The sequence below is a fragment of the Rhineura floridana genome, chromosome 7, assembly GCF_030035675.1.
Source record: "Rhineura floridana isolate rRhiFlo1 chromosome 7, rRhiFlo1.hap2, whole genome shotgun sequence".
Lineage (NCBI taxonomy): Eukaryota > Metazoa > Chordata > Lepidosauria > Squamata > Rhineuridae > Rhineura > Rhineura floridana.
In genome coordinates, this window is record NC_084486.1 from 16154256 (window position 1) to 16298434 (window position 144179).

Sequence of the window (144179 nt, forward strand, 5' to 3'; positions counted from 1 at the left end):
GTTATTTTTTTGAACTACAACTCCCACCAGCCCCAGCCAGCATGCTGGCTGGGGCTGATGGGAGTTGTAGTTCAAAAAAGTAACTTTTCCATGCTCTGGGCAGGCAGCAAAAATAACGAAAGAAAGAAGCACAAAAAATAAATGTAAATGCCCAAATGACATGAATGCTAATGAAGGTGTGTCAGAATGAATAGGATGAATGAAACTGGAGCTGAACAAAGCTTCTTGCAATGAAAATGAGTGGTATCCTAGAATAGTTTTTTATCTTGCATACTGCTACTTGTACCAACATAACAATGGTGATAGCTGCTATAGCTCTGGTGCAGGACTTGATGATGGCTTCCACCATCATGGGATCAATTATCTAGCCCCCAACATTCAATTTCAAAAGCTGTGGAGTAACTCTGTATTTTTATATGGGTATTGTCATGGTGCAAACACTGATCTTCACAGCAATAAAGCAAGGCTAAATTGCCTTGTGCAAGGCACAGGCTGAATGCTAAAGGACAGCAGAGCTCTGATGATGCTTCAGCAGCAGTCAGCCTTAGACTGAGCCCTAGATAAAAGCCCTAAGACAGGAGTGGCAGCTCCGTCCCAGTTGCAAGCTCACACTTCATTGAAAAGGGCCTTTTCAGTTACAAGGGCCCAGCCCACTCCAGCAATCTTATACTCCGACTGAGTTGGGGAGATTCTGGTTGTACTGAGGCTTCTGCAATGGAGTCCTGTGAGTCAGAGGAGAGCATTGCAACATCCTCCATATGAAGGGGCACTGACACTGCAGGCTTGTCTTGTGAAAGTGCGTCTGTGGCAAGCCTTGCAAGTAGGGTTGCCAGGTTCAATCCCTGAGACTGATCCTGTATCTTTAGGAGAAAAGAGCGTCAGCCAAGTGCAGGTGTTCCTGCAACCCTGTAATGGGAAAAAAACACAAGGTGGAATTCTCCCTCCCCTCTGCACAACTTTTAAAGATACATAACAATAACAATAACAACAACAATAATAATAAACTTTATTTCTACCCCGCCCTTTTTCCAATAGGACTCAGAGCAGCTTACAACTAAAAACAACACAAATTAAAACATACAGAAGTATACAATTAAAAAAAGAATTAAACTATGAAAAAAAAATTAAAATCATAAAACATAGGTTAAAAACAGCGAACAATTTAAAATAATAAAATCATATAATGTAGTCACCAAACCTATGACACTTAATCCTGGTCGTTCTCTATCCCAAATGCCTGTTGAAATAAAACAGTCTTTACTTGTCGCCAGAAAGACGGCTAGGAGGGAGCTAATCGCACCTCACTCGGGAGTTCCACAGCCTAGGTGCAGCCACTTAAAAGGCCCTATCTCGTGTCCGCGTCATATGTACTTGCGAAGGTGTGGGGAGCACAAGAAGGGCCTCACCTGAAGATCTCAAATCCCGGACAGATTCATGGCCTGGCAACCAAGAGGTCTTCTATATCTTTACGTGTTGTGGAGGGGGGAGGGAGAATTCCACCATGTGTTTTTTCCTGCTACAGGGTTGCCAGAACACCTGCACTTGGCTGACTTTTTCTTCTCCTAAAGATACAGGACCAGTCTCAGGGATTGAACCTGGCAGTCCTACTTGCAAGCAATTCCTTTTCTGATGTCAAGTTCTTGATCTGATCCCTTGAAGAAGAGGAATCTGACCTGAGGTTCATAACAGGTCTTGACTCAAAGAAAATAGTTGACCAGGTTGTGGCTTTGGTATATTCCTTAATGTTTGGGGTTTGACTCGTTGCAGGATGGTAATTTGCTATTAACTCAAGCTGTAAACGGGGTCCTCAGCAACTGGATTTGAAGTCAAAGACATTTCAAAATAATCATATACTAGAAATTTTGTGTCCTACAACACATATCAGGCTGCACATAGCATTTATAGGTGTTGCCTATCGAACAATTAAGGTGTTTAGACTCCCACTTTAAGAGCTAAACCATGATTTTTAATTATTAAAATCTGTGTGGTGGAATATTTTAACTTTCCCCCTTAATGGCACCTCCGTTTCACACTGCAAGCTACTTTTGAAACTTTGCCATGTATTATACGGGTTGATGATGGCAAAGTACAAATCCAAATCTCCACTGAATACAAACATGCAGAGTGTATGAAGTGAATTTTGCTTCTTGTGCTCATCGTTATTGGCTTTTACAGAATATATTGATTTGCTTTGATGCGTCTTTTACAACCACAACTTAAGTTATTGTTTCTCCTTGACCTCTTGGTGGCATTTGATAGTATAATAATGATAGCCTTCTGGCTGGCTCTCTGAGTTGGAAGTGGTGGCAAAGAATTGCAATGGTTCTGTTCCTATTTACAGGGTCTGTTCCAGAGGGTTGCACTGGGGAACATCAGCTCAGTCCCTTGGCATTTGTGCTATGGCAAACTGCCCCAACCTGGTGACCTCCAGATGGTTATGCTGGATGGGACTGAAGGGAGTTGTAGTCCAAACCATCTGGAGAGGACCATGTTGGGAAAAGCCATGCTATGGGGTCCTGTAAGGTTTCATTTTGTTGCCTATGCTTTCACATCTACATGAAGCTAGGGATGGATGAATCTGACAATTTTGGTTTTTCATTTTTTACCATTTTCCCAATCAAGTTGTTTGCCCATTTTCACTTAAGTTTGCAATTTAAAAAAAGGTCCATGTGAAAATATCTATGCATCTCCATGCTTATTTCTCCTTGTGTTCACTTTTTACTAATATATGCATATTTGTATATGTTCTTTGATTGGAAAACTTGTCACAAAATTCAGAGAAGTACAAATTTTGAAGGAGATGTACGTTTCATTTTATGCATTGGTTTGGGAAGTGAAAATTTGGTGAGTTCACATTGAAATGTGAACTGAGCAAATTTTCTCCTGCATCCCTATACTCAGATATGTTATCTGGGAATTTGAGTGCAGTGTCACCAGTATGCTGATGACACCAGGCTCTACCTCTACTTATCATTTGAGCCAGGTGAGGCTGTGGAAGTGTTGAATTAGTGTCTCAGTAATGGGCTAGAGGGAGGTCCTATGGGTAGTTAGTATTTAACCAATTCTAGATTGAGTTGCACTCTCCCTGATAAAAACAAGTTAATAGTTTAGACGTGCTCTTTCATCTAGCCTTGTCTTTAGAAGTAAGCTGGTACAGAGTTTCTTTAACCAGCTTTGGATGGTGCACCATCACCTGCAATCTCTCCTGGACAGAGATAGCCTGGCCATGGTTGTCCATACTCTGGGAAATATCCTGTCTGGACTACTGCAATGCTCTGTGCATTGGATTATCTCTGAAAATGGTTTGGAATCTTCGGTTAGAGTAGAATGCAGCTACTCACCAGTCTTAAAAGATCTTCATTAGCTGCATATTTGCTTCTGGACCTAATTCAAAATGCTGGTGTTCACCCTTACAGCTCTAAGTGGCTTTGGAACTTGAAGGAGCACCATCTTCTATAGCAACTTGTCAGCATGCTAAGATCATCAGCTGACGATCTCCACATACCACTTCAATCAAACGTGAGATTAGCTTCCAGAAAGGAGAGGGCTCCTCTGCCCTGGTAGTGCTTCTGCAGCTATGGAATGCCCTCTCCAGCGAGGTATGCCTGGTGTCACCTTTGCTGACTTTTAGGTGGCAGACATTTTTTCCTGCCATTTTAAAAATGTAATTACTACCTTGCATGTTAAATGCTAACTTTCAGTTCTTATTTACTATTTGTCATATGTTTTCATTGTTGTTTTCATTGTTTAAGTGTTTGCAAAATGCCCCGAAATAATCAATGAAAAGAGATATATAAATGTTGTAAATAAACAGTTGTTTTTGTCCATCTCTCTCATCTTGTAACTTTGGCCTGGATCCAAAGAACTGTACAACTAGCTCCCTGTGCTCAGGAGAGCTTTGGCATTTTGTTTTGTGAACAGCAGGCCCTTGCCCAATGCCATATGACAAATCTCTTTTGAAACTGAAGGGAGTTTTTCAAAAGCAGCTGTAATATGCCTTAGGATGTTTGCGTGTTTGCCAGTCGTAGGAAAACAACCAGAAATTTCACTGGCCATTCCTTCGTCCTTGGTTGTACTGCAAATAGACCTTTTGAGTCCAACTCGTGTTTTTAACCTAGAATTGCCACATGGCAAAAAAGATCTGAGGTTACCAAATGCTTTTGAGACTAGTAATGCACCACACAAATTGTGTGTGTGTGTGTGTGTGTGTGTGTGTGTGTGTGTGTGTGAGGGGGATTTGTGGAACAACTTTTGTTCATTTTTTTCTTATCTTTTTTTAAAAAAAAAACACATTTTTTATTTATGTAAACTGCTGGCTCTTCTCTGGGTAAAAGGTTGAATACCTAGTACAGTAGATTGTTTCTGGTAGTGAGAAAAATTAAGCTTATGGGAAATAATCAATTGCCTTCATTTTCTAGCAATTAGGGGGACGGTAATTGAGATTCATGTCGCATGGAAAACCACAGATTCAGCAGATTATTTTGTAGTACAATGCTGCTCATGTTGAAAGAGCTGTCATGGCATTGCCGACTCATGTTGGCATCAATGTTACATTAATATATCAACTTGAAAATGAAAAATGTCTCTATAATCAAGAAGAAGGGGCAGCTTAAAAACCTCAAAGTGGCCTCATTCAGAAATCTATCAGAATAATTTATTGGTATTTTGCAAGATACCAGCTGCTAGTGAAGTCTGATCCTGATGCAAAAAATAACTGTAACAACAACAGAATCAAAAATGTAATGGAAAAAAACCAGTTGTGCACAGAATGGTTTGCCTTTAATTGACAAGTGCATACAAGTGCCTTTGCTTAATTATTGTTCCTGAGTTGATCCTGAAATGCAGCATTGATAAAGTGGTATCTATCATTGAACCAATTATCCATTCAGCATCAAGATGTTGCATACCTATTTCTGCTAGAGCTGTCAACCAAATACCTATCTAGCTTTTCACTGATCATTTATGTTTACATCATTTGATATTGATTAAATGATATAGGTGCCTTTTAGAGACAGGGCTTTATTTTTCTTGACATTCAACTTCAAAAACTTACAGAGCAATTGTAAACATCAATGATCAGAAATTTCATTGAGTTCAGTGGGGCTTACTCTTAGGTAATGGAGGATAAGATTGGAGCTTGAAGCTACCCACTTGTTATCAGAAGGAATTATCATTTTGGGGGTCTTTCTCATCAACATTCACTACTGCCATGGAACAAATTAAAAATAAGCAAAAAAGAAAAGAAAAAGAAACCAAATGCAGAGTTATAAGATGGGGGATATTTGGCTCAGCAATACGACATGTGAGAAGGATCTTGGAATTGTCGTTGATCACAAGCTGAATATGAGCCAACAGTGTGATGTGGCTGCAAAAAAGGCAAATGCTATATTACGCTGCATTCACAGAAGTATAGTTTCCAAATTGTGTGAAGTATTAGTTCTCCTCTATTCAGCACCGGTTAGGCCTCATCTTGAGTACTGTGTCCAGTTCTGGTCTCTCCGCACTTCAAGAAGGATGCAGACAAACCGGAACAGGTTCAGAGGAGGGCAACAAGGATGATCAGGGGACTGGAAACAAAGTGCTATGAGGAGTGACTGAAAGAACTGGGCATGTTTAGCTTGGAGAAGAGAAGACTGAGGGGAGATATGATAGCACTCTTCAAGTACATGAAAGGTTGTCACACAGAGGAGGGCCGGGATCTCTTCTTGATTGTCCCAGAGTGCAGGACACGGAATAGTGGGCTCAAGTTGCAAGAAGCCAGATTTCAACTGAACATCAGGAAAAACTTCCTAACTGTTAGAGCCATACGACAATGCAAGCAATTACCTAGAGAGGTAGTGGGCTCTCCGACACTGGAGGCATTCAAGAGGCAGCTGGACAGCCATCTGTCAGGAATGCTTTGAGTTGGATTCCTGCATTGAGCAGGGGGTTGGACTTGATGGCCTTGTAGGCCCCTTCCAACTCTACTATTCTATGAAAATCATAACATTATTTGTGAAGATTCAGATTCGTAAATAATGATTGGGCAGTATCCAATGAAACAGTTATGCTACCACAAGCACTTTTGGTTCTGCAACTGAACATCGTCCTTCTCTCCCCAAACTCCCACATATCTTCTCTGGGAACCCTCAGGACATACTTGGGTGTGTGTGTGCAGGGGACCGTGTGGAGAGAAGTTCTATTGCATATCCAAAAGTCTTGCAGAAGTGGAAGTTTTTTGTTGGATACCTACTGCCCATTGTTTTCAAACACAGACTGGTCCAATAGTTAGGGCTATAATCTCATTGGGTGATAATCAACTAGAGCTTTAGTTGATTGACTGGAGGGGCAAACTCTGTGGAGAGCTAAGGGGCACTTTTTTAATCTTATGGGCTAGTTTGGTCTTTCTAACCATGAAGGGCAGCTTTTTTCCATTCAATTGTTAAGTCTTCCAATTGCTCAAAAGGCACTAATATGGTAATTTTAGTAATATACACATTTATGGTTAAGAAGAAGACAGCTGATTTAAAATTCTTTGATTGGCTTCCCTAACAGTAATAAATATCACCAGGGTCAGACTGGGGGAAATTTGGGTGCCAGTGGGGTGTAGGTTAGATGAGCCTTGGCTAGGAAGAGCAGGGGGCCCAGATTCATTCAGCCATTACTATTTCTTTGGGGCTTTGGGCCAGTCATAATTTCCCTATGTCATAATTTCCCAGGCTAAAATGGATGTGGGGAGCCACTTATACAACCCTATGCTCCTGTGAGGAAGAGTGAGATTTGATGTAATAAATATCCATTGATAGTATATCTTATTGGACATTGTCAGGATCTTGAAATGATCCCTATAAGACCAAACTGCACATGATATGGGAGGGCCATTGCCAGATCTCCATTTTTATTTTTACTTCAGTTCAGACCTGGACAACTCTATATCGGTTCAAGCCAGCAATGCCAGGAAAGGGAGGTTAACCCTTTCCACCTGTACTGTTTTCCTGATCTAAAATTGCCCCCTCTGCTGCTATTAGATCCACAGCCACCTTTTCATGTTACTCTTGAATCTGCCTATATTCGTATCAGAATAGTGTGACTGCTGTTATATTCATGTCACTTCCGAGCCCAGTCCCCATATATTTTCAGGCCACGCTCATGGTATTTCTTTCAACTTCTCATGCAGTCTTCTAATGAGACTAAGGATACACAAAGAATTCCCTGTAAATTTTGACATCGCTGAAAAGTGACATTAACTTCTGAACAGACCATGCCTCAGTGTGGGATGCAATGAACATCCATAAGTGTGTAATTATTTAAAGTATAAAGCACATATTTACAGATGTATGTGTCTTAAATAAAGTAACAGGTTTCTGAACAATAATCATGTGTCTGGTCAGTGATGTTCCCTAAGAACATATTTAAGCCAATGGCATACAAGACAAGACAAAGGCACAAGAGTCCAGAGTTTTGAGGAATAATCTGGTGCCACATACAACAAACAGCAAGCACTTTCACAGTAAGCAGAACAATCTGGAAAGCACATTTAATAAGGAACATTGCACACTTAACATGCAAGCTAACCATTTAGAAAATCCTACCCTTTTAAAAGCTACACTTCCATTTATGTGGAAAAAATGTCCTAAACATACATTATCCAGAACACCTCCTAGTGCTCTAATTAATTACAGGGGGCCCAGAGGAGGTCTGGCCCACTTACCTACTTTACAAGACTTATAGGGGCATGATTTGGCTAAAATGGGGGGGGTAATCAGAGAGTAGGCTTGTGTATGAGGGACTCTCTACTTTTCCCCACTTAATTGGAGTCCTGACAGTTCCCCTTTCTGCTTAGCAGACTTTCACTACATCCATGCCCAGGGCAAGAGATTGCAGTGCCTGAACCATAGGTGCAGCTCCCCTCCCCTCTTCTTCATATCCCCTCCATCTTTGCTGTCCCTCCTTCTCTTCATGATGGTGGTGGCGTCCTCTCCCAGCTTACTTTGGGGGGGCTTCCCCCCCTATTTGGCTGTTGCTCCACCATCCCTGCCTTGCTCTAGGAAGAGCCAAGGGGATCCTCAGACCAAGGCATTCTGGATGAGGCAGGATTAGGATTGGTTCCAGCCAGTCCTTTCAAAAAGTGGGGCTTGTAGTCAGTGCTCATCAGCTGACTGATGCCAACTGCAAGCCTCGCTGGGAATAGCTGCTGAAAGCAGGGCTTGCAGTCAGCAATGAATTTAAATTCAGTGCTGACTGCAAGCCCTGCTTTTCACAGGGATCTTCCTTTGCAGCCTGAAATGCTGTACCCCTGGGGAGGGGCACATCAAAGGATGGGCCATACCTGACAAAGTGGTCAAAGAAGGCACCAACTCACATCTCCTCAGCTGTATGCCCAACTTTTTTTTTGAGAAATATTGCTTCACATGATCTGCTTTTGTCCATGGCCCAGAATTCTCTCAGCAGTAAGCCCTCCAGCAGACCTCTTTTTCCAGGGTGACTGCTTCAGTGTTGTTCCTTCTCCAAGTCTTCCTTTTCAAAAGCCTCGTCAACTCAGCAGTAACCCCAGGAACAGTCAAAGCTGCTTCAGATGGTCCAGGGGAGGCTCTTCCCCAAAGAGGACAAGGATATTCTGTCTCAATGTGCTAGGCAGGCTTGAATCCATGGTTCCTATGCCTCCCCATGGTGGTGTCCCCTCTGCCTGCACCTAATGGGGTTTGCGGGGGCATCCTCCAATGGGTAAGCAGGGCTGATAGGATGACATACCCACCTCCCCTCTTGAGGAGCCTTGTTTAGACATCCAGCATGTGTCCCTAGTCTCAGCAAGGCTACTCCCTTCCCCTCAGGTTTATTTATTTTATTATTTATTTATTTATTAGATTTATATCCCACCCTTCCTCCCAGTAGGAGCACAAGTTTAACAGCACTGCATGGCCAAATTGAGAGGCCTTATTGCCACCACCGACAGGCCCCTCCTTTTCCCTCTCTTGTATCCTCCCCATCTCCCCGCCCTTCATTCTGCCTAAGGCACAGCAGCTTTGCTCCTTCCCTGCCATGAGGCAGCCGATGGAGAACACCCCACCTTTCTTTTCCCGCAGGTGGAGTTTCTAGGCAATGTCCAAATGTGGTCTCCCTAGGAGTCATTTCCTGGTTGATGTGGATCAGGACCTACTTCAAGGGCCAGGGCCCAGCAAAGGACCGGTGAGCCCTGGAGGCCCATCACACCTGGCTTGAGTTCAAGAGAGGGTTGCAAAGGAAAAATGTTCCTTTCCTGGTGCAGGTTGAAGCTGTGCCTGCATAGGAAGAAATGAAAGAATCAGGAGTGCAAATAGAGAGCACTCCTGCTTCTTTCGCTTGATGTTAGGTCACCTGACAATCACAATGATATCAGGTAATTTACTGGTGGGTGGCCATGGCCACCTGTCAAAGTGGCCTGTGGGGTGGAGGAGCTCAGGATCTGGCCTATCCGATATGGTGCTTTAGAATGTTCAAGCTGTTTCACATGCATGATCATAATAATTCTTAAAACAATCATATAAGGTAGGTCAGTATTATCAATCTTTGTGCTGCACATTGAGACTAAGGCTTGCTGACGGTTTTGGTACCTTGTTATAGGCCATCAAATGAGATGATGGTAGAGGGGAGGTTTGAACCAGTGATTTCACAGCCCAAGGGATGGGATCAGATTTCAGTCTAGTGTGTGCACAAACAGGGAAAAAAATGCAGGAGTTACTAAACTTTTTTGGCCCAAGGGCTGTGTTCACCTTGGCCAGCCTTCCAGGGGCTGAATGCCAGAAATGGCAATGGCCAAAAGAAGGTGTGGTAGCTGCACATTCTTTCATGTGTACTCTCATCTGTGCAAATCATCTGGGGAAGGTAGGATGGGATTTTGTTGTTGTTGCTCTCTCCACTCATCAAATGATCAATCTCATGACCAGGGTGAGGTGATTTGTATCACTGTCAGGGCTCTGGGTTCTGCCCAACCCAGCATTATTGTCTACTTTGCATATTTCCCCCCCTTTGTTGCCATTGCCAAAATTGTTGGGGTTTGGAGAGAGGTAAGAAAATTTACTTGGGGCCCCCGGATGATGCCCCCAAACTGGGGATTAACCATACTTAATGGATAAAGGTAAAGGTGTCCCTGCACTTGTAGTGCGAGTCGTTTCCGACTCTTAGGGTGACGTCTTGCGACATTAACTAGGCAGACCGTATATATGGGGTGGGATTGCCAGTTCCTTCCCTGGCCTTTCTTTACCCCCAGCACGTGCCGGGTACTCATTTTACCGACCACGGATGGATGGAAGGCTGAGTGGACCTCGACCCCTTTTACCGGAGATTCGACTTCCTCCTTCCGTTGGAATTGAACTCCGGCCGTGAGCAGAGCTTCGGCTGCGTTACTGCTGCTTACCACTCTGAGCCACGGATACCAACTCCTTTTTCTTTTCAGAACAATCAGGCTCAAGAATTAGAGAAGGAACTGGCTGTGCTTTTGGTTGTGCTTTTATTTATGATCTTTTAAAAAACTTGCTAGGAAAACAAGGCATCTATGCAGTTTGGCTGACGTCTCAAGATGTGCAAAGGTGGGGGAGAAGGAAAAGGATAGAGTGTGTGTGCGCGTGCGTTTGTAATGGCAGAATGGTTTTATGCTTGTACTCCTGGAAAACTCTGTTGACATTTCTAATGTGTTTGAAGACAAATGATGAGGGGTTAGTGTCAATCCGGCACGTTGTGTGAAGTCTAGAGAGCACCCTAGCGAGGGAGCCTGCTCCACGAGCTAGAGGGAGCCCCAGATAACAAAGCATCAAGGCAAGTTAAGCAGCAGAGCGAGTTCGGCAGCAGGGCGAGGAGGCCAGGGCCCCCCACTCTGCCCGTCTGTTCCCTGACCTCAACTAAACCGCAGTCTCCAACCCATTGACGTAATAAACCTTAAACAAAACTATGCAGGTAAGAAGCCAGCAGGGGTGTGGGGGCTTTCCAGTGTTTTGCACCGCCTGCAGCATGTACGACTATCTGCCTGTTGGACAGAAGTCGTGGGTGTGCTCTCGGTGCAATGAGCTCCTGGCTCTCCGGGAACGACTTCATTTCCTTGAGGCCAAGGTGGCGGACCTGGAAAAGCTGAGAGAGGCAGAGAGGTGTGTGGAGGAGGCCTTCAGGGACGTTATAGCTGTGTCCCACTCCAACGATGATAGCTCTCCTGCTATCATGGACAACGATGGTCTCGGGGAAGGAGAGCATCCAGCTGAGGAAGAGGGAAACGATCCCTTAGAAGGGACCCATTCCTTGGGGGATGAGCAGCTATCCTCTCGTGCCGAGGATATATCTCCAGGGGCTGGAGGGATCCTTGTAGTGGGTGATTCGATCATTAGGAACATAGACAGTGGGGTGTGTGATGGGCGTGTAGACCGCAAGGTGTTTTGCCTGCCTGGTGCGAAGGTTGCGGATATCGCCCGTCGTTTAGATAGTTTGGTAGACAGTGCTGGGGAGGAGTCAGTGGTCGTGGTGCACGTTGGCACCAACGACATGGGGAAATGCAGCTGTGAGGTCCTGGAAGCAAAATTTAGGTTGCTAGGTAGGATGCTGAAAGCCAGGACCTTCAAGGTGGCTTTCTCTGAAATGCTACCGGTTCCACGCGCAGGACCAGCCAGACAGGCCCAGCTTCGCAGTCTCAATGCGTGGATGAGACGATGGTGTCGGGTGGAAGGGTTTGGATTTGTTAGGCACTGGGGAACTTTTTGGGACAAGCTGGGCCTGTACAAAAGGGACGGGCTCCACTTGAACCAGAATGGAACCAGACTGCTGGCACTTAAAATTAAAAAGGTGGCAGAGCAGCTTTTAAACTGACTGAGGGGGGAAACCCGACAGGAGCTGAGAAAGGTCCGGTTCGGAATAAACCTCCCCCCTGGGATAAAAACCAAAGAAATGATGAAATTTTAAAAGGGGTAGGCCTAGAAGTAGGCATTGTGAGAGCAGGGGCACAGGATATAAATTCAGAAGAGCAAAATTACCACAGGCCTAACCACAAGTGCCAAAGACACTTGAAGAGAGACACTGCTTACAAGTGCCTGTACGCTAATGCTAGGAGCCTGCGAACCAAGATGGGAGAACTGGAGTGCTTGGTCTTAGAGGAGAGCATTGATATGGTGAGCATAACGGAGACCTGGTGGAATGGAGAAAACCAGTGGGATACGGTTATCCCTGGATATAAACTATATCGGAAGGACAGGGAAGGACGTATTGGTGGCGGAGTCGCTCTATACGTGAAAGAAGGCATTGAATCCAGCAAGCTCAAAACCCCAAAAGAGGCAGACTCCTCCACAGAATCGTTGTGGGTGGTGATACCATGCCCCAGGAGGGACTTAATACTGGGAACGATCTATCGTCCCCCTGATCAAAATGCTCAGGGAGACCTGGAGATGAGATATGAAATTGAGGAAGCATCCAAACTAGGAAATGTGGTAGTAATGGGTGACTTCAACTACCCGGACATAGACTGGCTGCATATGTGTTCCAGTCATGACAAAGAAGCAAAGTTTCTAGATATTCTAAATGACTATTCCCTAGACCAGTTGGTCATGGAACCGACCAGAGGGACGGCAACCCTGGACTTAATCCTCAGTGGGGACCAGGACCTGGTGCGAGATGTAAGTGTTGTTGAACCGATTGGGAGCAGTGACCACAGTGCTATTAAAGTAAACATACATGTAACTGGCCAATTGCCAAGAAAATCCAACACGGTCACATTTGACTTCAAAAGAGGAAACTTCACAAAAATGAGGGGATTGGTAAAAAGAAAGCTGAAAAACAAAGTCCAGAGGGTCGCATCACTCGAAAATGCTTGGAAGTTGTTTAAAAACACTATATTAGAAGCTCAACTGGAGTGCATACCGCAGACCAGAAAAGGTACTGCCAGGGCCAAGAAGATGCCAGCATGGTTAACGAGCAAAGTCAAGGAAGCTCTTAGAGGCAAAAAGTCTTCCTTCAAAAAATGGAAGTCTTGTCCAAATGAAGAAAATAAAAAAGAACACAAGCTCTGGCAAAAGAAATGCAAGAAGACAATAAGGGATGCTAAAAAAGAATTTGAGGAGCACATTGCTAAGAACATAAAAACCAACAACAAAAAATTCTATAAATACATTCAAAGCAGGAGACCATCTAGGGAGACAATTGGACCCTTGGATGATAAGGGAATCAAAGGTGTACTAAAGAACGATAAGGAGATTGCAGAGAAGCTAAATGAATTCTTTGCATCTGTCTTCACAGTGGAAGATATAGGGCAGATCCCTGAACCTGAACTAACATTTGCAGGAAGGGATTCTGAGGAACTGAGACAAATAGTGGTAACGAGAGAGGAAGTTCTAAGCTTAATGGACAATATAAAAACTGACAAATCACCGGGCCCGGATGGCATCCACCCGAGAGTTCTCAAAGAACTCAAAGGTGAAATTGCTGATCTGCTAACTAAAATATGTAACTTGTCCCATGGGTCCTCCTCCGTGCCTGAGGACTGGAAAGTGGCAAATGTAACGCCAATCTTCAAAAAGGGATCCAGAGGGGATCCCGGAAATTACAGGCCAGTTAGCTTAACTTCTGTCCCTGGAAAACTGGTAGAAAGTATTATTAAAGCTAGATTAACTAAGCACATAGAAGAACAAGCCTTGCTGAAGCAGAGCCAGCATGGCTTCTGCAAGGGAAAGTCCTGTCTCAGTAACCTATTAGAATTCTTTGAGAGTGTCAACAAGCATATAGATAGAGGTGATCCAGTGGACATAGTGTACTTAGACTTTCAAAAAGCGTTTGACAAGGTACCTCACCAAAGGCTTCTGAGGAAGCTTAGCAGTCATGGAATAAGAGGAGAGGTCCTCTTGTGGATAAGAAATTGGTTAAGAAGCAGAAAGCAGAGAGTAGGAATAAACGGACAGTTCTCCCAATGGAGGGCTGTAGAAAGTGGAGTCCCTCAAGGATCGGTATTGGGACCTGTACTTTTCAACTTGTTCATTAATGACCTAGAATTAGGAGTGAGCAGTGAAGTGGCCAAGTTTGCTGACGACACTAAATTGTTCAGGGTTGTTAAAACAAAAAGGGATTGCGAAGAGCTCCAAAAAGACCTCTCCAAACTGAGTGAATGGGCAGAAAAATGGCAAATGCAATTCAATATAAACAAGTGTAAAATTATGCATATTGGAGCAAAAAATCTTAATTTCACATATACGCTCATGGGGTCTGAACTGGCGGTGACCGACCAGGAGAGAGACCTCGGGGTTGTAGTGGACAGCACGATGAAAATGTCGACCCAGTGTGCGGCAGCTGTGAAAAAGGCAAATTCCATGCTAGCGATAATTGGGAAAGGTATTGAAAATAAAACAGCCGATATCATAATGCCGTTGTATAAATCTATGGTGCGGCCGCATTTGGAATACTGTGTACAGTTCTGGTCGCCTCATCTCACAAAGGATATTCTAGAGTTGGAAAAGGTTCAGAAGAGGGCAACCAGAATGATCAAGGGGATGGAGCGACTCCCTTACGAGGAAAGGTTGCAGCATTTGGGGCTTTTTAGTTTAGAGAAAAGGCAGGTCAGAGGAGACATGATAGAAGTGTATAAAATTATGCATGGCATTGAGAAAGTGGATAGAGAAAAGTTCTTCTCCCTCTCTCATAATACTAGAACTCGTGGACATTCAAAGAAGCTGAATGTTGGAAGATTCAGGAGAGACAAAAGGAAGTACTTCTTTACTCAGCGCATAGTTAAACTATGGAATTTGCTCCCACAAGACGCAGTAATGGCCACCAGCCTGGATGGCTTTAGAAGAAGATTAGAGAAATTCATGGAGGACAGGGCTATCAATGGTTACTAGCCGTGATGGCTGTGCTCTGCCACTCTAGTCAGAGGCAGCATGCTTCTGAAAACCAGTTGCCGGAAGCGTCAGGAGGGGAGAGTGTTCTTGCACTCGGGTCCTGCTTCCGGGCTTGCCCCGGGCACCTGGTTGGCCACTGTGAGAACAGGATGCTGGACTAGATGGGCCACTGGCCTGATCCGGCAGGCTCTTCTTATGTTGTTATGTTCTTATGTGATAGTCCCCATAGTCACATACATACACACACATCAAGGAGAGTCTAACAAGGTAGCATAAATAACCAGCTGATTAAGGTAAGCTGGCAAAGGCTGGTGCAGTAGATGGCATGTTGGCATTTGGCTAGGGCTACCCAGGTTCATATCCCTAATCAATGTGGCATGACTACAGTGTTATGGATAGTTGCCTAGGCGTAAGCTCTATTGAATGGAATGCTCTCTTCTGATTGCATAGGTTCCACTTATAAAACACACTGGGCTTTAACAATGAGTTGAAATGCAACCTTTAGATTTTAATTAGAAATGCAAACCATCTTGTAAACATGTTGCCATTCAAAGTGCAAGCCTGAAGCCGGAAGCCCCATAAAGAAGTATCCAGGCTCTGCTTGATTATTTTCACTAACTTCCTCTATGCTAATTGGTAACAAATGATAGTAAAACTGGAAAGCCTTATCACCTCATTCACATGCCAGACCGAGTAGTGTCTGTCAATTACCCTGAAAGAAACCCTCTCCTTTCTTTGTAGACTCCTACTAGCACCTGGAACTAATAGTAGAAGGTTAAAGAATAAATGAGGGTATAGTGCAAAGACAGGACGTTTTTGGCCCTCCAGATATTGTTGGACTACAATTCTCATCATCCCTGGCCATTGGCTATATGGCTGGGGTCGATAGAAGTTGATGTCCATCAACATTTGTAGGGTTACTTATCCCTGCTTTAGTAGATTAGGAAAGGCTTTGATCCAATGAGCTAATGGAAAGGGAGATAAATTGATAGATATAGGTGACATTTTAAACTGGTGAGGTGTGGAACTTGGCATTGTGAGTGCAGGGCACCAGATAGCTATTCAGAGAGACCAAAGCAACATAGGCCTAAACACAAGTGCCAGCAACACTGGAAGAGAGACACTTTATATGCTAATGTGAGATGCCTCTGAGCCAAGATAAGAAAACTGAAGTGCTTGGTCTTAGAGGACAGCATTGATATAGTGGGCATAATGGAAAGCTGGTAGAATGGAGAGAACCAGTAGGACACGATGATTGTGAGGAAAATCCAACACGATCACATTTGACTTCAAAAGAGAAAATGTCCCCCAAATGAGGGGATTGGTAAAAAGGAAGTTGAAAGGCAAAGAGGGTCAAATCACTCCCAAATACTTGGGAGCTGTTTAAAAACACAGTATTAGAAGCTCAACTGGAGTGTACACCATAGATCAGGAAAGGCATCACCAGGGCCAAGAGGATGCCAGTGTGGTTAACACATAGAATCAAATATGTCATTAGTGAAGAAGGCTTTCTTCAAAAAATGGAAGTCTTGTCTGAATGAGAAAAACAAAAAGGAACACAAACTTTGGCAAAAGAAAGGCAAGCAGACAATAAGGGATGCTAAAAAAGAATTTGAAGAGCACATTCATAAAAACATAAAAACCAACAACACATTCTTTAAATACATTAGTAGCAGGAGAACATCTAGGGAGATGGGCAACAAGGGAGTCAAAGGTGTGCTAAAGCAGAATAAGGAAATTGTAGGGAAGCTAAATGAATTCCTTGCATCTGTCTTCATAGTGGAGGATGTTAATTAGGTTCTAAATGTCAATCACTTAATCCAATCAGGGCTCATTCATAATATGCCAGTTCTGGCCTATGCATCAACCCTCATTGGATACATCTCCCTGGTTCTGTTTGCTCAGCAGCAACTCAGTAGAACAGGGAGAAAACACAAACGCCAAATTATAATTGAAATGAATACACCGGTTTTAATGGATTGTAAAAAGATTAGACAAATTCATGGAGGATAAGGCTATCAATGGCTATTAGCTATAATGGCTATGCCCTGCCTCCATAGTTGGAGACAATATGCTTCCAAATACCATTTGCTGGAAACTGTAGGATGGGAGAGCGCTCTTTGTACTCAGGTCCTGCTTTTAGGATTCCCATGGGCAACTGCTTGGGCACTGTGAGAACTAGATGGGCCATTGACCTGATCCAGTAGGCTATTCTTATGTTCTTATAGAACAGGAGAACGTTATGGCAATGAAGGGGCATTACTTGTCCATGATCTAGGAAGAAGTTGTAACGATGTTAATGCTGATTATCTGGTAATCATTTTGAACAATTTGTTCCATAGGTTTTCAGTGAACAATCCATCAGAAATGATGTTCTTTTCTCCATCAGAAATGATGGTGCCTGTTTACACTCAGCAGTTCTATAGCACCCATTTTTTATTTATTTTTTCCTCGTGGATGATAGAAACATCATGTGCTCTGACAGCTTTTTCACAGCTGTGGGAATAGAATTCACAGCTGACTGCAACCATTTCATTTCCTGAAAAGAGTTAATTAAGCAACTTGCATGGGTGACCCTTTCATTATCAGCTTGCGTAGATATTATTTCTCTCATGGAGGATCCTTCATTTTTTTTTAAATCAACTAATTGAGATTCCTTCTCTTCTACATTGCAAATATTTGTATCATTTCTCAAGATGAGTTTTCTAATATTATTTGTCAGTCATTCAACATTTATTGATCAATTTTTACAAAGCAATTTGGTGCTCTTTTTCATCAAGCTGCTCATATATATATGAACAGATTGCTCCTTCAAAATTAGCGTTGCTGTTTTGTGCTGTGTTTAGACCTGATGTTTATAATTTTATTTAATTAAAATGTGACTTCTGTCAGTCTGTAAAAGTCAGGATTCGCCATATATCAGCCCATAAAAAATATTCATAAAACATTCACTCCATGAATGTTTAGATAGGGGTGGGGAGGGCCTAATTAGGCTTGCCAGGCCTCCCCATTTGGCCTGCAATACTATTTCAGCTATGCCATTCCCCCCTGCCCTACAGATGAAAACCTGAAATGGTGTTGGCAGGCCCCTCTAATCAGCTGATCAGTGCAGTGATGCCTGCAAAGCCCTGTGCACAGGGCTTCACAATACCCAGCAATCAGCTGACTGTTGGGTCTTGCAAATCCCCTTGCAAATTTTAGATCATAAACATGCTGACTGAACATGCAAAATCAGCATGCTTCATTTGTGTGGTTTCCTTTAGCTGCATCAATCTTTCACCAACCAAGTTGCAGAGATAGCAAGGTCAAAGTAATGTCTTCCAATCTGTCGAGAAATGAAGGTTCTCCAAGAGCACCATTATGCATTGGCAAAATAGGCATTTAGTCTCCTGTGTGCGGCTACTTCTCAAATAGCTTCAGCAATGCCAGTCATACCATCACCACCACCTCCCAGTAATTACACTGCCTAAAATCAAATATCAAGCACTGTGGTGGTTATACAAAGAGCTGCTGTAGAGATGGCAGAGACTGTTCTCCTTTGAATCTCAAATTTGACAGACCCATTTATCATATCAGAAACTATTTTTTTAATTCTTTTTTTAAAAAAATCTCTTTGCCATGTACCATGGAGAGCTGGCTGATGCTTAAGAAACACAAGAAAGGGTGGAGAGAACCTGTAAATTATAATTTATTTAACCCAGTTAAAAATCTTCACGCCTTTATAACTCTGTTACAAAGTCATCAGAAGTGCATTGGGATCCATTAATTATAATTTAGTATGCACCTTTGAGTAGGGTTGCCATATTGCCCGGATAGCCGGGTTTTACCCGGATTCTATGCATGCCACCCGGCGCCCGGCTAGCCCCTTACATGGCCCGGATTCTCAGCTTTAATTTTTTTAAAAAATCAAGTTTTTAGGTGGTCCGGTTCTCGAGATATACATAAAAACGTCAGCCACCCCCCTCAACTGTTAAATCTTTCTTTAAAGAGTACTGCACTTTGTAGCTTTAACCCCGCCCATTCAGCATTGCAGCCAATCAGGGATTGTGTTTCAGTTTCATTGACCTGAGGCAGTGTCTAGAAAACAAAATGGTGGTTTCACCCCCCCCCCCCCGTTTATCTGAAAATCTCATAAATTGGGTAAGTATATACATTTCAGTTTTTTTTCCTCTTGTGTGCAGGAGTCAGAGCTTGGGCAGTGTTTTGAAAACCTTCCCAATACTTGCTTTTTGTAAAAGCAATGCTAATCCCATATGCCCAAAGTAAATCCCATTTAATTCAATAGGACTTACTTTGAGTAGACATGGTTATGAATGTGCTGAAAATCAATGGGACTTTGGAGTGAATGTAAAAAAGAATTACGTTTGTGTTCTAACTCTTTCTGTCTCCAGTCCTATTTTAAAGCAAGTAGGCAGGGCTTACTTAGGTATTACAGTTTTTATTCTGTAGGAAAGTAATACTGATTTTTTTAAACTAATACTGATGTTTCTGCAATGACCAACTGGTTTGACAATAAACTATTATATGGGCTGTATGTATTTATACATCTGCAGTGTGTGCGTGTGCGTGTATGGAATCTTTCCAACACCCCTGTGAGGTAGGGTTGGAAACCAAGGCAGCTCACAACAAGAAATAAAGCCATTTAAAATCCAATAACCATAAAACAAGTATAAACAGTTGCAAAACAGCGTAAAGTGGCATGATTCAGAATTTTGGGTTGTATGAATGAAGTTGCTCATCACTTGAGGTTGCAGTTCTGTCCCTGTTTGAGTAAGCCCCACTGAATACGCTGGGACTTGCTTCTAAATATATAAACTTAGGATTGCACTATAAATATCTTTACAGCTTGTGTAAATAATAAATATATTTGATAGTCATGCTTATATACATATTTCTTCATTTATCATATTTTTGGTTTTTGGTTAGGAATCCTGACTGGTTGTGAGATGCTTAGTTTTTTGCCTTACTCATAGGAATCTTGTTGTGGTTGGTATGGTATTACATTTAGGAAAGCGTTACTGCCTTCTGTGTTTTTTTTTCCTATTTGCATTTCACTTATCTTTAACCTCACTCCGTTACAGCCATAGAACCAACAGCAGCATATGCAAGATAATTAACTCCCATTAGTGATAAGAACAAGAATTTATAATTATTATTTCAATTAAAACAAGAGGCTTATCAATACTTTGAAGAGGACCAGATATTTATTTTCTTTCTGAGCCCAGGACTGGGTCTTTCATGATGCCTGGTGTGTGTGTGGGAGCAGGAGAGTAGTCGATAAGACAGACATCCTGGCATTGGTAATCTAATTAGCAAGGTATGTGTGGGGTTGTTGCACACTTCCAGGCCCAGTTTCATTTTGAGTATGGAGGTGGAACCTGTGTAGATGTGGTTTAGAAATTTTGAGTTAAGCAAAGCTCTGCTTTTATAAAACCTAAGAAACATACAGATACTTTGAATGTCTGAGTGCCTGCACCAGTGGAATACTGGAAGAACTTGTAAAACTTGCTGCAACGGTATTTAGAACTGAGCATGTGGTGTGAAAGACTCCTTTTCCTAACATTTTGGCTTGTTTTTCTCCACTCACCACATCTCTGAAATATATTGTATATGTAATGGTTAACCGTGCTGCTGCCCTGACTTACTTTATGTGTGTTGCTATTTTGTGTTTTTATTATGTTTTTATATTGATTGTGTATTTTTATTGTTTTTATTATATTTGTAAGCTGTGCTGAGCTCTCTTTTTAACAGCAAAAGGCCAGGATATAAATTCTCTTAATCAATCAATAAATACTCCATAGTGTTGGAAACTAGAGTCTAGGCTACAAAAGCAGCAACTGCTGAAGGGGCCAAAGACCATCTACCTGTGTGAGTTTCTGCAAGACCTGTTCCCTGCATTTCTGGCTAATTTCCACCTGGCCTGGAAGGGTGGGGCCCTGTCTCTCTCCAGCTACAAAAACAGCAACTGCTGAAGGGGCCAGAGACCATCTACCTGTGTGAGTTTCTGCAAGACCTGCTCCCTGCATTTCTGGCTAATTTCCACCTGGCCTGGAGGGGTGGGGCCCTGTTCCTCTCCAGCTACAAAAGCAGCAACTGCTGAAGGGGCCAAAGACCATCTACCTGTGTGAGTTTCTGCAAGACCTGCTCCCTGCATTTCTGGCTAATTTCCACCTGGCCTGGAGGGGTGGGGCCCTGTTCCTCTCCAGCTACAAAAGCAGCAACTGCTGAAGGGGCCAAAGACCATCTACCTGTGTGAGTTTCTGCAAGACCTGCTCCCTGCATTTCTGGCTAATTTCCACCTGGCCTGGAGGGGTGGGGCCCTGTTCCTCTCCAGCTACAAAAGCAGCAACTGCTGAAGGGGCCAAAGACCATCTACCTGTGTGAGTTTCTGCAAGACCTGCTCCCTGCATTTCTGGCTAATTTCCACCTGACCTGGAAGGGTGGGGCCCTGTCTCTCTCCAGCTACAAAAACAGCAACTGCTGAAGGGGCCAGAGACCATCTACCTGTGTGAGTTTCTGCAAGACCTGCTCCCTGCATTTCTGGCTAATTTCCACCTGGCCTGGAGGGGTGGGGCCCTGTTTCTCTCCAGCTACAAAAGCAGCAACTGCTGAAGGGGCCAAAGACCATCTACCTGTGTGAGTTTCTGCAAGACCTGCTCCCTGCATTTCTGGCTAATTTCCACCTGGCCTGGAAGGGTGGGACCCTGTCTCTCTCCAGCTACAAAAACAGCAACTGCTGAAGGGGCCAGAGACCATCTACCTGTGTGAGTTTCTGCAAGACCTGCTCCCTGCATTTCTGGCTAATTTCCACCTGGCCTGGAGGGGTGGGGCCCTGTTCCTCTCCAGCTACAAAAACAGCAACTGTTGAAGGGGCCAGAGACCGTGTGTGTATGTGCGCGTGAACCTGCTGCTCGGGATGTCTATAGACTACTGGGGTTAGTTGTTTTTTAGTTGTTTTTGGGGTCAAGATTTAATTTTGGAGATTCATTTTTGCTGTTATTTGGACTACAGCATATTTTTGTTAGACACTGTTGTGAAGTGTGTGGGGATTGCTTAATTGTATATTTATTGAGATGTTTTCATTAGTTTGTTGTTTATTATTATTGTTTGGCTACTTATATACTGTGTATATTTATATTTCTTTGTTGTATTATTTCTCTGTTGTACACCGCCCAGAGAGCTATGCTAGTCGGGCGGTATGGACATTTAACAAATAAATAAAATAAATAATAAAAATAGGCATTTAAGGCTGAAAATGTTGCGTTTAAAAAAAAGATTTCTCACGTCTTTCCCCAGTTTTTGGTGGTAATTCCTAGGCACAAAAACAAAACAACTGGACAATCCAAATATTAATATGCAAGTATTTGCATAATATGCAAACAATATGCAAATAATTTGCATAATATGCAAATTAACCTGCCCAGATTTGTGGAACTGGAATATGGCAACCCTACCTTTGAGGTTCTCTCTTCTTGTTCCTGCATTGGTAGCTTCCCAGAAAATGAATGCTCAAAGTTCCTTGGGACATGCGGAACTAGTTTTGTAGTTCTGTGGATACCCACCTTCATGCCTGCCCATCTTCTTTCCTGCTTATCTTGCTTTTGAACTGTGAAGCAGCCCTTAGACTAGAGATAAGCAAGTTGTCTGAAGTTTGCCTTGGATTAATGTGGAAAATATCTGAGATCTTTGGGGTGGGGAATGAAAAATCTCTGGTAATTATCCAAAGCCAATTCAAAGGGGTCAGAAAAAAAATACTAGCCTGTCTCCACCACCACTTGTTCTCAAAAGCCAGGCAGTCCCTCCCAACCACAGCTTCACAGTACTCTGTCCCTTCTCATTCCTTTCCTTAAATTGGTGATGAGAACAGCTACAAAAATGCATGGAGAAAAGAGAGGAAGGACTCTTCCTCTCCTTTCGTCACCCCACCCTCTATGTATATGGGGTTGAAGCCAACAGCCATTGTGTGAGAGGAACAACTTCTGCTTGTGCAACAGAACTGCCCCCATGTACCCCCAAACTCCAAAGCTGCTGCTGAGGGTTGGAGTAACCTCCAGATAACAGATATGGGCAGGGCACGTGGGTGGGGAAGAGCAGGGCTGGCTCCAGGCATGCGTGGGCCCTTGGGCATAAGCTTGCCCTGGCCCCCCGGTGGGTGGGTGTACACATGTGTGTGTATGCATGCACGTGCGGCCCCCCATTCGCCCCCTACAGCCCCCTACCTGTCTAGTCTTTACCATTGCCCTTAATGAAGATGGCGGCCGCGGTTTCCCTAAGGGGAATGTGTGTGCTACATGCGCACATCTCTGCCATCAACTAAGATGGCGGCAGCGGCTGCAGTACCTTAGGGAAGCTGCGGCCGCCATCTTCATTAAGGGCAATGCTAAAAAGCTGGCTGACAGGTAAGTGGGGGGCGTGGGGGGCGCGGATCGCAGAAGGGGAGTGGAGGGCCCCTCAGGGGCTCCTATAGCTCCAGGGCCCTCAGGCCAGTGCCCAACCTGGCTGCCCTTTAGAACCGGCCCTGGGGAAGAGACAGAAGGGAAATTCCATCGCACAAGTGGAAGTTGTTCCATTTCTTCAATGACTTCTTGGATACAATTCTTAGTATTTGTAATGAATGAGGGAACAAGTCCCTGTCTTGAGGGGCTTGCAATCTAAAAAGACATCTCTTTCATTTCTTGACATATTCATACGTGAAGGCAATGTATTCCACACAGTATTTGGGGATATTAGTATATTTATCACTGATTTCAGTCAAAAGAATTGAGCACAATTTTGCATACCAGCACTTTCTCCCCCCCTTCCCTATGCAATCCTGCACAGTTACCTTGCAATTTAGGAAGAGTGTTGAAGCGTGCCTAATTTCACAGATTGTGCCCCTAGGCCCTTAGCGTCCCTGTGTCTAACAAACATAATTTATGTAGAATTGATTTAGCTTGACCTGTTTTGAGATGCAAATGTGCTTGTACCTAATTTCCTAAGATGTCTGCATTGTGCACTGTAGTGGAAGATGTAAACATTCAGCACATATATGGGATGAAAAATTAAATATTTTTCTGAACTAGTAACGTGAGCAAAAATAGAGAGGAGGGTTCTATTTTTAATGCAGTACTTTCTAACAAAGTGTAAATATGGAGAGTGATTAAGAATATTGCTCATGAGTGCTCCAGTGAAAATCTTACAGTTGCCGTAAACAGCATTTTCCCCCAATTGGTCTTTAATTTAGGACTTGATTCTGAAAGGTGCCAGGTGTCTCATCCTAGTCTTCTGGACAATACTTAAGGCCATTTTATTTCAAGGTTCTAACCTCGTACCCTGTGGCTTTGTGTGAAACTTGCAGTGGAGCAACAAGCAATTTCTGATAAGAGATATTTTGAAACTAGTGCTGCCCTGGGCTCCTGCTGGGAGGAAGGGCGGGATATCAATCAATCAATCAACAAATGAATAAATAGTGCCGGGCAATGGAGCACCCACTGTGGACACAATCTAGCGGAGAGGATATCTGGCTAATGGTGCAGTGTCTTTGCTTTGCTTTGGATTAAGCAGGTTTTCAAGGTGGCAGATGGAAAGTGTTGTTTTTGTTTCAATTTATTAGTTGCTTGCTAAATATTTTATTTATTTATTATTACATTTATATCCTGCCCTTCTTCCAATAAGGAATCTCCAAGTGACTCACAACATTTTGTTAAAAAAACAAACAGCAAAAACATACCATAGAATATATATAAGCTTTCTCAGGGGCATTGTAAGGTCATCAGGCAGCATAATTTTAGACTCCTAGTGCAGCCTAACATATTAAAGCACATTCTGCCACTAAATTTTGCTGGTGAGGGAAGAGAAAATCAGAAACATCCGAATTTGGCCAGCTATTGTTGATTGGGCTTTATCCAGCCTGCAGCTGATGTCCAGATACTGGTTCAGCATTTCCACCTCTTTCCAGGCAGCTGGCAAGGAGGCATTAATCACCATGAGGCCCAGCCAGTCCATGCCTCTGTGCTAGATGTTATCAGCCATGAAGGACAGAAGTTGAGTAAACATTTCGTTGGGCATCCCCCTCTATGTACTCAGGCCACGATAGCCAAAACTGATCCTGCAAAACCAGACCAGATGGTGCTCCAGACGGTTTCACTGACTGAAATAAAATGTGTGACATCGAAGGCACGGCGGTGCAACTTGTTTTATCTTCAGAATGTCCTGAAAACATGTGACAGCATGCCTCTGATGGCTCTTTCACATCCCTCTATGGCCCACCCCATACTGGAGTTGGCCCATCTCTGCTGGATGACACCCCAAGGATGCAACGGGAGGGGAGAAGTATCCTTTCTTTGCGGCCATTGCTGCTAAAGAGTAGAAATGATAATGTGCTCTGCCATGTGTCTGATCATATTCACATCACATTTTTATACTACCTGTGTGTTCTCTCTCCTGTCCTGCTTCATTGCCCCTACGTCCCTAGTAAGCCAGGGAACTGACTGACCAATGGGAGACCAGGGAGAGGCCACTTAGAGTGAACATGGCAATGACCCCAGCCATTTCTATATGCCACAGAGGGATAGCAGCACCTGCCATACTAATTGGAAATTCCTTCAGGAGTCCATCAGTTTCCACAAGCCTTTGGGGATGAACCATTTTAATAGCTCACCACCTCTGGGGAAGGCAGAAATAGCTGTATGCCTAAACCTCACTGGAAAGCCATCAGACTTTGTCAGCAGAGTCTAAAGAAACTTCCCCACACCCAGACCACTAGTTTTCCTGCCCATTCAAAAACATCCAGCACAAGGGTGTGACCTGTCACATGTGCTGGACCTCTGGCATACTGGGACAGTCCCATGGCTGCCATGAAGTCCTGAGATGCTCCAGGCAGGGCAGCCTTGGCACGACTGTTTGTTTTATTTTTATTTAAAAACATTTCTAAGTTGTTTAATATTTAAAAATCTCTAAGCAGTGTATAAAAATAACATAAAATCAGTGTCATTAAAAATAGTAAAAGCAGGGTAAAAACAGGAACAGGTAACAACAGAAATAACAGTGGCCCAGTCAGGGAAAGACCTGGCAAAAACACATATCCTCACAAGACATCTGCAGCAACTGATAGATGATACTGATGTCCCCCAGAACCACTGGCCTGGTTTCTCAAACCAAATCTGAATCCATGTCTGTCTGCTCAGGTGGGGAGAATGTGAGGCAGCAGAGTGGTCAGTACACTAACAGAATCCCTTCTTGGTCTCGGTCCAACGTTGGCTATAAACATTCAAAACCCATGCTCTGTGTTAGGAATCTTGGGGAGGGAGATGAAATCCTTACAGGCTATAGCTTCCCCCCCCACCGACGCCTTTCCACCCTGGTCTGGTGCTGCACTGAGAACCCAGATAGGCACATCTGTGAGAATTCCACTCCAACTATCTTATTACCCACATCTCAGTCATACAAACCAGGTTAGCTCATTCATCCAGCATTAACTATCATAGAGTATAGTTGTTTTCTTAATGAATCAACCTGGCCCAAGGGCAACCTGATGTTCAGGGGAATATCAGAAGGGGTGGGAGATAGGCATTTGGTGTCTGATCTCTCTTAATCTGATCCTTAATTTGATACAACCAGCCCCAAATACCATGTTTCTCCCTGTCTGTGACCACTGTAAACTAGGGATGGGCAAGAAATATGATTCAATTCACATCTGAAGCGGAATCTATCAAATTTACACTTTCTGAAACTATATGAAAACCAAAACACAGCCATCCTTCAAAATTTGCACCTATTTGAATTTCGCAGTGCAGTTCACCAACTAATGTTTACAAAAATGCATAGGTTAAGGGGAAAGCGTGCATAAAAATGAATATATGAATAAAAATAACATCTAAAATGCATTATATACAAATTGCTTCCAAAAATGTGCACATTAGTAAAAAATGTTTATTAGGAGAAATTCACACTAAAATGCAGGAGAATTTTCATGCTTTTTTTCAATGAGGATTTTTTTTTTAAAAAAATGCAAATTGCTGCAGAAGTGTGGAGAACTGAATTTAGGATTGGAAAAATTGAGACAACTGAAATTGACAGAACTTTCTATCCCTACTGTAAATGGAATGTCCCTCCCCTCCTCGCTCCCTGCACTATTTCCTATATTTCCTGGGCACATGATAAAGGAGAGCAGAATAAAACAAAAACAGGCCACCACAAATGTTGTTTTAAAATGCAAGTGTGTTCTTAAAATAGCACCACAGGCAGATTACAGCTGAGCAGAATTGAAATAAAATAGACCAAATAAAATAATGTTTTAAAATGCAAGAGTGCTATTAAAATACGGTTGGAGAACTTTTGGCCCTCCAGATGTTGCTGGACTCCAGCTCCCATCAGCCCCAGCCAGTTTGGTCCCATAACATCTGGAGAACTACAAGTTCCCCATATATTAAAACATCTGCATTCTTTACAAAATAGCAGCTCTGTTTCACAGCATATATAAAATATCCAGTGACCAAAGTATAAATTTAATTTCATAAAGGTCCAATGGGCTGAAGACACAGATACTGTGGTGAGGTTTCACCATATACCAACTTGGAAAGCTTCCAGACAACACTCCTGCTAATGTTGATATTTCATAATGAACACCTCTCTCTCTCGCTCCATGTACAGGCGGGCCCCGCTTATATGGCGGGTTCCGTTCCGGACCCCCGCCGTAAAGCGGAAATCGCTGTAAAGCCGAACCCCATTCAATATAATGGTGCCGTCACGTGAAAATGATGCGAAAATGTCACAAAATGTCGCAAAACAGCAAAATCGGCTTTAAAAAAGTGAAATCAAAGCCGCCGCATTAGCCAGGAAGTGAAGCGCCGGGAAGCAGGGCCCTACTGTATATAGCCAATCTCACATGGTTCTCTTGCAAGTGGGAAAGAGTCAGAGAGTCTTGCCTTCATGTGGCCCCCAAGGTGGCATCACCGAAAGAGGCCACCCTTTCTTTGGTATCATCCCCACCAGTTTTGACCCATTGCCCATATCTCACTAAGGTGAAATTCGGTAAAGGGAGGGACTGAGGGATCTTTTGAAATACTTAAGGGAGGGATCTTTCAAAATACAAGTATGTGCATTTCTTTTTCTGTATCAGAGATGGGGAGCCTGTACCTCTCCCAGTGTGGCTGGACAACTTCTACTCTCAACCCTGACCATTGGCCATGCTGGCTGGGGCTGTTGGGAGTTCAACAGCATCTGGAGTGTCATAGCTTCCATACCCTGCCTTAGGTTCTGAAGGTTCTGTTCTGAAGGGTATTTATATATTTCATCCAAGACTTGATGGTTCTTTTTTTCAAGACAGGCCTGAACAATCAGGGCAGAGGATGTTTCTAAGTACAAGGTGATGATTAAAACTCATGGTATTATAAACCACAAAAAGTATTGTGGTACCTTAAAGACTAAGGGTTGTTGTATTCAACTAAGTCCTATTCAGAGTAGGCCTACTGAAATTAATGAACCTAAGTTAATCATGTCTCCATTTCATTTGATCTACTCTGAGTAGAACTAGCAGTGAATACCATCCTAACAAATTTATTATGATTTACGCTCTCATGGTCTACAGTTCACTTCATAAGCTTTTTCATGCATTTTATGAAGTGGATTGCAGTCCATGAAAGCTTGTGTGTGTGTGTTATATGCCTTCAAGTGGATTTCGACTTCTAGTGACTATATGAATCAGCAACCTCTAATAGCATCTGTTATAAACCACCAGATCTTGTAACTTCAGGTCTGTGGCTTCCTTTATGGAATCAATCCATCTGTTGTATGGTCTTCCTTTTTCTACTCCCTTCTGTTTTTTCCAACATTATTGTCTTTTCTAATGAATCATGTCTTCTCATTATGTGTCCAAAGTATGATAACCTCAGTTTCATCATTTTAGCTTCTAGTGGTAGTTCTGGTTTAATCTGCCCTAACACCCAATTATTTGTCTTTTTTGTGGTCCATGGTATCCACAAAGCTCTCCTCCAAGACCACATTTTAAATGAGTTAATTTTTCTCTTATCCACATTTTTCACAGTCCAACTTTCACATCCATACATAGAGATAGGGAATACCATGGTCTGAATGATCCTGACTTTAGTGTTCAGTGATACATCTTTGCATTTGAGGACCTTTTCTAGTTCTCTCATAGCTGCCCTCCCCAGTCCTAGCCTTCTTCTGATTTCTTTACTGTTGTCTCCATTTTGGCTAATGACTGTGCCGGTATTGACAATCCTTGACAAGTTCAATGTCCTCACTGTCAACTTTAAAGTTACATAAATCTTCTATTGTCATTACTTTAGTCTTCTTGACGTTCAGCTGTAGTCCTGCTTTTGTGCTTTCCTCTTTAACTGCCATCAGCATTTGTTTCAAATCATTACTAGTCTCTGCTTGTAGTATGGTATCATCTGCATATCTTAAATTATTGATATTTCTCCTTCCAATTTTCACACCTCCTTCATCTTGTTCCAATCCTGCTTTCCGTATGATATGTTCTGCATATAGATTAAATAAATAGGGTGATAAAATACAGCCCTGTCTCGAACCCTTTCTGATGGAGAACCAATCGGTTTCTCCATATTCTCTCCTTACAGTAGCCTCTTGTGCAGAGTATAGGTTGCGCATCAGGACAATCAGATGATGTGGCAACCCCATTGCTTTTAAAGCATTCCATAGTTTTTCATGATCTACACAGTCAAAGGCTTTGCTGTAAACTATAAAGCACAGGGTGATTTCCTTCTGAAATTCCTTGCTCCGTTCCATTATCCAATGTATGTTTGCAATATGATCTCTGGTACCTCTTCCCTTTCTAAATCCAGCTTGGACATCTGGCATTTCTCCCTCCATATATGGTAAGAGACTTTGTTGTAGAATTTTGAGCATTAGTTTACTTGCATGGGATATTAAAGCAATAGTTTGATAATTACTGCATTCCCTGGAATCCCCTTTTTTTGGAATTGGGATGTATATTGAATGCTTCCAGTCCATGGGCCAATGTCTTATTTTCCATATTTGTTGACATTTTTTGTCAAAATTTGGACAGATACACTCTCAGTAACTTGAGCAACTCTATTGGTATGCCATCTGTTCCTGATGATTTCTTTCTTCCAAGTATTTTAAGAGCAGCTTTCACCTCACATTCTAAAATTTCTGGTTCTTCATTCTTTGGTTCCTCCATGAATGAATCTGTCATCCTTGCATCTCTTTTATATAGTTCTTCAGTGTATTACTTCCATCTTCCTTTTATTTTATCTCGGTCAGTAAGTGTGTTCCCTTATTGATTATTCAACATCCCTACTCTTGGTTTAAATTTTTCTTTAATTTCTCTAATCTTTTGGAATAGGGCTCTTGCTCTACTTTTTTTGTTGTCCTCTTCTATTTCTATACAATAACTATTGTAATAATTATCTTTGTCCCTACATACTTGTCACAGTATTATTGCATTTAGGTTTCTGACCATGTTTCTGTCTCCTTTTGCTTCCCTTTTCTCTTTAACCATTTTCAGAGTTTCGTCAGTCATCCATTGAGGTCTCTCTTTTTGACTAGAGGTATTGTCTTTTTTCATTCTTCCCTGATAATGTCTCTGCCTTCAATCCATAGTTCTTCTGGTTCTCTATCAACTAAGTTTAAAGCCTTAAATCTGCTCCTTTTGTTGTTGTTATGTTCCTTCAAGTTGTTTATGACTTATGGCAACCCTATGAATCAGTGACCTCCAATAGCATCTGTCATGAACCAGATCTTGAAAGTTCAGATCTGTGGCTTTCTTTATTGAATTAATCCATCTCTTATTTGGCCTTCCTCTTTTTCTACTCCCTTCTGTTTTTCCCAGCATTATTATCTTTTCTAGGGAATCATGTCATAAGAACATAAGAAGAGCCTGCTGGATCAGGCCAGTGGCCCATCTAGTTCAGCATCCTGTTCTCACAGTGGCCAACCAGGTGCCTGGGGGAAGCCCTCAAGCAGGACCTGAGTGCAATGTCTTCTCATGATGTGTCCAAAGTATAACTTCAGTTTCATCATTTTAGCTTCTACTGATAGTTCTGGTTTAATTTGTTCTAACACGCAATTATTTGTCTTTTTTGTCTTTTATTTGGTATGCACAAAGCTCTCCTCCAACACCACATTTCAAATGAGCGCAGTCTGTTCCTGGTCTTGTTTTCGCAGAAAGTATGGAACTTCTCCATCTTCTGCTACCAATTATATAATCAATTTGATTCCTATATTGACCACCTTTTCGGTTGCTCAAAAAATGTGTTTGCGAGAAACAAATTATTGGCTTCACAGAATTCAATACGTCTTTCTCCTGCTTCATTTCTGTCTGCTAAGCCCCATTTCCCCACAATTTCTAGTTCTTCTTTGTTCCCCACTTTTGCATTCCAGTTGCCCATGATTTTCAGAACATCTTGTTTTGGTGTGTGATCAATTTCTTCCTGTACGTCTGCGTAAAATCTCTCAAATTCCTCTTCTGTGTTTGCCATTGGAGCATAGAAATGGATGATGGTTATGTTAATAGGTTTCCTGTTAAACTGCATTGCCATCACTCGCTCAGACCTTGCTTTATAGCTCCTAATTGCTTTTGCTACATCACTTCTCACTATTAAAGCAACCCCATTTCTTCTTGATTTCTCATTTCCTGCATAAAATATTTTGTAGTTGCCTGATTGAAAGTGTCCCATTCCTTGTCCATTTTAATTCACACACACCAAGTATTGTAATGTTGATATATTCCATTTCTTGTTTGACAGTTTCTAACTTTCCCTGGTTCATGCTTCTCACATTCCATGTTCCTATTGTGTATGTCGTACTACTCCGGACACTTCTTTTGCATCTGTGCACATCAGCCTCTGGGCTTCCTTTCAGCTTTGACCCAGTTGCATCATTAGTCACAGCACTACTCATACTTGTCTGTTGTTCTTCCCCAGTAGCTTGGTGAGTGCCTTCTGACCTGGGGCATCATCTTCCAGCACTATCTCATGTTGCATTTTGGATACTCTATTCATAGGGTTTTCATGGTAAGAGGTATTCAGAGGTGGTTTACCATTGCCTTTGTCTGAGTCTGGATGCATCTTAGTCTGGTGTCTCAGCTTTGACCATTCCGCCTTGGTCTAGACTCCTAATAGCACTGGTCTCAGCTTCTTTGCCACTCTCAAACCCCCTCACCATGTTAAGGTGTGCATCCTAGAGGAAGAAAGCTTGTACCATAATAAATTTGTTAACATTTAAGGTGCCACAAGATTTTTTGTTGTTTGTAACACAATGTGTTTTAGTCATCACCTGTTGCAGCAAAAACAACAAGCACAGTATTGCTTGTATTACATACAGTGGTATGAAAACTAAGTATTAAAAAATAACATTTTGAACAGCTTACCCAATAGACAGAATTATCATAATTCCCCCTCAGCAATGCAACATAACTTTGTGCATAAAACCTGACACTTTAGAATGGCTCTCAAAAAATTTGAAAGGCAACACTGGTTTGGAATTCCGAAATCCCTTGTCCATTCTCCTGCCGTTAGACAAGCTGTAAAGTTAAGATTGTCTTGCAAAAATGACCAAACTACTTTTATACTTCCCTACAACTCCCACTGGTAATTCCATTCAATTTAATTTGATTCATTTTTCACATACATTCATCCATGGAAAGTTTATCAAAATGTGTTGGTAAATAATCAGCACATTGTAAGCTCATTTCTTCCTGTTCTCCTCTGTGTAGGCAAGATGAATTATGAGTAATCTCAAAAAATGGAAAACTAGGAGAAGACACCTTCTCCCACTGTAGGCTACTAGATCAATATGGACTATTTTCTTTTTTTTCCCATTAATTTTATTCAAATTTTCAAACACAAAAAAAAAACAAAAAAAAGAAACAAATTAAACAATAAAATAAAATGTTGACTTCCGATTTGTCGCAGATCAGTTATAGGTCTATGATATATAACAAACCTGTCTCTTAATATATTACAAAATCACTTTCCTCCAGTAGTTATCTTAATTAATCATCAAATCTCATTAACATCACTTTATTCTTTCCGCAAAAAGTCAAAGAGAGGTTTCCACTCCTTGAGAAATATATCCATCGATTTTTCTCCAAATAAACATGTCAATTAATCCATCTCATCAAGTCTGCTAGGTCCAGTAATTTCAATACCCATTTTTCCATTATCAGTGTTAATTCCATCTTCCAACTTCCATCCTTGCACCCATAATAATCTTACTGTCATAGTCATAGTCATATAGTAAGAGTCTGATGGGAATTTCCTTCATCACAAATATTTCCTTGCCGTCAATTCTGAATGTGTTGCTGAAATATTGTTGTAAAGTCATATCTCTGTTCCTCTTTTTTACAAAATGCACTAGCACATCTCTTGAGAGTTTTTCCATTGTCACATATCTGGAATTAATTCCATAAATTTTCTCTTTTTCAAGTTCCATCAAATCATTCCAGTCCAGAAATTCCATCGAAGCATTGATAACTTTATCTCTGATATCTTCATCAATTTCTCCAGGGACAACGCCGAATTCCAAACAGTAATCTTTATCTCCAGGATCCACAAACTCCAAATATTTTTCCAGTTCCACACTTGATATATCTGTTCCAATCTCCAGGACTTGCATCCTCCCTTTAATTTTTGCCATAAAGTCCAAATCTTTTTCCAATTCCACATTTGATATATCTGATCCAATCTCCAGAATTTGCTCCTTCCCTTTAATTTCTTTTTCATCTTCTATTGCTTGTCCATCTGCTCCTTTTCTCATATAATCCTTTATTTCTTTCAACTCCTGTTTCACTTTACCAAATTCAGTTGCCATCTCTTGTCTACTCTGTCCCAGTTCTTGTTTCATTATCTTAATCTCGTCCATTATCTTCTGAAACATATCCAGAGGGGAAAACCCTTCCAGGGATACATCCAGGGTCTCTGCCACTTCTTTGATTGTCATTCTTAAAGCCGAAGAAAAAACCCTTCAAATTTCCAATATAGCCACAATTCCCAAGCAAAGAGTAATTTGCTTCTTTTTCCAGCAATAAGGGGGTTAATATTCCAGGCCTGTTGACATCATCTGGCCAGCACAGTTCTTATCTTCCGCACGTCCAAAAATGCAAAACAAATTTGGTTCACAATGCAGAACAATTAGTAACATACACAAACAGCAGATTCGTCTAAAGAAAGTAGTCCAAGAAAAAGTAATCCCAGACATATATCAATCAAATAATCATCTAGATCAGATTTTCTCTTTGGGTAAGTTGCCCCTCATCTGTTTTAATCTTTATAGTTTCCAAATTCAGGCCAGCTTTTTGCCATAAAAAATAAGATAAGCTTTTTAAATTTTCTTTCCTCCTCCTTAATTCCTTGTATAAAAGAGAGAAGTGTAACTCACCCAGGTATCTTGATTTCTGATTCTTAAACAAATCTCTTTTACTGTAGTAATTTAAGCCAAATGATAAGATTAGACAGAAGAAAGCTCGCCCGTTGTGGATCGTTTAAAAGAAAAAACGTCTCGCTTTTTTCAGCCCAGCTTGCTGGAAGTCCTAACTCTGTCCTCGGCTGCTAGGTATGCCTTCCTTTCCCAGGGAATTAATATGGACTATTTTCCATGGTCTGCTCTAACTGTCATCTCCATCTACCTTTCTTCCTCTACCAAGAATCAATATCTTTCTCTCTGGGCACTCCATTACTCCTCTTATTTCCAACAGACTGCATTATGTTCTGTTTCCTTTGTGTCCATCACTCTGTTGACAGCATCACCAATAGTAACAGGACCAGCAGCATTCTAGAAGCCAAGAGACTTATTGACTTATGTCTCTGGCACCATTGATGACAAGGTTGGGTTTGGGATAGTGGAGACCGGGGCACGAGAGGCAGACTGATAAGCTTGCTACAACAATTCTAGAGTACAAATGTGTGTCTGTGAAGGTACAACTATTAGTATCCCTTTTTATCATCACCAATGTCTCTAGTGTGTGAAAGGGCATAGTCCTGCCTGGAGGGCTAATGGTCTGCCCTGTTGTTCTAAGACATAGTAGTTCAGGTGCGTACTCAGATGGCATCTGATACCCCAAGGGTCTTTCTGTCTGGAGTCTCAGTGTAGGGATGTCCTGATATGACAAGTTGGGAGATTGGCAGTTTTTATCATTGTGCATAAAAGGAAAAAATAGTATGTGTACTAAGGGTGGGTGGATCAGTCTGTTTCTGGTCTGTTAGGCCACAGAGTAGACCCACTCTCTGTACCCTTCACAAACTACACTTCCCAGGATTCTTTGGGGGAAGCCATGACTGTTTAAAGTGGAATAATAGTGGAATAAATGTATGATGTGAATGTGGCCTTAGTTTCACATGTGTTCATAAGTCCATCCTGCCATATCTTTTTTTAAAAAAAATCATGTTAAATTTGTATTTTTTTCACATAACGTACATTTGTAAACTAACATTTTCTCAAATGTGCATTTCTACATGCATTAGATGTGTGCGTGTGTGTGGCATAAAATAATATTTTTATACACAGGTTGGTATGTGTTTTCAGTTGTGAACTGCATTACAAAATTTGGAGAAGTGCAATATCCAAAGAATAACTGCCTCCTGATCTACTCATTAGTTCAGGAGGTGCAGATCAGGACAGACTTTGTAACAGAATTTGGAAAGAACAAATTCCTCAAACATTCCTGATATGAATTTTCTTCATAGTAACTTTCTCAGCTTCTGCCCCAGGTTAACTCCCATAACTGATAACTGAAAGAACGGATATGATAATTTTCTTGGCTTTCCATATACAATTCAATTTTATTTTTTCAATAGTTAGTTGCTTCAGAGATTTGCGAGAGATTTTGGTTTCTTTCATGGCATCAGTTTTATTCTGTTTCTTCCACATCTGGCCTATTGTATTGTATTGTTTATATCAGTTTATAGTAGGAGTATCCCAAGCATACCATGTAGTCACTTTTCTCAAGAAATGGGTAGGAACTATATTTTATAGAAAAGCCACAGTTCTGAAATGTTGATGCAGCATACCCTGCTCTTAGTGAATAATGTTTGCATCCTGATTGCCTTTGGTAAAATATTCTGTATTGAATAGGACAGGGAAGCTGGTGATTACATGTTCTGTTCTTTCTGATTCGTCATTACATTTTGAACAAGCATCTGTATCTGTGGTCTTTATTTTATATTAACAAAATGCAGTCCTGACAGGTGGGTGTGTCTATGGAGGGATAATAGATTGTAAGGGGCCTGAGTGTGTGCTCATTTACACACACATACATATGTAGTATATCTCTATATTATGTCTGGTTTTCATAGTACCCTGACTGTTCAAGAGAACATCCTTTGTTACAATGGGCCATTATCAACATAATGTCCTTGGCTTAATAAAGTATTAATGAGTATCAGGCTGATGTGTTCCCCTCTAGCCCTCCTCTCACACGCTTGCTTTGGTACTTCAGTCTGGGTCAGTCTTTATGCCAGAATTTCCCATAGTGTTCTAAACAGGGGTTTAATGGTGAGCGGTTGTGAATGCTTCCATTGAGGATAGTGTTGCACTATTTCATTTGAAATAAGATGTGATAAAGCGTTATGGATAACTACCAGCCTGTTTCCAATTTTCCATTCTTAAGCAAGGTACTTGAGGGAATAGTGGTGGCTCAACTCAAAGCTTTCTTGGATAGAATTGATTATTTGGGTCTTTTTCATTTGGATTCTGGTACAGTTTGGGGACTGAATGGGCTTTGGTTAGCTTGGTGGATGATCTACATGGAGTAAAAGAGCTGTTTTTTATTATATGGATAAAAGTATTAATCTTCAGCATCCAATCGAATCCCGAAATCTTGGCAAGATCAGTTTTTGTCTATGGTGGGCATTTGGTAGCGAGCTCTTAACAATGCTTTGATTAAATTATTGGATCTATACAAGTGAGAATTTTTCCACCTTTCTCTCTGGTTATTTTGCTGCTTGTCCATTTTGCAGCTTCTATTACTCGTGACAATGATGCCATCTTCCCCCATTTGCTTGATTGCCTACTTGATCTTTTCTTTTGAAGGTTTGGGGACTCTACAAGGTAGGTGTGACATTAGCTGGGTTTCTTCATCTTTTAAAAAAATCAGTTTGCCTGGGCAACACTCACCCAAGTCATTTAAAGACATCAGTGTAATTTTGGAGGATTTGTGCCTCTGGTGTGCCATCTTGTTCATAAACAAAACAACAGCCTTCTACATCAATTGTGTGAATATTGTGTGATGTTAATGTTGAAAGTTTCACTTTCTGAATACTTACTGATACTATTTTAAGGGGGGGGAGAAATTCTATTCAGTTCAATTTAAAAGTGAACCTGCCTTATTTGCACTTTCCAAAACAAGTGAAAACACAGTCATCCTTCAAACTTCACACTTTTGTGGTTTGGCTTTGCTTGATTTTTATTTTGCTGCTACATCTTTCATAACCTTGAAAAATTCTTCATAACTCTCTACATTGCAGATCTGCTAATATAATTTGCTAATAGGCAAAAAACCTTGCTGTTTAAGAATGTACCTATAGCCCACAGATATTTCTATCAAACTTTAAAAAGCAGGGAAATTGGGCAGCTCTAGTGAATGCACCAGGGGAGCAGGAGACCTGAACTCCTCTCTGAGATATTGTACTGTCCTATAAATTTGTCAAAATGCAAACACCATTTGGGTTGGTCTTTCACAGTCCAATCCACTTCCTGTGTAGCTTGGAAGAATTTGGTAACATGTGCCTCTGAGCATATGGTGAGTCTCCTCTCAGCACCCTTCACAAACTACACTTGCCAGGATTCTTTGGGGGAATCCATGACTGTCTAAAGTGAAATCAAAGTCTGGTGTGGGGGTGGGCCCCTGATTAGGCAAGCCCAGCAGCTGTGAGTCTGGCTTTTAGAACACTGACAGTTGGTTCTTACTGAGCATACCCAACATTATCATTAAGTTCAATGCAAAATTTCTTAAATTAATTAAAAATCAGCCAGGCATTTTTTAAACTTTTAAACTGCAGAAGATGAAGGTGAGGTTATGGGGCAAGGTCAGTAATAGGATTACAGGTACTCTGTGAACAAGGCTGATTTTTAATGAATTTCAACAGATTAGGAGAACTCTGACAGAAAAAAGTCCAAAAGGGGTCTGGTTTCTCTCTCTCTCTCTCTCTCTTTACATGTTGAACTCTCAATTCTCTCTGACTGTTTTGTGTATCACCACTACAATTTAGAGGGTTGTTAAGGAAGCGTTTCTGAGTTTAGGACTATAAGTTATGCAAGGTTTTGTTTTGAAATGAGCTTATGGGAAGCATCAGAATGGCATGGGGGTATTTTCAATTTAACATTGAGGAATGAGAAAAATCCACACTGACTATAGTATACAGCCACTCTTGTGGCTGTATAATAACAAACCAGAGTCTTTTAGCCTATGTGGCTTTGATGTCATGAAGACAGAGCAGGAATGGGGAGCCTGTGGTCCTCCAAATGTTGTTGGACTACAGCTCTAATAACGCCTGACCATTGTCCATGATGGCTAACACTGATGGACATTGCAGTGTAACAACACCTGGAGTGTCACAAATTCCCCATCCTTGCTACAGAGAATATATCTGAACTTTTACATAACTCATCCCTGTTTACCTTGATCTGATGTGCTGTGTGGATTTCTCCTGCTTAGTATGTTTGTGAAATCTGGCATAATGATTTCTCTTTCCAAAACCTCTACGTATGGTGCCAAAGTTGTACATTACCAGGATCGTGTGCTTTCCCACATTATCTACAGCTTTCATTTCAAAAACTGCTGGTTTCCCCACTGTTCTTATGGAATGGCATTTGTTGGTTTATTGGTTTAACAATAATGTTAAAATTATTGTCAACATAATGCATATTCTCAAATAATGATGGATTTTGACTTGTACTTGCCTTTGAAGTTATTCAATACCTTTGTGCATGCCTAAGGCTCCTTTTGGTATTTAATGAAGGATTTCTATGCATTCTCACCTGGAATCTCTTATTCTTACTGCCTTTCTCTGTTTAATTCTTCTTTCAAAATGCAATTTTCACAAGTGTCTGCCATTCTGCATCAACTAATAACATTGTGATCTTCTTTGGTTTCAGCAGATTCTTGCTTGTGTACAGAGACTACTCATACATCACATTTTGTGTTAGTTCAAAATTCATTTGTTGTGATTCTAATAATTTGGAGGGATCTTCCATGTCTGATATCTCCAAATGGTAGTGGAGCATATTATATTTCCTTACTATCCCAGGTAGTCCACAACATCTTGAGGGCACCATGTTGGCTACCCCTGCTTTTTATTGACTTTTTATCATTATTAGTAGCAGTTGACAGAGTCATGGATAGCAGTGATAAAACCTTTAATTTCTGCTTTAAGGGAAAAGAAGGTTTTTATCTCTTAGCCACTTTATGGCTAATGAGTTGTTTTGAAAGAAGCAAGAGATTCTAATCTGCTAAAGTGTGGATTCTGGGGAGTGGTTTAGTAGCTATGTTGAAGGCTGTGTTTATCTGTTAATGGAGTTGGGTCCAAAGTGTCAGGGAGAAAATTCATACACTGAATCTTTCCTTTTATCAGGGAACCATGTTGGGGATGATGGAGTTTACAAATGAAGCAGAAAATAGATGGGGCTGTTCCTAAAACTCTTTTAATATCTTTATTTCAAATCTGACTTGTACTGATTTATTTATCTCTGGCAATATGGAGAAAATTGAGGGGGGGATTCTTCTTACCTTTTCATTTACTTTTAATTGAAAGGAAAAAGCTATGTGCTTTCAGCTCTCCTGTCCTTTAATTTTCAAATAATGCTTTGTATTTGCCCTGTATTTCCATAAAATCATATTAGTCTTTTGTGATTAAACTTCACATCCTATATTTTTGTCCATAATTTCCTAATAGAGAGTTGCCTTTATTAAAGTGGAGTTTAAAAAAAGACCTTGGAGGCAACATCTCAGACATCCATTTTCCAACTGCAAGCTCTGTGGTACTTGGCCTCTACCAACTAATCTCAAATTTCTACATTTGGACTAAATGTAACACATTTTGGCATAGCTGAACAAACAGCAAATACTGTAATGATATCTTTTTATTTTATTATTATCATCATTACTATATTTAGTAATGTATTTATTAGAGATGAGCCGAAGCAGGAAGCTATTTCTTTTCTATTTTCTTTAGCTTCAAAAGGTACCCTCATCTTTGGATGATTTTTCAGAGATTGCTGCAAAAATGTATGAGTGTCCACCTATTCCAGAAGAACTGCCATCATTCTGAAAAGGCTTAGTTTGCTCTAAGTGAACCCTTGCTGACTAGGCTTACCCCTGTGAATAGTCCAGGAACTATTGTTTCACTCTAAATTGGCTTCACTTGCCTTTAGTGACATCAGCATGTAACCAGAATCTAATAAACTATGTAGTATTGTCATGTTATCATGTTCATGTGTTCCCTAAATGGCAGGGATCACTCTAGGAAGGAAGGAGCAATAATCAAGAAGGAATTGTGCTAAAGCAGCAACAAATAGGTTATAAAATGTGAATGTAAAATTGTACACATTTAAGTTTTCCCCCTGGAAATATTTTTCTCCTGAAAGCACTAGTCTCCAACTCAAAAAGAAAAAGAAAAAGGAAGATTATTCAAGACAGTGGTGTCGATACATATATTTTACAAGTACATGTAAGTAAAAAAGATAAGTTTCTGCCCCTACCTGGCTTAGAATCTAAATTTCAACAATAAAATGAGGGAATAATGGAGCACGGAGAGAGTCAAGGGTAACAAAGGATTAAAATGAGCAAAGCAGATACACATATTTCGGAATAGTTACAACTAAGGATGAGAATGAATCAGTTAAGTCCATATGCTTCAATTGTAGTATTAAATCTTTAGGTTGTGGTTTTAGGGTGTGATTTTATTACTGAGGCTGCTTTCACACATTTTTTTTTGTATATATGCATTTTGTTTGGCAAACTGCACTGCAAAATTCAAATAAGTGTGAATTTCAAAGGATGGCTGTGTTTTGGTTCTCATATTGTTTCAGAAAGTGCAAATTTGATAGATCCAGCTTGAAACGCAAACTGAATTGAATTTCGTGACCATCCCTACTTGACACTATATTATATAAACTCAGGCATAAATAAACAAAATAATTCACAGTTGTGATGGCCAATTTTTCACCTGCCATATTCATACAAATCACCACTGGGAAGTGGAAAATGTGGCCATGCTGGATACAATATTACTTCTTCTATGTGGCTATGTCCGTGGGGACACTCCATACACAACATTATAGATCATTTCAATTAGGACAACACTGGCAAAGAGAAAATTTTTAGACTCAACATTTCCAAATAAAATGAGTTTTGCAACCAACATTCATGTTCTGGCTTTTTGACACCCTTCTCTAATCTATGCTCAATAGGTCACTTCACTTTCATCTTAATACGCTTGACATTTAAAGGTATATGATAGTAAAAAGCCATGTCAGCATTCACTAATAATCCTAGTATGTACTAAGTGATCAAAAGTCAAGGTGTCACTTCTTGTTGCATTTCACCATTTAATATTGTGGAATTACGAAAATCAGATTATTACCTTCATTTTTCTACAGCTTTAAATGTTTGCAGGACACTTAATGCTCATCTTCACAGTGGCTTATACCAAGGGCTCCCATATTTGTTGTTTTATCAGTCATGAAGTTCCTCGGGAGACTGAGACCTGTCATTTTCCAAATGGGAAGATAAATGGGATACCTAATCTACATTCCCCAAAATTCCTTGGAGAGAGGGTGGGATACAAATGCAATAAATAAAAAGGGACCAGCAAATCATTGTGAGTGAAACAAAGATGAGAAAAGAAGATTTGTTCTTCTGCCCCTCTCTTTCACACCATGATGCCTCACTTTGCCATGTGTGAAGAAGTAGGTCATTGGGAAACCACTTTTTCTGTGATCTATGCTTTGCACTTCACCGTTCAGCTAACCTCCACCATCAAGCCTAATGTGGGTAAATCCCTTGGGTTGAGTTAAGAAATGCGGGAAATCACAGAGACCCCCTCAGTCCAAGCCTACTGAGCTGAAAGGAGAGATGTGTTTGTGTACTTCGTAGGGATCATAGCATTTTTATAAAGGCAGGTCTCTAGGGATGGCAGAAATACTCTCCTGTCTTTCCTAACTTCCCTATTTCTGAACTCAGTCGTCCATGTGCATCCTGACAAGAGTTCAGAATTATGATATAGGCAAGGTGGGGTCCATAAAGGTGTAAACAACGGTGCAAACAATAGGAAAGTAGCTCTTAGGGTTGGAACTGGAACAGCTATACCTGAACCTTCCAATAAACTACGTGGAGATGGTTTTTCAGCAGCCCTGTGGTGGCAGTGGGTACAGTGAGGAGTTACCACAGCTGGAATGATTGGGAGCTGGATGACAGCAACTCTTCAGGCTGTTCTATCTTCCCTTTCTCTCTCTCAGGATAAGATAGTTCTTCAGTAGCTTTGCTTATGTATCCACGTGGAGGCAAGTCCCCAACGTATGCAAACACAGCAGTATGGGGGATGATGACCCAAGCAAGAGGAGTTCAGCAGTTCCTGGCTCCCCAGATAAGATGGCAAGGTAAGGCAAAAATCATCACCATGGATGGAGATTCTGTGGGTGCACGGCTACAGGTAGTGCTCTTGTAGCTGATGCCAAACATAAATGTTGTCTCATCAAGGTCCTGGAGCAGCAGGCTCAGTTTTATAGCAGGGCTAGGTTGTCATTGACTAGAGGCTCCATACTCTAAGTGCTGCCTCCTGGCCAGTTAAAAGGCTGGTGACTTCTTCTGCAGTCTTTGGTAATGGGGTTTCCAGCTATGGGGATCTCTCTTCAGCACTCATTTGATGGCTGATCCACAGACTCCTTGGGGGATCAGTGTCTCGTCGGGGTTCAGGAGTGAGTATGTGGGCTTCAGTGCCTATAGACACACATGGCATAGATCCATCTCCTCCTTCAAGCTGCAGTTGATGGAGGAGTCTTCCTCCGATGAAGCATGGTCTAGGATTGTGACAGAGGATGGCCCTCTTCACTGCCCTACTGGTTGACATGGAACCACTAAGTTCCCTGTTAGATGGAATTATAACAAAGTACTAAAAGAGTTTGTGATAAAAGCTGCTGGGATTATAACTAAAGTTTACATGCACTTTTATCAGTTTGGATAGTGGAACTAATACTATTTTTCATTTGAAGCATTTTGTACTTTTTAAAACAAACCAGTATTATGCTGCTCTCTTGGTATGAATTAGTTTAACTGCTGCATAAAACAAAACAAAATTAGAGTCTGAAACAAAATAAAGGCATCTCTGAATGACGATGATCTGTGATAAAGAAATAAATAACATTGAGAAAGGTTAAGGTAACTGAATTAAGCAGCCAACATGTTGTCTAACAGCTCTCAAACACCTAGCAGGACAAGTGGTCCTATTCTTGTTGCTTGTGAGAAAAGGGAAAGACATAGAATTAAAGTGGGTCAAGAATTGTCAACTTCTTCTTCAGTGGCTCAATGCTCATTCTGTAGTGATGATAACCTCACACTGTCGCTGGCTGTGACCTTAACGTCAGCTGGCAGAGAAAGAGGACACAGAAACCCAATACTTCAAAAAGAGATAACAGGAAGAAGATGTGAAGTGAGAGAAAGCTTTCATGCCATCAAAAGGTTTGACAGTCTTTCTCCTCCTCCTCTTCAGTTCACCTTTGCCCAGTATGAGTGATTGGGCATGGTGCCCCCCCCCTTTGGATACCTCTAGCACTGCAGGTCTATAGTGAAATTTCAAATATGGTTTCATATTAAAAACAATAGTGTTTTCTGTTCCCATTTTTCCCATGAATTGCAGGATGTTCAAGAGCAATTTACAGAACAGAGCACATTGGAGGCTTATGGTGCCTACTGTAATAAACTGCTTATAAATTGCAAATGTACAGGATGCCCAGACAGAAAGAATCAACACAAACAATAATCGTTCCAAATCAACATCCCAATATCCTAGGAACTATTTATCCCAATCAGAAACCTTTCTACTAAATTTTCATTATTTTTCTCATCCTTCCTCCAAAGACTCAGTGGAGGTTACTCCATTTAAGTCAAGGTAGGCTAAAACAGGGGGCCAAATACAGCCCTCCAGACTTTCCTATCTTGCCCTCCAGTCTCTGCCCAGGTTATGCCCCTCACCGACCCTACTCCATGCCCTCCTAGGGTGCTTTTCCCTGGCTAGAGAGACAATGCCCAGTGAGAACCAGTGTGGTGTACTGGCTAGAGCGCTGGACCTGGGAGAACAGGGTTCAAAGCTGTATTCAGCCGTGAAGCTCACTGGGTGTCCTTGTCACTTTCTCTCAGCCTAACCTACCTCACAGGGTTGTTGAGAGGATAAAATGGGGAGGGAAAACCTGACTGTGCCACCTTGAGCTCCTTAGAGGAAATGTGGGATATAAAATAAATAAATAAATAAATAAAATATGTTCTTAAACAGCGATAATGCCTTTTCCTTGCCCAGATAGAGTATGGAGATTCTCTCTGTGTGTAAATCTCTAATTTTTGTGTGGCTGAAATACAAACTACTGTACAAAGAAAAGAGTCACAGCTGTTGCTCTGCCCACATTTGCCTCTGGCGATGATGGCCACTGGCACGCTGTCCCTGAAAGATTGTTCCCAAAGGAATTCAGCCCTGGGACTGAAAAAGGTTCCCCACTCTGGGCCAAAAGATGGAGGCTGACCAAGGTTCAGCCAGAAAGATTCATGGCTGAGGTGGGGATTTGAATGCAGGACTCCCTGGCTCAATTCTGGGTCTCTGTCCACTGCACTCCACACCAGCACTTTTTAAAAAACCAACCCCTCCTCTGTCCATGGTTTAACATGATGAAAAAACTGTTATTTCAGTTCCCATTTAGGCTGCTTGAAGTAACAAAATGACCATCAATCATGACCCTATTCTCCATCAATTGCTAAACTGTATTGTGGCGTAGTGGTTAAGGTGTTGGACTACGACCTGGGAGACCAGGGTTCAAATCTCCACACAGCCATGAAGCTCACTGGGTGACCTTGGGCCAATCACTGCCTCTTAGCCTCATGAAAACCACCGTAAGTCAGAATCGACTTGAAGGCAGTACATTTACATTTTTATTGTTGATACAAGACAAAAGAGGGCCATATTGCACAATCAAAAAATGTGCTTAGAATGATAAGCTGCTAGCTAGTGTCTTAATTAGTGTCTTAATTCAAAACCATGTTTTGAAAGCTTTTTTAAAAGAAATGTTTTTAAAGATGTTTTGTTTTAATGTGTTTAAAAGTTTGTTTTTTATAATGTTTTAAAGTTTTTAGTGCTTTTGTTTGCTCCTGCCGGGAGGGCGGGCGAGATATAAATCAAATAATAAATAAATAATAAATAATAAATTAGAGATGGGCTGAAATTTTTCTAGAAGACGTTTCTGAGAGGATTTCTGAGAATCTTCTAAGTCCCCCCCCCCAAAAAATGCCACTTTGCAGAATTTTTTCTGAATGTTTGCCACTATTGGGGGGACCGGTATGGCCGCCAACAGTCACTGATCCAACTCCCACACAAGGCCCTTGAATGACATGAGGTCCAGGACATTGTGGAGGATGAAAAGGGTAGACAGGCTGCCAAGAGTGTTATTGCTGTTGTCACTTGCAGCAGCAGCAGCAAAAATTAAAAGCCTTAGGCAAAAACCAAAGAAGCTGTGCTACCTATGACTGTTGCAAATGGTGAGTCCCAGCCTAAGAAACTGTTGGAGAATTTTCTCTCCCCATGGAGAAATCTGATAAAATGCTTCCCCCACCCAACTTATCTGCCCACACATAAGTTGGAGAAATAAGTGTCATTTGTGTACGGCTCAAAACACACAGAGTTCTGAACAGTGATGCAAAACAAGAATGTGAAATAAATGTATTTTGCCAGTTCTGAATTTTACTATTCACTGGTGGAGCCCCTCTTCTGAATATTGAAGAAAAAATCCATCATCACACATTGCTGTGTATATCCTGCCACCCACTCAGGAATTGATCAAGTTACTTTACCCCTTCCTTATGTATATTGTCAATGCCTACCAACATATTTCCAGCCAATTTTGTGGCATGGCTAGGAGACTAAACAGCTGCCATGTAGTTGGCACCATCTGTTTACCTAAGTACAGTAACCATCACTCTCTTCTCTAGGGCTTAGTCCTGTATCTTGAGAAAGAGAGTTAGAGTTGAGATATTTAGGTTTGTATCTCAAGATAGCCCCCTATGTGTGCTATTAAACACCTCATAGCTCTGAGTGTCGGTGCCTCCTTTGTTATGCTCTGCCAAAGAGAGTCATTTACTGCCGGAGCATTTCTAAAAGCCATTAAGCTTTCCTTGTTTGCTGCTCCAGGGAGATTTCCTTAAAAAGCCTGTTCCATTTTACTGCTGAAGTCAGTTTGCATCTTGGGCAACTTGCTGGCATTTCCCCACAGCTGCCTTTGCTTCACCACCTGGATCATATTCATCATCAAAATATTTTTTTTCAAAACTAAGAATGCAACAAGCTCTGCTGCTGCACCAGCATCATCAGTGTAATAGCATGCCGTCTGGAGCAGGGGCAGCTTTTTTGTAGCCCCGGTGGTCTTCCCTTGTGTTTATCTCTTTCAATATGGAACTGAAATCATGTTGCTCATGAGGGAGGAGAAAGAATGCTTGGAGCTAGGAGAATCACAGGTAATCATTCAGAAGTCTGTTGGTTTTTGGATGTAGCACATCTGCAATTCTGCCTGCTCGTCTCTGCCGCCGTGTCTTCCTTGCCGCCACCTTCCCTGTTGAGTTTTTTGTTGTCCAGTTTGGTGGAGGGGCAGTTGAGTCACCTTCACCTTTGAAAGCTCCAGAGCTACCAAGCGCCGCCTGCCCGTCTTTGGCACAGCGTCTTTTTTTGCCACCACCCTCCCCGCTGGGCCTCTTGTTGTCCAACGATATGAGCTCCGGCACCGGGGCCTCCCCCACAGGGAGATCGATCTACACCGAGCAGCCTCCACCCCTTTCCTCTCCTTTCCTCACAGAGCCCATCCTTTCCATCTCTCCCACGGGCAAACCCACCCACACCGAGCACGCTTCTACTTGTTTCCTCTCCTTTCTTTCCAAACCTGTCATTTCCTCCTTTGCAACAGCCTACAAGAGCCGGAATGTCAACCGCTTCATCCCCGTGATCAAGTTGAAGTACTGCTTACTGTGGACATTGTCTATGTTGGCAAAAAGCTGGACTGCTCCTGCTCCTTTTCCTGTATTAGGATTGGCAGATGCAGTGCCAGCAGGACACCTCAGGGGTATCATGTTTTGATGTCAACATCGTGATGTAAGAATGACTAGACATTGTCTAATTCAGCCTTTCCCAACCTTTGGGTCCCCAGATGTTGTTGGACTACAACTCTCATCAGCCCCAGGCAGCACAGCCAATAGTCAGGAATGATGGGTATTATAGTCCAGTAACATCTGGGGACACAAAGGTTGAGAAAGGTTGGTCTAATTGTTAGGAATTTATTAGGAAAGTGTGATTTATTATTGTATTTTCATTGAAAGTTGTTATTGCCTTTTACCTTGTTATTTAATTTTTGTAAATTGTATTATTTTTATTGATATGTATTTCTATATTTGGGTTTATTTTTTGTAAGCTGCCTTGAGGGCCTTTTGGCCAAAAGGCAGGATAGAAATAAACAACAACAACAACAAAAATAATAATATAGTTGTTGTTGTTGTTGTTATTATTATTATTATTATTACATTCCCATGGCAATTATTAAAATATGCTACCTTATCCTAAATTGTACACCGCCCTGAGAGCTTTCTGCTATAGGGCGGTCTAGAAATGTAATTAAATAAAAATAAATAAATAAATAAATAAAACATTTGGCACTTTCACTTTATTTCAAGCCTCTTCACTATATTCAGGAGAGATGGAAAAGTAAAATATTCCAATACCCCATCCTAATAAATCTATGCTAGTATGTGGCTCACCTCATTATGCATTCTTGTTATTGACACAACAACCTAATTCATATGTAGCTCTAAACTGGGGTTTAGCATTAGAAACTTGGACAAGCTTTGGACTTCCATGCTCCCTGCCCCTTCTCCTCCAGCATGGCAGTTTCGGGTTATGTTTCAGCTTGGTCAGACTGTGATTATTCTTAATTGTCATTTACAGAAACAAGTCAACTTCACATTGGGGCTTATAAAACTAAATTGTTCCAATAAACCAAGGTTAAGATTAACCACCGTGAAGGTATGGGTATAATGCTAAATTTCAATACATGAAAAACAAATAAATTAAAAGTGGAAGAGGATGCTTCCAAGCTCTCCCTCTCAGAAGAAGAAACAACAAGAAGGAATACACAAATCTGAGGTTTCCCCAGGCTCATTCACACAATGCTAAACCATAGCTTAGTATTGTGCCCAAATGAGATCATTCCCTCCCCCATTACTTGCACCTTATGAAAGAAAGGTCTACCAACAGGCCAAGCTGCAGCCATAGCAGATGATTGGGAAACAAAAGCAGGCGATTGCTTTTGTGAATATGCAAGTAGAAACTTTGAATGACTGTGATATACCTGTGTACTGTCAATTAGCACTGACATGAAAGTTGTCTATTGAAGTTTTCTGGCAAAATGTAAGGAGCTGGGGGTTGGAAAAAAGGAGAGCATGTCACTCAGTGGAAGTAAAACTCTTTGGGGAAAAGTTGCTGCTTTTCCTGGCTAGCCCCAGGCCATGAAAATCACCAAAATGGACCCCCATGTTAGTAGCCTGTGAATGGGGCCATGAAAATGAGGGGCATTTTTGGCTCAGGACTGTCAAATACTACACATTATTGCAGTATGAAATACTGTCAAACACAAATACCAGATATATCATTTTGGGTCAGATACAGATATTAAACATCAAACATTCAACACATTTCTGAGCATTCAGAGAATATTTGGATTAGGGATATGCTAGAATTGTGCCCAATTCAGATTTGGTACAAAATTTAATTAATTTGCTTATTCTCTATCATTGTGGATCAGATTTTTATACAGCAATTTTCCACAGCTATTTTTCAAAAATAATATTGATATATCAATATCAAGAATGCTAATTTTAGTGATATTTCCTTTCATTTATCCATATTTCCTTTCAAAATCTTAACATCAATATTTTTTTTGGGGGGGGGACAAATGGAGCGGTAAAAACAGCGGCTAGTGGACAAAGAATGAATTTGGATTGATACTGGCCTATTAGGTTGATGGAATGCTTTTGAACTGGCACTGGCCAACGGATCCCATCCCTCATCTGGAGAATGTTCAGTATCAACAACCATAAAAGAGAATTTTGAGATAAATGTATGGATGTAATTGGGGATGGGGGAGAACCACATTCACAGCTCTCACAAGCAGTTTACTCAGGTGTCTTGACAGAGTGTGTGTGGAACAGAGTCAGCTTAACTTGTTGCTCTCTCATCCCTAAATTGGGTGGGCTTTACTATGAAGGACAATGTCCTCTAGGACTTGGACTCCAAGATCCTTAGTTTCTAAGGCATCCACTGCCTCTGGATGGACAATGATTTCTCCCCATCACAAGCCTTTTTAACATTTCCAGTTGCCCTGGGACTGAAGAGCAGAAGGGACTGGAAAGCACGTTAGCCTCCGCCACAGGCCAAGGAACCAAGGGCCACTGAAAGGCTGCACACCCTGCCTTCCAGGAAGGTCATCATGGCAAGAGGAAGGCCAGCCTGGCCCCATCCATCAGCTAGAGAAAGAAAAAGCCACGAACTCAGCCAGAAGCCAGAGAAGGAGCAGCTGCAGGGGGCTTGCTTCCCTGCCCCCATCAGAAAGAACACTTGGCTCCAACTGCCAGTGGCCCTGGGACGGCAGAACCAAACAAGAAGTCAGAGGATTAAGGCCTGCTGGGTTATATGTGTATGAAAGTTGGTTTTCAAATTATTGCCTGTTTCTTGAAAGCCACCTTAAGATTCATTTGACTGAAAGATGGGGTCTTCAGAACAAACACACACACATAGACACAGCTGTAAAATATGAGGCACAATTTACTTGTGTATGCTTGTTTTTAAGATTGCTGATTTTATATGTGTTTTATTGATAATTGTTTTATATTGTTTTATGTACACTGCTTAGAGGGTGTTTTTTTAAAAGGTGGTTTATACAGTTTTCTAAAGGAATAAATAGAAGCTGTAATTCAGACTTCAGTTTGCAGATCTCATTGAAAAAAATCAGGCAACGGAGGGAACAGGGAAAAGAGGGTGAGTTGGGGGACACAGAAGCAAACATTTTATATGCTCCATTACACCTGAGATAAAAAATTTAAAACCCTGAAGTCAACCATGAAATTAGTGACAAACAGCAATCTGTTTGTTGAAAAACAAAAACATCTGAGATTTTTAAAAATCTCTGCTTAAAATCTCCCACTTACCAAAATCAATATCCCTTCATGAAGACTCCTCCAGTTCCTCCATATGCTCTTTTATTTTTATACTACAGATAACATTCTCATTAAAAATCATATAAATTGAATGCAGTCAACGGCAAAGGCTTAAAGGCTCATTCAATTTCTTTTTGCTACAGAGATCTGGCTCTTTGCACCCAAGTAGACATATCAGCCCTCAGCCCGGCTTAGCTGTTTTAATTCAGCAATGTTGTCATAAGCTTGCATTGTGCTCTAGCAGTATGTCTCTGAAAACTAGTTGCTTGTAATCACAAGTGGGGAGAGTGCTTTTGCACTCAGGACCTGCTTTGGGGCTTCCCATAAGCATCTGGTTGGCCACTGTGGAAAAACAGGGTACTGGAGTAGATGGGCCATTGGCCATGTTCTTATGGTCTTGAGAATCAAAAGCTTTTATCAAATCAAAAGCTGCATAACTCATTTTCTGACATATAAAAAAAAGGGTTCACATTGTAACAGCCACTTTTAATCTGGCTACAACTAAAAGATTTGAGCAGTCTCAAGTAATTCATCTGAGCTCCTTAATAAAGTCATTGGATCTCTGAGCAGTTCCCTGGCTGGAAAAGTCCAAGGAGGTTCATCAAGGAGCTCACTGATCAAGGACTGGAAAGCGAGGGAAGCCAGATTCACATGTGTGTAGGTGGTGCATGGTGAGTGTGTGTGTGTGTGTGCATGAGAAAGAGTCTGTGTGTTTGGTGGCTGCCACCACTACTAGAATGCATTTCTCAGAAGACTGACCAACCACGAGGTCAAAAAAAGTTGGCCATCTCTGATGCAGAAGGATAAGGCTGCAGGGAATATGGGAAGGAAAGAAGGGAGACCAGAGGATGCATGGAATGATGGATGGATGTCACAGAGAGGAGAGCCTCACAAGAAGAACCAAAAACTGTTATCCAGGCCAAGACCCAGGCCTAACCTTGTAGGAAGAACCAGTAGGCTGCCTGGGAGTGGAGCCACACCAGGAGATTGAGGGAGATAATATTATCTCTGTGGCTGAGAAAAAATAACCCTTACCCAAATTCTCCATGCTATTTGTGGGTTGGAAAATTGTGAGGGGTTTTCCCCACCATATACTCCACAGGAGAGGACTAAAATTCCCCTACAGATCAGGAGGATCTTGGGAGGGGGGAGGGGGATGTTTTCAACAATTTGTCAGAAAATTCTCTAGGAAGTTTTGACTCATATAACATTGAATGAAGCTCTATTGTTAGTTCATAATGGTGGATGAATAATAATAATAATAATAATAATCTTTATTTCTACCCTGCCCTTTTTCCAATAGGACTCAGAGCGGCTTACAACTAAAAACAACACCAATTAAAACATACAGAGTATATTATTAAAAAAGAATTAAACTATGAGAAAAATTAGAACCATAAAATATATGTTAAAAACAGCGGACAATTTAAAATAATAAAATCATATAATGTAGTCACCAGACCTATGATGCTTAATCCTGGTCGTTCTCTATCCCAAATGCCCGTTGAAATAAAACAGTCTTTACTTGCCGCCGGAAAGACAGCAAGGAGGGAGCTGATCGCACCTCACTCGGGAGTTCCACAGCCTAGGGGCGGCCACCGAAAAGGCCCTATCTCGTGTCCGCGTCATATGTGCTTGCGAAGGTGTGGGGAAAACAAGAAGGGCCTCACTTGAAGATCTCAAATCCCAGACAGGTTCATGTAGGGAGATACGATCTGTCAAATAGCCTGGACCTGAGCCGTATAGGGCTTTGTAGGTCAAAACCAGCACTTTGAATTGTGACCGGAAACAAATTGGCAGCCAGTGGAGCTGTTGTAACTGGGGAGTTGTATGGTCCCTGTAACCAGCCCCGGTTAGCACTCTGGCTGCAGCTCTTTGTACCAATTTAAGTTTCCGAACAGTCTTCAAAGGCAGCCCCACGTAGAGCGTGTTACAGTAGTCTAAGCGGGATGTAACCAAGGCATGCATCACCCTAGCCAGATCAGGCAGCTCCAGGAACGGGCGCAGCTGGCGCACCAGTTTTAGTTGGGCAAATGCGCTCCTGGATACAGCAGTAATCTGGGCCTCCAAATTCAAAGCTGAGTCCAGGAGTACACCCAAACTGCGAACCTGAGACTTCAGGTGGAGTGCGACCCCATCCAGCACTGGTTGAATCCCTATTCCCTGATCTGCCCTCCGACTGACCAGGAGTACCTCTGTTTTGTCAGGATTTAATCTCAACTTGTTTGCCCTCATCCAGTCCATCACTGATTCCAGACACTGCTTTAGGACCTGTACGGCTTCCTTGGCTTCAGGTGGAAAAGAGAAATAGAGTTGAGTGTCATCAGCATACTGATGGCACCGAACCCCAAAACCCCGGACAACCTCTCCCAGCAGTTTCATGTAGATGTTAAATAACATGGGGGACAAAACTGAACCCTGAGGGACCCCATAGGTCAGTGGCCAAGGAAGGAAACAATGGGCTAAGAAAGGAAGACTGGGAGGAGTAGGGGCAAAGGCCATGGCTTCTTTCAACAGTATTAAAGCATTATTAAATAATATTTAAAACTGGATCCACAGTTGCATCCCAAATTCGTGTGCAACTGTGGGGATTTGTGTGCAAGACTGAGGAGGCCATTTTGCTAAATATTCTCCAGAGAAAGGCTGTAAGTCTTTGTTCGTTGCCAGCTGAGGAGTTAAAAACATTACAAAAATGTCAGAAAATTCTGTTTTGAGACATATTGGATGAGACTTATTTCCCCTCCACTGTGAAGCGGGCCACCAGAAGGGAGAAGCATGAGAAAATGGGTGAGGGAAAATAGCTATAATACATCACAGAGCCACACACACAAAAGGATCGGTAAGCTCCCAATACATTCCACTGTATCTTTATCAAGAAGGAAAATACTCATTTTAGTCTACCATGGAACCTATTCAACAAAAGGCTACAGACTAAAAAATATCTCAACAATATTTGTTTGAAATTACTGCAGTATAGAGTGTTGAAAAAATGGAGTATTGTGAATAATTACCCTTGATAGACACTATCAAAACACATTGGGAACTTACCAATTCTTGCAGCTGTCTTTTCCTTCAATTTCTGTCTGGAACTGACAAAACCATACCCTGCATTATTCCATAGTTTATCACATGGAACTTATACCATACAAATTACCTGCCATATTCAGGTTGATGTTGACACATTCCAAACATAGCCCTGCTTGTGACAGCTTCTTTGTTATGGTTAATTTCACTTACAAATCTATTTGTTTCAATCAGGCTAGTTGTGATAAAGCTTGCCAGAGAGAAGTAGCAAAGGAGAGGTTTTTGTACACAATACCTCCTGACAACAGAAGAACCAGAGATAATTATTTACCAAGTGCTAACATACTAGAAGCCATTACATAAGGAACACACAAACACTATCTGTGGATGAGTGGCATGGTACTTGCTTTCAAGTGGACACAAATAACCCCCATTGACCTTCTTCTATCAACATGGGGAAAGTCAGGGACACAGTAGATGGGGCGACATACATGGGGAAGTTGGGAGCAGGGGTTGTGCATGTCCCTCTCACCCATCCACAGATACAGTCTTTAAGTCTTCACACTTTTAGTAAGTGTGTCATCTGTTATTATCCTGTTCAGTGATGAGAAAATCCACATCTCTGCTTCCTTGGATTTTTGACCTGATGTTAAACTGTACTGCCCCACTTAGGAGGGCAATAAACAACTGATTTACCAAGAGGTTGACTGGGCATTCTAGTACATTATGTCTTGCTAAATAGCCACAGAATCATCAAGCTATCTCTGTGTGATGCTATTGATTTCCATGGAGAACATACACAAAGGGCAAGGACTTCTGTCATATTTGGCTCTGTACCTCCCACTTTCTCTCACATATGGACCAGTGGTTCACCTTATATTGTCATGACCATTGGTCCATCCAATCCATGACTGGCAGCAGCTCTCCAAGATCTCAAGCAGAGGTCTTCTCTCTAAGATCTATGACCCAATATCTGTTTTCTCAGAAGTAGGAACCTTTGGCCCTCCAGATGTTGCCAAACTATACAAGAACATAAGAACTTGGATCAGGCCAATGCCCCATCTAGTCCAGCACTCTGTCATCATAGTGGCCAATCAGATGTCAGTGGGAAGCTTGCAATGGGATCTGAGCTCAAGCGCACTTCCCCCTCCTGTGGTTTCCAGCAAGTATTCAGAAGCATACTGCCTCCAACAATGGAGATAGAACATAGCTATCATGGTTTGCAGCCATTGATAGCTTTATCTTCCATGAATTCGTCTAATCCTCTTTTAAAGCCATCCAAATGGGTGGCCCTCACCACCTCTTGTGGGAACAAATTCCATAGTTTAACTAAGCTTGGTGTGAAGAAGTACTTTCTTTTGTTTGTCTTGAACTTTCTCACATTCAGCTTCATTGAATGTCCATGAGTTCTAGTGTTATGAGAGAGGGAGAGTTGAACTACAACACCCTTCAGCCCTGGCTAGGGATGGGAGAGAATTTCAATTCAGTTAACATTTCAAGCAGAATTTATCAAATTTTCCATTTCTGAAACAATATGAGAACCGAAACACAGCCATCCTTTGAAATTGGCATTTATTAGAATTTTGGGATGCAGTTCGCCAACTAAACAATTTTTACAAAAATGCATATATTATGGGAAAGTATGCATAAAAATGAATATATGAGTGAAAATAACATGTAAAAAGGCATGATATGATGAGAAATGGCTTGCAAAAATGTGTACCTTTGTCAAAACTTCCTACAAAAATGTGTTTATTTGGAGAAATTTGCACTAATATGGTGGAGAATTTTCATGAGGATTTTTTTTTTAAAAAAATCGCAGATTGCTGTAGAAATGTAAAGGACTGAATTTAACATTAGAAAATTGAGAAACTGAGAGGTCTGAAATTGACAGTTCTTTCCATCCCTAGCCCTGGCAAGCATGGCCAATGCCCAGTTATAGTCCAGCAAAGTCTAGTGGGCCAAAGGTTCCCCACACTTGCGTTCTGGAGATAAACCAGCAACCTTTAGCTTACAAAGTTCTACCACTAAGCTCTGGTGGTTTTGACAAGGCATTACAAATCCTACATTGTTGGTCATCAGAATGAGTGGGAAATAATATACTAGAGATATGATATTAGAGTTACAGATCACAGATAGATAGATAGATAGATAGATAGATAGATAGATAGATAGATAGATAGATAGATAGATAGATAGATAGATAGATAGATAGATAGATAGATAGATAGATAGATAGATAGATAGATAGATAGATAGACAGACAGACAGACAAAGTGTATGTTTACTGTCAAGTACCACATCTGCACTGGATTATATCATTGCAGTGAAAGGAGAAGAGCTAGATATAGAGCATTCACTTTGTACTCTGCTTGTTTTAAACTACAAGCCTGTTATGTTACCCTAGTGGTGAAAAATTCAATAACACAGGTTGAGGTAGTTACCGGGATACTGTAATGAGGCTTGTTTTTTATTTAATATCTTCCTAATAATTTACTACATTAATGAAATTTGTAGAGGATAATAAATCAGGAGGAATTGTGACCATCCATTCAGCAGGCAGAAACACAAAGAGAAGCAAAAAAGATTAATAGGCAGAAGACAGCAACACGGGATTCAATTTAAAAAGAGTAGAGTGGGGAAGAAATGTAAAACCATCTAGGGAAATATAATCCAGAACACAAATAATGCAGTGGGAGGGACAGAAACAGAGGAAAGAGACCTAACTGGGTAACGGTAACCCAACATGGGAGAAAATTTAACGAACATTATACTTAAAAGAGGTGCATCCACAATAATTAAATAATTACATTTTTACTTACCCCAATGCCTTTTCCTTTTCTTTATCAAGCTTGTGGTACTGACATAGTAACTTTCTGGGTCCCCGCTGCATGACATTGTGGCTTTGGCTGGTATGGAGGCTGGGCTATGCTGCAATGATACAAATGAAATGTATCTCAAGAAAATCTCCTATGCAGATCATGGTGAATCATTGATGGTTGTATTTGAGATCCTCTGTATTACTGCAAGGCATTATACGGGCTGCATGCAGCGGCATTTTGTATCTGAGAGCGTTTCGTAGATAACATGCAATGGTTTTCTGTTTTGTGAGGTGATCCCTTATGACATTCGATGCCTCCTAAAATCAAAAGAAGCAAGAGAGCAGGTAACAAGTCTAAAGCACTCACTTTGAACTGGGGTAAAATTTGAAATTTTTGTGAGCTTTCAATATTCATTTCATCATTTCATATTCAAAGAAGGAGCTATCACACTGTTTAGACTGTTTTCCATGTTCAGGCTCTATATAGTACTTTCTGGCCAACAAGATTATGGCTAACTATTCACAAAGACTTCAGTTTTTCTCCCTTGTACCTAATCCATACGAGTCCAGGATAGCTTTTGCAGAATCAGTTTTCTGGTTTCTTTTGAATAGCAATGCTGATCATAGGAAAATTGCTGTACAGATGTTGACACTGAGTAAAGCAGTAAAGACAGAGGAGTGCAGCAGAAACAGAGTAGCAGCTTTAGCATCAGAATTTAATTGGTTCAGCCTCTAAATCTTAACTAAAGTTTCCAGAGCAAAAGTTACTTTTACTTCAAGTCTCCCCACTCCATGCAAACTGCAATTTTGTATTAGGCTTCCTGAAATATGATGCATTTCATCAAGATGGACAATCAGATTGGTAGTGGCTCATTACTCAGTGAGATTATCCTACCCCCATCAGTTTTCATTCACCAGGTATCAACACTGGGTCAAGCAAAGCAGATTGAGAATGAGTACTTGCAAGATGAGGGTCTGGCATTGCCAAACAGCTATTGATCAGATGTTGGTGACATTATGTGGAAAGGGCAGTGCAAACGAAGTCAGTCACTGGCTAGGGTAAAAGCTGAAGTTTCTGTCCTTGGAGACTGGAGGGCAATATGCAGGGAATAAACCGACAGAAAGAAAAACCAGCTATAAAAAATGTGTGGAAAACAGAGACTCGTCTCAATAGAGCAAGGCCTAGGTATTAAACACAGATGAAGACCCAAGCCTGACCTGGTTGTTTATAATCAGGGCTTCACAGCCAGTAGCTGCCTAAGGGTGGAGTCATGAAGGAATCTGGAGAGCATAATACTTCACTGGTGCCTGTGGCTCACCATAACAGGCACTGATGTGCAGACCAGAAGGTTCGGCCTGATACCAGTAGCAAAGTGGTTCCCCATTACTTACATTAACAATATACTTGTGATAAAATTGCTAAACAGCAACATTATTTATGCAAAATTAATGATCCGCAAACCATTCTGCTGTTGAAATTCCATTAATTCATGTGGGGTGGCAGTCGTGGGCTATTCTGAAGACTGGCTTGAATAAATCAAAACAGGAGTAAGAAACTTCACTGAGGCCCACAATGCTGGCTTGTAAACAAACCATGGTGTTCAAATTGTGAGCCAGCCTTGGAAACATGTGTTTCCTCCCTTCTCTGGTGTGACTTCTTCTCCTTCTTGTATCAGCATTATCCAGAGTTTAGTGTTAAGTCTGCACCAATACTAAACATGGTTAATGCTAACCAGGGTTTCAAACCTTGGTTAACAGGGAACAGTGAGTTTTAACTATGGCTTATACCAAAGCAGATACAACACTAACCATGGTTAAAGCCACATGAGAAAGGAGATGGAATTGGTGTAAGAGAGTGGAGAAGGGAAAGCACATTCTTGAGGCCTGATTTTCAAATGGGAGTTTGCAGGAAGCCAGTATAAAACAAGCCTTAGGCCCCAGTAACAAAAGACATGGGCTATGTATTGCAACCAACTTCACTGCAACTTTGTTGTAAAGTTCAGTTGGATCCATTTTCATCCAAGTTTCAGTTTTTCTGGCCAAATGATCACTCTGAGCAAATGTATGACACACATACAAAAGTCCAAATCAGCCAAGCATTCCAAGGCTAAACACAGTAGGCTTTTGCCAATGCAAGACAGTCAAGCTATTGTTGGCTGTAATTAGCTCTACTGCAAACCATATCATTCTTAAAATATGGCTGGCAGGGCTCTGAAAAAGGGATGAAATTATTTCCCGGCACTGAAAACATGCAAGAAAGAAAAGAAAGAAAGAAAATCAAAGCAGTAGCTTTCAATCTGCTCCACACAGCTAAATGAAACCCTTGATCAGTGCAAAGGGGCAAAATGCATCAGCGGTAATTGAAAAGCAAGCTGTAATTCACAGATCCAAACAGTCATTACAAAACTGATGAATGAAAAGCGTGTGCCTAAACAATTCTAAGCAAAAAAAGGGGAGACACTGGAGGGAGGGGAGGGGTAAAAATCATAAAACAGTAGACCCTATCCATTATCCCAATGGATATCCAAGAGAACATTAGAAATTCCTTCAGTTAATAAGGGACGGTCCACACATGGCTTGAACATGGAGAACACACACAGGGTAGAGTGTATGCCCTTTGGGGGCTATGTAGAAATGTCATTGTTAAGTTCAACCCGGATGCATAAATCCCTATATGAATCGGTCTCGCTCATTTTTATTGTAAATTTTCAACAATATAACAATAGATTTTCAGTTAAGTACAATGACTTGTGTCATCAATGCCAAACAGCACACAACAGAAATCAAGCACCTTTGCTTTTGGTTAACCCTAAACATCCCTCCAAACCTTCCTTTGAGAGTCAAGTGGCTAAATCTCCACTCCCCCCCATTAATATATGTAAAAAAGAGGAACCAGATCTCTAAAACTGTTTTTGTTTCCTGCTTGTAACGAAACAATTAAAAATCAGTAAAATATGTGTTAAACAATTAACTTCATTCATTTGACCCCTCGCCCTCCAAACCTGATGTGTTAAATATTCAGACAGAGTAATCTGCCAAACTTATGTGAACCAGACCTTCCGAGTGCAGCCTTCAGGCAGCTTCCTAGGTTGTGCCACCTCCAAAGGTGCTGCCACCAACAAGTACATAAGTAACGCTCTGTAATATAGCCCACCTTTCACAAAGGATAGATCATAAGAACATAAGAAGAGCTCACAGCGACCAACTAGATGCCACACATAAGAGGTCACACAAGAGTGGGCTATTCATGTAAGAATTTATTTCTTTATTTCATTTTATACTGCCCTTCTGTCAAGGTACCCAAAGTGCTTTACAACTTTTAAATACTAAAACAAAGAAATGATATAAAATGTAGAGTGACAGAGGCCACTCAGGCATACTGAGAGCTGATGGCACAACCTCCCTGGCCTGGGCACGTTTCTTCTGCCTTCCCTCAGGTGGCACAGGCCTTAAGCAGCCCCAGGAAAAGCAGAGGAAGGGTTGTCATAGCAGTTGATGGCTCATCTCAGGAGCTAATAGCAGCTCCCCAGCCCTAGAATTTATGCATATACTGTAGGTGCAGCTCACATTTAAGTTTCTCTGTGTTGTGAGGGAGGGTGTACAGTGTGATGCCCCTGTATTTTGATAACAGTAAATACGGTAAGTGCAGGCTTATTAAAGTATACATGGTAAGTGGATTGAGTGAGAGGGGGGAGTACATGGGCTAGAATGCTGGAGAATGCTGGATGATGATTGGCTGAGTGTTTGAGTGGCTGAAGGTATAAATGAGAGGATAACAGCTGAGAAAGAGTTCTGTTGGTTGAGTCGGTTGGTTGGTTGTTGTGGGTTGGAGTTGGTTGTGGGTTGGAATATATTTGGCTGATATTGAGGCAGATATGACTGGAAACATAAAGAGTGACACTATATGAGACCATACTGTTCAGGCAGGCCTACAAGATTGCGACAGATTAATTTATGTTATAATTGAATTAACGGATGGTTTTTTAGTTATAATTTGATTATGTTGATGTATATGTATTGCTTTATTCTTGTTGTTCGTCGCCTAGAGTGTCCCTAACCCGGACAGATAGGCGGCTGAAAAATAAAATTTATTATTATTATTATATGCTTGTTAAATATACCTTAAGTAATCTTGTTATTTCCTGGTGTTTATAAATAAATATTTTCTTGGTTTACCAAAAGCCTGATCCTTGGCTAGGGCTTTCACAGACCAGAAGGGTGGGCAGGGTATTTACCAAGGCGGAAAAACAGTATCAAATGGTGGCAGCGGTGAAGAGATAGTGTATCATCAAGTATCCAGAGCAACCCAGGGCAGTATGCTTTATAGACAAAGATATAGGGGGGTTGTGGCCTGCAAGTGCACCCAGACACAAAGTAACAATAAGCCAGAAGGAGACTAAGGCAAAGTCTCAAAGCAATATTGTGAAATAGAGAGTGGCTGGTGATGCTGCCTAGCACTGGGATCTTGCGAGATCTGTGCTAGAGCCGGTGAGAGAACAAATAAAAACCAGGATCCTGACTGGAGGCATCTGACAGGAGGTGGCAGCAGGTGGGATCCTCACATACAGGTTCACTCTCATACCCTGCCATGTGAAAACCAGTCTAGATGCTACCAACTATGATCTGTTCAAACATCAATATACAGTTGTTTTGCATCATTCTATAGCTAGAGTACAAAATGGAGATAAACATGCTCCAGTTCCCCCCCTACCCATTCCAGAAGCAAAATGTTCTGCTTCCATTTGCCACCACTCTTTGCAAGGTTTAAGCTTCCAACAATTGTTACCTTTGTTTCACCTGCTTGTCGAATTTAGGCTTTCAGACAAACTCTTTCAGCCTTTAATTTATAGCATTGATGAAGTCTTTCTTTCCATTGCTGAAGAAAACATTGCTGCTATAGGCATACAGGCTACCATTGATTCTATATCTCTATGTGTCATATGACCAAATCCATCCTTAGTTTACTAATATCACTGAAATAATATGTTTGACATCATAAGACACTGTATATCTGGAGTAGAGAACCTGTAGCCCTCCAGATGTTATTGAAACATAACTCCCATTACCCCCAGCAAGCATGGCCAATGGCCAGGGATGGTGGGAATTGCAGTTGAAAAACATCTGGAGGGTCACAGATTCCTCACACCTATTGCATACCCTACAATGAATAGTTACATTGATCATGCCTTTTTGTGTGTGCTCTTTTCTGCTGGCTCAAGGATTCCTTGCAGAATGATGAAATTTTGAGATGGGACAAAATGGTTTTGCGCTGTCCTGAAATCCTAATAGGATGAAGGATGATATATAAATATTTTCAATAAATAACTTGAAATGTCTTGAGCTAGCCCTAAGTCTAAAGAGTCTCCCTAAGATAGTAGAAATTCTATTTAGAAATTCTAATTCTAAATGAATATTCTATTTGGAATCCTATTTCCTAGAAATGCATCAATTACAAAGCAGTTTGTAAATAATTTTGAGGCATTTCCTTAAGCAGTGAGCACTATGTACCTTTAAGCCCATCATACTTACAGGTCCAGCTAGACTCCATGTTTCAACACTGTACTAAGAAATAGATTTATGATTCGTTCTCCCAAAATCTTGGTTGCATTTGTTCAAAGGTCACTTATCAAAAGTTCACATAGAAGTCATAATGTGTTTGTTAGCCAGATGATGTAGGACCTACATGTGAAAGGGTCCAATGCCAATCTGGGAGCAATAATATAACTATATAATATAACTACATGACTCATATGTAGATCAGAGGAATCATCGAAGTCCATTCTTTCATGACAGTGTCTGCCTCCAGGGAGGGTTGACACTATCATAGCATGACAAGACTCACATGATATCTTCCTGCAGTTGTGTCCAGAGAACAGAAACTCTAGCCTTACTGAAATGGCTCCCACACCACTAGGGATGGACAAGTTTGTCTGTTTTGGTTTCTCTCTGTTCCTTGTTTTTCCAATTTTAAGTTCAGTTCAGCACATTTCCACATCAGTTTGCAATATTTTTCAAAAAAAGTTGTCGTGAAAACTTCTCAGCATTCTAGTGTGCATTTCTCCTAATATATACACTTTTTTATACAAATTTGCATAATATACACATTCTTGCAAGGATTTTTTCCTAATATAATGCACTTATGTATGCTGTGTGTGTGTGTATGATGTGCCTTCAAGTCAATTTCAACTTATGACAACCCTATGAATCAGTGACCTCCATTAGCATCTGTTGTAAACCACCCTGTTCAGATCTTGTAAGTTCAGGCCTATTTGTAAGTTCAGGCCTTTTGTTTGGCCTTCCTCTTTTTCTACTCCCTTCTGCTTTTCCCAGCATTATTGTCTTTTCTAGTGAATCATGTCTTCTCATTATGTGTCCAAAGTATGATAACCTCAGTTTCATCATTTTAGCTTCTAGTGATAGTTCTTAATTTGTTCTAACACGAAACTATTTGTCTTTTTCACAGTCCATGGTATCCGCAAAGCTCTCCTCCAGCACCACATTTCAAATGAGTTGATTTTTCTCTTAATCGCCTTTTTCACTGTCCAACTTTCACATCCATACATAGAGATCGGGAATACCATGGTCTGAATGATCCTGACTTTAGTGTTCAGTGATACATCTTTGCACTTGAGGACCTTTTCTAGTTCTCTCATAGTGCCCTCCCCAGTCCTAGCCTTCTTCTGATTTCTTGACTATTGTCTCCATTTTGGATAATGACTGTGTGAAGGTATTGATAATCCTTGATAAATTCAATGTTCTCATCAGCTTTAAAGCTACATAAATCTTCTGTTGTCATTACTTTAGTCTTCTTGATGTTCAGCTGTAGTCCTGCTTTTGTGCTTTCCTCTTTAACATTTATCAGTGTTCATTTCAGATCATTACTGGTTTCTGCTAGTAATATGGTATCATCTGCAGATCTTAAATCATTGATATTTCTCCTTCCAATTTTCACACCTTCATCTTGGCCCATTCCCGCTTTCTGTATGATATGTTCTGCATATAGTTTAAACAAATTGTTGTTGTTGTTGTTATGTGCCTTCAAGTCGATTACGACTTATGGCGACCCTATGAATCAGCGACGTCCAAGGGCATCTGTCATGAACCACCCTGTTCAGATCTTGTAAGTTCAGGTCTGTGGCTTCCTTTATGGAATCAATCCATCTCTTGTTTGGCCTTCCTCTTTTTCTACTCCCTGCTGTTTTTCCCAGCATTATTGTCTTTTCTAGTGAATTATGTCTTCTCATTATGTGTCCAAAGTATGATAACCTCAGTTTCATCATTTTAGCTTCTAGTGATAGTTCTGGTTTAATTTGTTCTAAAACCCAATTATTGGTCTTTTCCGCAGTCCACGGTATGCGCAAAGCTCTCCTCCAGCACCACATTTCAAATGAGTTGATTTTTCTCTTATCCGCCTTTTTCACTTTCCAACTTTCACATCCATACATAGAGATCGGGAATGATCCTGACTTTGGTGTTCAGTGATACATCATTGCATTTTAGGACCTTTTCTAGTTCTCTCACAGCTACCCTCCGCAGTCCTAGCCTTCTTCTCATTTCTTGACTATTGTCTCCATTTTGGTTAATGACTGTGCCGAGGTATTGATAATCCTTGACAAGTTCAATGTCCTCACTGTCAACTTTAAAGTTACATAAATCTTCTGTTGTCATTACTTTAGTATTTTTGACATTCAGCTGTAGTCCTGCTTTTGTGCTTTCCTCTTCAACTTTCATCAGCATTTGTTTCAAATCATTACTGGTTTCTGCTAGTAGTATGGTATCGTTTGCATATCTTAAATTATTGATGTTTCTGCGTACAATTTTCACACCTCCTTCAACTTGGTCCAATCCCGCCTACGTATGATATGTTCTGCGTACAGATTACACCAATAGGGTGATAAAATACACCCCTGTCTCATATCCTTTCCAATTGGGAACCAGTCAGTTTCTACATATTCCGTCCTTACAGTAGCCTCTTGTCCAGAGTATAGGTTGCGCATCAGGACAATCAGATGCTGTGGCACCCCCATTTCTTTTCAAGCATTCCATAGTGTTTCATGATCTACATAGTCAAAGGCTTTGCTGTAGTCTATAAAGCACAGGGTGATTTTCTTCTGAAATTCCTTGCTCCGTTCCATTATCCAACGTATGTTTGCGATATGATCTTTGGTGCCTCTTCCTTTTCTAAATCCAGCTTGGACATCTGGCATTTCTCGCTCCATATATGGTAAGAGCCTTTGTTGTAGAATCTTGAGCATTACTTTACTTGCATGGGATATTAAGGCAATAGTTCAATAATTACTGCATTTCCTGTGGTCCTCTTTCTTTGGAATTGAGATGTATATTGAGTGCTTCCAGTCTGTGGGCCATTGTTGAGTTTTCCATATTTCTTGAGAAATCTTTGTCAAAATTTGGGCAGATTCAGTCTCAGTAGCTTGTCGCAACTCTATTGGTATGCCATCTGTTCCTGATGATTTCTTTCTTCCAAGTATTTTAAGAGCAGCTTTCACCTCACATTCTAAAATTTCTGGTTCTTCATTATATGGTTCCTCCATGAATGAATCTGTCATCCTTTCATCTCTTTTATATAATTCTTCATTGTATTGCTTCCATCTTCCTTTTATTTCATCTGGGTCAGTCAGTGTGTTCCCCTGTTCATTATTCAGCATCCCTACTCTTGGTTTGAATTTCCCTTTGATTTCTCTAATCTTTTGGAATAGGGCTTTTGTTCTACCTTTTTATTATTCTCTTCTATTTCTGTACAGTAATTACTGTAGTAATTCTCTTTGTCCCTATGTACTAGTAGCTGTATTATTGCATTTAGGGTTCAGATTGTGTTTCTCTCTCCTTTTGCTTTTGTTTTCCTTATTTCTTTAACCATGTTAAGAGTTTCATCAGTCATCCATTGAGGCGTTTCTCTCTTTTCAATGAGAGGTATTGTCTTTTGCATTCTTCCTTGATAATGTCTCTGACTTCACTCCATAATTCTTCTAGTTCTCTATCACCTAAGTTTAAAGCCTTAAATCTGTTCCTTATTTGATCGTTATATTCTTCTGGGATGTTATTGAAATTGCATTTTGGCATTATGATTGCTTTGCTGTTGTTCTTTAGCTTTACTCTGATTTTTGATATGATGAGTTCATGATCTGTACCGCAGTCTGCTCCTGGTCTTGTTTTCACAGAAAGTATGGAAATTCTTCATCTCCTGCTTCCAATTATATAATCAATGTGATTCCTATATTGTGTACAGTCGTCTTTTTGGTTGCTCAAAAAATGTGTTTGCAAGGAACAAATTATTGGCTTCACAGAATTCAATGTCTTTTTCCTGCTTCATTTGTCTCTCCTAAGCCTCATTCCCCCACAATTTTTACTTCTCTGTTCCCTACTTTTGCATTCCAGTCCCCCGTGTATTTGTATGCTCTTTTCACATATATATTTATTATGCACACTTTCTCCTAACATATACATTTTTGGTTGGAGAATAACATTTGGAGAAGTGCAAATTTCAAAGGATATCTGCATTCTAGTTTGCAAATTGTTCCAGGAAGTGTGGATTACATAGGTTTGCATTAAAATGTTAACTGAACCAAATTTCTTCCCCACCCCTCTGGCAATATATGAATCGGGCCATATGATCAGTACTTGAAATTCACAAGTCACCTGCATTAGATCCCCTCTAAGTTTGAAATCACAATACTGTAACATGAAACAGCCACCCTAGACTTTTTTCAGTGACATCACAGGATGCTAGTACATTGAGGTTATCTATAGAGTTTCTTGTCTTTCGGTTCTTTTGTACCTGAGATGCAATATAAGGCAGCATTATCAGTGTGGGAGGAGATCAGAATTCTAGCAGATATTATATTGCATTTTACATATTCTACAGAGAATATATTGCATTTTAAATGCATTGTTTTGAAAGGGTAATTTGAAGGAAAATATCACATTAAGATCTGGAAGTAAGTTGATATTTACAAAAGATTTCCTAAAGCTCAAAACCAACATCAAGGGGGGAAAATCAACATGTGGTGAAAATGCCTTTACAGTTGCAATTATTGCCTGTCCTAGTCAAATCTATTTTTCAAGCCTTCATTATTCAAGGTTAAGGTAACATCTTTTTCACCTGAGAACTCTAACACATTCTAATGGCATTAATTGGAAAAACAGCCTGGATCCTTATGACAGCTGCAGCTGCAATACAATATTCCAATATAAATATATTTTTATGCTGGATTTGGATAACTCAGCATACCGAGTCGGCACTACACAACTTGTCCAAAGCAGCTGTATTGTAGAATTCAAGAGTAGATTCCAAGATAATGACCCTAAGGCTGAAATCCAATATGTGTCTACTCAGAAGAAAGCTCCAGTGGATTCAATGGGACTCTCAGTAGATTTCATGGCCCCTGAATCTACCATACGAAGAGTCTGAGGGGGAATTCTTGAAAGCCCTCTATGGGGAAGAGGTGGAGTTACCAGACACTGCATGGAAAACAGCAATTTGTGCTCATATGTTTTGACTGATAAGCCTGAACTGCTCCACCACCACCCAATGCTTCTGACACTCTTAGAGTTCTCCTCCCCACTAGAAAAGGCAGAGTGCACAATCAGAGGCCATTAAATGGCACCTTAGTGCATGACTCTTAACCCACATGTCGGCTCTTGAAATTCCTTACAGCATTGCTGAAGGGGATTGATTCTGGCAGTCATCAGGCCCAAATTAGGAATAAGGATTTTCTTGAGCTTTGGACTTTTTCAGGTCAATGTCTCCTTTCTCTCTCCCAACCTCTACAGAACCTGACCTTACTCCCTGGCTGGAACCTACACCCTAAGTCTGCTTTCCACTGCTGGACAATCCCCCACTGAAGATCAGTCCCTCGCCTGGCCCTGCCCAGTGGACTGCAACCTCAGTGCCTGGCCAGAACATGACAGCAGCATCACAGCACTGTAACACTCTACAAGACAAGTGGCTCTAGGGTAATGAATAAACTTTTGGGAGAATATCTGGTGGTGAGAGAATTGATTCAGACCCCTCACCCAAAATATTTGAGCTGCTTTTCAAAATTTAGAATCTGGAAGTTTGTTCTCCTTCTCAGAGCTACAGAAACATAATGGCTAATAAGACCCCCAATTCAAATTATAGAACTGTCAGGACAATTCACCCTCATGTCCGTAGAGGAAGGGCAATGTAACAAGCCAGTAGTTCCCAAACCTTTTCCCCCACAAAGCACTTGAAAACTGCTAAGGGTCTTGGTAGACCATGTGATGTTCCTGTATTAATGTATATATGGTAAGTGCTGTTTGTATAGAAGATACATGGTAAGTGGAATGAAAGAGGAGTGGGGAGTAAATGAGCAGTAGAATACTGGATGATTGGCTGAGTGTTTAGATGGCTGAGAGTATAAATGGAAGGATGACAGTTGAATCTGGGTGGACGTTGGTGGGTTTTAGAGGTGTTTGAGAGGTGTTTGGAGGTGGAGGTGGGGAGAGTGTGGAGTTCGGATTAATACTAAGACAAGTATCACAGGAATAGATGAAACCATATGCTTATGTGCCTTTATAAAGTAATCTTGTTATTTCTAATATTTAATAAACACTATTTTGGTTTACCGGAGGCCTGATCCTTGGCTGGGGAATATACAGACCAGAAGGGAGGGCAAGGTGCTTACCAAGGCTGAAGGGAAACTGTAACAATTGGTGGCAGCAGTGAAGGGAAGAATATAACACCACAAGTATCCAGAGCAACCCAGAGTTGTATGCTTTTTATATAAAGATCAAAGGGATTGGGGACAGCTTAAGCACACAGTCACAGAGGTAACCTGATAGAGAGACTCAGGCAGAGTCTCTGGGAATACTGGTTATAGGACGTGACTGGTGGTGCTGCCTAGCAGGGGGATCTGGTGAGGTCTGTGCTAGAGTGGAGAGAGAAACCATAAAAAAGGACAGTCTGGACTGGTGGAGTCCCTGGTGGTGCCTAGTGACAGGCAGTAGCAACGAGCAGGTAGGAACCTGACAGGGAGAGCCAGGGAAGGGCGTTACAGGTGTTGGCTGTAGTGGTGTGTTACGAACAAAAGAGAGTCCAGATACGAAATAGAGAGTCCCTAAACAGTGGTGTGGCAAACAGAAATAACAAATAAAGATTACTTGTGAGAGTGACTGGCAAAGAGTGTGTGGAAAAGAGTGAGTGAACTCCAACACCATGGCTGAATACATAAAGATGAAAAGAGAGGAGCTGGTGGAGAAGTGCATAACATTCAATTTACCTCACGAGGGTAAAGGGGTAGATGAATTGAGGGTAGCACTAATAGGATTTACAACTGTCCAGCAAAAACAACCTGTCAGGGAAGAGACCCCAGAAGGATACTTAAGCAATCCCACTTATATAGAGTATTTGAGAGAGAAGTTAAGATGGGAGGCTGATGAGAAAGACAAGCAGAGGGTCTTTGAAATGGATGAGAAAGAAAAGCAGAGGGAGTTGGAAATTGAGAGAATGAGAATGGGGTTTGAGGAGAGGGAGAAGCAATGAACATTGGATGCGGAGATACAGGTGGAAAAGTTAAAATTTGAAAGAGAGAAGTTTCATTCTGATGAAACAAGAAAGGACAGAAATGAAACAAAGATAAAGGTTACACCAAAAGACTTTGCAGTGTTTGAGCCTGGACAAGATCCACAGATTTACCTCAGCACTTTTGAAAAGGCAGCTCAATTGTGGGGGCTACCAGAGGATAAATATATGCAATATTTATCAAACCTGATCAAAGGGGAATTGGCTGAGGTATACCAATATTTCCCCTCAGACAAGCCCGTCACATATGCCGAGTTTAAAGAGGCAGTATACAAAAGATTCAGACTGGGACCTGACTATTTTAGAAAGTTATTCCAAAACTGTCAGATCCAACCAGGGAGGTCTGTTGTTGAACTGGGAGCAAAGTTGATGGATATATTTGGAAAGTGGATGAGTAGTGCCAAAGCTCAGTCAGTGGAAGAGGTGAAAAGCCTCATGATACTGGATCAATTATTCCATCAGTTACCACCAGAAATAAGGCTCCTTGTCAAAGACCGTTCCCCTACATCGGTGCAGGAGGCCACAGAGATGGCGGATCACTTTGCCTCCAATAGAACTGGCTGGGTGGGGAAAACATCAAGAGAGTTTAAACCCAGACCATATAATGGCGGCAAAAAGGATGGGGTGCCACAGCGAGTGAGTCCTCCAGTAAAATCTGAAGGGCACAGGACACCCCAGAGTGGATCTGTGTACCCTAAAATGGAGGAGAAATTATGCTATAAATGTGGTAGACCGGGGCACCTACATTTTCAATGTGAGGTTACCAACCCCATTAGTAATCCTGCTCAGGCAAGGGCAGTAAAAACAGAACCAAAAGATCTAACAACGAAAAAGGTTCAGTTCTGCCAGATAAACTGGACAGAAGTAAAAGACTTGGATTCGAGTCTAAGAGAAGAAGTGTGTGTTCAAGGGGCAAATTATTGGGCATTGCTTGATACTGGTGCCGCTCAGACGTTACTGAGGCCAGATTTAATAAAATCTGAGGAAATATTACCTCAGGAAACGGTGACTATCCAAGGAGTGAGGGGACAGCCAGAAAGCTTACCCAAGGCCCTAGTGAAAATGCAGTGGAGAGGCCGAGAGGGAAAATATAAAGTAGGTATTAATGCCCAACAACAAGAACCAGTGATACAGGGAAGAGATGTAATGGGGGCACAAGGAAAAATATATGTGGTAACCAGACAACTTGGCAGAGAAACAGAAGCCATGTTAAAAGGGGCTGAAGAAAACAGGGTGCAACCTGTTTTCGAGCCTACGGTCACCATAGCAACCCCTGGAAGGCCTGCTGAAAGAAACAACTTGTATCAAATGGTCTCTAGTGATGAGGCAGAGCAGTTCAGGGAAGAGCTGAATAAGGATACAAGTTTGAAACAAATAAAGGACCAAGCCCTGACACAAAAGATTCCCTTTACTGACAAGCTGAGGAATCAAATTGTGTGTGAGAATGGGATTTTATATAGACTGTGGATGCCTGCTGAGAGAAAGGATGAATGTGAACCAGTGAAGCAATTGATAGTACCTAGCAAATACAGAACCAGATTGCTAGAGGTAGCCCACGATGTCCCATGTGCAGGACATCTGGGAATAAAAAAGACCAAGAGGAGATTGGCTGCACACTATTATTGGCCAAATATCTCCAAAGATGTAAAACAACATTGTCTATCTTGTGGTATATGCCAAAAGGTGGGAAAAAGTGGAGTAAAGACTAAGGCACCCTTAAAGCCCCTTCCTATAATTGGACAACCCTTTTATAGAGTGGGAATAGATTTGGTGGGCCCTTTTTCCAAACCCACAAGGCATGGCAAGAAATATCTATTGGTGGTGGTGGATTTTGCCACCAGGTACCCAGACACGGAAGCATTAAGATCCATAGAAGCCCCTGTAGTGGCAGAGGCTTTGTTAAAAATCTTTATGAGGCTGGGTTTCCCTCATGAAGTGCTGACGGATCAAGGCAGTGTATTCATGGGAGAAGTGATGCAATGTATGTGGAAGTGTTGTGGTCTAAAACATCTAAAGACCACCACTTACCATCCAGCCACTAACGGATTGACTGAGAGATTTAATGGGGTTCTGAAGGGCATGATAAGAAGTTATGTTCAAGATCACCCACAAGACTGGGATGAACGTTTGGGGTGCTTCTTATTCGCGTACAGAGAAGTCCCTCAGGAGTCAACAGGCTTCTTACCCTTTGAACTGATGTTCACTAGAAAAGTGAGGGGACCTTTGGAACTGTTAAAAAATTCATGGGAAGGAACCCTGGGAGAGTACAAAACATCTGTAGTTGATTTTGTATTAGACTTCCGCAGCAAATTAACATCGATCATGGAAGCTGTGCAAAAGAATTTGAGTCAAGCTCAGGAGAAGCAAAGTTACTAGTATGACAGAACAGCCAGGGAACGTGTGTATGATGTGGGATATATGGTTATGGCATTCATACCCAGGAAACATGATAAATTACAGGCTAACTGGGAGGGACCATATACCATAAGAGAAAAGCTTGACACAGTGACGTATGTAATTACCACAGACCAATTAAGCAAAAACAAAGTGGTTCATGTAAATATGTTAAAGCCTTACCATACCAGGGATGCAAAGGTGTTACAAGTTACCTTATTCCCTGAGGGAAGTGGGCCTGAACTTCCAGATTTGGTACAGGAAAGCAAAGACAAAGGAGGGGTAGATCAATTGGAATGGTCAGAGGAGGTGAAGGAGGAAGTAAAAGAAGAGATTCTGAGAGTTTTGAAAAACTATGGGAATCTCTTTAGCAATAAACCTGGCCGAACCAGTATAGCCAAACATTCCATTGATACTGGAGATCATGCCCCAATCAGATCTGTGCCGTACCGTGTGAATGGGAAAGTTGTGAGTGAAGTAAACTATTTAGGACATAAGGTGGGGAGTGGGAAAATCACCCCCTTATGGAGCAAGGTGGAGGAAATACAATCGTGGCCTATCCCCTTAACTAAAAAACAAGTTAGGGCATTTCTAGGTGTGGCTGGTTTTTATAGAAAGTTTGTGAAAGATTTTGGGGAAATCGCAACCCCCTTACATGAGTTGACAAAGAAAAAGTGTTCTGAGCGTGTGGTATGGACGGATGAATGTCAGAAGGCTTTTGATCTGCTGAAGCAAGCCTTGTGCCAAGGACCTATATTAATAGCACCAGACTATGAGCAACCGTTCATCGTGGCTATAGATGCGTCGGACCTCACGCTGGGAGTTGTCTTGCTGCAGGAGAAGGCACCAGACATCCAGTGGTGTATCTGAGTCGCAAGCTGACGTCGAGGGAGAAAAACTATTCGTCGGTCCAAAAGGAGTGCCTAGCGGTCGTGTGGGGACTGAACAAGTTGCGCCCATAGTCTTGTCCTGTTTTGTTGGATGAGCTTCAGTTGGTTCAACTCGAGGACGTGGACAAGGTGCTTGGACAGGTACGTGCAACCACTTCGGTACTGGATCCTTGCCCCTCCTGGCTGATAAAAACTAGCAGGAATGGAACAGGTAGCTGGGCCAAGGAAGTGATAAATGCCTCTTTACGAGAGGGAGTGGTCCTGGGCTGTCTGAAAGAGGCAGTGGTGAGACCACTCCTGAAAAAGCCTTCCTTGGACCCAGACAATTTTAACAGCTACAGGCCAGTGGCGAATGTTCCATTCCTGGGCAAGGTCTTGGAACGGGTGGTTGCTGGCCAGCTCCAGGCGCTATTGGATGAAACTGATTATCTAGATCCATTTCAATCGGGTTTTAGGCCCGGTTTTGGCACTGAGACAGCCTTGGTCGCCCTGTACGATGACCTATGTCAGGAAAGAGACAGAGGGAGTGTAACTCTGTTGATTCTCCTTGATCTCTCAGTGGCTTTTGATACCATCGACCATGGTATCCTTCTGGAGAGGCTCGCGGAGTTGGGAGTTGGAGGTACTGCTTGGCAGTGGTTCCGCTCCTACTTGGCGGGTCGTCTCCAGAAGGTAGTGCTTGGGGAACATTGCTCGACACCGTGGGCTCTCCAATATGGGGTCCCGCAGGGGTCAGTTTTGTCCCCCCTGCTTTTTAATATCTACATGAAGCCGTTGGGAGAGGTCATCAGGAGTTTTGGAGTGCGTTGTCATCAGTATGCTGATGACACGCAGCTCTACTTCTCCTTTTCATCTTCTTCAGGTGAGGCTGTCGATTTGCTGAACCGTTGCCTGACCGCGACAATGGACTGGATGAGAGTTAACAAACTGAAGCTCAGTCCAGACAAGACTGAGATGCTGTTGGTGGACGGGTTCTCTGATCGGATGGTGGATATATACCCTGTCCTGGACGTGGTTACACTCCCCCTAAAGGACCGGGTTCATAGTCTGGGAGTCTTTTTAGACTCTTCCCTCTCACTTGAGGCTCAAGTAGCCTCAGTGGTTAGGAATGCGTTTTACCAACTTCGGTTGGTAGCCCAGCTACGTCCCTATTTGAGTAAAGAGGACCTTACATCAGTGGTACATGCTCTGGTAACCTCACGTTTGGATTACTGTAATGCGCTTTACGTAGGGCTACCTTTGAAGACAGTTCGGAAGCTACAACTAGTGCAAAATGCGGCGGCCAGATTGCTGACAAGGACCAAGCGGTCCGAGCATATAACACCTGTTCTGGCCAGCTTGCACTGGTTGCCAATATGTTTCCGGGCTAGATTCAAAGTGTTGGTATTAACCTATAAAGCCTTATACGGTGCGGAACCACGATACCTTGCGGAACGCCTCTTCCGATATGAACCGGCCCGTGCACTACGTTCTGCTACGAAGGCCCTCCTCCGGGTTCCAACTCACAGGGAGGCCCGGAGGGTGATGACAAGATCTAGGGCCTTCTCAGTGGTGGCCCCCGAACTATGGAACAGTCTCCCCGAGGAAGTACGCCTGGCGCCGACTCTGCTCTCCTTCTGGCGCCAGGTCAAAACCTTCCTATTCTCTGAAGCATTTTAAGTTACACTGATTTACTTTTTAAAATGTTTATTGTATTGGATTGATGATTGTATTTTAGTATTATTTTGTTATTCATTGTATTCTTATGCTATTTTATGTTCACCGCCCAGAGAGCTATTGCTAGTCGGGCAGTATATAAATGTAATAAATAAATAAAAATAAATAAATAGGTGTGGGGACGAAGATTTACGGTGACGACGGATCATCGGGGCTTGTTATGGTTACAGACTATGAAAAACCATAACACTATGCTGCAGAGGTGGTCCTGGGCCCTACAAGACTATCAAGTGGACTTCCAGTTCATCAAAGGCAAGGACAATGTATTGGCCGATGGACTGTCAAGGCAGGTGGCTGGGACTGCAGTGACGTGACGCAGACGTAGGAACAAAAAAGACATTTTCCCCATAAAGACTTGGTTTTATTGTTAACGTGGCGTATGAATCCTAGAGCAGGAATAATACTCTGCCGTTATTTTTAAGGGGGGGGAATGTGATGTTCCTGTATTAATGTATATATGGTAAGTGCTGTTTGTATAGAAGATACATGGTAAGTGGAATGAAAGAGGAGGGGGGAATAAATGAGCAGTAGAATGCTGGATGATTGGCTGAGTGTTTGGATGGCTGAGAGTATAAATGGAAGGATGACAGTTGAATCTGGGTGGACGTGAGTGGGTTGTTTGAAAGTTGTTTGAGAGGTGTTTGGAGGTGGATGTGGGGAGAGTGTGGAGTTCGGATTAATACTAAGACAAGTATCACAGGAATAGATGAAACCATATGCTTATGTGCCTTTATAAAGTAATCTTGTTATTTCTAATATTTAATAAACACTATTTTGGTTTACCGGAGGCCTGATCCTTGGCTGGGGAATATACAGACCAGAAGGGAGGGCAAGGTGCTTACCAAGGCTGAAGGGAAACTGTAACAATTGGTGGCAGCGGTGAAGGGAAGAATATAACACCACAAGTATCCAGAGCAACCCAGAGTTGTATGCTTTTTATATAAAGATCAAAGGGATTGGGGACAGCTTAAGCACACAGTCACAGAGGTAACCTGATAGAGAGACTCAGGCAGAGTCTCTGGGAATACTGGTTATAGGACGTGACTGGTGCTGCTGCCTGGCAGGGGGATCTGGTGAGGTCTGTGCTAGAGCGGAGAGAGAAACCATAAAAAGGACAGTCCGGACTGGTGGAGTCCCTGGTGGTGCCTAGTGACAGGCACTAGCCACGAGCAGGTAGGAACCTGACAGGGAGAGCCAGGGAAGGCCATCACAGACCACTTAATGATTTTTCTCTCTGTTGTAGCAATTGTAATTCCATAGAATTCAGAGTGTAATACAATAAAAGGCAATGTAAGAGATAAAACAAGTAATAAAAATACAATTAAATATCAATATGAATATTCAATATGTTGGATGTTCCATCTCCCACCTTCAACCACAAATCCACAGACACAGCACAGACCACCTGAATGAAGCTCGCAGACGACTGATGATCCAAAGACGACAGTCTTTGATAATAAGTGATAATAATACTTAACTCCATTCAACATTACCAGCTACCCAAGCAGAAGCAACTCAACTAATTACTAGGAACAGTAATATATTTATAAGACCCAGTTCAGCCTCATGCAATGTGAGAGTCACTCACCAGGCTCTACTAAAATGTCACAGGAGGATGCAACATGTCCATACACAATATCAGAGTTAATGTCCCCATATCATTTTTAACATTGGGGAAGATCTTGAGATGCAACTCTGAGATCATGTGGTGTAGCCACTTGGGACAGAGAAATGTTATAATGTTATAATATAATGTTATTTGCTATTTAATTTAATTTAATTTAATTTTTTGTACAATGTATTGCTTATTGATGTATTGCTTATTGATGTATTGCTTTATTGATGTATTGCCTTGTTGATGTATTTTTATATTTGTGTTTACTTTTTCTGTAAGCCGCCTTGAGGGCCTCTTGGCCAAAAGGCGGGGTATAAATATAACATAACATAACATAACATAACAAATGTCTTGGATTGTCAACAGAACTAGAGAAGTGAATGCTTCAACCTGCCCTGAACATTCTCAGAAAATAATGCTCTTACTCAGAAGTTTGAGGGTTAAGCAAAACTACTTGCCTTGTTTCATGGTGGGTTGTGTGTGTGTGTGTGTGTATGTGAATATTGAAAAATGTTAAAATGTATGGACTACATCAGGGTTGGGCTACCTTGTTTTCTATCATCCACATTACCTCAGGGGTAATTTGTAGGGATGTATATATTGGAAGTGGGTGGGTCCAGCCCTGTAGCTAATGGAAAATTTTATATATCCACATATATATAAACATAGATATTAGAAAATATGTTTTAAAATCAAAAGGAACCAAACAAAAATCCATGAGGCCTCAGATCTGTGAGCAAAGCAGAAAGCAGTCACAGGGGCCTTCTGTTTCTTTGCCAAGACTTGGCCGATGCATGACTGACATATATTAATTGATCTATTGTTGTAATTCAAGCAAGCATATAACTGGTAAGCAGTGATTAATATGATATTGGTTTTGATCCAAAGAGATAGGTTTCTTGTGTAAAGCAGTAATGCCATCTAGGGGAAAAGTCTATAATAAGTATTAAATGTTTAATGAAGAGAAATAGTGAGATTTTACAATGATTTTAAAATAACCCAGTGTGTTATATTATATTTACAACTTTATAAGTGTGTTTTCATTACGAAAAAGGTATTCTGGGGTGGCCTGCCTCCTCTATATCTCCGAGGCTGAAAGATACTATTTAGCCAGAGTCGCCCAGTCTTTTCCTGAGTCTGTGTGTTTTTAAAATGAAGCTCAGTGTATTTAAATATAATCCCCTCTCTTGAGCTATGTATTTTATAAATAAGGAAATGGGATTTCTGAGAAAGTATAAGGACATAAGAACCCCTATGGCAAAGGAATAGAACTGGGTGTGCTCAAACATTCCAAAATACCCTAAGTTGAGGCAAACTTAACTCAGGGAACTTGTCCAATTATCTCAGCCTGGGTCACCCTGACTGATCAGGAACAATGGCATATGGAATGTACTGGGTATGCTTGAAGGCACCTTCAGAATGGTACTGGCCTGAAAAAGCATTAGTCATGAGAGACAGTAGGACAATGGAGATATTAACGAGATGGACAGAATCTTGGAATCAGCACTGGAGTTTCTGATTGGTTTGGAACGATTGTAGAGAGAAGGAACTGTGATGTTGTGTGGGCAGGAACTCATGAGATTGGTGAATCACTGTCACATGCTGTAACTGTACTCTATAAAAGAGCTTACACACAGTGCCTCAGTGCAGTCTCTCCTGGATGTTTCTGGGGGGGCTGACCCTGCATATGCTTGTAAAGAATAAAGGCCTACCTTTTTGCTTCAAGCCTGTGTCCTCAGGTATTTTTTTAAAGGACCCCCAGCAAAAGATCCCAATGGAGAAAAATTCTCCATCATAGCCAGCCTGCCTTATTAGGTGAGGCAGCCACATTTCTAGGTGGGGCATTTGGGGGGGAGGTGCCTAGTGCCAGACAACCCCCCCACTAGTAGAGATGTAAGGGCCAGGCCAGGGGAAGGGAAAGGCAGTGACCTCCCTCACTCCTTCCCCGTGCAGAGACAGTGTTAACTTTCATAACGGGGTATTTGAAGGTCAAGCTAATGGAAAATTTAGTATGAACACTAGGAATTAAATGACTAGCATATTTTTAAGGGATATTATTAAAAGGATGTTAAGGATACAGTAAACAAGGGGATATCAAAAGGTGTAATACAAACAAAATAGTTAATGCTATAACTAAAGTTAAAAACTAGTGTGCAGCTTAGAATACTCTAACCATTAATATTTCTGGAACCATTCTTTGTGGAAATTACAGCCCTCACTGATCTTTCGGTATGAATGAAGTTTAATCTGTTGAATTGTCTACTTTTTTCTGAGAGATCCCCAGGAATACCAGACTCAAAAGCCTGACTTTCTTAAAGCTAAAATCCTCTTTCACCTGTGGTGTCTCCCTGTGTTCGAATTTCTCATGAAACTCATGAACTCATGGTTTGGTAATGACAGTGAGCTCCTGAGCTTAGCTTTGACGCTGGATTAGGTATCTTGGTTTTAGATTCCACCTGAAAAACAAACTTGTCCATATTACAAGTTTAGGGAAGGACAGAGAGAACACAAACTCTTTAGGGTGTGTTTGTTAACTCCTTCTTCAGGATCCCTCTTTCTAGACTTGTTCCTGACCTTTAGATTTTCCTTCCTGTTCGACAATCAAGGTTAAACTTTTCAGCTTGTTGCTATATAAAAGATTAACAGCACGATCCAATTTACAGGTAGCCACTAGGAGGGGGGGCAGTGGAGGAGGAGCTGTCGGGAAGCTCTGTGGCATCCACTTGCTGCTCAAGAGCTGCTGACACAGCAAAATGGAGGCTCTGTCAGGAGCAGCGTGTGGGAGCTGGATGGGAAGAGATGGCTCCCATGAATACCAGGAGTAAGTGCTCCCCATAGGCGACCGCTGTCATTATTTTACTCTGCCAGTCGTTTTGCCAGTGGAATTTTTGTGTGGAGCAGGACCCGAGAGAGTGCTCTGAGGGGGACTGGATCACATGTAAGTCTCCCCATGGCTCCTCCACTGCCACACCGCAGAACACCCCATTTGGGGGGCTACTGTCTGCTTCCACTGGCTCTCCATCTGCTTGGCTGGCCACCCACTGCAGATCCCTGGCAGTGCCAGCAGGATCTTGGCAGCACCGCAGCTCAGCTGGGATGGGGGCTTCTGCTGGCAGAGCCCAGTGGAGCTGGGAACCTGCCAACTTAGCCTGGGGTTCACCTCATCCAACTCCCCCCCAGCCCATGGCAAAATAAAAGAATCATGGAAAGCAATTGGGTTTTCTTTTTACTGGTTGCTGGGTTTATTTTTCTGCCTAGAAACTCTAAAAAGACATAGAATCATACAGTTGGAAAGGGCCTATAAGGCCATTGAGCCCAACCCCCTGCTCAACAGAGGAATCCAAATTAACGCATCATTGACATGCCCACCACCTCCCTAGGTAATTGGTTCCATTGTTGTACCGGTCTAACAGTTAGGAAATTTTTCCTGATATTCAGTTGAAATCTGGCTTCCTGTTACTTGAGCCCATTATTCTGTGTCCTGAACTCTGGGACGATCAAAAAGAGATCCTGGCCCTCCTCAGGGTGGCAACCTTTCAAGTACTTGAACAGTGCTATCATACTTCCTATTGGTCTTCTCTTCTGAAGGCTAAACATACCCACTTCTTTCAGTCTCTCCTCATAGGGCTTTGTTTCCAATGCTGTGATCATCCTCGTTGCCCTCCTCTGAACCTGTCCCCGTCTGTCTGCATCCTTCTTAAAGTGCAGTGTCCAGAACTGGATGCAGTATTCAAGATGAGGCCTAACCAGTGCCAAATAGAGGGGAACCAATATTTCACACAATTTGGAAACTATGGGCCAGTTCACATGGTGATTTAATGTCATATGGGTTCTACTTGCATGCCCGTTTAATTCACACAGTTTACATGATGTAGGAGGCAACGGGAAGGCGTCTCACTGCTTTCCCTTTAATCCAATCAAGCAACCCACAGAAAATCTGAAAAGTATCTCTGCTTCACAGCATTCCTCCCATGTAGTTGCCTTACTCCGATGTTTTCTGCTGGGGGTGGTGGATCGTAACTTGTGGATACTCCCTTTTCTCTGCCCACTAAACCCCAAGAATTCAATTTCGCTTCCGTTGCCTTAACCAGCCACTTCCAACTGCTCTAGCCTTCCTTTCCCCCCCTTTCCCCCCATTAATGTTAACATAGGTTTGTGGATGTGCAAAAAGGCAACATTAATGCCCCCCCAAGTGTAAAAAAAATAAAAGTCTGGGTTGTTTCAGGCTGGGAGGAAAAGAATACAACTTATAGTGTGTGCACTCTCTCTCTCACACACACAGATCTGTCTGCCTGGAGGGAGAGAACCTGATCTCCCCTTCCTTATGTTCCCTGAATTTTAGCTCCCTCTCCCATCCCCATCAGCTGTTGGGCAGGAAAAGAGAGGCTTTGCCTGCTGCTGGATCAGCTTGCTTTCACTCACTCCTCTCCCCCCCCGTTTTATGTCAATTTCACCCCCAAGTTCTCCTAGATGCAGGGAGAGGTGTGCAATTGACAAGAAACAATGAAACTGAGGGAAAAAAACCCTCTTCTCCATTAGCAAAATTGATACTGGAAGGTGGGGGAGAGAGAGAGAGAGAGAGAGAGAGAGAGAGAGAGAGAAGGGTGGTAATGACTGGAGGGGTTTGGGGCTTGCCTCTGAGTAGACATGCTTTGGATTGCAGCCTTAGATATAAAAAGAAAAAAACCATGGAGAAAAAGAACATTTTTGAAAACACAGCCGGTATGTATGTGTGAGTATGCGTGCAGCAAGATCCCTCTTCCTTACGCAAGTGGAAATGGCTGTGGGTAAAGGAGGCAGTTGGGGGAAACAGGTGAGTTATGGGATGGAAAGAGGGACCGGGTAGTCGTTTGAGGCTGCAGCCTGCACACATATGCAGGGGAATAAATCCCACTGAACACCACAGTGTGAAAAAGTTTTTTGTGTCAGTTGCATCGCACCCACACACACACACTCTCCTGGTTTCGAGGGATCCCAGAGTGCATAACAACTAACAACTTCAATGGTCTATCTGTCGAGAGAAACCTCTGATGAGCCCTGAGCTGAGAGTAAGCCCTGTTGAGGCTTCCTTCTGAGTAAATAAGGACTGGGTAGTCACTTGAGGTTGCAGAACGTGCGTGCGCATGTGCACACATACTCTTCCACTAAAAATTACATTTCATAAGTACTTTTAAAAGGGGGGTTGCCCCCCATGCTCTCTGTGCTTCAGCATGCAATTGACAAGAAACAATAAAAAAAACCATCCCCTTCTCCATTAGCAATACTCCGGAGGGACTAAACAAGCAGATTTGGGGGTGGGGCCACAAGGAAACAGCGATACTAAACCTCTCGATAGGAACACCAAATGTGAATAGAAAACAGCGGGATTGAAGGGATTGGTAGGTAGTGTAAACCGTGCAAATCTATCGCAATGGAAAATGCTGCATCTTTAATCTGAAGTTCAGCTCCCATGTGAACCAGGCCTATACTTCTATTAATGCAACCTGAAATAGCATTTGCCTTTTCTGCAGCCACATTGTGCTGTTGTCTCATTTTCAACTTGTGATCAACAACAATCCCAAGATCCTTCTGTCATGTACGGCTTAGGTCCAGGCTATCTGTCAGAGCGCCTCTCCCTCTATGAACCTGCTCGGACTTTAAGATCCTCCAGCGAGACTCTACTTATTACCCCTTCCTTCCTGCAAGTTCATCTTGCAGAGACACAGAATAGGGCTTTTTCGGTGGCCGCCCCTAGACTGTGGAACTCTCTCCCTATTGAAGTCCGGTTGGCTTCCTCATTATCAAATTTTCGTGCACAGGTGAAGACTGTTCTATTTAGACGGGCTTTTAACCAATGTAGTTAGTTTTAACCTATGTTTATTTAATTCCATTTTAAATTGCTTAAACTGAATATCATGTTTATTAATTATTGCTGTTTTAATGTTTTAATGTAAGCCGCCCTGAGTTCCTCGGAAAAAGGGCGGGGGTATAAATATTTTAAATAAATAAATAAAAATAAATATTGCTGAGCCAAGTATCTCCCATCTTATAACTGTGTGTTTGGTTTTTTTTCCCTAGGTGTAGAACTTTGCACTTATCTCTGTTAAATGTCATTGTGTTGTTTTCAGCCCATTTCTCCAGCCTATCAAGATCCCTTTGAATTTTGTTTGTCTTCCAAGATATTAGTTATCCCTCCCAATTTTGTATCATCTGCAAATTTGATCAACATACGCTTCACCTCCTCATCCAAGTCATTAATAAAAACGTTGAAGAGCACTGAGCCCAGGACCGAGCCCTGCAGTACCCCGTTCATTACCTCCCCCCAGTTTCAGAAGCAACCATTGATAAACACTCTTTGAGTACAATTCTGTAGCCAAATGTGGGCCCACCTGATAGTTGTTCCATCCAGCCCACATTTAGCTTGCTCGCTAATCAGAATATCATGGGGAACTTTGTCAAAAGCTTTGCTGAAGTCGAGATATATCATGCTGAGCTGCACACATTGGGAAAATAAGAAATTAGGCCTAGGTGGCCAGTTACCCAGCTAACTGTAATGTACATAGCAGTGCTTCTGTTCCTCTAGGGCTATTTTCATGCTTTGCTATCAAATACTCAAGGAAAAGATATGGAAAAAATGGCACTATGATTGTGAGTATAGTGAGAGCTTGTCTTTATTGCTGGCTGGGTGGAGAACACAACTGAAACAGAAAAGCAGAGCATAGGAAAGTCCAAGGGGTGGAGTCTAACTCTAACCCATAATACAGAGTTCTAATATTTAACTCTTCAAGGGTCATGTTATATACAGGCTTCCCACCACCACCACCACTTAGGTAACTGTAGGGTGATTGTAATCATGAAACATCCACCCTTAGTCAGGGAAAGTCTTGAATGAGCAGACTTTTGGGGGCTCTTCCAGATGAGGCTTTTGTTATGCACTCACCCTGCCTCATTCACTGACTTTTCCAGAGGGTCCTATTTTTAAATTGCTCCTTTTCTTAAAACAAGCTATCATTCTTTAAATGGAGGCTGCCCTTGTTGTCCAAAAAATTGTGGGGTGGGGTGTGAAGCCCAGCTCTAAAGGTAGTGGTGCACCCATTTGTCCCATCCTGGCTACAGGACTGGATGGGGCTATCCCCCTTTCTCTCCCTTTCTGACATCCCCTTTCTCCCTGTCCTTCCCTTACCACTTACATAAAATAATTCTCACATAAAATAAAATTAAGCTGAGGGCTTCATGCAGTGCTTCATGCAGTTCACAGGCTGCCACCTCTAGGCTATGGAGACTCATGTGATTTACTGCTGATGTTACAAACATTCATTCACGTGGGCTGAATCAGCCATGAGGATTTAACAATATTGGCAAATGAGGCTGATGGCTGAGAAGGTGGGGGTGGGTGGGAAGGAAATGGGGGCAAGAAGAAAGGAACTGAGGGGAAACCTGCAACTATCATCATGCTTTACTTTGCTGTGTGACTGTTCATGTGTAGATCTAGAGGTGGGCCACCCCCAAGGCAGCGGGGAAGAGAATTTGGGTCAGTTCCTGGAAAATTACAATCCTAACAGTGTTGTCATCTTTAGCAATATGTCGCCTGCTGCAGCTCTGGATCTCTATTTGATCACTTAGCAGTGAATGCTGTGTCCTTTCAGCTCTCTTCATCTGAATGGGAAAAAACAGCTTTGTGCCGCAAAGTTCTTGTGTTAATTTAAAGAATACCCCAACTGCCTAAGAAAAGTCATTATTCCTAATCTTATCTATTATCCACTCTGTAGGGTAACTCTTAACTTGCATTAAGAAGATAGCAAGGGTAGGAGACAGAGCAGAGCAAACAATTATAGCCAGATGCATTCTTCTTGTAAGAAAGTAGCCTTCGGGTGCTATAGAGCAGGCAACATTGTGCAGAACTGTCCTAAAGTCAAGCATTGCATAATGAAAACTCTGCTTGCTATTCTGTTTGCACTCATAATAACTTGGTATCTCATGGAATAGGAAAGTTAAAGATGATAATTTGGCTTAAAAGTGTTAAATGTTAAAAATCAGAGCTCCTTATTTGCTCCCAAGGCATAAATGGTTGTTTAAAATCAGGGTTACAAGTTGCCCACAGCAGGGCTCTGCAAGTAAATGCTTTAGCAGGGAAGTCAGTTAATTACTTTATGAGAAATCCAAATCAGTTTTATAACATTTGGATTCTCTAACCCTTAATAAAATTCCCACACTGATCAACGGGCAGTGTTTTATCACAGGGCTCTGAGATATATGGGCGTTAATAAAGACTCTATCAAATGTAATTCAAAAAGGCTCAATAGATGTGATTTATTACCATGTTGCAACAGAAATTCCTCTGTGATATGAAAATTCCCTGTTCTGTAGAAGGTTACAATTTAATTTTTCTCTTATCCACATTTCCAGCAATTAAATATTGTCCATTCCTTTGGAATCCAAAGGCATATTGTTTTAGGAGGGTCTCATTACTAATGGAATCACTGCATTGTACAATTGTTCTAACATGCCAGAACCAGTCTGTGCCAGAAAAGTGAAAGCAGCAAGCTTTATCAAAAGACAAGCCTGCAATCCAAGACACACTTATCTTGGAGTAAGTCCCATTGAACCCAATGGAGCTTCTGAGTAGACATATACCGGATTCAGGGCCAGCGACAGGCATGACTGGGCCCTTGGGTACCAGCCTGCCTCTGGCCTACGGTGCCATAGTCCAACCCCCCCATACAGGCAGCGCAGAGCTAATAAGCCCGCCTACGCATCCCACCTAATTCTCCTGTCCCTGTTAAAGACATGTGTGCTGTGCGTGCATGCCTGTCATCAGCCAAGATGGCAGCAGGGGTGTTAGCCCCTTAGGGAAGCCTCTGCCACCATCTTGGTTGATAGCAGGCATGCACATGTTGGGCATGCATGAGGGCTTATTGAAGCCCACACTAACTGTATTGGGGGGGTGATGAGAGCTTCCTCTCCATGATCTGTGGCAAGGTCAGGAGCCAACACTGCCACAGATCGTGGAACAGGAGCACTTACCCTTCAGGGGCTGCAAGGGCCCTTGGCCAGGGCCCATCCTCGCTGCCCTCTGGCGCTGGCCCTGATTGGACTGCAGCCTAAGTCTGGAGGAAATGAACATGATTGAGTGTTGTGCATCCACTTTGAATTTAGCTAACTTGTCTTATCGTTCAAATTCATTTCTTGCACATGCATACATTGTGTTGTCAAAAGTGCAATAATAATTTTTCTAAAAGGCCCCAGCTCCTGGTTTAAAGTATGAAAAAACTGAGGGCAGAAGCTATTACAGATATTTTCCTTAAAACTGTTGGCTCCCTAATTCTCTCTCTGGCCTCATTAAACTGAGGCAATTCACTTTGTCACAAACACTCAGAGGTTACATGCTTTCTGTAAAAACAATATAGTTTCTAGTGACTTTATAGAGCAATGAAAATGCATTTCATCAGCAAAAACAATACTATTTCAGGTGCCTATAGTATATAGCTAGGTGATATATGCAATTAAAGCGAAGAATAGCCTGTTTGCAAGTTTACAATATTAAAAAGACAAGGTAAAAAATGGAAGAGAATCGGAGTTGATATGTGGAGAAAAATTTTAAAGGTTTTCAAAAAGGTAATCAAATAAGTAATTAAGAATTATCCTTTGGTACATTTGTACACTGATATGAAACTTTATAAACTGCTTGATCATAAAATATCCAAATGGTGAGCAAAAATGTGCAGAAATAAGTACAATTAAAACAATCATTTGCTTTAGGACAATGCATGAAAGATCCTTCATTACATATCTTGTCAGCTACAAGCAAAACTAACAACCATTCCATTAACAAAAGTCTAAGCCTAAGTAAAAAGAAAGATAGTCAAGAAATGTCTAAAACTTAAACTAGAAGACACCTGCCTGGAGATAATTAGTGGAACAGAGTAATTCCACTAATCACTCAATCACTAGTAGCTCAATCAATCAATCAATCACATCCAACCTGTGGCATCACCAACAAAGCCTCATCCACTGAACACAGGGAACGGGCAGGGATGTAGGGGGCAAAGCTGTCTCAAAGAAAGCCAGAACAGTTAATATTGTGAGGTTTAAAACACCTGATAGATTGCTTCTAGCAGAGGTTAAGAGACAGAAGGTTATATTGTGGCAATGTTCTCTGGGAAGAGGAACTGATTGTTAGACCACTCTGAGAATTGTAGCTCTGTGAGAGGGACAGGGGTCTCCTGAGAGCTCTCAGCACCCTTAACAAACTACAATTCCCAGTATTCCTAGCTTCTTAGCCACTAAAGTGGTATGATACTGTTTTAAACGTATAGTGCATGTGTCCAAATACAAGAATGCACAAAATTAAATTAACAATCCACAAAAGCAGTAAGACCCATCCCAATAACACAATAATAAAATCACCACAACAAAGCCACCAATTCACTCTCAGCAGCGCGCGCACCCCCCCCCACACACACCTGCAACAGCTAGAACTGGTACATAGTCTAATGGACTAAAACCAATGACATTTAAATACAGATTATCAATGAGAAAGGCTTATTTTCTGGATTATGGGATCACTTTGGCCCAGGCAGCCTTGGTTATAACATGCTGATTAACAACTATGGTCATTTCTCACCCTAATAATTATAGCCCTATATAGTTGTACTGTACTACAGTAATGTTTACTTGAATGCATCTCTTAAAAAGTGATTTAATTGGAACTCTTTTTCATTCTAATACCATATGAATACATTGTGTAGGAGGAATATAATATAATGTGGAGTCTTTGCCATTTCTTTTACAACCAGAAGTGCCCCTTGAGAAAAATCATCGCTTTCTTAAGTTTTCTATAAACAGTTTGTGAAGTTGGGAATATTGAGGCATCAGTTTTGAACCCATACGTGTATATCATTGCCAGTTATGATTCTTGACTATTATTAATTCATCACCTTATACCACATAGGTCTCAAGGTGATGTACAAGAAATATAAAGTAAAATATCAAAAATGACATACAGTGTTGGAATGAAAAGTTAAAAGTGATCATACACTAATTTTCAACCCACCCCATCACCACCACTGAGTATTCTCTGGACATTGCAAATGTTAAACACATTTATTAGGAAGATTGCCCCAAGATCAGTAACTGCTAACTTGCAAATGGTGATGATTTCCCAGAAACGTTCACATAGTAGATATTTGGATTTGAATACCACAGCAATACTACCTCATAGTGCATCTGAGGAGGTATTATGAACAGTGCCTATAAATGGCCAGTTATGCTACAGTTGCATTAAAAAGAGGCATTTGGTTCTAAGCTGCCTATATTTGATTCTTTTGTCCCATTATCTGGCTATATTAGAGAGAAGCCAACCTTGTCAAAGCATACATTCAATTACTTGGCTTGAAATATGTGTTGTAAATTGGTTTTACATGTTGTACTTGTTAGATTTATAGGGCAACAAGGCAGTAAAGAATGATGAACATTGACTATTTGGGGCATAATAGAATTTTATCACAATCCATCTGATATTTGACAGATAGAAATGGCTAGAAGCCTTCTGATGTCTTCATGGATATGGAGATATAACTTGGAATAAGACAGAACACATTATTATGGTCCCTCCATTTTGTGCTTAGCACAAACCTGACTCTCAAAATAAGGTGGGGGCTCCTGTTATTTTAAATAGCAACTTATATTACTGATGTTTTATATCAGTTTTTGCAATTTTATCCAATTACTTTATATATTTGTTTTTATGTATCTTGTTTATAATTTAATGCAAGCTGGCTTGAATTCTTATTTACGAATGGTGGGATACACATTTTTAAAACCACTCAATTGCATTATTAATTGATTATTAAATCACCATCATCATATGCCATTGAGGTAGCCAATGTGGTGTCCTCTGGATGTTGTTGGACCCCAGCTCCCATCAGCCTCAGCCAGCATGATTAATGGTCAGGGATGATGGGAGTTGGACAACAATATCTTGAGGGCACCATGTTGGCTACGTCTAATATAACTAGTTCAGTATTTTAATGAGCATTTTTAATGAACATTCAGCTTTTAAGATGAATTATCTTTGCCAAAGATTTTGTGACACTTCTGCACATGATCAGAAATGTAGGCAGCGGTACAATTCTCTTCATACCTATGCAGAGCCATACAGACCATTACAATTGTTGATTTTTGGTGAGTCATTGCTTGATAAATGATAACTATTATTCACTCTGAGCTGCTTGGTTAGTGTTATGGCGACGTCTGTTCCCAATTCCTTGAAAGTTTTATTCTCTCACAAAAGAGGAGTCCATTCTTCTGTCTGATTCAAAGGGCATTTTAGAATTCTGTTATCATTGCTTTGGATGCATGGTTCAGCTTGCCTTATTGTTGTGAGGTGACCAGTGTTTTATTTCCATTAAATATTCATCCGGCACTCTCCAGCCTCTCTGATAGTAGTATAGTGGCAAATTCTGAAGTGCAGGGTCCCTTCATGTTAGTCACAGCCATGCTGCCCCACTTTTGTTTTTGCTGTTGGGTTGACAATGAGATCCTTCTTAATGCTTTTACCCACAACAACAGATATCCCTAGGAGCCAAGCGTGAAAGGGGAGAGTGTTAGCTGCTAAGAAGAGTCTTCTCAGTGACTGATTCACCTCCTTTCATTACGATTGGCTCCAATCATCAGGAAAGACAAGGAAGCATGTTAAAAGACTCTTCTCAGTGACTAACATGCTCCCCTTTCATGCTGATTGGCTCATAGCATGATGGAGACATAGGGACCCTGCTGGGACCTGGCTTCCAAAAAAGTAAGGGGTCTAAGATCCTCGAGACCCTGGACAGCTACAACCCTGCTCCCTGACTATCCTCACTTCCTCCTATGGGGCCATTTGATTTGGTTATGATGTCTCCCTGGGCTTTAAATAAAACACAGGGAGCCAGGGATGCCAGCTACCAAGCACTAAGATTGGTGAACTTGCCAAATCCATTTGTAAGGGAAGTTGTTCATTTTACCTTAAAAAACTGCATTTATTTCTTTAAAAGTAAAAACCTTGACTTTAAAAAGCCCACAATGTACAACTGTCAGGCATATGTAGGTAGCCTCCCCAGCCTCCCACTCTTACAGGAAAGCCCAGTCAAGGATGTGCAGGGGTGTTCAGGAAGGCTGAAAAATGCATAAAGATGATATGTAGAATAAAAGAAAGGACACCTATAATTCCTCATTCTCATTGAAAGTAAGGTTAGAACAGCAGCAACAGCAAATCTACGTCCACCTATGAGAGTTTCACTGAAATTTTCTCTCCCCTTTGATAATTTTTATTGCCATTTCCCCCCTTATATATTGATGGACAATGGTCCAAAACAGTGGAAGAATTCTTCAGCACAGCACAAGATTTCACATAAGCAGCATAGATGCTCCCTTCTGTCCAGCTTTGTTGTCTTTGTTGCTTCTTAATATACAGCTTTTACATAATCCAGGATATGCAGGAGATTTTCCTTGGTTTTAAAAAAAATATATTATTGAAGAAAAAATGGAAGGCAGTGCAGCTTATTGATTGGGTCAGGGATGCTTTGTTTGCAGACGTCTTTGTGCTATTGTTAATGCTGACAATGATGTCATTGCCAAATTTCTATGAAATTCTGCCAAAGCAATTTTTCTCAGGAATACAAATTAGCTTATTAACCAGGCAAAATGACATGGATGGATGTGAAAGTTGGACAGTGAAAAAAGCGGATAAGAGAAAAATAAACTCATTTGAAATGTGGTGTTGGGGAAAGCTTTGCGCATACCATGGGCTGCGAAAAAGACAAATAATTGGGTGTTAGAACAAATTAAGAACTATCACTAGAAGCTAAAATGATGAAACTGAGGTTATACTTTGGACACATAATGAGAAGACACAATTCACTAGAGAAGACAATAATGCTGGGGAAAACAGAAGGGGGTAGAAAAATAGGAAGGCCAAACAAGAGATGGATTGATTCCATAAAGGAAGCCGCAGATGTGAACTTACAAGATCTGAACAGGGTGGTTCATGACAGATGCTATTGGAGGTCGCTGATTCATAGGGTCGCCATAAGTCATAATCGACTTGTAGGCACATAACAACAACAACAACAACAAATTAATGGCACTGCATTCTTATGCTGGAATTACTGATGTAAAGCAGAAGTGATTAGAAAGAGTCCTGTCAGCTTTGTTTTTCGTATCTCCGAACATCACCTTCAGATGGTCCTCTTAATATTTTGTCTAGCTTTATCCAATCCTTGGACAATAGGAGAAAATTCATGAATGGGTAAAAGACCTTGCGGTTTAGGAATGTACCTATAGCCAACAGATATTTCTATCATGCTTTAAAAAGCAAGGAAATCGGACAGCTATAGTGAATGCAAAAGGGGAGCAGGAGACCTGACCTCCTCTCTGAGATATTGTACTGCCCTACAAATTGGTCAAAATGCAAACACCATTTGGGGTGGTCTTTCACAGTCCAATCCACTTCCTTTGTAGCTTGAAAGAATTTGGTAAAATGTGCCTCTGAGCATATAGTGAGTGGTGGCGACACCAGCCATCTCCAAAGATGGAGAATTACATTTTTGTATGTTTGTTGGTGTTCTTCTTACTTTGCTTCTTTCCTGTGTTACTATTGTTTCTACAGAGAATCTAATCTAGAAAATTTTATTTCCCTCATTATTCATCCTAGCAACCTGTATCAAATTTATTTTTATTAATTTCAAAGCCTTTCTATTGGTCAATGTCATATGATGGTGAAGACAGCCTTTTGTATTTCAAATTGGAGGTTATGTTCTATTTCTATTTTGGGTGCATTAATAGCTGAATCTGAAACTGCAGTTTGATGTAAAATCAGACTGATTACAATATGTTGCAACTTGTGCAATGACTCTAGCTGTTGGAAAAAAGAGGATGCATGTTTTCAGCCTGCTATGTTTAAACCACTTCATTTAAGGCAAGGTGGGCATGGGCAATTAAAAACATAGAGCACACCTAGAATTTTGCTATAATATATTTCACCTCCCACTGTTTTATCTTGTGCAAACTGAGACACTCTGGATGTTCACTGGACATTATTCTGCAGAATAGTCAGCGCCATTATTCCACAATTATGTTTGGAGTTTTTTTAGTGTAAATTTTGCAAAGTGTTGCTGTACTTCACATATTCACAGAAACAAAAGAAAATGATTTTCTATAGGAAACGTCACTAAAATTGCAAAGTAAATCAGACATATTTAAAGTGATCATCTGAACTACATCAACTGTCTTAATAATGTTGCTTCTTCCCTGCTAAAACAAGATCAGCACAGCACATCTTGTTTCTGTTATTTGGGCTGATTGCAGGTTGCATCATATGACACTGACCAATAAAAAGGCTTTGAAATTAATAAAAATAAATTTGACACAGGTTTCTAGGATGAATAATAAGAGAAATACATTTTCTAGATTAGATTCTCTGTAGAACAATAGTAGCACAGGAATGAAGCAAAGTAAGAAGAACACCAGAAGCAGGTATTGCCACCAGTCACCATATGCTCAGAGGCACATGCTACCAAATTCTTCCAAGCTACACAGCAAGTGGATTGGACTGTGAAAGACCACCCCAAATGGTGTTTGCACTTTGACAAATTTGTAGGGCAGTCCAATATCTCAGACAGGAGGTCAGGTCTCCTGCTCCCCTGGTGCATTCACTAGAGCTGCCCCATTTCCCTGCTTTTTAAAGTTTGATAGAAATATATGTGGGCTATAGGTACGTTCTTAAACCGCAAGGGTTTTTGCCTATTAATGAATTTCTCTGCTTTTTAATCCAGGAGGTAAGAAATGGGATCCTGTGCAAGTTTGCTGAGAATGGATTGATCATTTGCATGCTTATTGAGTTCAGTGGGATTTACTCCCCTGCAATCATGCTTAGGATAGGTGAAACTGACCACAGGGTATGAGGAGGGGAGAAGGAGGAGGAGGGAGGGGAGGAAGAGCGGAGGGCAGGAGGGGATGGGAGCAGGCAGGAGGGTGAGAGGAGGAGGAGAGCAGGTTTGATCATTTGCATGTTTATTGAGTTCAGTGGGATTTACTCCCGTGTAATCATGCTTAGGATAAGTAAAACTGACTGGAGGGGAGGGGTGGGGTGGGCAGGGGAGCAGGAAGAAAGAAGAGGGGAGGGGAGGAGGAATGAAGAGGAGAGGGGAAGGAGAGGAAAGGCAGGTCTGATCATTTGTATGCTCTTGAGTTCAATGCAATTCCATGCAATCATGGTTAGGATAGGTGAAACTGACCATGGGGGAGGAGGAGAGGGAGGGGAGAGAGGAACAGAAGGAGGGGGAAGGAGGGGATTGGAAGAGGAGGGGCAAAGGAAGGGAAAGAAGAGGGGCAAAAGGGAGGTGATGGGAGGAAGGAGGAGGGGAGGGCAGGTTTGATCATTTGCATGCTTATTGAGTTAAATGGGATTTACTCCCATGCAATCATGCTTAAGATAAGTAAAACTGACCATGGGGAGGAGGAGGAGGAGGAGGAGGAGGAGGGGAAGGGGAGGGAAGGAGAAGGAGGGGATTGGAAGGGGAGGGGGAGGGAAACAGCAAGAAGGAGGGGATAGGAGGGAGGAGAAGCGATGGTGGCTTTGATGATTTGCATACTTTTTGAGTCCAATGGGATTTATTTCTGTGCAATCATGTTTAGGGTAGGTGAAATGGACCAGGAGGAGGAGGGGGAGGGGAAGAGGAGAGGGAGGGGAAGGGAGGAGATTGGGTGGGTGAGCACTGGGCAGAGGGGAAGCCCCTTTCTTTTCCAAAAGGAAAACATTGTGAACAGTATCTTGCTTTTCAGCGTTTCCCCAACCTTTTTATTCTACAGCAGGCACATGTAGCCTCCCACCCACATTTAAACCAAAGCTGTTCCTGGTCACATCCACACCAGGCCTTTATTTCACTTTGGACAGTCATGGCTTCTCTCAAAGAATCCTAGAAAGTGTAGTTAGTGAAGGATGCTGAGAGTTGCTAGGAGAGGTCCTGTTCCCCTCACAGAGCTTCAATCAGATTGGCTAATTGTTAAACCAGTCTGGCCACTGGAGCTCTGTCAGTGGAATAGGAGTCTCCTCTCAGCACCCTTCACGAACTACACTTCCCAGGATTCTTTGGGGGAAGCCATGACTGTCTAAAGTGAAATAAAGGTCTGACATGGGTGTAGCCCACTGATTAGACAAGCCAAGCAGCTGTGAGTCTGTCTCTTAGAACACTGACAGTTTGTTCTTACTGAGCATGCCCGACATGATCTTTCAGTTCAATGCAAAATTTCTTAAATTAATTAAGAATCAGCCAGGCATTTTTTAAACTTTTAAACTTCAGAAGATGAAGGACAGAGTATGGGGCAAGGTCACTAATAGGATTACAGGTACTCAGTGAACATGGCTGATTTTTAATTAATTTCAACAAATTATGAGAACTCTGACAGACAAAAGTCCAAAAGGGGTCTAGCTTCCCCCCCTCTTGTTACACTTTGAACTCTCAATTCTCTGACTGTTTTGTGTATCACCATGAACATTTAGAGGGTTGTTAAGCAAGCATTTCTGAGTTCAGGACTATAAGTTTTATAAGGCTTTCTTTTGAAATGAGTTTATGGGAAGCATCAGAATGGCATGGAGGTATTTTCAATTTAACATTGCGGAATGTGAAAAATCCACTCTGGCTATAGTATACAGCCACTCTTGTGGCTGTATAATATGCAAAAACTCCCAGAAACTGGGCTTATGGCTCTGGGAAGCTGTGCAGCCCTTCAGCTAATCCCACTGGGCACAGCTCAAGGAAACTCCTAAACCTTGGGAGCAAGGGAGCTATGTAAGTCAAGCGGGAAGTTCACAGAACATACTGAGCTAAAGCGTAGGAAGAGTCCCTCCTCAATATCCTCTGCAAGTCCTCCCCTCTCCACCAGCTAATGTGACAGGTAATTGCCCCCAACTAGTCCTGCTTTGCCCATGGTCACATTCACTGGGGAGAGGAGTATCTTAGAAGAGCAACTCTAAAGGGACTATGCCTAATCTTTAATTCAGCTGGTTTGCAGAGCTTTCCAAAGCTTTGTCAGACAAGCTCAGAGATTATGTGGACTGTCTTCAAGTCTATCCCGACTCATGGTGACCCTATGAATAGGGTTTTCATGGTAAGCAATATTCAGAGGGGGTTTACCATTGCCTCCCTCTGAGTCTGACAGGCGGTGGCTGGCCCAAGTTCACCCAGTGAGCTTCATGGCTGTGTGGGAATTCGAACCCTGGTCTCCCAGGTCTTAGTCCAATACCTTAACCACTATACCACACTGGCTCTCATAATGAGAGATTATACTATTCCCCAAACTTAGGAATTTCCCTGTGCTGTGCCCTGTAAGCCAATAGCACAGAGACTATATGGTTTCCTGGAGCCTAAAACATCAAACTTTGAAGGCTTTTTCACAGCTCGCTCTGATCAATTTTCAGACAAAAAGCTGAGAAACCTTTTAAATTGTTTACATGGTTTGGGGTTTTCATGCTGGCTGCTTAGCTACTCAAGTTAGGTTCTCTCTTGCTGAAAAGGCACATTTTTAATATATAGGTTGCACTCAGATCTAGAATTGTTTGGTGGCCTGGAGTTTACAAAGTGCTTATAAAACTGGGGTGTCCTGTCCAGAAAACCAGGCACATAAGGGAAAGCAAACAAGTTTTTGGCATGCATCACATGACTGATACCTGTCAAAGTTCAAACACCAATCAGCTCATTTGAATATGTACTAATTACCTGACTGGCACTGGAAGTGCACCTTCAAGGGTGATTACAGGGAGCCCCTTTGAAATCTGTTTGGAGAAAGTGGTTTAAATCCAAACTGCTTTCTCCAAATGGGGAAAGTGATCTCCCTGGCTTCACAAGGAAATTCTTCCTAGTGGCCAGCAGGACACCCTGTTAGCATCAAGGCTGATCAGGGCTGACATGGTGCTCCCCTTGCAAAGACACAATTGGGAGCTCACTTTAAGCTCCCAATTGTTCCTTTTTAGCCACATCCGTACCTGCTGAACACCTGATAGCAAATATGACCAGGTGTGGGGCAGGTGAGGGTGGTTCATTGGGAACAGACTTGAGGGCCAAATTGGAACTCTTGCTAAGCCAGTGGGCCAGAGGCTACTCACCACTGTCTTAGAATGTTGTAAACTACCTTAATTAAGTTTTTCATACACAGGAGTAAAAAGCAAAATGAAATACTTATATTTTTGTAAATCCCAGCCATGACGGAATATTATGTGGTTGCTGCTAGAACAAAGAGATGCACAGATAAGCTACGATGAATTAGTTCAGTTTGTTTGGCTGTGCCCAAAGAGATAGCCTGGGACCTAAATGCTGAGCCTTGTACAAATGCTAGCAAAGGAGATACATCAGAGTGATCCTAAAATCATCACAACAGAGCCCTGCTTGGGTTTTACCCCCAGGACAAGATGAAGAATTTGAAGATCACTTTGATATTTAATCCATCAAACAGCAGTAGCAGCAATGATAGCAAGTGAAATGAACCAATTCCCTGTTTTTGCTCTCCCCTGGTTCTCCCCAGCATCCAAGCAAAGACCTGACTTCCTCATCAAACCTTAATGGTGCAGAAATATCCCTGACGACAGCAGTCTGAGCTGCACACTCTAATTTATTGTATTTAGGGCTATAAAACCATGTTTTACTGCCAAAGATAATTGTATCTGACACTTCCATCACATTAACACACATTAGGCACTATGACCTTCGGATGATCATGGAAGCCCTAATTTAATAATTTAGGGATCATGCAAGGTCTTGGCAGGCCCAAAGGGGAAGGAAATGTGGCATGGAAAAAGATTCTATTTTACTTTGGAAAGGATTTGCTGATTAAACCTTTCAAATGAACTTTGGCTGCTGCCTAACATGCACGGATTTGGTTCTAAGCACCAAGAGCAGCTACATTTTCACCAGGGCTTCTAACATCTGACTTGGACAACCCATATTCTTTTATGCACAGCTGCAATTGGTAACACCTCTATCCACACAGAGCAAATTTACTGTCCTCTACCAGCCCGCCTCAAGCCCCACACTCTTTCAGTTAAATATTGAAATATATCTTTGGAAATATTTTAACACAAGCAGAACACATGAAAGCAATAGTTGGCTGGACTGGCTTACTGTTTTTTCGAGAGCCATTATGCTCATTATCAAATACTAGCTGCAAGGCCCTTCTGTATCAGAAATAACATGCTAGCCGTATGTAGTGGTTGTGAATGTGATGAATCAGCAGGAAATCACTTACTCCTTTTTTTTTTTAAAATAATTTTTATTCAAATTTTTCCAAAAACAAACAAAACAAAGTAAAAAAAAACATAACAATACATCAACAAAAAATGAAAATAAAATAGTTGACTTCCGATTTGTCGCAGATCAGCTATAAGTATATAATATACATCAAACCTGTCCCGTAATGTATACATACAGAGTCCCTTTTCTCCATAGGCTGTCTTAATTAATCGTCAAATCCCAGTATCATCATTTTATTTTGATCTTTCAACAAAAAGTCTAAGAGAGGCTTCCATTCCTTAAGAAATGTATCTGTCGATTTTTCTCTAAGTAAACATGTCAATTTATCCATTTCTACTAAGTCCATTAATTTCAATAGCCATTCTTCCATTGTTGGTGTTGATTCCATTTTCCACTTTTGTGCATATAATAATCTTGCTGCCGTAATCATATATAACATTATTCTTCCATATTTCTTTTCTATTTGTTTATCCATAAAACCCAATAAAAAAAATTCTGGTTTTGACTGAATATTTATCTTTAGAATTTTTTGCATCTTCCTACCTATCTGTGCCCAAAATGATTTTGCCTTTTTACATAACCACCACATATGATAAAATGATCCTTCTTGTTGTTTACATTTCCAGCAAACATTAGAAACATTACTATACATTTTTGACAACTTTTCTGGAGTCATGTACCAACGGTACATCATTTTATAAAAATTTTCTTTAAGATTATAGCATAGTGTAAATTTCAAACCTTTTTTCCACATATTTTCCCATTGATCCATTTGTATGTTATAACCAAAATTTTTTGCCCACTTTACCATACACTCTTTTACTTGTTCTTCCTCCATATCCATTTTCAATAAGAGTTTATACATTTTCGCAATTATATTTTCATCATTTGTACACAATCCTATTTCAAAATCAGATTTACTTATTTCAAACCCATACATTTTCTTGTCCATTTTATATCTTTCTAACAATTGTAAATAGGCAAACCATTGAAAACTATATCCTTCCGACTTCCGGGAAGGGTGACTTAGCCTGTGCCTGCTTTTGAGACGGGCTCCTGCCTCAAAAGAAGCTTATTCAGATATATCAGTCAGTTTTTTCTTTTTTTTTGACTGATTAAACTTCTCCCGGGTAGGGAGAAACGAAGAGATTAACCTCAAAGCCTATTTTTGTTGGGACGACCAGATCTCATTAATTTATGGGACGAGGTCCAGCCGACGAAGGTGGGACGGATTTTCAACAGCAAGCTCTATCTGTTAAAGCGAACGTTCATCTTATCTTCTAAGAGAGAACGCATTAACAGGCAAGCACCCTTCTTTCTATATTTTTCTTTTACTTGACTTAAATTGTTGCTGTTTAAAAGAGATTTGCCAGATTGATCGGTTTTTGACATCTCACTGGGGAGCCGTAACTTCTCTCTGCTACGCACTAATTAATAGCTTATCTCTGTTTTTGTTGCAAAAAGCTGTCCTGGATTTGCATTCTAAAGATACACACAGAAGAGGGATTTCTATTCCAGATTTTTATTTTGAAAAATATTATACTGTTTTGAGACTACTCTCTTTTTGGTCTATTTTATTTTGACGAATCTGTTTCTTGACGATTGCCATTAATTGTTTCGATCCTGGGAACTGCATTTTGTTTACTTAACTATTGGAGAGATAAGGCTGTCTGCTCTGTTTATACTGTGATGTCACCAAGTTTGGAGTATTAACCCAATTGTTGCTGAAATAAGAAGTGGTTTTCCTATATTTTTCTTTTAAAATGGCAATTAAGAAAGTGGCTGAGAATCTGGAAATAACTATGTTTCAGAAAATAATGGATGAGATTGAGATAACGAAAATTGAATTGAGTAAAATGAAGCAGGAGATTAAAGATATAAGGGTCCCTGTGAGAGAGGTGACCCTGGAAGGGGTCCCTGTGAGAGAGGAGACCCCGGAGATTGGAACAGGGGTCCCTGTGAGAGAGGAGACCCTGGAGACTGGAATAGGGGTCCCTGTGAGAGAGGAGATCCCGGAGATTGGAACAAACGTGGAACAGGAACAAGATTTGGAGTCTATGGACTTTAGAAATAAAATCTATTGTTTGGAACTCAATGTTATCTCTGAAGAAATTAATGAAGATTCTAGAGATAAAGTTATCAATGGCATGGATTATCTTCTGGACTGGAATGATGTGATGGAGCCCAATATAGAGAAAATCTATGGAATTAACTGCAGCCATGTGACAATGGAAAAACTTTTAAGAGATGACCCAGTGTATTTTGAAAAAAAGAACAGAGATATGATTTTACAGCAGTATTTCAGCAACCTATTCAGAATGGATGGCAAGAAAATATTTGGGATAGAGGTAATTCCCATCAGACTCTTACTATATGACTATGGCTTTGACAGCAAGATTATTATGGAATACTGATAATGGAAGATTGGATATTGAAATTACTGGACTTAACAAGACTACTGAAGATGGAAGATGGAAAATGGAACTAATAGAGATAATAGAACAATGGCTACTGAAATTACTGAACCTAACAGATTCTGATGTGATGGATTAATTGAAATGTTTATTTTGACTATGGTTATGACAATAAGATTATCATAATTAGTAATGAGATGGATTAATCGATATGCTTATCTGGAAAAAAAAATTGATAGATATATTTCTTAAAGAATTGAAATCTCTCTTTGACTTTTTGTGGAAAGAATAAAGTAATGTTTATGAGATTTGATGATTAAGTAAGATAACTACTGGAGGAAAGTGATTTTATAATATGACTTAAGAGACAGGATTGCTATATATTATAGACTTATAACTGATTTGATCTTTGACAAATGGGAAGTCAATATTTTACTCTTTATTTTTTATTTTTGTTTTTTTTTTCTTTTTTTCTTTTTGTTTAACTATTTTTGATTTTGTTTTTTGTCTTTGAATGTTTTATGATTTTGTCTTGTATGTTTTATGAAAATTTGAATAAAAATTATTGAAAAAAAAAAAAAAAGAAAACTATATCCTTCCTTTGTCAGTTGTTCTCTCTCTTTCATTGTATATTCTCCATGTACATTTTCTAATAGTTCTTGATAAGTTAACCATTTCTCTTTTCCAGCCATTTCTCTTCTATAAAACGCTTCTTGACTTGAGACACATAATGGTATTTTTGAATAAAACCTTGGTTTATATCTATTCCATATTTTCAACAGAGGACGTCTTATAAAATGATTGTTAAAGTCTACATTTACTTTTACTTTGTCATACCATAGATATCCATGCCATCCCCACTTCAAATTATGGCCCTCCAAATCCAATAGTCTTTTATTCCTCAATAAAATCCATTCCTTTATCCAGACTAGACAGCAGGCAGCAAAATAAAGTCTCAGATTTGGTAATCCCAGTCCTCCTCTTTCTTTAGCATCTTGTAGTAGTTTAAATTTAACTCTTGGTTTTTTTCCTTGCCATACAAATTTAGAGATATCTTTTTGCCATTGTTTAAAAGGTAAATCAGAGGATATTACAGGTATTGTTTGAAACAAAAACATCATTCTCAGTAATACATTCATTTTTATCACAGATATTCTACCCATTAATGACAGTTGTAGTTTATCCCATCTTAGCAAGTCTTTCTTAATCTCTGTCCATAATTTTTCATAATTATTATGAAACAACTTTGAATTTTTATTTGTCATAATGATACCTAAATATTTCAACTTTTTCTCTATTGTAAAATCTGTCTTGTCCATTAACTCTTTCTGTTCCCTTAAAGTTAAATTTTTCACCAACATCTTTGTTTTTTGATTATTGATCTTAAATCCTGCTAACGGTCCAAATTCTTTTAATTTGTCCATCAATACATTAATTCCTTCCAAAGGATTTTCTAGTACAATTATCAAATCATCACCAAATGCTCTCAATTTATATTCTTCTTTTTTTATCTTTAATCCCGAAATTCTTTTATCTTGCCTTATATCTCTAAGCAGCACTTCTAAGACCAGAATAAATAAAACAGGAGATAAAGGACATCCTTGTCTTGTACCCTTTTGTATTTCACATGAATCCGTTAAATCTCCATTAACAATTATCTGAGCCTTCTGAGATGTATAAATCGATCTAATCCATTTTATAAAATTGTCTCCAAAATCCATTTGCTCCAAAACCTGAAACATAAATTTCCAATTCAAATTATCAAATGCTTTTTCAGCATCTAAAAAAATCAAAGCTGCTTGTTTATCATTTCGTTGTTCTAAATATTCCAAGACATTCAAGACATTCCTGACGTTGTCACGTAATTGTCTTTTAGGTAAAAACCCTGATTGATCTTCCTGAATAAATTGTTGCAATATTATTTTCAATCTTTCTGCCAAGATCATTGTAAAAATTTTATAGTCATTATTCAATAGAGATATTGGTCGATAATTTTTTGTTTTAGTTAAATCTTGCTCCTCTTTAGGTATTAATGTTATATTAGCATTTTTCCAACTATCCGGTATCTTTCCCTCTTGCAGAATAAGATTCATTGTAGACTGTAAAGGTAGTAAGAGTTCTTCCTCCAAACATTTATAATACATTGCAGATAACCCATCTGGTCCTGGTGCCTTTCCTAATTTAATTTTGTTTATAGCTTCAGATATCTCTCTTGACGTAATAGGACCATTAATAGCTTGTCTCTGAAAGTCTGTAATTTTAGGCAAATTCTGTTTAGATATATACTCTTCTATTTTTTCAGATGGAATTTCCTGACATTTGTACAATGTTGAATAATATTGATGAAAAATCTTTTTAATTTTTACATTATCTGTCAACGTCTCATCTCCTTCTTGTATCTTTAAAATGATATTTTTTTGGCGTTCTTTTCTTAATTTATATGCTAACCATTTCCCAGGTTTATTTGCAAATTCAAAAGTCCTTTGTTTAGCAAAATTTAGTTTTCTTTCAATTTCTCTAACTGTCAGCATTGATACTTGCTTCTGTAACATTTTGATTTGATTTACAATAGAAACTTTAGTTGGATTCTTTTTCAATTCTTCCTCTTTTTGTTTTATTTCTTCCAAAATTAATTGCATTTTCTGTTGTTTCTTTTTTTTTAATTCAGAGTTACATTTAATAAGATATCCCCTCATAAATGCCTTACTTGTATCCCAAACGATATTTTCACTTGTTCCTTTATGTAAATTATGTTCAAAAAACTCTTTTAATTTCTTCTTACATTCTTGTACTACTTTGTCATTCTGTAATAAAGATTCATTTAGTCTCCATCTAAATCCAAGATTTTTCTTTTTTAAAGTTAATATCACAGGGTTATGATCCGAAAAAGTTTTTGGTAATATATCCATTTTAAAAGTGTCCTTCGCTAAAATTTTAGACATCCAAATCATATCAATCCTCGAGAATGTTTTGTGTCTTTCTGAAAAATAAGTAAATTCCTTTGCATTATCATTTATATATCTCCAGGTATCCACCAATTCTAAATGTTCCATCAGTTCAAAGCAAATCTTCGGTAATTTACCCTGTGTCTCTTTGATATTTTTTTCAGAAAGCCTGTCAATTTTTGGTGAGATTACCCCATTCCAATCACCCATAACGCACCAATGGTCATATGAAAACTCTGACAATTTTTCCATAAGTCCTGTGTAAAACCTTGTTTTATCTTCATTGGGGGCATAGATACCCACTATCAAAATGTTTGTACCCTGTAGAGTAATTTCGACCCCCACAAATCTACCACTATCATCCAGTAATACCAATTTAGGAAGCAATTGTGGGTTAATGTAGAGAACAACTCCATTTTTTTTTTTTGGTCCAGCCGAAATAAATTCTTCACCCAAATTTTTACAAATCAAATATTTGGAATCTTTCTTCTTAATATGAGTTTCTTGTAAACAAATTATATCCAATTTTAATCTTTTCAAATAATGAAACACTTTCTTTCTCTTCTGCGCCGTATTGGCTCTATTTATATTCCAAGTTAGATATTTGTAATCCATCTTTAAGAGTGTATTTTAAAATGTGCCTGATGCTCCTTTTAATCCATCATCTTCCTTCCCTTCCTCTGCATATCTTGTTGACTTTGTTCCCCAGGAATTATATCCATATCTTTGAGTTTATCTTCATCCATATCTTTTGAAGCTTTTCTCAAGAAGTCCCTTGAACAGTATTCAATCTATATTTCTGTTGTCTGAATGTAAAGATCACTCCTTCTGGAACATCCCATCTAAATTGAATTTTGCGTTGCTTAAGTTTCTCTGTAAGGAAAGCATATTCTTTTCTCTTACGTAAAAGTCTAATAGGAATTTCTTTCATCACCAGTATTTCCTTACCATCAATTTTAAAGGTATTTTTAAAGTGTTGCTGTAATACCATATCTCTGGTCTTCTTCTTTATAAAATGAACAAGCACATCTCTTGGAATTTTATTCATTGTTGCATATCTGGAATTAATTCTATACACTTTGTCTATTTCAAATTCCATCCGATCTTCATTCAAATCCAGAAATTTTACTAGAGCATTAACAATTTTATCTCTGATGTCTTCACCTGTTTCCTCAGGAATTGCACGGAATCTCAAACAATGTTCTTTATTTTTCATTTCAGTCACAGCCATATAGTCCAAGTTTTTTTCTAATTCCAGATTTAATATATCTGTTCTATTCTCCAAGATTTGTACCTTTTCTTTAGTGTTTTTTGCATCCTCCTTTATTTGCCCAATTGTCCCTTTAATCTCATCCACTTGTGTTTTAATATATTCTTTTATATCTGTCAATTCAGTTTTCATATCCTGTTTTATATCATTAATCCCTTCCATTATTTTTTGAAACATATCTGGGGGTATAGCCCCTTCCTGTGGATCAGTAGAACCTCTTCGCTCCAGGGCCTTAGTTGCTTTTTTAGTTGTCATTTTCAAGAGAAGCCTTTAATTTCTGATATTAATCACTGTTCCAAAACCTAGAGGCAGTCTATTTCTTTTTTTTTCCTCCACCAACAAAAGAGTTAATATTCCAGGCCTGTTATTGAAGTCCAGCCAGCACAGCACAGTTCTTATCTACATCCAAGAATGCAAAACAATTCTGGTTCCCAACACCAAACAATTAGTAACATATACGAGCAGCAGATTCGTCCAAAAAGAAATAGTCCAAAGAGAAAAATAGTCCAAAATATAATAATTACCTCTCATCCGTTTTTAAACTTTAAAACTCCAAATTCAGGCCAGCTTTTTGTCGTAAAAAAAGTATATAAGTTGTTTACATTTTCTTTCTTCCTTAATTATATTTAAAAGAGAAAAAGTATGACTCACCCAGGTTTCTCAGTTGCTGATTCGTAAACAAATCCCTTTTATTGTAGTAATTTAAGCCGAATGATAAGATTTAGACAGAAGTAGGCTCGCTGGTTAAGAACTTTTTTTTTAAGAAGAAAAAAAGAACGCTTCGCTTTTTTCCAGTACAGCTTGCGTGGAAATCCTGACTCCATCTTCAGCTGATCGGCATGCCTTCTTATCTCAGGAATTTCCTGATCAATTCCAGCCGCCGACAGCTCAACGAAGTCTTGTGGAAAATCTGATCGGTTCTCCTATACCTTGGAGAACATTTAAGCCAGTCCAAGATTCCTCTTGGCTGGCTTTTAACCTGAAAAAAGCTCAGGAAATCACTTACTCCTGTGGCACTACTGAAACTAGTCAGTGCCTAGATGGTTTGCCACCTAAGCTACTCCAAGCTTTCCATAGAAAGAACAGAAAACAAGATGAATAAATTACACAAAGAAATATGTGGTGATTCACATACAGGATGCATGGCATTTCTTTCTTGGAAGTGTCTTCCATGTGCCAACTTTCTTATATAATTCATTTATTTATTAAATATATATCCCACCCTTCTACTCAACGTAACCCAGGGTGGCCAATGCATCAGCCTTAAAACAATACAAAATATATATATATATATATATCTAAAAACATGTAATATGGAACAAAGATCACAAATCTGTTCACTGGGCAGATCTAAACAGTGCTACTTTGGAATCTTTATCTGCCTTTTTTCTTTCTTGCCAGTTTAATCTCAAACTCTATCACATATTTATTTTCTTCTAGAGGTTTTCCAAATTGCTAATAAAGGGGAAAAGAATGGGCCATCATCACAGGAGTCGGACTGCTTTCTCAGACAGTTCCTCCTTTTTGCCAGTTAATTTAAGTAAGCAGCAAACTTTGCAAGAACATCATCCAACCTTGTCAATATGTCACTATCTAATTTGTGCATCTGACAAAATAGGCTGTTGTCCACAAAAGCTGTTAGTCTTTAAAGGTACCTTGAGGAATGTTGTTCCAAACAGTAGCAGCACAGGAAAATTCCCTTGCATATTGTGATAACTGTGTGAGATGAGGAACATAGCTCAGGAGAACACACATTTTGCATGGATAAAAAGAACAGAGAATAAATCTGTGGCATCGCCATATAAAAGGATAGCAGGAAGCAGGGTTGGGAAAGACTCCTGTTTAAAGCCCCAGAGAACCATTGCCAGCTAAAGAAGGCAGCAGCGGACTAGATGGACCAATAGTCTGATGCAGCAGAGGCAGTTTCCTATGTCCCATTTCATTCTATAGACAGTATATCAAGGGACTCTAATGAAGCACTAGGGACAGGGAGCTTGCACCCTGAAAGATTATGAACTCTAACTGAACACAATATTAGCAGGACAGCAACATAACATATTCATCTAAAAGAAGAAAAGAGGTTCAGATCAGAAGGCACAGCATCAGGCTGTATCACCACAGTTTTCAAGGATGAGAATATTTTCCTCCTCTTTTGCGGAATGTAGCAAAGTGCACTGAAAAGAATTTTGATGTTTCCCATGCATTACAATTCACAAGGTTAACTTTTTGCCAGGGAGCAGAGGTTCTTTAGGATTCAAATGAGGCATACCAGATGGATTTTATTTTATTTTATTTATTATTTGATTTATATCCCGCCTTTCCTCCCACCAGGAGCCCAGGGCGGCAATTCCTTTCCCAGATTTAATTCAGAGGGAGAGGTAAGACATTAACAGTATAGACAAAAAAGAAAAGAACAGGCAGATACAGTATAACTTGTTGTTGTTGTTATGTGCCTCCAAGTTGACTACGACTTATGGCGACCCTATGAATCAGTGACCTCCAAGAGCATCTGTCATGAACCACCCTGTTCAGATCTTGTAAGTTCAGGTCTGTGGCTTCCTTTATGGAATCAATCCATCTCTTTTTTGGCCTTCCTCTTTTTCTACTTCCTTCTGTTTTTCCAAGCATTATTATCTTTTCTAATGAATTATGTCTTCTCATTATGTGTCCAAAGTATGATAACCTCAGTTTCATCATTTTAGCTTCTAGTGATAGTTCTTAATTTGTTCTAACACCCAATTATTTGTCTTTTTTGCAGTCCATGGTATCCGCAAAGCTCTTCTCCAACACCAAATGTGGTGTGTGGACAGTATAACTTATGTCCCTTCAATTACTGGGAACCCCACTGCTGGAATGGAAGTTCTGCAAGGCCCTGGCAGCCATGACTGATCTCCCCTGGGGATTGTTATACTATTTCCCCACCATTGGTCTCAATACAATCTGCTGACTCATGCTGACATCGTCTCATTAATTATCTATCAACCACACCGGTGTCTTGGTGATATTCTTACAGCTGCAGCTGGCCATCTTTAATCAGCTTATTGGTTGCACCTAACTCATTCAAAGTACCTGGCTATCCTGTCCTTTCTAAACTTTCCCATGGGAAAGTTCAGGCACACAGGACACTCAAAGGAGAGACAGGCACATAAAGAAATACATCACACTTGCTCTTCTGACTCTGCATCAGTGCTTGTGACTACATTTATATATTTACAAGGTCAAGACAGTACTTTACATTATGGCAGACAACCAAGATAGATAAATGACCTGCTATCCTCCCTGGCACTAGTACCCAGTGGACACTGTGGGACTATGGTGAGCTTATCTGTTTGAGAGAAACAAATTATCAGCATTCCCAGGCTGTGCTCAATGGTGTAATCTCCACGCATATAACTACTGTTTTAGAGACAGACTATTTTACAGAATAATAAGCATAATTATTGTATTACAATAATTAACCTGTTAAATGCATGTGGTCTAAAAGGATCCCTAGGCATGAAAGTAACAAATGTGTTGTACTAACAACTAAACTCCTCGATGTATACCCTTCTTCCGCAAGATACCAATACAGAAAAAGAATTCATTTCTTAATATATGCACAAGATAAAACCAATTATTTAAAATAATTCCTTGGTTATTGTATCTATAAAAAGCTATTTCATTTGTATGTGTGTGTACCCACACTTAATAGCACACACATGCAAATTCAGTGAAATTGCAGATAGGTAAATTCAGGGCAACTCTAACTGCTGAAATGGACACAGTAGAACTGAGAACAAAGCACAACACTGAAAAGCAAATTATTAACACCAAACCAAATTTCCCTATACAAACAATGAAGCAACTCTAGTCTCCCAGGCTGCAATAGGTGGGTCTTTCTCTGTTGTTGCAATGGAAAAATAGAAAACTGGGTAGGAGAGGGAATGGAATGGAGCAGCTGTTAAAGGAGGATGGAAGAAGAGAGAGAGAACTATCCAATTGTCCACACAGGCCAATCCTGGTTCACAAGAAGAAACTATTTTTATATAGCCACAAGAGTGGCTGTATAATCTAGCCAGCATGGATTTTTCATATTCTGCCATATTAAATTGAAAATATCCCCCATGCCAATCTGCTGCTTCCCGTAAGTTCATTTCAAAACAAAAACTTACAAAACTTATAATCCTGAACTGAGAAATGCTTGTGTAACAACCATCTAAGTTTTCATGGCAATACACAAAACACTTAGAGTTCAAAGTGTAAAACAAGAGGGGGGGGGAAATCCAGACCCCTGTTGGACTTTTTTCTGTCAGTGGTCTCATAATTTGTTGGCATTAATTAAAAATCAGCCATGTTCACGGAGTACCTATAATCCTATTACTGACCTTGTCCTATACTCTGACCTTCATCTTCAGCAGTTTAAAAGTTTAAAAAATGCATCACTGATTTTAATTAATTTAAGAAATTTAACATTGGAGTCTATGATAATGAAGGTATGCTCAGTAAGAGCCAACTGTCAGTTGGTTCTAAACTTTCTAAACTTTCCCATGGAAAAGTTCAGGCACACAGCCAAAATAACAGCTGTTTGGCTTGGCTAACCAGGGGGGCCACACCAAACATTTTTTCCACTTTAAACAGTCATGGCTTCCCCCAAAGAATCCTGAGAAGTATAGTTTGTTAAGGGTGCTGAGAGTTGTTACGAGACACCTGTTCCCCTGACAGAGCTCCAGAGGCCAGAGTGGTTTAACAATCAGCTCCTCTTCTGGGGATTGTAGCTCTGTGAGGTGAATAGGGCATCTCCTAGCAACGATCAGCACAAACTACACACAACTACACTTCCTTCACAAACTACATTTCCCAGGGTTCTTTGCAAGAAGCCATGACTGTTTAAAGAGGTATAAGCCCATATAATGGCTTAAAATATGCATATAATATGCTGAAATCATTTACATATGCTTAGATTTGCTTAGAAGATGCTTAAGAATTATTGAAATAGTTTATAAAGTCTGCTTTATGCATGAGCCAAATAGTAAAACAGGACTGAAACTGTCCCCCCTTTTTCCTCTGTCTCCTGCCTAAAGCTGTAATTTTCCTGAGAAACAACTGGAAAAGACAAAGCATTATTTTCTCATGAAGTTGAGTACAGTACAGGGTAACAGTTCTGGGCAGACAGCCAATGTGTCATGTAAATTGTCAATATGAAGTAAGAGGAAATCCTTATATGGTGATGTTAAGGTGATTAGTTGAGAAGAAAGACTCATCAGGAGCATCTGACGAGAGCCTGATGAGAAGTAGCAAAAAGCAGATAAGACCATGGGAACATGCCTCCCCTTAGAAAAGAAAGCATATAAAAAGCCAGGTTTTATAGCACTCAGGGCCCCTCAGCTCTGCTAGAGTGGGCGGGTGTCAAAGAAAGCAAGAGAGAATCATCCATCTATTCTGTCCATGGCATCTGATGGGTGATGTATCATGACATGTATACCTATGTAATGTAACCTATGTACTTTGGCTCTGTGATATGATTTAGAGTTTAACTCAGTCCTTCAACTATTGTAACTTGTTTTAACTAAGATGTAGCTTCAGAGTCTTATACTTTGATGTTAAATGGATATCCAGCAATTTCTTTCATGTTGATATGTATTTCTATTTTTCTGTTTCTGCAATGATGGCTAAGGCCACCTAGATGCATTTTATTGGTTGTAGTGTGCAATATATGAATAAATAGCATATATTATAAAGACTGTTCTGCTGTCTGAAGACTGACTCCCAAGACTCATGAATTCTTGAGTGGGGTTGCCTCTATTTTCTACCTCCACTATACAACTGCTGTTGATAACCTATGAGCTTAGGTGACCTGACATCTGACCAGAGCTTGGAAAAGTTACTTTTTTGAACTACAGCTCCCATCAGCCTAATCCAGTGGCCATGTTGCCTAGGGCTGATGGGAGTTGTAGTTCAAAAAAGTAACTTTTCCAAGCTCTGCATCTGACATATAAGGACTCTATGTAGACATGGAGGAAGGGAGAAAGCAAGAACCCTTAACCCTATGCATTTACTGGCAAGGGGGCTAGTCTTGTCTGTAACAGTGGAATAAATGTCTGGTGAGGATGTGGCTAGGGACAGCTTTGGTTTAAATTTGGGTGGGAGACTACATGTGTCTGCTGTAGAATAAAAAGGTGGGAGGAATCCCCCCAAAATAATGATAGTTAACAATGTTTTCCTTTTGGAAAGGAAGGGGCTTTCCCTCTGCCCAGCCCCCTCCCTGCCCCAGCCCCAGGTCAGTTTCACCTATCCTAAGCATGATTGCATAGGAGTAAATCCCATTGAACTGAATAAACATGCAAATGATCAAACCTCCCCTCCCCTCCCTTCTTTCTCTCCCCCTCCCCTCCCCTCCCCTCCCCTCTTCCTTCTTCCTCCTCCCTGCCCACTCCAGCCTTTCCTCCCTCTACCTTCCCCTTCTCCTTTGTGGTCAGTTTCACTTGTCCAAAGCATGATTGCACAGGAGTAAATCCCACTGAACTCAATATACATGCAAATGATAAAACCTCTCCTCCAGCCCTGCTCCCACCCCCTCCCACCTGCTCCTACCCCCTCCTCACCCTACCCTTCCTCCTCCCATTCCTATTTCTCCCGTCCCCTGCCCTCCCTCCTCCCCCCTCATTATCAGTTTCCCCTATCCTAAGCATGATGGCAGGGGGGGGTAAATCCCACTGAACTCAATAAGCATGCAAATGATCAATCCATTCTCAGCAAACTTGCACAGGATCCCATTCCTTACCTCCTGGATTAAAAAGCAGAGAAAGTCACTAATAGGCCAAAAAAACCCCACCCTGCAGTTTATTGACATACCTATAGCCAACAGGTATTTCTATCAAACTTTTAAAAGCAGGGAAATGGGGCAGCTATAGTGAATACACCAGAGGAGCAGGAGACCTGACCTCCTCTCTGAGATATTGTACTGCCCTACAAATTTGTAAAAATGCAAACACAATTGGGGTTGGTCTTTCATAGTCCAATCCACTTCCTGTGTTACTTGGAAGAATTTGGTAAAATGTGCCTCTAAGCATATGGTGAATGGTGGCATCAACTGCAATCAGGACTGCATCTCCAAAGATGGAAAATTACATTTTTTTGTATTTTGTTGGTGTTCTTCTTATGTTGCTTCTTTCCTGCGTTACTGCTGTTTCTACAGGGAATCTAACCTAGAAAACTATAGTTCTCTCATTATTCATCCTAGAAATCTGTGTCAAATAAAGCCTTATTAAGCCTTATTAATTTCAAGGCCTTTTTATTGGTCAGTGTCATATGATGGTGAAGACAGCCTTTTGTGTTTCAAACTGGAGGTTATATTCTATTCAGGGTGCATTAAGAGTTGATTCTGAAACTGCAGTTTGATGTAAAAGACTGATTACAATATGTTGCTACTTAAGCAATGAATCTAGCTGTTGGGGAAAAAAACAAATTTGGCCTGCCCAAGATGCATATGTTCAGCCTGCTATGCTTAAACAACTCCACTTAAGGCAGGGTGGGCATTGTCAATTCAAACAATAGAGCACACCTAGAAATGTCATAGAATATATTTCACCTCCCACTGTTTTATCTTGTGCAAACTGAGATACTCCTCATGTCCACTGGAGACTATTCTGCATAATAGTTAGTGGCATTATTCCACAATTATTTTTGGAGGGGTTTTTTAGTGTAAATTATGCAAAGTGTTTCTATATTTCATATATTCAGAGAAACAGAAGCAAAAGAATTTACTATAAGAAACTTTACTAAAATTGCAAAGTAAATCAAACATATCCAAAAGTCGCAAGGGTTTTTGCCTTATGTGTGTGTGTGCGTGCGTGTGTGTAAGTAAGTAAGTAGCTAGGACTGAGTACAAGTGTGTCTCACTCTGCCCACACATCCAAAACAGCCGAATGAAGAATGAACATGCTCACTAGGCATAGAATGCTGACTAGCTTTTGCAGGGAGGGTACAGTAGAATGGCTGGAATCCTGAACTGAAGCACTCCACATTGCAACATTTTGGTGCAGGGCACCAAATGGCTATTTGACAGTATACTCACCAAGTAATAAATAGTAATACTCATGTGTGAACTGACCTCAAATCCTACTGGTTTTAATGAAATATATGTACTGATAAGGAAGCCTGAGCTCTAAGCAAAGTTAAATGAAGGTAACATCTCTCTATCTAATTACCAATCTGCTCTTCCTATGCAAGAACGTTTTCTGTCGTGAGAAGAGAAGAGCAAACCTGACATGCTCCTGTGCTTAACTAGTTATTATTTTGTTATAAAACTCTGTAGAAGAATGCAAAGCAAAATGCATACCGCTAAAATCAACACTTTTTTTGCTGTGTCAGCTTCTTTTGGACTTACTTTACATGAAATTATCATATGGCCAAAGTAGCAAGTAACTTCTGTCTGGAGAGAGAGAGGGAGAGAGAGAGAGAGAATCCAAATGTTGTAGTAAAATTGCTTGAAAGTGAGGCAGTACTTCAACGGAGCATTGCTAAATCCAGGTGATCATCCAAACTATGTTTTCTGATTGTAGCATGGAGGGGAAGCACAAACCATTATTTACCAGTTTGGACATGATTTCAAATTGTGGTTAGCTTCAAACATGAAACTGAGAGAGAGAGAGAAGGTGCATGCAAGAGGAAGAAGAGAGCCCACATCTTGTTTCTGATCCTCCAACCCATAAGTTGGATTTGGAGTATCATCTGAATTTAGTCACTCTCTGTAAAAAGTATTACTGCCACAAAAAAGCAGCAGGAAAAAATAGCACTTCTACTTGGAGACATTTATACAGGTGATATAAACTTTGATTTGTTTCTCCTCCTGCAATGGGCGAAGTCAAGGTACGTTTTCTGTGTATTTTCAAATCAAGTAGCTTGGATGAACCCGCTCACAATGAGGAAAAAAATACAGAATACATCAGCTGTTGAAAGGGGAAAGGGGAGAAGAAAAATTATAGCCTAATCCCCACCCCCAACCTTGAAACTCATTTCTTTACTTTTGAAGGGGAAATTTCATCTATAATTTACACCAGCGACCAAATAGAATGGCACCCTTCCTTGAAATGATTTTCACATGGTTCAGTGCCTTCTCTATTTCTGATGGGATAACTAGTCTTTAAAGTGCTGCCTATTTGCCAAAGAATAAGAAATATGACAATATGAGAACCAGCTGTGTTTTCTGGAAACATCTGGAGGAACAGCAAGCTGGTAACGTTTGGACTTTGTTTGCGGGTCCATTCACACAAACATTAATTTTGCCATATCTTAAGGCTAGTGTTATAGGAGTGCTGATGCAGATGTTTCAGATGACATGATTGTTCCTCTGGAGCACCTATTTGGCCAGTTCACTGATTCTATACACCGAGAGACCACAGTTATGGAGAATGGTCCTATATCACCCTTCCCCAACCTGATGCCCTCCAGATATTTTGGACTGCAACTCCCATCTTCCCTGAACCATTGGTCATGGTGGTTGGGGCTATCACATCCAAAGTATCTGGAGAGATACAATGTGGAGAAGGCTGGCTTATATACTTCCCAAAGGCACACACTTCTACATTTCAAGAAAGTATTACGTTTGCCCATGTGTTCCTCCATAACTATTGGGACATATAAACAACAAGAACAATTTTTCTTAATACCCTCTAATTTTTGTGAATGTAAAGTCCAGACTAGTTGTGATGTTATTCATGTGTTCTCTCAAAGCCAAATAGCAGGTGCAGGGGTGGGAGTGGAATTATTGAGAACTGCCATATGAGGGGGAGGGTGGTTTTAACTCTTTGGCCTTGGTTTAGTTCCAATCCAAATTGGGGATATGTGCAAGGGCAGTCCTGCCCACCTGTCAAAGTTGGATCATGAGGGTGGGGGAATTAGAGATCCAGCCCACTGGCCACATCAAGTTCTTTACCCCCAGACCTTGGAAGATTACTTTGTAAAAGTAATAAATTACAATTACTGTTACATGGCCCCCAAAAGTAATAAATTAGAATTACAATTACAATTGCTCTGAAAGGAACTGATTACTGTTACTCAAAAGTAATCACTACAATTACACTTAAGTTATTTTTGAAAAAATTGAGTGCCTACAAGGTGCTGGCCTTGGCTGCTGCACATTTAAGTAGCCTAACATAATTAAAAATAAATACACACAGAGAGGGTCGTAGAATTTTTTTTATCCATAAGATTAACAGAATGGCATAACAGAATCTCACATCCACCCCCACCCCAGCAATGGTGATACTAACACAAGTATACTTTTTCACTTGAAAACAAATTTTACACTTGAAATGCTGCTTTTACAATACATTTCTGTTTTTTTAAAAAAGAACATTTGTAACTGCATGAAATACGACCTTCTCAGGCAAAAAGAACTTATGAGACATAGGGTTGCCAGGCTCAGGGCCTGAGACTGATCCTGCATCTTTAGGAGAAGAGAAAGTCAGCCAAGTGCAGGTGTTCTTGCAACACCGTAATGGGAAAAACCACAAGGTGGAATTCTCCCTTCTCCCTGCACTACTTTGAAAGAGACAGAAGAGCTCTTGGAGGCCGGGCCTGGCAACACACTGTGAAAACACTGCAAATGCAGCAAAGTAGCCATGGAGGGCTACTCCCCCACACCAAGTGCAAACACAGTATTCTCTCTCTCTCTCTCTCTCTCTCTGTCTCTCTCTCTCTCTCTCACACACACACACACGCCATTGTCTCTCACCTCCACAGTTCTTCGTGTCCATTCTCCCGCTGCCTCATTGTCCTCCAGCTCCTTTCTCCTTCCACTCTATTCTTCTCCATCACCATCTTTTTTTAACAATTTTTCTCCACTCCACCCCGTCTCACTCTCCACCTCCTTCCTCATCACCTCCTAAACACCCACAGAACACGAGGGAAGAGCGACACTGTGCAGAAGCACGTGATTTTTATCCACAAATTAGAGGGGCAGAATGTTTCCCTTGCTCTCCCCCCAAGTAAAACCCCAACGTAACACTGGAAACATTACAATTACAGCTCAAAAGTGATGAAATTACTCCTTGTTGTATTACAATCAAAATGTAAAAAAAATCACTCAGTTGTTACTCAAAAATTAATAAATTACAAGTAATTCATTTTTCCTAACAAATTACGTCCAAGCTCTGCCCACACCTTTCTACTAGATATATGGCGACCAAGAAATCCCAGAGTGGGATTTTGCAAATGGAGGGGTAGGACTCTTCAGTTGAGAACAGGCTTGATTTTCAATGCTGGGATCAGGGCAGAAAGCAGGTTTAAAACCACCTCAGTGGTTTCACCAATTGCACCTCTTTCCTTCTGTCCTTCCCCCCAGTGTAAGTGAATGCTGGTAGAAAACTATTGCAGGGAAGAATTTTTGCCCATACCCCATCTGGATGGGCTGGTCCTCAATGACAAGCATTTTGCAGGGAGTGTGTGTAAGGTGTCTCTGTACCCAGAGCACATAGAGAAATACTATACCTGTCCAGGCTTCCTTTCCATATACATCCTGCTCAGCATAACAGCAGTTGGAATACATTTTTATGAAGTGCTTTTATTTATTTTTTAGTGTCCGGGAAGCATCACATAATTCCCCCATAAGATAGGCTAAAATTATTATTATCACTAGCAATATACCCATTGCAATTATTTGGAATATTAAAAAAGGAGAAATATATGTTAACAATAACCATTAAACAAACAGTGATATAGGCTGCAATCCAAAACATAACTACTCAGAAGTAAGTGCCACTCGGTTCCGTGGAACTTACTCCAGGTAAGTGTGTATTGGACTGCAGCCTTTGTCTCATATTTTGATATTAGGTATTCCAATAATTAAGAAAAGGAGACCAGCATTCAATTAATAATTTTTATTACTTTCTCCTCATCTTCTTCAAACCAGAATTGTTAATTTGTCCAACTATATAATTTGCAACTATATCTGAAATATGTTTATTGATTCAACAACCATTACACACTGTTATTTTTAAGCATTTCAGTTACCACTTCTATATAGAAAGCTCTGTCTGATGCTTCCATTTTCTAGTCCATACAACTTTTGCAGAAATAAGGAAATTACACCACAATAATTTAACCTCATAATTTATATCCAAATTAACAAGGCCATGATTGAAGTTGGTCTATCATTCCAATCATCTTAGATATGCAGTGAAAGATCTGACTCCAGAATGATTTGGCAAAAGAGCAATTTCACCACATATGTATCATCAGATGGGGATTTGGTACTTCACATTTCCAGCATTTATGATAGTTCACTGAATAGATTTTATTCAATCTTGCTGGTGTAAGATGCCATCTCAATGAAACCTTATACTTTATTTTCAAATAGGCAGGCTCAACATATTTCCATGCTCATTTCTCTTTCCCAACATTCTTTAGATTTTAAGATAGTAGATTTTATTTCCAACAGTATTTTATAATTGATAGATAATAAGTCTTTACTTTTTCAAATAATTATTCTTTCCCATGGGGTCTCCAGACCTAATTGGGTTAACAGAAAATGCTTAATCTGAAACGACTGATACCATAATGGTCGCCATCCATTAGTAAGTCTTGAGATTTCTCCAAGCCATAAAGGAGTTGCTCTTAAGGACACTAGTGGGGTGTGGTCTAAACCAGCCTTTCCCAACCTTTGAGTCCCCAGATGTTGCTGGACTGCAGTTCCCATAATTCCTGACCATTGGCCATGTTGGCTGGAGCTGATGGGATATGTACTCCAACAACATCTGGGGACCCAAAGGTTGGGAAACGCTGGTCGAAACCCATGTCTCTCCTCTGGTGATTCTAGTCACTGAGAATCAAGTCTACTCCTATGTGCATAGCCCCACCACTTTATCCACATACCTTCAGCATGGGTTCTGTTTCTTGGCCATTCTAGAATGGAGCCCTGGTCAGGCATTGCCTGAATAGGAAATCACAATATGCGTAGGGGGCATGGATGTGCGGGTTCTGCCTCCACCGCAGTGACCCCATCCTTACCTGTTCCACCTCAAACTTCCCACATTGACTATGAAAGTCTGATGGGGGTTTCTAGGCTCATTCAGTTGAATGCCCTTAGTAGCTTCCCCACAATCAGGAGCCTTCCTTTCAGCTCAATAACAAAGAGGCTGTTAAGTATGTTCAATCAAGCACATTTAGAAGATCCCTTCAGACCTTCCCCCTCAATGTGGCATGGTTGTCATGGAGCAGGCAGGGCTGGCAGGAACAATGGGAAAATTAAGAACTGCCATGTGCGCGCGTGTGTTGGGGAAATATTGCCGATGTGGGGCAGAGACTGAGAAAACAGTCACTTCTCTAAGGCTACCCAGTGAGCATGGCCAGTTTTAGATTTTAACCCAGAACCCTTAGCACCTTCATGTTGAATAACTAGTGGGCCCAATCAAGTGTCACTTTCATCTGTGATTTGTGTCTAAAAAGATTTGAAACCACGTATTTTCGACATTCTTCTAAAGGATGTGCAATTCATGAGGAAGGGAAGGGAAATTATTCAGTTCAAGTTCGATCTGTTGTCATATCAGTTACTTCTAGAATGGCAAGCCCTTCCTTACCTTGCAAAATGCATGTATAAATAGATAAGGAAGACAAAGCCAGGTAACCCAGCTGGGAGTCATAAAACAAGGTAAATTACCATTGTCTATAATCTGTCTAATAGAGTCAGGTTCTACAATTAACTGCTACCATATCTCTTTTCCGTCTGTAAGCAAAAAAAATACAGATAACAGGTGATAGGAGCAGGGGAGGGAAAAGAGAAGGGATCAATTCTAATGGAGAATTCTTGTGGCTTTGCTGTTGAAAGATATGAAAAACAGTGCTGGGCTGTGAAAGACTAATTTCAAATAACTAAAGGGTATTGAAAGAATAGAAAAAGGTTCACCCTTTAAAAGGCAAAGTGCAACGTCTTGGTGAACCTGAACGATAAAAATTAAAAATGAAACCAAAACTTCAATCCTTTGATTTGAGTAATTACAGAATTACAGAATAGGAAAGGAAACACTTTAGGGAAGGATATAGCTGTCTAGAGCAATCCTGTTTGTTTAACACTTGCACATTCTTCCCACATTTTTTTCAGTGGGAAGAAATATCGTCATATTCATTGTCCACTTTAATACCAAACTTGAGTTGTTATGCCTATCTGTAAGCCTACATATTTGGAGGACTCCCTGAGCCTGGCTGGGAGTCCAGTGTATGTGAGTTCAAATCCCTGCTCGTGTCTCCTGGGTGTCAAGGGCCAGCTAAAGATCACCCCCACAGTGAGTGGCTCAGGGGTTATATGTCCTGCCACCTGTGCAGCCGTGGGCAAGCTGCATAGTCCCAAGGAGCTCAGTTGCCCCCCAGCTGGCAGTTGTGGACAAGGAAGGGGCTGGCTGGTGCATCTGTGGCAAGCTGAGCAGGCCCTAGCCACCTGGGGAAGACTAGCCTCAGAGGGAGGCAATGGTAAACCGGACAAGAAAGGGTGGTGGAGGAGAGAGAATGTCGGGGGGGGGGAATTAAAGTCACTCAGAAAACAGAATGATTGGCTTGCAAATCAATCCCAGCCACTGGGGCTGGGGAAGCTGAATGAGCGCAACAGGTGGTTGTGGGGCTCTGTCCCAGGCTACCAGGCTTCTTACCTAGATTTCCCTGGTGATTTTGTAATGGGAAGCTGCAGCAGAAGGGAGTAGGTGTGGGCAAAAGTCCCCCCTAATCGCACCTGTCTTCCTCCCCCATCAACAATTTACGTCAGTGCCACTTTGTTCCGTAATAATATTTAATAGTTTTCAACAGAATTTTGTCCAGCGGGAGCCACTTTAAATAACAGCAACCTACCTCTTCTCTCCACATTATTATTTTGATCAAGTGAGATCAAGTGCAAGCTATGGGCTCCGTTTCCACAGTTTTTAACCCCCCTTTCTCCCCCAGCCTTTTCTCCAGGATGTTTTCATTGTGAGAAGGGGAGGGGGAGTCTGGTCAGTTTCATTGTTTCTTGTCAATTGCATGCTGAGGCGCTCTTCTGGCTTCAGCCTTGAAGCCCGAACAACTGGAGGGAGTGTGTGTTAGTCAAAGTAGCATACAAAATGTGTTATATTAGGGGAAATTGCTTTCAAAAATATGTATATTAGAATGAAATGCACACTTTAAAAAAGGGTTTGCAAAGTGATGTGGAAATGGGGCACCTTTGACAGACAAAAAGGAGCAGTTTAGGAACAGAAAAATGAGTGAAGATACAAAGGAAAGAGATGGTTAGAGGCAAATCCTCCCTAAGTTGTTTCAGACAAACATAAAAAAAACTGTGGCAACCCTGCTAATTTTTCTATAAAAAGCATGTGCTCCAAAGGTAAATAGCATCTTCCATCACATGTACTTACTAGAAATGAGCTGAAAGTTTGACATTTTGGCTTGTTGTGTTGGTGGGGGGGCTTTGGAGATGAAAGGGGGAAGGGAAATCTATTCAACCTTTTTGCCTTTCACCTTTCTTCTGCCACATGTTTCACAGTGGCAACAACAGCAGGGCTTTTGCTGGTGTCCACCAGTTAGTGGTAAGGATGAACTCTGCTGGTCAGTCCAGGTTCGAAAGCATTCTGTTGACCTAACAAGATGGTATTAATTTGAATTTGCCCTTTGTCCACTAGCAACTGCTTCTACTGATCTATTTTTCCCCTTGCAAAAAAAATGATATTAATATTGATATTTTGAAAGGAAATATCAGTAAATGAAAGGAAATCGATAAAATTATCATTCTTAATGTCGATATTTTAGAGGTGGATTATTTTTTAAAAAATCTGTTTTTGAAAATAGCTGTGGAAAATTGCTACATGAAAATCTGATCTGCAGTTATAGAGAATAAGCAAACAAATTGGACAGAATTGTATCACATTCCCTAGTTAATGGCCATTATTCCATCCACCCACTTGTTAGTGATGCTATATAATCACAAACTGTCATTACACTCGGGGGGGGGGGAAACAGAGCTATAGAAGCCAGATGCAAATCTGTCCCATCCTTGAAGCCTCCCCCCTCCACCACCTCCTGAAAAAAAAGTCACAGAAATGGCCCTTCCATTTCACTGCCTATGAATGGGACAGCAAATGGGGATCGGGATTTCAGCTCAGTCCTTGCATGCATGTGTGCAACCCCTCCCCCAATTTCTTCCAATTTTGAAATTGTAGTGGTGGAATTAGTGTGCATGTGTGTGTAGATTCTGAACTTTCAAGCAAAACAGAGATCAAGTATGACAGAATACAGAAAGTACCCCAGAGTGGGAGGAGTGACTTAGTGACATGTTGTGCTGGGCATTTTTTTTAAAAAAAAAATCCTTTCCCTGAAGTATATGGAGAAGTTTCAGAAGGGAAGAGAGAAAAATGGAGCTTCTCCTGCCCCAGTACTAGACGTGTGCTCACCTGACCAAGGAGAAGTGTGGGTGGCGGTCATATTGTTGGTGCCCTGGATAGGACATGTCTGGGTGTCAATTTGCATCTGCACATTATTCTGATGCTAGCATAGAGCAGGGCTTACAGGAATATTTAAACCATACCAGGCCTCGGGGCTTTTGCAGTTACCACAGCCCCTCCCTTGTGTCAAAGTATGGGCTATACTGGCCGCATTCTGAGGCCAAGAGGATTTTTTCTTTTTGCCAATCAAATTGATTATCCTTGCTTTCAGGCATTTTCACCTACTCCTTACTGTGGTTTGAAAAAAACAAGGCATTTGGATAGCAGTTAGTGCCGTTGGCTCCATTGTTACTGACTAGGTGGATAGTTGGTCTTATTGAGTTTAGGTGTGCTGGAAGAACAAGCAAGAATAGGTAGGAATCTGTTGAGCTGAGCACTCAGAGGCCCTTTTTAAGGTCATTGGGGATTCCCAAGATTTTTGCCACTCAGGGCTGTGGGATCTGTGGGATGAGGTCAATATTAGTGTGCATCTGGAAGAAGCTGAGCAATGCATTGTGTGAACTGGTCCTATAGCAACAAAAATACAATTATTTTGACTAAACTAATATGTGGTTCTGACTGAAAGTGGGCTCTTGCAAAGCTCACTGTTGTTAACCTAGTCGTACAAATGGGGATTGCACAGCTCACATTTTCTGATGACATATGGCTTAGGTGAAACATCTAACTCTGAGAAAAGCAAAGATAAAACTCAGCAGATTCTAGAGAAGCTAGAGACGGGCAAAAATCAATAGAATGAGGTTTAATAAGGATAAACGTGGAAATGGTTCCTTCGGGAAAGAATAAATTGGTATGTAAGTGTAATCCAGAAAAATGTCAGTTAGGAAGCCTTACTGAGGAGGCAGGATACTGAACTGAGAAGAATAATAAGGTAGGGGAGATAAAACCTGGGGATTGATCCTGATGAAGCCCAATGCTGTTCTGTGATGTATATAAAGAGAATATATTGTTTATACAGAATGAAGGAAATCAGTAATCCTGGCTTTACAACTACTTTGCTCAAGCTATTGACTCTATATTGTGTGGTTCTTTTTGTTGTGTATATTATTGTATGCTACTATGGAAACTATTTACAATAAGTAATACATACATTTTAATAGCACAATCCTATGTGTATTTACTGAGAAGTATTCCCATGGAGTGTGATGAGACTTACTCCCTGGTAAGTGTGTTTAGGATTGTATAGAGAAAATAGCTTGCACCATAACTGATCCTAACATGGAGTAGTTCTCCAAAAATAAATGAGTGTGATGATCCCTATATTTCTTCTGAAGATATGTGAACTCTACTTGGGTCTCCTCTGTATTTGGTTGCACTACTGCACTAGAAGCTTCATGGTGGTAGTTAACGATGTTCCCTGATTCAGGAATTATTGTTCAATAACCTTTTGTATGAATTGAGTCATTAGAAGTGTTCACATGTTACCATCAATAAAGTTGAGCTGTACACTCATACAGTTATTTACATTGTTTGACCTTTCAGAAGGGTATTTATCCACATCTTTGGGCTAAGACCAACCTGTGCAAGCCTTCCCAAGTTAAAGTAAATAAAAATGGATGGCTCAGTAGATGGCAGACCAATGGGCAGATTGAATGAAGGGAGAGAGGCCCACAATATACTTTCAAATATCAGAAAACAATCCCAAGGAATTCAGAATGGCCTCTAGTACTGTTACGTAACATGGATGGGGTCTTTGAGTTAATACAGGGAACTCAGTGCCTTTACGGGAACTGAATGCATATGTGAAAATTCTATTTCACAGATTAATCAAGCCATCCACCCTGGTGTCAAGAAGAAGGCTGGCTCTCCCCTAGCAACTGAGTGAGCTTTCTTAGAGGGGACTGTTAACCTACTTTGAGAAACATGGATCTTAGGGAGATTTTTTTAAAAAATGCTTGTATGCTCTCTGAAGAAGAAATATAATGGATTTCCTCCTCTGCAATGGAATGACTGGAAAATTATAGCCAGTATATAATAATATTTTCAAACAATTAAGAGTGCTTTTAAATTGTCAGATAAAAGCTTTTGCTTTTTTAACGCTTAAAATTCAACCGCATATATATATTTTCCAAAAATTGTAAGATCTACATGAAACATCAAACATCTACAATCATATCATAAATGAACTATTGGAATAATAGACATAACAATAACGGAAGATATAAAAAGAAAAAAAGTAACAGTGAAAAAGAAGTATGTGATTGAATGTTATCCAAACACTCACTGTACCATAACATTATAAATAAAGTCTACCTTTCAATAAACCTAATGTCTGGTGTTCATGTGTCCATTTGCTATAATATGTGAATTTATCGAAGACTGATATTCCATATTCACCAGTCCATACCATCCCGATAACATGGGGCTATTGTCCCCCCCCAAACAAAACTTCAGCCATACAGAAAGAAAGAAAGATGTTCCTATATTCACATTTATAATCCTCACATCTATAACTCATTTGCTAATCATAAGCTATCGTAATTAACATTTGCTATCATAAGAATTTGATAGACAATAAGCCCTTGATGTCCAAACTTTGAGCTGGGTTCCTCTAAAGGTACAGATAGCAGGAGTTTGTGGCGCCCTTGGATAGGAGCAGTAATGGGCTGCTAGCTGCTCCTAGCTCAGTAATCCAGCTTCTAGTGCAGGACCATAGTCATAAGGAGCTCCCTGTGTACTTACTGGGTCATAAAGTGATATTGTCTTGGTCTTGACTTGTGACATACACAAATACTGGTGGCTACTGCCATAAGCACCATTTCTAATCAGGATATCTTTGGCAAATGGTTACCATCAGATTGTAAACACCTCTCCGTAATTTGACATCTAGATCATATACTGTATTTCCCCCCCCTTTCATTTCCAGTGATGTTGTTCACATGGCATCAGAGCAGGTTGATGCTTACAGCCTACACAAAAGAAGGAAATGGAGGAACAAAATTAATGATGAAACACTCATCTGAAATCCCTTCTATCTCTTCTAACTTTTTTATGATCCTTAACATTCCATCATACACGTTTGGCTCTAAGTTGTTGGTCCTCAGGCAAGGAACCCCTCTTAAGGTTTGGGATGTATTGAAGTAAGACTGGAAAGGTGTGTGTTGTCATATGAAAACACAGACTCCTCAGAAGTTCATTCTTTGTAGGCTGGAAGAGGGCCACGGTGGCTTTAACTTGGCCAGAACATTCCTGACCTGACAGTAAACCCCAGGGTCCTCCACTGTTGCAAAAATGATGACAAGAGTGTTGAACCCTTTGGGTCCCAGAGGGCAAACTTGCCATCTCTGAGCCTTGGCAAATGCCAAACCTTGCCAACTGCTAGCATTAGTCATGCTATTATAATTCCCAAGTTCTGCAGTCTACAATTTTCCAGAAGCTCAGTCTGTATACACTGATAGCTTTCGTTTGGCATCAATGCTAAATGTTGTTCACCTGTATTTCTTGAATCTGTTGGCTGTTTCTTTGTAACCTGAAATCTTAGTTGTTAACATTCCTATTAAAAATTGATTCAGTCCTTTCAATCTTGTTTTCACAGTTTTGGGTTTTAGAATATATATTCATGCTGATTAGAATGATTTGAATATTTTTTTAAAAAATAAACTAGAATAAAACAATTGCAAAAAGGTCATTTATAAAGGCAAACTCAAGCTCTGTTCATTACTAAACTGTCTTATTTTACATCTCTTTCATACACACACACTCTTTCTTCTCTCTCTCTTCTGAGAGGCACAAGTTGGTAAAGATTGTTTCAACAAACGGGAGACTTCCCCCTGGCATAATTGTCTTGTAAGTCGCCTTCTGTTTTTAATAAATTAATTGCTTTGGTTCTCCAGCTTTTGCTGTACATCTTTTCTTTTCTCTCCATGATAGAAGGATTTAGTTCCATGGCTCCCAGCGACATCACATCTTATTATAAGCGCTTTCATTATAACAATGCATCTTAATTATACTTGAAATGCTTTGAACTTGAGAATTCTGCTTTAATGAGTGAGCGCCGTGCATTGTACTGTCTTCTCAGAAGTGTTTAACTAGAGATGTGAAGTCTCATTGGATACTGTGGCCTGGTTCAGTTACTCACTGGACCAGCACTCCAATTCATGTGGTGGAAGACTAGGCATGTGCCACATTTCTCCTCGTGCCCCGAAAGTAACGAATCAAGTGTGTAGTAGAGCTGAACTGAAACAGCTATATTTTTCATTTGTTGGAAAGCACTGTTTTTGTGTGTGCTCATGAATACCTCCCCCTATGGAATTTGTCTTGTTTTTGTCCAAGCCCTGGACCTCAAAAGGATGTCTGCAAAATCCCCCAAAGACTGCTCCAGGGAACTATGCAATCCCTTCCTGCACTTGTCTGCCTAGCTTAAAAAAAGTTCCATGGCCCAACTGAGCTAAAGTTTAGCACGGGGGAGGAGAATCCTCCAAATGTTGTTGGACTCCAACTCCCATCTGCCCCAGTCAGCATGGCCAATGGTCACGGATGATGGGAGTTGTAGTCCAACAACATCTGGAGGGCCATAGTTTCCCTGCTCCTTTGAGTGATGCTCTCTGCTTTAGGCAGAGTCCTTTCAGGTATTCTCTTGTAAGCCCTCCCCCAAGGCTGTGTCATTATTAATAACCCTGCTCTAGCCCTGGCCTCAGGCCTACCTACTTTCATGTGGGAAGTGGGGGAGGGAAAGCTTACAGAGAGTGTATAAAGGGAGTCTCCCTCAGCTTTTGCTGACTCAGAACTCTTTGTTGTGTGACAATGTTAGGCTATGACTGCAACACTCCCAGTAAGTGCCATTGCTAGACCAAGGGTGAAAGCCAAAGGCTATTACCTCTGCACTGGCCTCTTTTCCACCGCACAGAGCACTATGCTAAGCAGTAGAACTGTGTACTTTCCAGTTCCTTGTCAGGAGGGTTGTAGGAGATTAGATATGGCCTGAGGGGTGCCTTCTTGTCCATCTCTGTTCTAATGAATGCTGATATAAATTTGTTTTATGAGACCAGAATCCTTGAACGTTCATTAACGGACAAAGTAGGTTGTAGTGTTCCTTATTCTGGCTTGGAAATGGGAGGTTTGACCTCAGACTGCAGCCTTAATAGGCCAGGATTGGCACTTGCTGACTTCCTTCCTCATTCCCCATTATGAGAACTGTCAGGGAAGTTTAAGTGCCGCAAGCTCACAATTCTCACTGCAAGTTCTCTGTGAGTGCAGGGTGGGTTAATTGCCTTAAGGCATGTGACAAGGAATCCTAACTTGTGGAACAGCAACTTGTCACAAGGAATCACACGTGATGTAGAGCTCCGACGCAGAGAGTTTTTGTCACCGTGGTAACCATTTGCACCTGCAAATGGAGGAGTGAGTCACAGTGCTGAGAGTCGGCATTCTTTTTATGGAACATCGGAAACTATTCTTAGTTAAGCTTGTATAGAGTAGAAAATCCCCCCCTGTTTTTAACACTGCAGATGCCTCTTGAGGGAAAATACAGAACATCATTTAATCATCTAAGTGCATAAGGGTTGTCTTGCTGGATCAGACTAAGATCCAATTCAAAATTTTATTTCCTGGGCTTATCCCCATTTGTTGAGCTTACTTGTTCAAGTTACTAGTCTATTGCTCAGCCAAGTTCCCCATTTAAAAAGCTGACCAGCTTGGTTCTGTGGGTAGCGACTACTGCTAATCACTATTCCCTATTCAAATAATGGCTACTGTGTATAGGGCCAGGCTGTTTCATTTCTTCCCCATTCTCTGCAATTGGTTAATTGCAAAACAGGTCACAATTAACTGCATTATTTGTTTGCTTGCTTGTGTCTCCAGAAACCCCACTGCACTTACCTGCAATGAATATTCAATTTTTACTCCCAGAAATAAAAAAATCTAGATATTTTGTTCCATTCCTATCACCAAGGACAGCTATATGTGCCACTGTTTACTCATAGGCAATCAGGAGTATATAGTTTTTATATTCAAAGTCAGGCAGGGGCCGATCATTATGTAGTGTCATAGCTGCTAATTTAAAAATGGAGTGATGCGTTAGAAGGCCAGCTTTGTTTTGTTTTTATCCTTCAGATCTAATCTAGTTAGGATCAGTTCATTTTCTTAGTTACCACTGTATTTTAAGAAGGCAATTTTTCAGTTCCGAACTAACATCGTTTATCACCTCCATGCAAGGCTCTGACAAGACACTTGCCTTGTGATTATTCATAATAACAGCTGCCCTCTTCTGAACTGCCGAAGTATGTACTCTGCTATCTCTGCACAACAAAAGTACTGCTCACTTCCTAGTTCCTTCCTCCTGCATGGTGTTACTGTAACAAAGCCAAGGGGTTGGTTAATTTCTCATCCTGCCCTATAACAGGCAAGATGTACTCTCTGCACTAAGTGCAGTGGAGAGGCTAAAGGGGCCAGGGCTGCTGTCCAGTTGTTTTATCTCCTCAAGTAAGAACTAGCAAATCTGACCTCTTAGTTGTGGAACATCACTAGATTAATGTCACAGTAGAGGGCAAGAGCAATGTCTCAATTCCATTAGGGATTAGGTAGAACAAAAGTGATGGTGGGGGAGCACCATGTTGGTAATCAATTCTCTGATTAACAAGACCAACCTACTGTAACCCCAAGAAGTTTAATTTACACAGAACTTCTCTAGTATCTTCTGTTCAGTGCATACATAATTCTCATCCATTTTATCTGGGTCAAGTGACAGTTTCCAATAACTTCACTTGATAGACCAGACAAAAATCACCACAAAACTCTTCGTATTTTCAGCACACCATCCCAGTTTATTAGGCTCTGCGCACCTATCCTAAGTAAAGACAGGCACATTTTTGAAGGCCACTTCACTGTCACATAGTTTGTGGTTCTATGGAGCACTTTCTATAAGGAGACTCATTGTGATAGTTCTCTTAGGGCTTTTTAAAGAAAGGCAGGATAAATTATTATTATTATTATTATTACAGCAAAACCTTTGACTGTGTAGATCATGAAAAACTATGGAATGCTTTAAAAGAAATGGGGGTGCTCCAGCATCTCATTGTCCTGATGTGCAATCTATACTCTGGACAAGAGGCTACTGTAAGGACAGAATATGGATAAACCGATTGGTTCCCAATCGGAAAGGATGTGAGACAGGGGTGTATTTTATCACCTATTTGTTTAATCTATACCCAGAACATAACATACAGAAAGTGGGATTGGACCAAGATGAAGGAGGTGTTAAAATTGGAAGGAGAAATATCAATAATTTAGGATATGCAGACGATACCATACTGCTAGTAGCAACCAGTAATGATTTGCAATGAATGCTGATGAAAGTTAAAGAGGAAAGCACAAAAGCAGGAATACAGCTGAATGTCAAAAAGCCTAAAGTAATGACAACAGAAGATTTATGTAACTTTAAAGTTGACAATGAGGACATTGAACTTGTCAAGGATTATCAATACCTCGGCACAGTCATTAACCAAAATGGAGATAATAGTCAAGAAATCAGAAGAAGGCTAGGACTGGGGAGGGCCGCTATGAGAGAACTAGAAAAGGTCCTCGAATGCAAAGATTTATCACTGAATACTAAGGTCAGGATCATTCAGACCATGGTATTCCCTATCTCTATGTATGGATGTGAAAGTTGGACAGTGAAAAAAGTGGATAAGAGAAAAATAAATTCATTTGAAATGTGGTGTTGGAGGTGAGCTTTGTGCATACCATGGACTGTGAAAAAGACAAATAATTAACAAATTAAACCAGAACTGTCACTAGAAGCTAAAATGGTGAAACTGAGGTTATCATACTTTGGACACATAATGAGAAGACATGATTCACTAGAAAAGACAATAATACTGGGGAAAGCAGAAGGGAGTAGAAAAAGAGGAAGGCCAAACAAGAGATGGATTGATTCCATAAAGGAAGCCACAGACCTGAACTTACAAGATCTGGACAGGGTGGTTCATGACAGATGCTGTTGGAGGTCACTGATTCATAAGGGTGCCATAAGTCGTAACCGACTTGAAAGCACATAACAACAACAACTATAATGATGATGATGATGATGATGATGATGATGCATGTTTAAGTGATAAAATGTGAATTTTATCTGATTGCTTTCAGTACTACTTTTTATTATTTTGACCATAATTTAGGGTGTGGCTCAGCAGTGGAACACATGCTTTGCATACAAAAGGCTCCAAGTTCAATCCCCAGCATAGCCAGATGGCGAAAACATGGAGAGCTGTCACCAACCAGTGGAGACCTGTGAAGGGGTATCTGTACCTTCCAGATATTGTTGGACTCCCATCAGCCCCAACGAGCATGGCAAATGATCAGGGCTAATCTGGACTACGTGTTTCCCACCCCTGCTGAACTGACCTAGATGGATCAATGGTCTAATTGTATAAGCAAGCTTTCTACATTTATATTGTTGCTATTTATGAGTGATGGTTCTTCCTGTTCTTAGTTTGGAGTTTGTTTTAATATTATATTATTATACTTGTGTCCCTTTCTTCCTTCACCAAAAGTTAACAGTGGCATTCATGGGAATTATTTCATCATATACCATATTTGTATTGCAAAGCTACTTAGAAATTCTTATGGAAGGACAAGATGCATAGAACCATGGAATAGTAGAGTTGAAGGGGCCTATAAGGCCATCAAGTCCAACCCCCTGTGCAATGCAGGAATCCAAATTAAAGCCTTCCCGACAGATGGCTGTCCAGCTGCCTCTTGCATGCCTCCAGTGTTACTCTCGAGGTAATTGGTTTCATTGTCATATGGCTCTAACAGTTAGTTAACAGTCGTATGGCTCTAACAGAAGTTTTTCCTGATGTCCAGTCAAAAACTGGCTTCCTGCAACTTGAGCCTATTATTCCGTGTCCTGCACTCTGGGACGATCGAGAAGAGATCCCGGCCCTCCTCTGTGTGACAACCTTTCATGTACTTGAAGAGTGCTATCATATCTCCCCTCAGCCTTCTCTTCTCCAGGCTTAACATGCCCAGTTCTTTCAGTCTCTCCTCATAGGGCTTTGTTTCCAGTCCTCTGATCATCCTTGTTGCCCTCCTCTGAACCTGTTCCAGTTTGTCTGCATCCTTCTTGAAGTGCAGAGACCAGAACTGGACGCAGTACTCAAGATGAGGCCTAACCAGTGCTGAATAGAGGGGAACTACTACTTCACATGATTTGGAAACTATACTTCTGTTAATGCAGCCTAATATAGCATTTGCTTTTTTTGCAGCCACATTGCACTGTTGGCTCATATTCAGCTTGTGATCAACGACAATTCCAAGATCCTTCTCACATGTCATATTGCTGAGCCAAGTATCCCCCATCTTATAATTGTGCATTTGGTTTCTTTTTCCTAAGTGTAGAACTTTGCATTTATCCCTGTTGAATTTCATTCTGTTGTTTTCAGCCCAATGCTCCAGACGATCAAGGTCCCTTTGAATTTTGTTTCCACGGTATTAGCTGTGCCCCCCAATTTTATATCATCTGCAGATTTAATAAGCATGCTCTATATCTCCTCATCCAAGTCATTTATAACAATGTTGAAGAGCATGCATATTAAAACTAAAAATTTAAAAAGAAAAAGAAAAATGGGTGAAGAAAAAAAAGAAAGCAGCATTCACTTCACACATTTAAATATTTTGGGTGCTATATGAACGACGGGGCACATTTCAGTTGGCACAAATATATTGCGGTCTAAGTAAAAGGAGGAATAAATCTATATGTCTGCACCGAGAAATTAAAATAGACACAGATTGCTGAGGACTTCAACACTGAAAAAATAATTGCAATTCTATTGGATTTTCCCCAACTCTGATGCGTGTGTGATTTGCAACCTCTCTCCTTATCGGCTAAAAACAAGGTCCTTGTGTCAGAGATCCAGAAATAACTGCATCCTCATCATGAATTTGAATATCCAGCTGGGATTTCAAATTGCAGCCCCAGAGTGCATAGGGTAATGCGTTAAAGCAGATTCCTCATTAATGCCTTGAGCTTCTATATTGGCCTGTGCTAGGTATAAAAGGTTTATGCTGCATAGAGCTGTACAAGGGAATGAGTTTTTTTAAAAAGATGATCTGAGACTGTAATATGTTGTTTTTCCTCTGAGAGTATCAGCCTCATCTTGACAGTTTTGCTGCGGATAATGATGGTAACATAGTCAGCCAGGGCAGGTGGTGTTGAGGGCGCTGAAGCTGGTCTCACTTTAATCAAATGAGGCTAAAATCATCCTGGTGGCATCTTGGCCCTGCAGCCTTGTCCCCTTTGACCTAGAGAGGTTTGTGACAGGAATACAAAAAAGCACTTTAAGCCTTGAGAGACCACCTACTCTGATCAAAGCTTCTCTTTAGTCAGTGCTGTCAGCAAGGAATGCTGACGGTTACCAACATGCTACAGAATTGGTCTCTGCCTAATAATGGCCATTCCTTATTGTGTGACAACAAGGGAAGGGAAGCTGAGAAAACTGGCCAATACTTCCCCTCTGGTTGTGAAAGTCCGTCAGAGAATGAGAAAGAGCCATGAAATACCCTTTGAGTGCTGCTCTCTGTCATATCGAATCCTGATCCAACTCTGGACAATTCATCCTCTGAAGACGATCCAGGGAACCAGGAAGAACAGTCAGAGCCCCTCAGTTAGCCATGGATCTGGAAAGCCCCAGGCTCTGAGGAGGCATCATGACAGAACTGCCTCCAAGAGATGTTCTGAAAGGATCCTCTGCGTCACATGTGGCAGAGGAGCCCCTGTTGGAGCCTGAGGAGAAGGCTGAACCACCCTCCAGCTCTCAAGAACATTGCTGACAAAAGGTCCAAACTCAGGCAGCTGGTTTGCCGTGGATCTTCACCTGGGAACCCCAATATTGCCTCCGTGCTTTTAGCCTGCTCACATCCAGTGGGCTGACTTGCTGGAGACATCCTCCCAAACACACAGACAACATTCCTTTCCACAAAGTCAAACTTTTCAGTAAGCAAGTGATGCATGAAATTAGTTCTCTCCCCACCCCTTGAAGCTGTTTTATGGGACCCAGTATCTGGATTAGGCACTCTCTAAGCAAGCCTACCCAGAAAGATGAAACACACCTCCCTCTTCCTGTGGAGTTTTCCTGAGCATGACTCTTTAGGGGCTGTACAGTTTACCTAGACTGCTTCCTTTTGTGGGCCAGCTCAGGTGTGGCCCTGTGGATGATTTTTTAAAAAACAAGACGGGCCAAATTATGGGGAGGGATTATAACAAAGGGAAGTGTTTTCTTGGCTAAGCAAAAGTAAAACTAAATTGATGGGTTTTGCTCAGGCCTATTAAATACTAACTTATGAATCCAAGTGAACTTGTGATTAACTCAAACGTACTTTCCAGACATACTCAGAATGCAAACACTGCACTGACCTTTATTTTTTAAAAATAATCTGATGAGAACAAGTGGAATATAGATTGTGAACCTGACTATTGTTAAAAACAATGAACCTGACTATTCTTAGAAGCAATTACTACTTTATTTGGATAATCTTGTGTATATTTTTGGATGTAACAACACACTATTCTCTTGCCAATTGAGCATGCATAGCAGTTTGGGGCTTTTTCTTCATTTTCATTTCTCAGCATTTATTTTTAAACTAAAGACAATGCCCAGCAAGCGATCTCATTATGGCTACGATGTTCAGTGTGCCTCTGGGGAACTAGTGTCCCATTTTAGATTAATTTAAAATCTCCTCTCTCTCATTCAAAACGGAGGGAGGGAGGTGTATTGGGCTTGTTTTGCTTGTTTTGTTTTGCATGGTTAAACATTGATGAAATGTTGCAGTTTTGATTTGGAGAAACTAGATCAAGCATTATAAAATCCAATAACAGGAAAGTGCCGAAGAAAGCAAAGGCAATAGCCACTCATGTAAGCAAAACCGATTTGGTATTTTGCTCTGAAAAATAAGAAGTTAAGAGGGGGTTATTATAGTGTCAGGATGAAGCCATAGGCCAGGGATGGAGAACCTTTGGCCCTCTGGATAGACTCCCATCAGCCCCAGCCAGCATGGTCAGGGATGATGGGAGTTATAGTCCAACAGCATCGGGAGAGCTACTGGCTTCCCTTTCCTGCCATACGCAGTGTCCAACATGAGCCAGGAACCCAGTGATTAGAGTTGAGCGACAATGACAAAAATCAGGATTGAAGGCAAGACTGAAAGAACAGGCTAGAAGTCTGGACCAAGAAACAGCCAAAGGTTGCATGAACACGCCCAAAGTCACACCACATTGGTTCAGTTAAGGCTCCACTGGAACCTGAAGCTTCTGATATTCTTTTTTGTCAGGAGAATCTAATGGCCACTCAGTTTGATTGGAGCCAGTCCAGGGCCTGCACTTCAGTGGCTCACCACATTGGGCAGCCACACACAGATAACAGGACTATTTGTTCAGGTCTGCTAATTTAAACACTTCCTACCGTAATTTAGGCTTGATGGGCTTTCTGATTTCCTCAGGGTATGGACGGGCCTGTTAGAAATGATTCACCTGTAGATGCTGATGGATTTGGATGGCTTCCTAAAAGCTCTGCAGATGTTTCTAATTGAAATTGCTGGAGGTCTATTCAAAGTCCTTATCAGTCTCTGGAATGGGAAAATGCCCCAGGCAATTGACATGATGGTTCCTGGACCCCTGCTCCCACTTGTAAGAGCCCATTGAACTCTTTGGTTTCCAAGGGAGATTCTCAGCCTGGGCTAATGAAATGGGATGATGTCTAGAGTACTGCCTGTTCCATGGTAGTGTTGGCATTAAAGAGATTATATTTTTCTGCTACCATTGTTTGCACATAGTGCTGGCCAACCTAACTTTTCTGTGCGGTGAGGGGTTACTTAACTTCTGGTCCCCTAAGGGAAGCTTTGGTGGCCTGTTGGGACCAGTGTGCAAAGCACTTTGAGGATAAAATAGTGTGCATCTGTTTTGCCTTGGACACCACTTCTCATAATTTTACGCATAACTTTCTATTTCAGCAGCCTGAGGATGGGGACAGGTACTTGGAAGAATGAGGATGGCCACAGAGGTGCATGATCACAGCCATATTTAAAAGATTAAAACTGACAGGAGGGCTAGCCCAGTGACTAGAGAAAATGATCAATGCCTTCTTGACTGAGGGAGAGGGAGGTCCCTGTGGCCTTGAAAGAGATGATGGTGAGACTGCTCTGGGGGTGGGGAGATCTTGCTTGATCCCATTGATCTGAATAAATTATTGGCTGATCTCAGACATGCCATTCTGGGCAAGCTGCTTGAGAACATGATGGTGGCTCAACTCCAGGCTTTTCTGGATGATGCTGGTCTTATAGATCCTTACCAATGGGGGTTTAGGATTAGAAGTGTTTTGGTAACCGTGGTGAACAACCTACACCAGGAGATAGACAGGGGGAGTGAGACCCTTTTCATTTTCTGATTCCCATGGATTGACTTGGGAATTCTTTTGTTTTCAAAATCAGTTCATTTCCAGGTCCAGGAGAACTGGGAGATGTTCATTCATCTCTGACCATGTTGCTCCATGTGGATTTGCCTTTGAAAAATATGTAGAAACTACAGCCTGTCCAGAATGCAGTAGCAAGGATATCCAATCTGGAGCATATTATTCCAATATTTCTTGTCAACTTCACTGTTTTTTGGTTTGTTTCTGGGCTTATAGACTGGCATCAAATGCCCTCCACAGAACCCAAAATCTGACCACTTGAGAAGTCCTCCTAGGTCCTGATAGCAGTGTAGGTCCAAAAGCTCTTCTCTCACAGTTTAGCAGCAGTACTCTGAGAAGAAGGCATCTTCCCTTAAGGAAGGCAATAGTGAACTTGGAGTGTAAGATTGGAAAAGAGCAGCTGGACCCATCTTTTCTTTACATGGCTGTTCTGAGGGAAGGAAGAAACCAGCAATCCAAATTTGTCATTGTGCCTCATTCCCATGATAGATTTAGAAAAGTTGGCTTTACCATTGAAAAAACATCAGGGCTGAGCTGAGATTTCTCAAAAAATAATTTTCTAACAAATTTTTGGAGAAAAAAACTGAGCTCTTCCTGAACTGTTGGAGAATTTCACACCCCAATTTTGCCATCCATGAATTTCTGGTGCAAGTCTGATTTAATATTTAATATTTTAAATGTTAATGCTGCTAAAGGAAGCAATGGGCCTGGCCTCTCTGAAACCATTGCTTGCTTGTTTTCTCCCCAGTGTGAACTAACAAAGTTTCATTCAATGTTAAATGAGCCAATATTTCTCAAAAGAGGGTTTTCTGAGAAAATATGTTGGAGAATTTGACTCTTTTGACAGAATATTTGCCAACCCCCCAGCCTTTTGCCACCTACAATGTGGAAGATTGGGAGGCCATGTTTGCTCATACACTCCCCAGTTTATTTTTATACACTGCTCCTGCTTGCAAAGTAGCAACACCTCCCCCCTATCTCCGTTAATTGCCACCTCTCCACAGCAACAGACCCTAGACCATCAAGCCCCTTGGTCACCTGCACCCAGGGACGTCATACCTGCTCAGAGTCGGACTTTTGCTGAGCAGTGGCGTCTAGCTCTCAATCGCCAAAAGCTTGTGCTACTCAACTATCCTAAACCCTTGGAACACATTGCACAAAACGAACGCAAAATTCATCTTCTGAGAATCCTCGAAAGCGCTATGCCGGGCCTTTTTTCTCCTGTGGATATAGCCTATGTGGAATACCTCTACTTTAATCAAGTCACGGCTCGTACTGTAGTGACTTTTAATTCACTTGAAAAAATCAGCTTGCTACTTAAAAACAAAAATGCCCTGCAATCAATTGGCATAGAAACCACGAGACTCTTTGAAAATACACCCCCCCCGCAGGCCCTAATTAGCTGTTCCCTTACATCAACTCAATGGCCACCGGCAAAGTCAGACCCTGGGTCTGTAAAAAAACTTAATCGAGCTGGATCCTGAGCCGGATTCTCCCCTGCCATCGTGCTCCCAGCTACATGTTGCCTGCTCTGATACAGAGGACCCTGACCTTGGTCTCAATCACAGCTGTGGGGACGATGAAGGGAAAGACTCATATAGCAAAGAAGAAATGAGACTTCTCGATGCCTTTGTTGCACTACCGCCACCAGGTCAAGCGGATATTGTCCTAAGACTGCAAAGACTGATAACACACCTACTAAACAATGCATCGATCTCCAGAAATGACAACTGCTTGTGGGAAGACTTCTGAATATCAAGGGCTCCTTCCACCGTCTTAGATACTATCTCTAAAACACCTGGGGCATTAAATCCAAAAACATCTGTAAGCAACACACATGCCCTACTATCAACCACAGCAGATATCAATCTTAAAGCATTTAATACAGTCCAAGTACCCATTAGAAAGAATCACTCATTTATACCATCCAGTACAACAGCATTATCAAGCTCAAGCTCTTTCTGGACTGAAATGAGATACTTGGACAAAAATGAAGAAGGCTCACCCCAAAAGGCATTTTCCTATAGGGGCACACCTTTAAACTTTAAGCAGGCGCAACTATCTAATGTTAGTCGGAAGGACCCAATTTTACAGTCAATAGAACTCCTGTCGTCTGAACTGTTTCCAGCTACCAGTGCACCTCATTCGCAGGAAACAACACTCTCCCAACTAAACACAGTGGGCCAACCCGCTATGCCTTGACTAAAAGCGACGCACCCCCCAACTTGGCTCTTATTTCTTTCCTGGAACATCGCTGGCTGGAAGTACAAAGCCGCGGATCCATCCTTTCTGGCCTATGTAAAAAAGCATTATATTGTCCTTTTTCAGGAGACTTGGGCTACAGAGGAACTTGAATTGAACGGCTTCTCTGTTTTTTTGTTGATGGCAACACCAAGTGGCAAAGGAGGATGCCCCAAAGGCGGCTTGAGTGTGCTGGTTGCCACAAATCTTAGATCCACTACTATCAGCCTACCCTCTCTGCCCGGACTAGCCATGTCGCTAGTCCTCAAGTTCAACAGGATCTGGCTATTACTCATAAATGTTTACCTCCTCCCAATTTGCCAAAAAAAGCTGGTGAATAACATCTTCCAATCACTAGAGGATTATATAGCCAAGCTGACTTCGCTTTACCCAGATGCTATGGTAATAATAGCAGGCGATTTTAATGCCGGAATAGGTCCTAGTGATGAGGCCCTATATGCACACTTCCATGAAATACAGCCTATTCCCAATGAGGCCTGTAGCATACCAGTTTGACGCTCTAAAGATCTGGGGTTTAACTATGCAGGCCTTTGCCTTGTCCAAATGATACATAGTTTGAACCTTGTGCTGACAAATGGGTCTGTTGATGGCGATAGAAGCAGCGAATACACCTATTTCACCAGCTGAGGAGCGTCAACAATCGATTTTTTCATAGTTTCCTTTGATCTGCAAGGGCTGTATCTTCTTGTACAATTGACATCCGCTCTGAAAGTGACCATCTTGCCTTGATCTTGACCCTGGGCTGCGGTAGCTACATCATCCACGCCACGCAGTTACCGACCCTGAATATAGAACCCAAAGTAAGAGCCTCCTGAGTTAGATGGTCGCCCAAGCTGGAGAAGAACTTAAAAGAGATACTACAGTCAGTCAACTGTCTCCGTCGCCGTAAAAATCTGCTAACAGCGGCCCCTGGAGAAGATATACTTGCTGCCTATCAGGAACTGATTACAGAAGTACAACATTGTCTGATTCCCAACCCGGTACCTAGACCCGCTATGCGCCTCCACAACTCTAAACCGTGGTTTGACCAGGAATGTGTTGACTTAAAAAACCTGTTAATTAAGATATACAGGGAGTACAGATCCAAGAACCTTCCAGCACTACCCGCTGAATGCTTAGATCTGAAGAAAAGCTACAAACTTCTAATCAAGCAGGGGAAAAGAGCAGCGCAGGCTCAGCAATGGCAGTACCTGATTATAGCCTCAAGAACTAAGGACTCATCCGCTTTTTGGTAGTTAGTGGCCAGGGGCCAAAGATCATTGCTAATCTTGATTTTTATATTCCTGTGAATTCTTGGGAGTTGTACTTTCATAATATCTATTCAAGTGGTCAAACCAGGGCCCAACAGGTTGAGATGTCCCCAAGGGATCTCCCTAATTGGCCACCAGTCTCTGTTAAGGAAGTCACCTCCTTAATTGCTAACTTGAAGCCGGGTAAAGCCCCTGGGCCTGATAATATCCCTGCTGAAGCATTTAAATCTGACCCAGAGTGGTGGGCTCCGATCTTGGCAGCTCTATTTACGAGCATCGATCAAACAGCCCGTATTCCTGAGGACTGGGGCCTTGCTATTATCATCCCCATTTTTAAAAAAGGCAGCCAGGCAGACCTTGCCAATTATAGGCCCATTAGCTTGCTGAATCTCGTCAGCAAGCTATATGCAAGACATCTACTTATAAAACTACAAAGGTGGCTTGAACAGGAAAATATTTTGGAAGAGGAACAAGCCGGATTTAGAGCGAATCGATCAACCATTGATCACGTTCTTGTCCTCCAACATGTTATAGAAAAATATACTAATAACCCAGGGGGGGCCTTATATGCAGCCTTTATCGACTTTAAGTCTGCTTTTCATCTCATACCAAAAGACAGGCTCTGGGCTAAACTGGAGTCTGCTAATATTGACAGATGTCTACTAGCACTTATACGCTGTTTATATCAGAACACCCAAGTTCGTATAAGAAGCAATGGTGCTGGCAGCTTGACTAGGCCCATCACCACTTTTAAGGGAGTCAAACAGGGCTGTATTTTAGCCCCTACACTCTTTAATCTTTACATTAACTCCCTAATCAGAAGCCTGGCGGAGGTCCCCTCACATTATCCTACTCTCTCAAATAGGCCTATATCTATTCTCCTCTACGCTGACAACGCAGTACTTGTATCCCTCGCTAGCACTGGTCTTCGACGTCTGCTTAGAGCGCTGGCCAGCTATTGTAATAAGGAGTCATTGGTTATTAACCATGATAAATCCAAGGTTGTTGTGTTCTCTAGGAAGAGGGTAAAACATCGGTGGCGGCTAAATGGGACTGCTCTAGAACAAGTACCCTGATATAGATATCTGGGGATAACCCTACACTCTTCTGGACCGTGGCATCTACAGGCAAAAAGCGCCTTGCTCAACGCTCAGAGGAGCACCAAGGCGTTCCTCTCCTTTTATTATATGAAAGGTGGACAATATGTGCCATCCGCCATACAGGCATTTACTGCCAAAGTCATCTCTCAACTATTATATGGTGCTCAGATACATGTTTATGGCAAATACACTTCTTTTGAAACCATTCAAACCAAGTTCCTTAGGAATATACTGGGCACTCCCCTTTGTGTCCCTAATACCATCTTATGACTTGAAGCCGGGCTTCCTTCGATTGAGGCCCGTATTTGGATCCTTAAATTCAAGTACTGGCTAAAACTAATGTTTCTCCCAGTCGGTTTGGCCCGTCTTGTCCTATCTGATGCCTTCCACTCAAAGTGGAAGAAATCCCTAGCCATTAAACTTGCAAATTTAGGCTTTTCCACCTCTTTTCTTCTATCGGCAGGCTTCCCCCAAGTGAAGTTGACCATTACTCAGAGAATATTAGACATGGAATTACAAAACCACTTGTCTCTTGTTCGTTCCAACCCTGGTTTTAATCTCTACACAAAGCCTTTTACCCCTGCGCACTACCTGGCTTCTCTCGACACCCCCAGGATTAGGAAAGCATTTACGCTGGCCAAGCATAATGTTTTGCCATCTGCCCTCGGGCAGATATCAGAAAATTCCAGTTGCAGAACGTCTCTGCCCCTGTGATGCTGGTGTCATTGAGTCTGTGAGCCATATTTTATTAGAATGTTCTTTTTATTACGACCTTAGACGTTCGCCTATCGCCCCATCTTACGAAAAATCCCGGGTGGGGATGCCGCATTTTACGCAAAATATCTTTTAGCAGACACAGATCCCTGAGTCTCATTTAAAGTAGCGAGCTTTTGCGCTGTGGCTATTAAACACCGAAAAGACTTGCTAACACACTAATTTTTAGTAATGAGATTTGGTTTTAATCAGAGCTTGTGTAGTAGGAGTATATGTTTACTGTATTGCTATTTCTGGGTATAATGTGCTTATATTTATATTGTATACTGGGTTCTGCTGGTCTTTGACCGTAATAAAGCAAATCAATCAATCATCAATCAATCAATTTTTATACAAGAGAAATGAGTTTTTTCATTATGAAATCACAAAGACTTGAATCTTGAAAAAACAAAGTAAAATCTAATTCATAGACTAGACGACAACAATACACTGTCTGCCATTTACTTTGTTTCTCAAAGTGCTATGCCCAGTTATGCAATATATGAAACAGAAGCTACTAAGCGCAAGTGTAGATTGAACGCAGGGATGGGCTTAATTTTGCCAGGCAGCAGATATCTATTAGGGCACAAATAGTTTCCTATTTCAGCATCTCTTCTGTAAATGGAAAGTGGCAACTGTATGATAATAGCTAACTGTATCATAATAGCTTTGATTTCATAGTTGTGAAATTAAATCCACTTAGCCGCATTTTACTGCGTCCTGCTATGTGGCATAGAGTGTTTTCCAAAAGATTTTATGGCAGCTGTGGGGAATTTTTGGCCCTCCAGACATTGCTGAACTATAACTTCCATCAGCCCCAGCAAGCATGGCCAATGCCCAGGGATGATGGGAGTTGCCGTTCAGCAACATCTGGAGGGCCAAAGGTTCTCCACACCTGTTTTATTATATGGCACACTTCCTGACCTTAATGCATGAACTGAAAAAAATGTACTGAGTTTCAGAAATAAGTATTCATCGGAAACCTCAGCACAGTTATCACTGTCATGCAGCAAAATGGTGCCACTGCAGTCCTGTTCAGGTGTTCTAAGAGTGGGGATAAGTGTTCTGGCTCTGTCCCCCTTTACTGCATCATCCTCCATGAACTGGAAGGATGCCTTCTGAAGCAGGAAGCTTGTTCTGCTTCTGTAGGCTGATTGTACAATTTACAATCCTGATTCCCAAGGTTCTAAATTACATGGGGAGACTATATGAATACAACTTGCCTGCTGCAATTTTGTCTCCAACTCATGGAGGACAAAGACAATAACCGTGGACAGTGTGTGTGTGGAGGGAGAACAATCATGTTTCTCTCCATTTTCACACAATTCTGATTGTGTGAGGAGTATAATATCCAGTCAGGGCTTGCACATGCTCCACAGACTGCTATCTGGATCACAACCTAACATAATGATAGAGATTAGAACTGGAAACATGATCTGTTCCCAGGAGGTTCATGAACTCTGACTGATCAAACTAGTGTATTGACATTAAGAGTGATACATAAGAATCTGCTCTTTCCTTCCTTCCTCACTCATGCTAAGTTCTTGCAGTCTAAGTTGACTTGATCCAGTTGATTAGTACTGTTGGAAGTAGACCCAGTGCATTACCTAATCTAACTGGTGGGTGAAGGTATACAGAGGGGAAGAGGAAGGCTAATTACATGAAAGCAAAGTGCTCGAGAAGGTAGTGGCAGTCCAACTTCAGGCATACTTGAAGGAGACTGAATATCTGGATCTGTTTCAGCCTGGCTTTGGACCCTGTCATGGCACTAAAACTCCCTTGGTTGCCCTGGTTGATTACATTTGTTGAGAGAGATGGGGAGAGTGCAACCCTGCTAATTCTTCTTGATCACTCGACAACTTTTGATACAATGGACCATGGTATCCTTCTGGAGCTGCTCAGGGAAGTGGGGGTGGGGGCACTGTACTTCAATGGTTCTTCTCCTACCGACAGGCACATTTCCAGAAAATAGTTATGGGAGGCTTCTGTTCAACACCATGGGAGCTTTCCTGTGGCATCCCACAGGGTTCCATCTTATTCCCCCATGCTATTGAACATCTATATGAAGTTGCTGGGAGCATTCATCAGGCGTTTTGGAGTGAAGTGTCACCAATATGTGAATGGCACTCAGATCTACTGCTCTGTTCCATCTGAATCAGGAGAGGAGGTTGAGGTGCTAGACATGTGTCTGGAGGCAGTCATGGGCTGGATGTGGGTCAACAAACTGAAACCGTATCCTGAAAAGACAGAGGTGTTCCAAGTTTTCAAGTTCAGGAGATGGGAAAGGAGGCCTGTTCTGGATGCAATTGCAGTCGCCTGGAGTTGCACTCCCCTATCATCATCATCACCACCACCACAATCACCATCATTATTATACCTGCTTGGGAGCAAGGGCCACCTTGCATACACTTAAAATGAAAAGGGTAGCAACTGAGTGCTGAACTGGAGCAAATGGAGGGATCCTGAATCCCTTCAGAGTAATGATCCCTCCTCCAAATTCATAAATCTATGGGGAAAGAATCACTGTGGGTTGATCATGACATCTATGCATCTAATAGGGATCCATCCAAACAGTTATACTGAAGTTTATTTGAGAAAAGTAAGGGCTATGAAGAGTCTCTGAAATGACCTGATGAGCAGATCAACAATTCCTAAGTAATATGTTAGGACCAAACAAGTTGGATGCAGAAGCTCTTTGATTTCACCACCAGCCTTCCAGCAGTGTGAGGAACAGTGGAGTGCAATATTTTTATTTTCTTACATTTGTATGCCACCTTTCTTTTGTCAAGAAACCCAAGGCATGTGGTTTCCAGAAAGTCACTCATCCAGCCACTGATCAGATTCAAACCTGCTTAGTTTCAGCAAGAACGTTTTCCACAAGAGCCAGGAGATCATTGCACCAAGGGCACACTCACAACATCTGTGCAACAGCGCCGCCCCTACCCCACTGCTGCCCAGAGCCAAGTCCATGGCCAAGGCCAAGAGCAAATACTTGCCCGAACTCATGGCCGAGAAGGACAGCCTGGACCCTTCCTCCACCCATGCCATGCAGCTGCTGCGAGTGGTACTAAGATTTCAACAGCACTATCAGAAGACTCCCAGTAATTCATGCTGATTCCAACTAAATGTGCCAGCAACTCCTAACAACTTCAGTGACTCTGTCCTATCTACTTCTGATGTTATTCATGGCATAGGAGACTGTTCACTGTTTCTCAGGTTCCATTTGTGGGAATAGGTGACAGTACATCCAATCCAGCCCAGCAACATCTGCAGGGGTATAAGTTGTAATTGCTGTTTTTTTATATATAATGTTGTAATTGCTGTTTTTTTAAAAATAATATTTATTTAATTTTTGTAAATTATATTGCCTTCATTGATGCATCTTTATGCTTGTGCCTATTTTTTTGTAAGCCGCCTTGAGGGCCTTTGGCCAAAGGCGGGGTAGAAATAATAATAATAATAATAAATCAAAGTTAATGGATTCACAATAAACAGTATAGGCACAATAGCTATAACAGTTTGTGTTGTATGAAGAGTGGTTTATGGGGATGTTTTCATCTTTTTTTCTGTTTCACAACATTCCTGCTATGGAATAATCTCTCTCCCCTTGGGAGATGTTTCTGGGCTTGTCTGCAAAATGTCTGAAGCACTTCTTGTTGTGCTCTATCTCTGCTCCTGTTTGCAGCCATCATATTATGACAGCTGGTTTTTATGTAAATATATTGCAGGCAAGGAAGAAGGCAGAGCAGTGAAGAGATTAGCTTTGATGGTACAATGAACAGAAGAGTAACTTCAGCATCTCAGTAAAATGAACAACAACCAGAGACCGTGTCCCATTTTTATCTGAATTGAACGCATTTCATCCAAGGGTGTTTATATCTTAAATAACGCCCCACATCTTTGCGAATCTGTTTGTCTGCCTTCACCTTCTCAATTCCTTGGCTAGTGCAGGTGGGAGAGGTAATGTCTGAAAGCCTCATGGGATGGAAAGACATTGGTCTGTGCTGCAAGAACCCTTCTAAGTATCCCTATCCCGCTAGAAACTGCAAATGATGATAATACTGTTCTCTTTTTCTTCAGGTAAGCAACAGTCCATTGTATCATCATTAGCTATTTCTCCCTCATCTCAGTCCTATTTTTGTGGTTAGCAACCAACACATCTCAACCGACACTTCTGAGAGTCACGAAAGAGATGGTCAGTCAAGGTTAAAAGGCCCGGAAGGAGGTAACAAAAAGAAATGTAGGCATGCTGTGGTGAGCAACACCACCCATCTTTGTGTAAATACAGCTTAGTAACAGGCCAAGGTTAGAGGAAGAAGGGACAGAGATGAAGTCCCGAGGAATAGAGAGATGGAGGACAGAAATTGCAAACAAAAGAAAAATAATGCAAAACTTGCCAGAAAGAAAACCTGGAAGCTGGTAGCATTCCTTCATCTGATAATATTTCCATACACATTCCCACCATTTAGTGGGCATCATCTTGCTAGTTCTGTCTAAAATTATCTGGAATCCTCAAAAAATAAAATTTGGCTAGGAAAACAGCTTTCAAATTCTTTGAAAGTTTTCATAGATTGAAGACAGATGGTAATTTATCTCAGAAAAGATTTTAGGTGATTTGAAAGTTGGCTCACTGGGCTTCATAAACTCATCTCACTTTGATAAACAGGTTTTATGTGTTCTGTATTAGAGAGGGACAGATCAATCTATTTCAAGTCTGTGTCAATTTCTCATATGTTGATTCATAACTTTGTTCTATCTTGTTTTCACATCAATCTGCATTTTTTAAAAAAAAGAAAATCCATATAAAATTTGTATTTAAATACATATTTAATCTCAATGCTCACATTTCTAAATTATTTTTTTTCTAAAATCAATATTTTTATGCATTATGTTATGTTTTTGAGCCAAGAATTGTGCAATAAAATTGGGAGAAGTGCAGTATCCAAAGGATAATTATGCTCCAATCCATGTTAGTCTAGAAGGTTTCCATTTAAGGTTTCCAATATGCAAGTAGTTATGCACATGCCAACCCCCACAGCAATCTGTTATAGAAGTCTTCAGCCTTTCTAGGCAATATATTTATATGGTGGTGGAGGTACTATTGTCCTTTAGGTAAAACTACAGCCTAGTAATGGGTCCAACCACACAAGTTGAAGACCATCTTTTACAAGGATGAAGATTTTAAGCAATTTAGTTTGCTTAAAAATGTGAACTGTATGAAATTCTCCATCCCTATATCTCTGGGATTTCCCCCCCCAAAATATGCAAAAACTGTTTGACCAGAGGTGGCAATGGAACGAAATATTTATATTTACAGATGGACTGATCAGTCTGTTTCCAAGCCACACTGGTTTCACATATTTTGTCTTGTTCCTGCATTCATCTGCATTTTTTAAAAAAGTCTGCATGAATATCTGTGTATGTATTTAAAGACATTTTATGCATGAAATAAAACATTTCCAAATGTATTATATCTCAAAATACACATTTCTCAATACACCTTCATATGTTTTTGAGCTAAGGACTGCATTGCAATATTCAGAGAAGGGTGAAACCTGAAGGATAGCTATGTTCTGTATGTTAGTCCATTTTTAGCTCTCTTAAAACTATTGTCTCTCTCCAGCCTGGCATTTCCTGCTCTCCTCACTATCCTGCCAATTATTGTCATTGAGCTAACATGACAGACGTTACTCAAACACCTGCTGGGCTTTCTTTATATGACTATTTTTCCATCTGTTCATTCCCCAAGAGGGACTTAAACATCTCTCCACAGGAAGGAAGATGGCTTAGAAACCAAGCCTGACAAATTCTCTAGAGTTCTGAGTCTAGGGAAGGTATAATTACCATTAATGAAAATTATGAATCATTGAAAAGTGCTCCAGCATGCTCCTCCGAGTCCTCCCAGTTTTGAGTGCATCTGGGAATGCAGTGCTTTATAGAAAATGCAAAATCATCAGGCATGAAGGCTGTAGCAGTTATAGTCTTGGTAGCAATCTTGAAAATTCCAGGCTGGAGTGTCCAAGCCGTAAAGAATCTTCTATATTATGAATTAATTCACAAAATAAATATGGCACTCTTGTTCTGCTTTCATAAACACTTAATCCACAGACTGTAGTAGTTGTTTTACAGATTACTACGTTATCATTTCATTCAGGCCATGAAAATACCTTGGCAATAAATAGGTCAGGGCAGTTTCATGTCTTTAAGGTATTACATGGCATTAAAGGCATGTTTTCTGCTGCATGTTCAGCAGGAACCATTGGGAATCCTGATACTCTTGTATCTTGCATGTGTTTGTTGTGTGCATGTCTTGCCCATTTATGTGTAAATGTAAAACATTTACATGTACATTTAAGGCTAATTCACATATGCCTGAGTGCTTTGTGTTATACAGTATATATTTGTCATCTGAGTTAGGTGATGCTGTGCAAGTACTGAACTGGTGCTTCGTTCAGTAACAGGCTGTGTGACAGCCGATAAACTGAAGCTAAATCATGACAAGATGTACTGTGGGCAGATGATTCTTAGGCCCAGGAAGTGGTGTTCAACCTGCTTTGGATATGGTTGCATTCTAGAGACAGGTGGGAAATTCAGTTCTTCATTTTAATGCAAACCTACCTTATTTGCACTTTCTGAACCAATTCACAAACCAAGCTGCCGCTGACTTTTGAAACTTGCACTTCTCTGAAATTTGCAATACAGTTCCCCAACCAAATAATGGTTCTTCAGCCTAAATGTGTATATTATCTGAAAGTGTATGCAAAAATGTATAGTTTGAAAATAACGTAGAGAACTGCATTAGGGAAAATTGCTTGCAAAAATGTGTAT